The 144,179-nt window shown below is 43.1% G+C and overlaps 3 protein-coding genes, 1 long non-coding RNA gene and 1 pseudogene across 13 annotated transcripts; 1 reads left to right on the top strand and 4 right to left on the bottom strand.

The window, feature by feature from the left end:
- Positions 1-432: 432 nt before the first annotated feature.
- On the bottom strand, positions 433-17,236 carry ARL14EPL (ADP ribosylation factor like GTPase 14 effector protein like). 4 transcript variants are annotated; one of them, XM_045069285.1, is made up of 5 exons: positions 17,114-17,236; positions 8,489-8,607; positions 8,034-8,202; positions 5,236-5,375; positions 433-2,113 (listed from the first exon to the last, which is right to left on the bottom strand). In XM_045069285.1, the coding sequence occupies exons 3-5, from the start codon at positions 8,187-8,189 to the stop codon at positions 1,891-1,893; spliced, it is 519 nt and encodes a 172-aa protein (XP_044925220.1). In that variant the 5' UTR covers positions 8,190-8,202; positions 8,489-8,607; positions 17,114-17,236; the 3' UTR covers positions 433-1,890. The 4 variants fall into 4 exon arrangements, with proteins under 4 accessions (XP_044925220.1, XP_044925221.1, XP_004759131.1 ...); XM_045069286.1 differs by lacking the exon at positions 17,114-17,236 and adding an exon at positions 9,582-9,639; XM_004759074.3 differs by having other exon boundaries at positions 437-2,113; positions 8,098-8,202.
- LOC106006512 lies at positions 16,499-40,320 on the top strand. Of its 7 annotated transcripts, none has more exons than XR_006603410.1 (5): positions 16,499-16,744; positions 24,370-24,583; positions 27,178-28,443; positions 39,059-39,709; positions 40,262-40,320. It is a non-coding gene; the product is annotated as an uncharacterized LOC106006512 (long non-coding RNA). The 7 variants fall into 7 exon arrangements; XR_006603408.1 differs by having other exon boundaries at positions 39,059-39,254; positions 39,543-40,320; XR_006603409.1 differs by having other exon boundaries at positions 39,059-40,320.
- Positions 30,615-31,253, bottom strand: LOC101674617 (cyclin-dependent kinases regulatory subunit 2). The gene has a single exon (XM_004759073.3). It carries the CDS (start codon positions 31,178-31,180, stop codon positions 30,941-30,943), a length of 240 nt encoding a protein of 79 aa, XP_004759130.1. The 5' UTR covers positions 31,181-31,253; the 3' UTR covers positions 30,615-30,940.
- Positions 33,944-102,627, bottom strand: LVRN (laeverin). Its single transcript, XM_004759072.3, has 20 exons — positions 101,651-102,627; positions 85,461-85,603; positions 83,201-83,340; positions 78,841-78,967; positions 70,697-70,851; positions 69,150-69,263; positions 61,747-61,890; positions 61,121-61,186; positions 60,942-61,007; positions 60,538-60,710; positions 58,105-58,181; positions 57,604-57,743; positions 55,349-55,404; positions 52,353-52,506; positions 50,517-50,611; positions 48,376-48,483; positions 47,131-47,298; positions 46,581-46,718; positions 41,514-41,589; positions 33,944-35,549 (listed from the first exon to the last, which is right to left on the bottom strand). The coding sequence occupies exons 1-20, from the start codon at positions 102,346-102,348 to the stop codon at positions 35,409-35,411; spliced, it is 2,979 nt and encodes a 992-aa protein (XP_004759129.2). The 5' UTR covers positions 102,349-102,627; the 3' UTR covers positions 33,944-35,408.
- Positions 38,240-38,420, bottom strand: LOC123388918 (annotated as a pseudogene).
- Positions 102,628-144,179: the final 41,552 nt, after the last annotated feature.

Below are 144,179 nucleotides of genomic sequence, written 5' to 3' on the forward strand. Positions count from 1 at the left end.
AAAAGGACAGCCAGCAATAAGAGAGTGTTTCTCAAACTTATCTGAACAGGAGACTGACCTGGGGTGTTGGATGACAAGTGAGGATTTCCAGACCTCATCCTTGGGTTCTGACTCCCAAGGTTTGGGATGGGGCGCAGGAATGGGTATTATTAAAAGCAGTTGAAGAAGCTTTGCAATCTAGCAAATTTGGGAAATACTTGTTGTCAGGGAAAGAACACTGACCTAGTCACGGGGTTCAAAATTCCAAGGCGGCCAGCTCTCCTATGTGTCCTTAACTGAGTCCCTTTATCTCACTGGGGCTAAATCCACAGTTGTAAAAATAAAACCACAGGAAGGGGTTTAGCCTATAGTCCCCTCAAAGACAGGAGATTATAACATAGTCCCTGCTGGGCTATGTTCACAGCTAAATCTCCTGTGCCTAGCTTGGCGTGCATCACCTAAGAACTTCCCAGAATTTGTTGACTAATTCACTAGCTAGACCCAAGGCAAGATCCCTTTGCAAGTGTAAAAAATTATATGATTCTAAAAATAAGTTAAAAAAAAAAAAGGCACCTATTTATTTGGTCAGCCACGGACAAAACCATAGTTATTCTTAAACCCAAACAAAATAGAAACCAAAAAAAAAAAAAAAAGCACCCACTCCTTTCTCCCAGCACATTGCTGGTAAGCGTTTCAAAGGATCAGACTTGGGTAACTTGATCTCATGCCTTCTTTGCAGGGTAATGAATGGGAGGTCCTGAGCATCTCTGTTGGCTCACAAGGTCAGTAGAGACTCAGCAGAAGTGAGTTGAACCTGGAAAACCCAGAAAATTATGCAGAAAACAGAGTAAGTGCTCCTGCTACACATACAGGAAAACTGTAGTCGTAGGAGGTCTTTTAGGATTTTTGTGACTTTAGCCCCCAAACCTACAGTCACGTAACAAGTCGAGAATTATTAGGAACCTTGCCTGACACCTAGGGACTGTGCAGAAATAAATAGTTTTGGAACTAAAGAACAGGGGCGCCTGGCTTAGTCAGTGAAGCATGAAAATCTTGATCTCAGGCTTGGGAGTTCGAGCCCCACATTGGGTCTATAGATTACTTAAAAATAAAAACCTTAAAAAAAAAATAAAAGGAAATCCAAAGAAGTCTTAGCTCAAATTTCTGTATACCTCCTACAATGTGTCTAGTCAGTGTATATCAACTGCATACCGCCCCTGAACTAACATACAACAGTACATTTTTATATAATAACTCATTTCCTCCTTTTAAAAAAATACTGATCCTGAGATGGGGGGCAGGAAATGAAACTACTAGCTTTTAGGACATTCAAGTCCTAATTTCTCAATTTTACAAGTAAAACACAAGTTGTTCATAAAAATTTTGCCAAGTGTGACCAGATTTACTCTGAACATTATCAAAACAGTAATAAGAAAATAAGATATGCACATACAGTACAAAATCACGAGGTGTGAGACTATTTTTCATTCAGAGAGCACTTCTGACTTGGAACTGGGGTAAGGGTCAGTGGGTCTGATAAGCTCAGGATTTTGTCCTAGGTAAGAAAAGCTCCCAGCTGCAGAATTCTGAAAATCATAAAACCACCTGGTCGCAGGTAGTAAAAGATGCAAGAGATTGTTCACCGAGAGCAGAGATAGGGGAGTCCCAGGGAGGCGATGCTGAGATCACGCACTGTCATTCTCTGGGTACAATGTGAAGGTGTGCAGGATGACACAGGAGATGGGACAGCGTGACTGCCCCTGCTACATTGTTCTAACAGCTTCAGAGAACATAAGTCTTTGATATGCTTTCCCAGGATCTTCCCTACACCCTAAAATCTAACCCCCCAGGAGAAAGAGGATGGCTTAGCTGTCAGGAAGGAGAACCAAGCCAGCCCATGTGCAACAGCCCCTAGTCTGGGACCGGATAGGGCAGCGAGCTGACGACCTCCCCAGCTTCGGTGACAATGGCATCATAGACCCAGCGTCGGTTGCAACGGCACTCGGGCCCGCACTTGTTGGAGTTGCACTTGGGGCAAGGGTAGAAGCACCCCAGACAGTTCTTCTCCAGGCAGTCACACAGATCGGCGTCATTACAGATCAGCCTGCCACTCTTGTCATACTTCTTCCTAACTCTGTCGAGAGAACAGAAGACAGTACCAGTGTCCCCATCAGGAAGAATGAACCATTCGCCAGCCTCCTCCATAAATCCGATCCCTTTATTCCTAGGAACCAGTACCCGAAGGATTACCCAGCCACGTTTCCAAATAGTAGATGGCAGCCTTGTCCTAGGAAACTCAGCCCACGTGCCACATTTTCCAACACAGCTGAGCTAGTCACTGATGGGACCCTTTGTTTTGCCAGCACCCTGGGGAATGTGATATTCTATTGAAACCAATCAAAAAGAAGAGCTGAATAAAAGGTTCTTCCTATAAATTCCGGCCCTCCCCCAATTTTTCTTTATAAATATAATCATTCTTGATGGGGTTTTCCCTGATAAATTACACTCTTTTCTCTTTCTACAGAAAAGCACTCTAGTGAACACGATTATAGTTTTTAACGACTCAAGACAAACATGAGAATGGTCCGTGATTATGCTGTCATCATTAACAGAAGAACACACACACACACACACACACACACACACACACACCCAGAGACACACACACACTCCTTTGGTAAGAGTGTCCAGGCGCCATGCTTCTTCTGCTCCTTTCTGATTCTGTTTGCTACCCAGCGTGGAGCGACAGGGCAGGTGACCAAGATGGCGGGCTCCCTCAGACGCTCTAGGTGAAGGCAAGAAGTTCTGTACCAGAGGGACACACCAGAGCCTACACCCCACTTGAGTCCCCACCCTTTCTGTGTCAGCCCCTACAACGTGTCCGGGAGACGAATGCTGTCACAAGAATTCTACCACCCTCTTACATTCGGGCCCTTTTGAAATAAACCTTTCAGAATTGAGCGGCTTGAAAGTCTGAGGAGGACCAAAGCGTCTCTAGACAGTTTGTATCCTTTATTAACAACTGGGAGTTTAAAAAAAGGGGAGGGGGTTGGCCCTCAGCTGGTGTGGTGAGATTATGAACTTCTCCACCCTTCATCTTGAAACAGGTGTTCACGTCTCCCCCCAGGTCCATTTAAGTAACGCTGTTCCCTCTTCTTCCCTCTCCTCACAGAGCAGGGCAGGCTGAGGAACCCTATGGAAACTTGCTGCCTGACTTTCTCACTTGGGCAGGATTTATATTTGACGCATTTCATCTGTGGGAAGAGGGCTCCCCACTCCCTCCCAAGCCCACCAGGAAATGCAGGTGTCCACAGACAGGAGCCTTAAAATCCACAATGGAAATCATAGTCTTGAAGCCATGAAATTGCCCCATCAGATTTTGTCCTTGTCCCTTTGTCTTAATCCAAATATTCTCTCGCCTTAACTCAGACACCAAGAGGCAAATGTTATCATTTTCTGCCCACCGTAGGTCATCTTTTATAAAATTCTGAATTATCATACACACAAAAGAGTGCAAAATGTACATGTACAGAAAAAGAACAATAAAGCCAACCTCCACATTCTCACCACCCAACTTAATAAAAGTTGGGTGCCTTGCCCACTGCATCTCTCAACCCTGCCTTCCAAGAGGAACCACAGCTTGTTCTTATAAAAACCATCTCCTTCTGGGCCCTGGCTGGCTCGGTCGGTAGAGCACACAACTTTTGATCTCAGGGTGCTGGGGCTTAGAGTCGTGAGTTCAAGCCCCATGTTGGGTGTAAAAAAAAAAAAAAAATTCACCTCCTGGTCCTAGCTACATTTGTGTGAATTCCCAAGCACACTGCATTTCCCTACATCGTTATCTGTGATTCAACCATGATGGTACATTCTGGTGTACCTCTATAGGAGCTTTTCTGGGATACATATCCAGGAGTGAAGATGTTAGGTCCTAAGGAAAACAGGTAATAACAGGCTTTTTAGAGTGGTTGTACCATATTACGCTCAACCCATGTCCAGTGGCTTCATCAACATTGATATCATCGGACTAAATGCTGTCTTTCTGCCTCTCATCATAATGACGAAATGCTATATTCGAATGTTTATTAGCCTTCTCTACGAAATGCCTATTCATTGAGTGGTTCATTTTTTTCTTTGAATGCGTATCTTTTTCTTGTTGACTTGTGTATATTTTGGACACTGATCTTTCAAATTATAAATAGCTTCTCCTGTCTTGTGGTTGTCTTTCATTGTTTTTAATGATCATCAAGAGATGGGCATAAATACTTAATTTTCATTTTGTCAAATTCATCAGCCTTCTCCTTCATGGGTTGCTTATACTTGGGATGTGCCAGCAACGGATATGGGAAACAAAGGCAAAAGAAAATTATTAAATTTCCTTACTGCCTACAGCCCATTGACAAGTCCTTGAAACAGGCAGAGTGACCTTCCTCTAGCAACCCAACTGCCTCCATGTTGATACTTTGCTAAGGGCAAAAGGCAATCTTAGCCCAATCCCCAGGACCCTGTTAGTCTACTTTCACATATAAAAATTCCTTTGGAAACTTCCTTTATCTCTACCACTTAAGATACGCTGGCGGTCACCCTCCAAGCATATGACCCACCAACAGACATCTGAAGGATCTCATGACTAAGGTTTTATTAGATGGTAATAAATGACCTTATCCCAACAATAGCTAGCTTCCTCAAGTCCTGAATACCTTACTTCCAAAATTCCTTAGAGACTCACTCTATCCCTAACCCCCTCCCAACTTGAAAGTATATAATGGACCTCTCCTCGTGACCACAGTATAGCTCCTTCTGCCCACAGATCCTGTCCCCGTGTTTTCTTTCTTAAAACCACCTTTGTGCACCAAAGACATCTCAAGAATTCTTTCTTGGCCATTGGCTCCAAACCCCAACATCTTTCCTACATCAGTTATCATTGTACTTATGACATATCTGTACACATTTGACACTGAATCCATTCCCACAGTTATTATTTCTCCTTCAAGTGAAAACATTTTTCTTACTTTTAATCATCTTTCTTACTGAAGCTATTACTCTAACCAAAGGGCTTCTGAAGCCTTTAAAAAAAATTGATTCCCAGCTTGGGATTATTGTCTATTTCTTAAAGTTGCTAACTTCCAAACACACAGGACGATATTATACTTTAGAAAAGAGATTTTTAAAACATAAAAAAGGGGCAACTCTTCCTTTGCCAAGAACTCGTGCGTTTTGTAATCCCACAAATCAAATGTAATAAATCATGAATCTTACTTGTATTTTACAGAAAAATACTCATTCATCTTTGACATCCGAGCTTTCTTTTTCTGCTGCCTTGTTTCAGGATTAAAGTCGGCTACCTGTGGTCCGGGGTTTTGAAACGCCAAGCATTTTAACTGCCGCTCTATCTGTTGCTATGAAACAGACAACGTATTCAGAGTAAGAACAGGATAATTTTGTTTTATGTTGTATGAAAGTAAACGTTCCATAACTTTTGCCATAATGTCATGGAAGTACAGATGTTTCACCTACAGAAATAAACAGCTTAATTTGATTTTCAAAAGATGCTGTGAATTTCCTCAAATTAGATGATTCTGAATCAAGAAATCCATGGTATAAAATTTATATAATAAATATATATATATAAGGGTACCTGGTATAAGTGAGGTAACGGTACCTAATATATATATAAGGTACTGAGTAGCTCAGTCAGTGAGCCTCTGACTCCTGATCTTAGCTTGGGACTTTCTGGATTGTTGTTGTTGTTGTTTTTAAAAAATTTTATTAATTTATTTTAGAGACAGGGAGGGGCAGAGGGAGAGGAAGAGACAGTTCTTTTTTTTTTTTTTTTTAGATTTTATTTATTTATTTGACTGACAGAGATCACAAGCAGGCAGAGAGGCAGGCAGAGAGAGAGGAGGAAGCAGGCTCCTCGCTGAGCAGAGAGCCCCATACGGGGCTCAATCCCAGAACCCTGAGATCATGACCTGAGCCAAAGGCAGAGGCTTTAACCCACTGAGCCACCCAGGCACCCCAAGAAGAGACAGTCTTAAGCAGATTCCACACTGAGCGCAGAGCCCCACACAGGGCTCAGTGTCATCACCGAGATTGTGACCTGAGCCAAGATCAAGAGTTGGATGCTTAACCGTCTGTGCCACCCAGGTGCCCCTCAACCTGGGTATTGATGAGTATGTTGTATTGATGTTGTATTGTTGCAAGTTCAAGCCCCATGTTGGGCTTCATTCTGGGCATGGGGCCTACTTTAAAACAAATACATATAAATATATATTTAGGCTTAAAAATATAAATATATATAAATATATAATATATACAAATATACATATACAATATTAAAAACAACCAAGCAGGGACACCTGGGTGGCTCAGTGGGTTAAAGCCTCTGCCTTCAGCTCAGGTCATGATCCCAGGGTCCCCGCATCGGGCTCTCTTCTCAGCAGGGAGCCTGCTTCCCACCCCATCCCCTAACCCCCGCCCCCACCACCTGTCTCTCTGCCTACTTGTGATCTCTGTCTGTCAAATAAATAAACAAAGTCTTAAAAAAAAAAAAAAAAACCAAGCTGGAACAGAATTCCCTTTATACTTGCAAAATACCAGTTGGCTTCTGAAATCTGATGGGGATGAAAGTCCCAATTAGCGTTTATGGAGGACAGGAACAAGGGAGTAAAACCTTTCTGCAGCTGTTGGCTGGACATTCTCAGGTGGATTGTCTGAAATGTCTCAAGGCACAGTGAGAATCCAGGGGGCACACAGCCCCCTCCCCCGCCCCTGCCTTGGGTGTTCTGAGGTTCAGTTTCAGAACAATCACACCCCTGGGCGTGTAGACCCATCAGGGCTTTGCAGCTACCTGAAAGCTCTACTCTCAGTAAAAGCCAGATTTGAAAAGGAGAATTTTCCCAGAATGGCTTTCAAGAGCGTTAGTGGAACATTTCAAAAGACTTGACCTGGAGACATTTGCCATTGGAAAAGAAAGGGAGCTTAATGGAGAAGACAAGCCGCAAAGTAAACCCTGATAACTTATTTTAAAACTGTAGCACATGTATCAGGAGGGAAAGGAAGGTTCTTCTGAAAGATTTTAGAAGAATATAATCTGAAGGGCCCCCAAACACACAGGCTGACATACAAATGAAATACGTCACCTGGAAACAAAAGGGAAACTTTTAAAGTGTGAATTTCAGTGTAACAGATTAGTAACAGAATCTCAGCCTCATATGCTATTTAGCTTAATAATAGTCCAGGCTGTCCAAAATAATATAAATACATTTCTTTAAATTTTCACCTTGGTGTTGGGGGGGGCGGTGGGGGTAATAAACTTAACCTTAGGAGACAATTCAACTTTGTACCGTCTGTTACCATTCTCGGTTCCCATGGCAAAAGTTCAGGAACAGAGAGACACGAGGGTAAGCCTTTCTGTGTCCAGATCTTGGCTCTGCCACTTGCTAGTGGTCAGCCTTGAGCAAGCTCTTACTTCTCTCAGACTTAGTGTCCCCTTTTTGCAAAATGGGGTAACAGGATTATCTTGGGAGAAGGATTTGGTGGATTAATATATGCAAAGATTTAGAATTACAGGGCGCCTGCGTGGCTCAGTCAGTTGAGTGCCTGCCTTGGGCTCAGGCCATGATCTCAGACTCCTGGGTTCGAATCCTATGTGGAGCTCCCTGCTCAGCGGGGAGTCTGCTTCTCCTTCTGCGTCTGCTCCTCCCGCCCCTGCTCAAGCTCACGCTCTCTCTCCTTCGAATAAATATTAAATCTTTAAAAACACAGGGGAGAAAAGTTAGGTTTTTTTAAAAAAATAAAAACACTGGACCCTATAAAAACACTATATTCTCCACAAATATTCTTCTCCAGGGGCAGGATTTTACTGCACAGAACACTGGGCTATAAAATCAAGGGAGGTGAGTGACAGAGAGAAGATGTGTGAAGTGTGACCAGCCCTGCCAGGAGAAGAGTGAAAAGTAGTAGGGGGGTAGGGGAGCCCCATCATCACAGAGCAGCAGAGAACCTTCCCCGTGAAATCCTGAGGGGACCCACATTCCACCCAAGTCCAGGCTCACCTCAGAGATCCCCAAGTTGAGCCCTCTCCAAATACCATGAACCCCTAAGATCCATTTGCCATACCAGTTGCTTTTGTCCAATCTGACAGTTTTTCTCAGGAGAACTTTGACCTGTGTGTCCCTCGTGAGTGGAACTGTTTTTGTCTGGTTGTTCATTCATTTCTGTTCACTGAAAAAAATTAACCGGAGGGGGCAGGTCGGGTAGAGGGGAAGTAGGACGTATTAATATCATATGTCCGCGGTAACTTCATCCTATAACTTTCTGGCTCTTTCCCTGTAGCTTTCTCTCTTGCAAAGCCAGGTTTCCTGAAAAAGCCATCAGCCCTCCTGGTTGCTTTTTTGCCACTCACTCTTAGATCTGGCATACCCAGCTCCCTCCCAACCCCGCCCTGCTCACACAACCACTTGACTGACATTCTTCTCTTCTGGGTGTCCCAGGAGCAAATCAAACGTACCTTTTACAGTTCTTGGCATTGAAGACCTTGCTGGAACAGGCAACACAGGGACCATCCACTTCTCTTGAAGAGGAGTATGAATTCTTAGACCTCTGTTCTTTCCCCCTTATGCTCAGTCCCTTGAAAAAAAGGAAGATGCACTGATGTCCTACATCCCCGGTAACACTGTGAAAATCTTATCCACTCCGGTGGTTTCGGTGTCACCCTTTTGCAGAGAGAGTTTCCCAGGGGGTCTCAAAAATCCCTGACCTCCTCACTCACATTTTCTGACAAATTTCTAGTACAATGGGAGCTCAAGGGAAGGCATCGATTTTCCATAAAACCCAGCTGCAGACACGCCTGGAATTTACTTTGTTGTACACACAGGACACCAAGACGTGTGTGTGACTCACGTGAGGTCAGCACAAGATGCTAATCTCAAATTCACGGCCCAGGCTGCTCTGCAGTGCTCTCTCAGAAAGGACCAAGACCCACAGCCCTCTGATATTCTTCTCCCATATCCGCTACTGGTGCCGTCCTCAGGGCACTGTTTCTACCAAAGGAGCCTGAGTTGTGATTTACCAAGGAGGCCTGGGTCATATGGTGCCCCACTTGCCTGTCCGCTTGACGTTCCTTCTCTGTACTCCCAGGTTTGGGTCAGTCGACATTGACCGCCCACTCTCCAGTTTCCAGTATTAGGTCAAGAAGCTGATTTTTCTGGCTAAAATTAACAAGTCAGGAAATGACAGGTGTTGGCGAGGATGCGGAAAAAAGGGGAACCCTCCTACACTGTTGGTGGGAATGCAAGCTGGTGCAGCCACTCTGGAAAACAGCATGGAGGTTCCTCAGAGAGTTGAAAATGGAGCTACCCTATGACCCAGCAATTGTACTACTGGGTATTTACCCTAAAGATAAAAATGTAGTGATCTGAAGGGGCACATGCACCCGAATGTTTATAGCGGCAATGTCCACAATAGCCAAACTATGGAAAGAACCTAGATGTCCATCAACAGATGAATGCATAAAGAAGAAGTTTTATACACACACACACACACACACACACACACACACAGGAATACTAAGCAGCCATCAAAAAATAAAATCTTGGGGGCACCTGGGTGGCTCAGTGGGTTAGGCCGCTGCCTTTGGCTCACGTCTTGATCTCAGGGTCTGCTCAGCAGGGAGCCTGCTTCCTCCTCTCTCTCTCTGCCTGCCTCTGCCTGCTTGTGATCTCTCTCTGTCAAATAAATAAATAAAATCTTAAAAAAAAAATCAACTTGCCATTTCCAATGACATACATGGAACTAGAGGGTATTATGCTCAGCAAAGTAAGTCAGTCAGAGAAAGACAATTATCATATGATCTCACGGATATGACGAATTTGAGAAGCAAGACAGAGGATCATAGGGGAGGGAGGGAAGAATGAGATAAGACGAAACCAGAGAGGGAGACAAGAGAGGGAGACAAACCATAAGAGACTCTTAATCTCAGGGAACAAACTGAGGGTTGCTGGAGGGGAGGGGTGTGGAGGGATGGGGTGGCTGGGGATGGACACTGGGGAGTGTATACGTGCTATGGTGAGCGCTGTGAATTTTGTAAGACTGATGAATCACAGACCTGTACCCCTGAAACAAATAATACAATATATGTTAATAAAAAAAGAAGAAGAAGAAAAGGAAGCTGATTTTTCTTTCCTAGCATCCCTAACATTGATTTTCCTTGTCTTCTGCATGGCACAAAATCCACCCTCCAGATAGGATAGTAGAATTAACATTACTTACCCTTGACAAGGACAGCCTTAATGTTCCTGTCAGCTGGACAAAACCCCAGCCCAGGCTTCTCTTCTTGACTCTTGGCCCTGACCTCCTTTTCCTTAGAGCTTTTACTTGAGAAGACTCATCCCTGAGAATTCTTTCTCTGTCCCATTGAGATGTAAATCTTCTTTGAGCCTCTTGGCAGGTTTACAACCCAGGAATGTCTTCCTCAAAGATGAGGAGGCGTCCCTTTCTAATGTAATCCGTCAGAAAAATGGCGCCTACGTTCACCAGTCTCTGTGGGAAAGGCAGAAGCCTAACTTGCTAATTGGTGGGTGCCAATTAGCACACACAGGTGGCTTAATCACAGAGAACAACATTTGCAAACTCGGGAACAACTCCATGTGCTCCACACGTCCCATGATCTATCTCCCTCAAGTCCCTCAGCATTTTCCTTCCTTATTTTGTTTCACGCTGAGTTCACACGGACTTCCGGTCCCCCCAACCCCCATCATCACTGCCTTGAATAGAGTCTTCTTTGACAAAAGTTTAACTTTGTCTGGTGCAGTTGTGACTTTGATGACCGCCCGTGCCATTTCACATCTGATCAGCCAAACATTCTTGGGGAGCATTTTCCAATATGTCTAGAGATAAAATCACAGGGGGCTGTTTGAAGAATTGGAAATCCCCTGTTCAAGAGGATTTCAAATTGTCTCCAATGTGACCTCTGTCTCGACTTCCTAATTAAGCTCTCTTTTCTAGCTTAACTCTTAACTCAGGCAAAACACCTGGTGGGCAAGGTGCCTCCTGATGGGAACAATACTACCTCCGTGAGCCAGGAAGACCCTGTGACTGACCCCAAGACAATGACACACTTGACCTCTACTGCCCACGTGCTCTTACCCACTAACCTTTGTCCCCCATTTTCCTCCTATAAAACTAAAAGTATCTCTAGCACTTTGGAGATGGGCTTTGGGATGTTCATCCACTGTCTTCCCGGGGTTTGCCTCATGGAAATAAATCCTTTCTTGTTGGACCACCACCCGTCTCTCTCAACTTTGTACTTGGTCAGCGGACAGTGGCCAAACCTGGTCTGTTTGGGAACCCCAGAGTCACCTCTAGGGCCCAGTTACCCTGTCAAATTCCAGGCCTGGGGTTATAATGTGCAGAGGAGAATCTTGGTAATCTGTATAATTAATGAGCCCCACAGGTGAATCCTCTCCCTAAGCCATGATGGGAGAAGATAGGCTAGGGAAAGTCGGTAGAATTTTCTGCATCCAATCTTGTCATCTGATCCTAAAAGTATTATCTGTGTTTTCTTCCTACACTCAAACGCATCTGAACCATTGTAGTTGTGTTAATATTCCTAAATCAGATATTTCTTTATCTCATTCCTATTAGAAGGTCTCAGTGACTTCCTTCTGCTAATAATATCCCACAAGCTCAACAAGGCAGAGAAGGTCCCTCATGGCTACCCCCAACCCATCTGCCTAGGCTCAGCTTCCCTCACACCTCCTCTCGGGCCAACCTTATGGGACCTCAGCACTCCCATTAACAAACACACCTCCCATCTCTTACCTAACTCAGCCCTCGGCCTTTGAACCTTCACCTGAGTTCCAGGAAGCCTCTAGAAACCTCCCCTCCCTCTCTAGTCCTTGAAGGCCCCTCTTCCCTGGGGCTCTCTTTGGTGGTTCCTCAAGAAAATTCCTCCTCAAAGGGACCCTAAACACTCTACCATGTTCATGTAATACATTTTCCTCATTGTGGAAATACATACGACCTTATGACCATCTTTGCAATCTAGAATTTTTCCTAAGACAGCATCCATGTAACCACAAGGGGAGAAATGAATATCTTATGAAAACCTTCCACCTGAGAGGCTTTTTATTTAAGTCCTCTCTGGAATACAGTTCTCCACAAATAGGTTTGTGGGGGATGGATCTTGCCCCTTTATATTCCAAATAAATCAAAAGGAAATTATAATCGAATTTCACTGGGGACTGAAATTTAATTGGATTTTATTATAAGCCCAAATTATCTGTCCCACAAAAAATTAGTAATGAAAATGTGCAGAATTCCCCCCCATTTTTCCCTGCTTAGCTTAGCCCCCTTAGCAAGACAGGGGTTCTTAACCGGAGAAGGAATGCAGGGCCCTTGATCTTGGATGAGGAAAGCATACGGTGCATGCTTCTTCCAACTAACCTCTAACTGAAATTCTGGCATTTCCTTCTATTATAAAAGGCAGACAACAAATAAAAACAATGCTAGCAGGACTTGTGAATTTCTTGCCTGAGAAAACGCAGATGTTTTCATCACCCATTAGAGCTGCTGTAGATCTATTTCAAAATGTTATTTACACTTCTCACTTCTTCAGAATGATGGTAGCTCTTAGGCCCGCTGCTCAGATGTATTTGATATGTTAATAATGAAACACATGCATTACTGCCACAGATTGTTTCTAACCTTTGGTAAGTGTATTTCCAGATAATTGGTTTCCTTTGCAACCTTACAGATTTTATTCCCTATGCTTGAAAATAGCATCCCTGGGGCGCCTGGCTGGCTTAGTCAAGGAGGTTCTTGATCTTGGGGTCATGAGTTTGAGCCTCATGTGGGGTGGAGAGATAATGTATTTATTTTTTTTAAGATTTTTTATTTATTTATCCACTTGACAGTGAGAGAGATCATAAGCAGGCAGAGAGGCAGGGAGGGGTGAGGGGGAAGCAGGTTCTCCGCCGAGCAGAGAACGTGATGCAGGACTCAATCCCAGGACCCTGAGATCATGACCTGAGCTGAAGGCAGAGGCTCAACCCACTGAGCCACCCAGGCACCCTGAGAGATAATTTAAATAAATAAAAAAATTTTAAAAAAACATTTAAAAAGGGCACCTGGGTGGCTCAGTGGTTGAGGGTCTGCCTTCGTTCAACTCAGGTTGTGATCAAGTCCCTCACTAGGCTCCCTGCTCAAGGGAAAGTCTCCTTCTCCTTCTCCCTTTGGCCCTCCCCATGCTCCTGTTCTCTCTCTCTCTCTCTCAAATAAATACGTTCTTAAAAAAATAATTAAAAAATAAAAACATTATTCTAAACAAACGAACATTCTCAGAAATTGTCCATAGATGTCACAGTTGATCAAAGGGGTCCAGGACACAAAAGTAACATGAAGAACCCTTGCAGAGATGCAGGGAGCCCCCCTGCCCCAACTTCCACTGATTATAGAGTCAAAAAACCCCCACAGATTCTGGCCACAGAAGAGGCTCATCTTCAAGCCCAGGGTCGGCAGCAGCATGGTCTAGCCTAGGTTCCTGCAGTCAATAGAACACAAAGTAAAGGACGTCAGTTTGACCAGCTCTGTATTTTGTCCTAACAGTACATCTGAATGCATCTGAAAGAACCGAAATACAGCCTAGCACAAAAAGAAGAGGCTCCCCTTGGGGCTGGGGTGGCATAGACTCTGGGAGCAGGGCTCCTACAAGCAGGGCCCAAGGATGAGACAACTCTTTAGTAGCAGGCTTGGGCTGGAATGGGAATCCACTGAGTCACTAAGAACATCAGGTAGAGTAGCAGACATTTTTTTCTTCATAGCAAGCTGGACTTCCTGGGGGAGGCAGTTCACCGGGAATACAAGTTCTGTAATTCACCAGATCAGGGACCTTGAGAAGCTCTGGAGTTCTATGAGGTCTTTAGCTCCAGAAGTAGTCTTGATACCTTTCCTTATCACCGCCACCGCCCGCCCCCCACCTCCAGCAAGCCTGGAACAAGTACACAAGGCTCAGTAGATACCTCATGAATATTACGCTAGTGGATGCCAATGATTAGAGACCTACTATGTGTCAGGCATGGAGCTAAACATCCTACGTGTACTACTTCATTCAATTCCACGACAGCTGTGAATTAGATGATATCTCTATCGTTCAGACGACCAAACTGAGTCCCAGAAAGTTCCTTCTGGCCCCGTAGGTACACGTAGGCTACATGAGTTTGAAACCCAGATCTGTCTGGCTCCCTAGATGAAACTTTTTTCAGAGGGTTACACAGCGTTAAGGTTTGCTTTAATGATGGCCATCATGTCTACACAGGACGATGCCAAAGAAGGGGATGCAGTTCATGCCAGCCACACAGAGCCTTTCCAAAGAGAAACGTGGAGAAGGAATAAGGGAGGATATACGTCATAGAGCTTCTCAAAGTTGCCCCCACATCTCAAAGGGTGAGCTGAGAAAAGACTCCCACCTTAGGCACAGGAGCCCCACCTGATTTCAGGATGGAATTCTGAAGGCAGCACAAAAGAAGAAGGCCCTGAGGGGTGCCTGGCTGGCTCAGTCAGGAGAACATGCTCCGCTTGACCTTGCGGTCGTGGGTTCTGAGTGTAGAGGTGAAGGAGAAGGAGCAGGACGAGGAGGAGGAGGAGAAGAAGAGGAAGAAGAAGAAAGTCACGTGCCAACAAAATTACCTTGAAAATGCCTTCAGAAAATGCTACATAGGGAATAGATTGACCACAAATGAAGTAGTTGGCTTTTGCCAAGGAGCCTTCACAGATAAACTGTTGACCTTTAAACCTCAGAATCACATCCCCTGTCAAGCTGCTCGCTCTGCAGGGGCTTCGGGTACCGGGTCACTTCAGAAACAGCTCTGGGTCAGGGTCACTTTCCCGTTCACTCTGGGGCACCAGTCACGGATGAGAACAAGGGCAAAATGGCTCATGCTTATGAAGCCCCCACCCCCGGCACCATACAGCTGGATTTTTGAGGGCTGATTATATCTTGCATAAGGTGGAAAAAGTATTTTTTTTGACTTTTATCTCTAATGACACTAGCAGATTATCAAAGCAAAGAAAAACCTGCATTTACATCCTCGCTGAAAAGTTGGCCTCTGCTTTTATTCAGGAGCTGATAAAAAGCCATTGATTCTGAGACACTCTCTGTAAGACACTCTGCAGAAAAGATTTAGAAAAGACTCCATGTTGACATCCACGGGCAACATTCAAATGCATCATGCAGTAGTGACTTCATGGAAAAGTTTTCATGAAAATGTGTGAATCAAAGAGCAGATTTAAGCTGTTTTAATCCCATCCGGTCTCCAGCCTTAGTTTCCTCTACTTGCTAAAAATGACAGGTCACTGAGGTAATTGACGGGTGAGATGGACCCCACCAGGGACGCGGGCGGGAGAGAGAAACAGCAGTGGTGCTGCTGATCAATTAAGCCATTCCCCTGCTGCTCCCTCCCCTCAGTCAGCTGTTTTCAAAGCCACAAAACCACACAAGAACCTCCCACAAAATCTTCGTGGCTATTTGTCTCTAAGAATGAATGGTAATTTGCATCCAAGCCTTTGGGAGTGCTCTTAAACAATGTAAATGCTTTAGAAACAGCTTGATTTATGAAATAGAAGTATATATCCTATGCTGTATTTTCTCTCTCTCTCTCTCCACCTCCCCCCCCCCCACACACACACCCTTCTGTGGCTCAGTGTAAAATAATGTGAAAACAGGGATAAGAGGGATGCCTGGGTGGCTCAGTCAGTGAAGTGTCTGATTCTTGATTTTGGCTCAGATCATGATCTCCAGGTCATGAGATGGAGACCCGTGTCTGGCTTCATGCTGGGCAGGGAATCTGCTTGAGATTCTCTCCCTTTGTCTCTCCTCAGCTTTCTATCTCCCTTGCCCCGCCAAAAAAAAAAAAATAAATAAAAAATAAAAAGTGAAAACAAGTATCCTGTATTTAAAGTAATTTGAGGGGATGCCCAGCACAGATGGGTAAGTGACAGGAGCACAGAGTGACTGAGAGCTGTTCTTCCTGCTGCCGGAATGTGGCAATCTGCCATTGCTCTGAGACCAAACCCCCTTGCAAAACCCATCGGGGTCACTGAGCAGATCCACAGCCATGAGGGCCTCTCCCCTCACGCCTTCCTCATAACCTGGATCTCCTGAATTATATATTTTCACCGTTCCCTGCAGTTTTAAAGATTATAAAAGCCAGAAACCCGTGTGTATAGTCAGTCCTGTCAATGCAAAAGAGAGAAGGAAGGCGATTCTTTTAAGGAGATCAGAAGATTAGTCCATTTTCAGCTGTAGGGGCCAAGGGCAGGCCACCCCTAAATGGACAACTGGATCATGAACATTATTTGAGGTAAAAGCCATCAAAACCCAGCAGATTGAAGAAAAGCTCTTTATCTCCCCTGTAACTGCCTGTTTGTACTAGGAAGAGAGCAATTAACAGACACTCCCCTCTACCTAAGAAACATACCTACATAACCAGGCAACCCCTTTGTTTTCCAAACATCTCCTCTCACCTTCCTGCCAATGGTCTTCCTCCTCTTGTATCTTCAGCCGCCTGCCCCTCTCTTTAGCTCCTATAAATCTCCCATTGCCTCACTCTCTTTGGAATTCCCATGTCCATGTGAATTCTCTGTTTAAATACTACTACATTTGATTTTCTCCTGTTAATCGGTCTGCTTTCGATTTGATTCTAAGCCCAGCTAGAAGAATCTTGAAGGGTAGAGGAAATTCTTCCTTCCCTGACACAGCATTGTCCTGGTAAGTACACTTCCAACCAGTCCTCCCACATTTTAAGTGCGGAGGTTCTTTGCTCCAGACCCTGAACATTCTCTTAAGCTCATTTCTTTGCTTCCATTTTTATTTCAGTCCATGCTGCCACCAAAGGACCCCAATTCTCTTCCACTCTTAACTACAACACATTAATACGGCAATATATTTTCAGAGTCAACGTCTGGTGGCCACCTTTCGCCTCATCTCTCTCTCCCAGCCTCAGAGGGGATACGGTGTAAATGCACCCTTAGAAAAGGATCGTCTTTGCGAGGACTGATCTCCTGCCTCTGTCACCCCTTCCTAAGGACAGTTGCTCGGCAAGCCCCGTGGCCAGTAGCAGAGAGAAAGTGCACATACCTTTCTGCTGGATGAAAAAGAAGGAAGAAATCCTGGAAACAAGAGAAACTATCCTTCCTTGTTTCCTTTGTTTTGGTGAGAAACCGTAGAGCCCTCTGGGGAGAAAGCCACAAGGCCTCCAAGGTGCTCCTTTTTTAACAATGGCTGAGAGGCGGAGAGGTGGGAAGCTGGAGAGGTGGGGGCTGGTTGGTAGTGTCAACTCTCTCTTCCACTGAGAGCCTATTCTAAAATTATACCACATCAGGGAATGATCGTTCATCTGTTCCTTCTTCTGGTCTCGAGCTTTAGTTTTGACCCTACTTTTGAGTCTCATATGTTGACTTCAAATGTTCAACTAATATTAACACCAATTTCCCGCTGGCTGTAATTATAGTTCAGTGTAAATAGCACACACATCTCCACATAGACACACACACACACAGTATATAGAGAATAGAGTTTACATTATTATATTATTATATAATGTATATTATATAATTATATTAATACACTATCACTATAAAATTGTATCTCTATATTATCTTTATTATTTATATTATTTATTTTATTATATACCATATATTATTTATATAATTTATATGTAACATATTATATATAATTTATATGATACATAATTATAGCATATATAATTTATATATTGTTTCTATTACATAATCTTTATGTAATATATTTCATATTATCTATACATTTTTGAAAAGATAAATGAATAAAATAGTGTTCTTGGAAAGAATAAGCAGAGGAAAATCTTCACTTATAAGAGCCTTCAACCCATCTGGCAATGCTATAAAACCTTAAGGTTGTGCCAGGATTAAATATCTTTGATTTAAACCTCACATCCATTAAGCAACTGCTCTGTTTTTGAGATTACACAGTAAATTTTGCACATCAAAACTTAAAAATATATACATTTAAGCTAAAAAGCATATAGGAAAGAACTGCGTTGTCCCAAGAGAAAATGAAATCATGTTTATAAGTTGTGCCTAAAATACATATTAATCTCTAAATCACAGCCCCCTCACTACCGGCCTCTGCTTCGAGAGCTAGGATATTGTGCTGTGAGTCATTAAAACTACTTCATGGCGGTTTCATACCCACCCCATTCATTTGTGAATTAGAGGGTACAAACAACCATTTCATTCTTAATTACTTTTGGTACAAAGAGCAAGGAAAAGAAACAAAATCTTCAGTTAGAAGAGAGTTTGTGACCCATCCGGCAATGATACTATTCCTTATATCCGTGAAGTTACGGCTACATTTTTGAGATTGCACAGGCATTTTTGCATATAAAAAGTTTGCCATCTTGCCATTTTAGGATTGCCAATGCCATCTTGCAAATTAAGGACTGAAACACCTCAAAGCGGCTAAAAATCCCACCAGGCTTTTTTGCAATCACACCTTACAAATATATATTCTTTGGCCCACATTTGGCTTTGTTCTTACACACCCGACCGGAAAAGGGACTCCTCCCTGATTTTACCACACAAGATGAACACAAAGAACAAACACATTATGGGCCAAATGCAAGGATAGGAATCCTCTGAAAACCAGATGGCGGAAAGTCTTTTAAAGAATAAGGATTTTCACCAACCCAAAGTCCCAACTGAAAATTAAAAAAATATATATATATATGTACATATATATATATTTTTAATTATATGTACATATATATATATATATATTTTTAATTTTCAGTTGGGACTTTGGGTTGGTGAAAATCCTTATTCTTTAAAAGAATATATATATATACATATATATATATATGTATATACATATGTATATATGTATATACATATATATATATATATATATATATATATATATATATAGTTCTAAGAAAGAAAAGTGAACCAGAGGATTGAAAATTATTGCTTCCTCTTAGTTCTTCAACTTAAGAAGGAAAACAAATCATACAAAATAATTATCCTGTATGATTTCCAAGTTTCTCCCGCAAAATCTACTAGCTATTCAGACTAATGGCTCAACTGGCAAATCTTCAGAACTTTACATCATGTTTTCAAAAAGATAAACATTTAATCATAAAAGTTGGAGTATTTTTTAAAGTTAATAATATCTTGCAAATTTGCAACTCCTGAATTTATTGCAATTTTTTTTTTAAGTAGGCTCTATGCCCGGCATGGGGCTTAAACTCGTGACACTGAGATCAAGACTTGTATCTCCACAGACTGAGCCAGCCAGGCATCCCATTAGTGCAATTTCAACATGACTTCTGCTAAGAAAATATTACTTTTTTTCCCTTTAGATAATGCTCAGGGTTTTGGGAGTAGAAATGGAAGGTAAAATAAAACTGGTTGCTTTTTTTGAATGAAGGATTCACATACTAAAACTCCCCTCAGTTCACATACTAATTCCCGTTTGTGAGTTGTACTACCTTATTATAGTAATTTGTAGCTAGCTGCATGTTAATGTGAAATATACACTGTATTTTACAAGCAACACGGCTCATAAGCTTATTTCTTGTAGTATCTTTTATTGTTGCAAAATATTGGAATGCCTATTTGTAGGCATGGGATACAATGCATCTGTGAGAAAAGAGTGAGGAAGATGTATTCTTATGCAGGGATATATATGCATATATCCCTATGCAAGGATATAGAGTGATTACAGACTATAATAATTAATGAAAATGACAGAGTACGGTAGAATATCTACCCTCCATGTACCTATGCTCTACTAGTATAATACATAAGGATATGAGACAAGTTGTTACTTGTAGCCAAATAATTCCAGTCAACTCAATCTGATGTAGGGCGTGGCTTGGGAAATAATTAAAAAAGCCACCGGCTCTGAGAGTCGTCAGCATCTAGGGAAGGGCTGCCATGGGAAAGGTTACAGCTTTATCTGGCTAAATGTGTTAGCATCCTCAGCAGCTACCGAACAACCTCTCATGGGTTTGTTAGCCAACTAATGAAAAAAAAAACCCAATTGAGAATAATTCTTATTGTCTGGGCACTATCGTGGTAGGTTCACTGTGGCTGGTGTTTGATTAAGTAAGGTGCTGTTACGCTATGAAACCGTGATGGGTTGTGCTTTTGAAAAGGAATCACCCAGGAGGTCCAGTGAGTGCATGGAACTCATAACCTGAGCCAGAAGCCATGGCCCCCTCTCCCCAGGTGGGGAGGGTGGGAAGTGGTTATCCATTACTGCTACTCACCCCATCATTCACTCAGCAGGCTTTGATTAAATACCTGTCATCGGTCAGGAACTGTGTGCAAGATAGCAACACCATTAAGACATGGCTCCTCTCCAGAGAGCTCACAAGTCTAGAAGGAGATATGTAATCAAAGACATACTACATGTGCATCACGATTGCTCAGGACACTGGGTGTTGGGGGGGGGCAGGGGAGGGATTGAAGAGACACATGGCTTACCCTGGGGAGGGAGATGTCAAGGAGGGCTTCCGAGAAGAGGTGGCCATTGAGTGAATCTTGAAAAATGAATAGGGAAGGGGAACATGGGTGGCTCAGTCGGTTGGGTGGCTGTCTTCAGCTCAGATCATGATCCCAGGGTCCTGGGATGGAGCCCTGCTCTCTGCTCCATGGGGAGTCTGCTGCTCCCTCTCTCTCTGCCTGACTCTCTGCCTACTTGTGATCTCTCTCTGTCAAATAAATAAAATCTTAAAAAAAAAAAAAAAGAGAGAGAGAGAGAAAGAAAAGAAAAGAAAAAAAGAAAAATGAACAGGGAAAACCAGGCAGAGAGAGGGCATTCTAAGCAGATGGAACTGCTTGGAGCAGGAGCTAAATGTAGGAGAAGTCTATGTTTTCTGGAAGGGTCCAGTGGGAGGTGGAGTAGTTATCTGGGCTATGATAAGGCTGAAACCTTATCAGTAGGATCTGTGTATTTATACAGACTCTAATAAATGTCTTTCCCAAGATGAAACTGGAGGGGTTGGCAGGCAGAAGGGAAGGGAAAAGAAAGGAATCGGGGCATGTACGTAGTTCCAAGAGCTCTAGGAGTTCTGTTCTGGGAAACTAGGAAATGATTTTACACCTTTTTTTTTTTTTTAACCCGAACAGAGATCAATGTAAGTTTATATCATGTGCAAGTGAATCATTTTTTTTCCAAAAGATCATTTTACTGTTATTAGTGTTAAACTGACTACTATGACTATATATTTACCATTGCTATTAGTGTAACTATTAGGTAAATATTGCTGTGCTAATTTCAGGTGCTAATGTCATAGAACCTGTATTACTTCACGGACTACTTCCTATTCTCCAGACAGTTTGTATTTACCATACCTCAAATTGTTTCTATTCTTTTCTTTTCTAGAAATGCCTTCCCGTCATGCCTTAAAAAGATAATAGACATACGTAGAGCGTAAAACAGCTCTAAAATAGGCAACTTAGCATCTTGTATTAATTGCTGGGTTAGAGAGTGACTAGGTCGGGAGAGTAAAAATTTAACAATTTTGGGGATGCCTGGATGGCTCAGTTGGTTAAGCAACCGACTTGGTCTTGGCTTAGGATAGTGAGATGAAGCCCTGTGCTGAGCCCTTTGTCATGCTCCAAGCTCCACCTGGAACCTGCTGGAGATCTTTTCCACCTCCCTCTCCCTCTGCCCCACCTCCTGCTTTTACTCTCTCTCTTTCTAAAATAAATAAACAAAATCTTTTTTTAAAAAGATTTTATTTATTTATTTGACAGAGAGAGATCACAAGTAGACAGAGAGGCAGGCAGAGAGAGAGAGGGAAGCAGGCTCCCCGCTGAGCAGAGAGCCCGATGAGGGTCTCGATCCCAGGACCCTGAGATCATGACTTGAGCTGAAGGCAGCAGCTTAACCCACTGAGCCACCCAGGGGCCCCCAAAATCTTCTTTAAAAAAAATGTAACAATGTCATTATCAAACGCAGTTATGTAATACAAGGTAGCCATTAAAATGATACAGTGGAAAGGTACTTGTTGGCAGGAAGAAAGATACAGTGTGATTCATTTCAAAATGAAAATCTAGAAGGTATTTCTTTTTTCCTAGAGACGATTTTGGTAAATCACATTTTCTAGGAGTTTAACCATTTTTCCAGATTTTCAAAGTTATTGACATAAATTTGTTCAAAACATCATTATGTTTTCTTTTATGTCTGAAGTATCTGTAGTTATGTCTTCCTTTTTATTCCTATTGCTATATCATGCCTACTCTCTTAAACATTTCTCATCCTGTTAAAGGAAAATCTTCCTTCCTTCCTCCCTCTTTCTTTTTTCTTTCCTCTTCTTTTTCTTTCTTTCTTTCTACATTTCTAAATTTCTGTCTGTCTGTCTCATCCTTCCTTCCTTCCTTCTTTTCATTCATTCATTCATTTCATTCTTAATTATTTTTTCTCTTTTATTCTTTCTATTTGGGGTATGTTTGTGTTATTTTTCTATTGTCTTAAGATGTATGCTTACCTTGTTAGTTCTCATTCCTTTTTTTTCCCTAATAAAAGCATTTGTGGATGTATATCTCATTAGGTCTGCTTCTGCCAGGTCAATTTATTTCTTATCTTTTTCTCTCCTTTTATTTCTTTTGAGTCCTGCGTATAATTTGATCTCTGCTTTCAAAGAAGAAATGTTTTCTGAACTATTTATTCCATGTCGAAGTTTGTTCCTATTTTCTTTGTCTTTCTGGTATATTTCTTCTCCCATGTGTTCTTTATCAGTTATTTGTTATTTATCTTCCAGTGCCTCTGTGGAGGTACCATACGGATCTTTTCAGATTATCTGGAATCTCTGCATGGAGGCCATTCATTCTGGCTATTTGATGAAGGAGAACGGGAAGAGGGACAGAGGGACTGGGGAGATGAACCCGGGGGGGAACGTAACGGGAGAGGTATATTCACTTGGAAATTTTCCCACCGACCCCTTCTTGGGCATAAGGCTCTATACGTACTCCTGGCTTATAGTTAAGCTTGGAATGCCCCTGGTCCTATCACTGATTAAGGCTGGTACTCAGAGGGCTGACTACCATCTATCCTGCCTCCTACTCCCTACCATTCCAGTAGCAAAGTAGCTTGCCTCTTCATGTCCCATTCTGTTCCATTTTCTCTGTCACTCCTTGATGTCTCTCAGGCCCCAGCGATGCTCAGAAAGCCTGTATGAGGCTTGCAATTCCAAGGGTTTCCAGTTTCCCTCAGGGTGCCCCATGCAATGTGGAAGTGCGTATTGGTAAAGAGCCATAGAACCATACGTTTGCTCTCTGATGTCTTCCACAACTGGGTTCAAATTTGCCTTATTTAGCAGTAATTATTCTTGGACCGTGCTTTTCTGATGGCGTTCTGTTTCCTAGGTGCACAGAATAATGAGTTTTCAACTCTGTTTAATAAACCTGCCTATATCTACCAGCCCAGCTTCAGACTCAAACCCGGTTTCTCTGCCTTCAGTCCTTCAAATCTTCACATAAGCACGACCATAGTCATAGCCTCCTAAAATGGGTCCCATTGTGTCCCTTTCCTCCTCTAACACCTCGGTGATGCTCTGTGATCCTCAGCACATATTTCAGGCTTCTGTGATGTGACCCAAGTCTCCTTTCCTTCCATCAACCCGACTTCCATTATTCATTCCTAAATGCCAGGACTGTCCCCACCTCCAGGACCCACTTGTGTTTTTCTTGTAGTCCTGCTGCTCGATTAGGATAAGCCCCCCTGCTTCTGTGTTTCCAAGCTTATATTTCTAGTTAGTTCTATACACATGCTTGTCCCCTCCTGGATCTCCAAGGCCTCTCTGTCCTATAATATGTGTCTCAGCAACTAGCACATTGGGGCTCAAGATACATCCACTAGCAGAGAAGCATGATGTCACATTTACCAGTGGGAAGGGTAATGGGGGGGGGTGTCTGTTTCCTGTGATTCTGAGCAATATTAGGCACTTTTCAGGATCTTTTACACTCCCCTAACCCTACCTCTATTCCACCTTGCCCAGTTAAACTGGAACCTAAAATTCCTGCCTCAGATAGGACAAGTGAATCACGCAATAGTCCCTCCCCACGAATCTTAGACCCAAAGTGGGTCCTCTCCTTTCACCTCTGCCACAGCCTAAACCAACACAGCGTTGATCTCAAATTTGTGTTAAAGAAGAAAAACAAACACTGACACAAGCCACAATGAAAAGACAACAGATTCTCATGTGTGTGTGTACAAGGAAATGTCATTAAGAGCAGCAGGTATCTCTGGGTTTTTGTTTTACCCTTTGTTATCTCCTACACGGACCCATTTCCTAGAATAAACGTATATTTTACAATTTTATAAGTAGTAATACGTATTTTTAAAAGGTCTCAGAATAAACGCCGTTCTCATGGGAGGTGCAAAATCAAGATGTCCAGCAGATGGCGCAAAACCTCAACCCAGAAAGAAAACATCCTTAAACCACTTCAAGAATGCGGTCCTGGAGGGCACGTTTCTCAGTGACCAAAGATCAGTCAAGACCGGCTCCAGAATTTTCATGTCCATTAAATATAATTTGTTGGACTGCTTCTACACCCACAGGTGAGTCATTTCATAGGTAAGTGATGGGCCTCTGAGAAGGGCATGTGTAGGACCTATGGATTCTGCAGAGCAAGGCCATGGGCGTAGAAGATCCTTGAGGAATGAACAAGTGAGATGTCAGTGTGAGGCTCTGGAGATCATGGAGTCCATTAGTTCTCAAACATCGTTTTGAGATTTTTCTCTAAATCCACCCCAACGTGTGAAACTGACAAAACGGGACCTGTCCTAACGAAATAGAGTTTGGGGACAAGAGCCATGCTGAGCCTTCCTTTGCCCGAGTCCTCCCACCCCCACTGCTGGCCGACATAATCAAGAACGCGCTATACCTCGTCAACAGCTATGGAATCCATAAAATAGTTTCAAGAAGCCCTAGAGAAAATCATTAAGGCAGTGCCATACTTTCAAGTTACTAGCGAGAGAAAGGAGTACTCAGAGGAGGAGACTTCCCAATTAGAAATGGGAAATATAGGGGCGCCTGGGTGGCTCAGTCCGTTAAGTATCTGCCTTCAGCTCAGGTCATGATCTCCAGGGTTCTCGGATTGAGCCCTGAGTTGGGCTCCCCACTCAGCGGGGAGTCTGTTTCTCCCTCTCCCCACCATTCCTGCACTCGCATATTCTGCCTCTCAAATAAACAAATAAAATTTTAAAAAATAGATCCGATTCTTGATTGGTTCTTGATTAGGTCTTGATCTCAAGATTGTGGGTTTGTTAGGTCCCCCAATAATGGGTCTGTGATTAAAGGAGCGAGAGACTGATACAAAGCGAAGGTCAAGCATCGAGAATCAAACTGAACATTCGGGGCCATGCCTCTTAGAGAGAGGGTGACCTCTCTCTGCTTCACAGACTAGCTTTTAAGGGCAAAGGCCATGTGGTTGGGCCTGGCCACGCATAGATGGCCAATGAAATTGTAACACACAGAGAAAGTTGCACAGTCATGTTAGGTCATACATAAGTGACCAATTGAATTACAATTTACCCTAGTAGATATTTGAATTAGCCTATCACCTTGGTCAGAATTGGCACCCAAAAGGCCCCCCAGAGGGCGGGGCCCATATTCCTTGGTAACTAGGGAGACAGTATGCATCCCCCCACTGATCAGATGTCTCCACCTGGCCTGACGCACCCTTGTATTTGGGCTTTGTTACCCGGGACTGGTTTCCCCGGACTGTTTTTGAGTAAGTCCCTTGGGGGAAGAAGGGAAGGGACAGTTTAAGGGTTAAACAACAAGGTTATTGCTTAACCTGGATGGAAGTGTTCTGGCTAACATAGGTCCTTACAGGTTTGGGCCCTGCCTTGGGCTCTGTGCTAGGTGTGGAGCCTACTTGAAAAAGAGAAAGAAAGAAAGAAAGGGAGGGAGGGAGAAAAAGAGAAGAAAGAAAGAAAGAAAGAAGAAAGAAAGAAAGAAAGAAAATATATACAAAGAAAAATATCATTACTAGCTCTCGAAGAAAAACTCAAAATGCATCAACAAATTAAGCAGTCATATGTTGCAGGAATTTGACTTCTGCATTTAGAATTGCTATTAAATTAAATTTCTGATATTTTAAACTTTGGATTCACTTAAATCCTTTCTACGGCCGTGTGGTTTATGAAAACCGCAGGAACAGAACATTTCAGCTAAAGCTAGCTTTCATGATTAATACGAGTGTATTCATGAGTTATATTTACATCAGTGAAGTTTACTTCTATCAAGAAAGTATCCTCAGGCTATATTTCCTGGATAATCTATAATTTCTTTAAAGTTTTATTTATTTACTTAAATGAATTTACTTAAATCACTACACCCAGCATGGGGCTTGAACTCTCGACCCCAAGATCAAGAGTCACAGGTTCTTGTGACTGAGCCAGCCAGGTGCCTCTGTAATGGACAATTTTCAAATTCACTTGTAAGCCAAAGCAAATCGTGATTTGAAAGCATGAAACTTGTTATTTTAGAACTTTGATCATTCCCTAAAAATCTAGGTTAATATTGTTTGCAAAGTAGGTGCAACAACCTATAAAAATACATTTGCCTTAAGCTACTTTTCAATACAAGTCCAAATTTAACTTTCTTACACAAGTCATTCTTGGGAAGCGGTTTTTTTTGTTTTGTTTTGCTTTGTTTGTTTTGAATGGCCGCATCTGGGTGAAGCCCTGCCTGTTTTTCTGGGAGCTGACACCCTATTGCAGTTCTGGTCCACAGTAGGTGTGTGCGGATTAAAAGCTTTCAAATAAGGCTTGCCAGCATATAATAGTATCTTAACCATGTCCTAAATTAAAAGGTAAAAGAAAATCCCAAAGTAAATGAGGGTTGGCAGGAAACAGAGTGGGTTTTCAGTTCTGGCTTCTGCTTCTGAGGGTGCTGAAGCCTTAAGCCTTCCTTCCCCCATGTCTTAAAATCCGAACAATTCCACTGGCCAGAGCCAGTTGTTTCCCCCCGTATGATGTTAGGACAGGACTCTCCAAACACACCTCGGCTTTGTCATCTCTGCCAGCAGGGGGCGCTGTGGGTCACCAGAAGGCTGCCCTGGGGACAAGGGACTTGCCTGGTCCTCTTTGCTTCCAGCTCTACCAGCATCACCCCAGCAATGACTTTTTCTCTTTTACCTTTTCAGTTCCTTATACGTCAATTTTAAAAAATAATAAGTTCTTTCAGTCCGAAAAAAGCAAAGCCGGTTTGGGTTTTCCTGATTGAACCCTGACTGTTGGCGGCAGACTCCCAGGAAACAGACTGTCAAGGTGGGATTCTGATCATGCCCGTGACTTTGGACAGAGCACTGACACCTCCATCAGTCAGGTTAGTTACAAGGAGGTACCTACTGAACGAAGCAAGTGCCTCCAGGGACCCAGTGCCTGCTGGGTTTGGCCACTGTCGCTGCAAAGATGTCAGGTGGCTATTTCTGAGTGTGCTGGACGCTTACGAGAAGACAATGACCAGCTCGAGTCTTAGAGAACCAGACACCTTCAAAGGCATTTCTAGAAGCAGCTCCTAATTCTCACGGGACCCAGAGTTTCAGCCCAAGTCTAATTTACAGCCTTCCAAGTCCAGACTGAGAGTCAGGCCACTGATTAAGGAGAACTGAGACCCTGAGATTTGCAATGAGGACACCCAGGGGGACTCCAAGGAAACAGAAACTCATATTCCTGGCCCCAGATTCTGCACGCCGCTAACGGCAACCTTTGTCTTTATCCCCCAGCCCTAGGGGAAGAGCGGATTTCCATGCTCTAACTTGGGGGTCTTTTGCTTTTTGACTTCTCTTAATCTCTAACATTAAAATCACATCTACTGGACACACACCCTCATAGGGTATTTTGAGGAGAAGAGGAAGTGTGTAGGGCACACAGCTCAGTAGCTGGCTCGCGGAGGGTACTCACTGAGCAAGTGTTCTCCTGCTGGCCCCAGCTTTCTCTACTGCAAAACGTCACTTCTGGTGAGTGGGTCAAACTTCTCTTTACGTATTTATAATAGGAGTGTATTTTCTGTGAAGTCTGGGGATGTGTTGACCCAGGAGCAGGGAGAGATGAGACCACCCACCTTACGGAAGAAACAAGTACTCTCCCCTTGCCTGGCTTTTGCAGCAGTTCATAAATACTGAAGCCACATTAAGAAGGCTTTCTGCTCGCTGCTGAGGTCCAAGAAACACCTTCTGAAGAAGATCCTACCTGTTTTCTGCTACGGGGCGTTCTTAGGACAATCTCCTAAAGGTGGCCTCACACCCTTGGCATCGCTAAGGATTGTTCAGTTTCATAGGAACCCATGGAACTGTCAGACTGTGTTGATCCCAAGTAAGTGATGCTAATGTTGAGGGGCCATTCTAGATCATAGGACGCTCACCACTATGAGGGCAGCAAAGAAGAAACTCATGCAAACACCAAGCTTAGTAAGTACCCTCTTGCTTTACTAACCTGTATCTATGTACTCCCTGGGTACAGGACGCAGCAAGTCTTCCAAATAGAATACATTCCGCAGCTTGGCATTGTTCGTGGGAGAAAGTAAAGAGAGAGGTCGTCTTGGCCTTATCTCTGTGGCTGTTTCTTTTCTGAGGGGGGGGGGTGTGGGGATGGAATTAACATGCAGTTTAGCCTAGGACAGGCAGGTGTTCACATACACACCAGTTATGCACAAACCCCTACATATGCTGGGTTCCATTATACACACCTACACAAATAACCCTTTTTCACAAAATACGCTTTTAGCAAAGTAAGTTATAATATACTTTTAAGAATACAGTTTGGGGGCACCTGGGTGGCTTGTTGGGTGAAAGCCTGTGCCTTCGGCTCAGGTCCTAATCCCAGGGTCCTGGGATCGAGCCCCATATTGGGCTCCCTGCTCAGCAGGGAGCCTGCTTCCCTCCTGCCCCTCACCAGCCTCTCTGCCTACTTGTGAACTCTCTTGTCAAATAAATAAATAAAATCTTAAAAAAAAAAAAAAGAATACAGTTTGAATATGAAAAGCCTCTTTTTCTTTTTCTTTTTTTTTTTTAAAGCAGGCTCCACGCCCAGCATGAAGCCCAGTGTGGGGCTCTAACTCACGACCCTGAGATCAAGACCGGAGCTGAGATCAAGACTCAGATGCTTAACCAACTGAGTCACCCACCTGCTCCAGGAAAATTTCTATTAAAAAAAAAAATACAAAGCCTGTCATTATTTAACATTTTAGAAATAAAAAAGAAATAAAAAAAGGATAATTTTATTTTCTAAATAAAATTTAGAAAAAAAACCATTTTAGAAATAAAATAAAAAAAGAGAAATGTTTAAGAAATGTTTATTAATTTTTAGAAAAGCAGCAGTAAATACAGTATATGATAACATAAATAAATTTTACAAAATACTTTTTTACAAAAATATCCCCCACAAAATAGCAGAATGGCATTGTCTGGCTTCACAGAAGTGGCTGGAGTCTCAGATCTGCTTCTACATTCAATCTGCTCCTACATTCAATATGTGTTCTTTTGGTTGATGTATATGAAGAAAGTGTGACCTTAATTAAGAGTATTTTAATAGCTTTTCTAGATAATTATAGACACTCTTCTTTGAAACTATACCACAACTGGACACCTGTAGTTTTTAAAAGATTGGTTGCAGTGTACAATCTGAAACCATATAAATAAGTGTTTTCATGCTCTGCTACAATAAAATCCAATGGAAAAATAAAAGCCTTTAATTTATTATTTGGAATATCCTGACCCAAAGATAGGATGATATGAACTTTGAAAATAGAGCAGGAACTCCATTTTTCATTCCCTGCCTCTAAATCCCATTTGGAATTCTTAAGTCATGTTATGACACCCAAGTCAAACCAGATTTCATTCATCTAGTTCGATATTCTCCAATGAAAGGAATAGGAACCGATGTTTGCACCTTGCAGAGAGATTATATTAAATCAAGATAGTCCTACTTAAACCTACATAGCTCTATGGCAGGCATCGTGTGCTATAACTTCTAACTGAAGTACCATTTATCAATAGTTGTGTGAAATGGCAATATACAATTTAGGTATTAATGTAGCATAGATTAAGTCAAATTGTTGCCATGGTGGCTTCAAGGTTACATTCATTCATGTATGTAAAAAGGCTTTTCCAAAAGACTCAGTTGAGTCTTAAGTTTTAATAACTTTGCAAGCCTAAGTGCTATATACTTACATACAAGTTTCAAATAAACTGCATTTGAAAATTTAACATTTGCATTTATTTTACATTTACACAGCTTTGTTAACTTTGAGTAACATTGTTTTCTATATTTTAAGGGTTTATTCCCTCTGGATTGTTTTTTATTCATTTGAGAGATAGCATGTGCCAGATGTGGGACTCGATCTCAGGATGCTGGGATCAACACCTGAGCTGAAATCAGACGCTTAACCAACTGAGCCACCCAGGTGCCCCAGTCCCTTTGGTTCAAGATGGAAAATATTGGCTGAAACAAGACATTAAGTCTTTGGGGACAACTTATATTTTCAGTTTGTGCTTATTGAAATGTTTAACAGATTAACTTTAAGACTTGGCTGTTACCAAGTTTAAATGAAAAAATGGTTTGAAAGAAAAATATATTGCAGTTTTGATTAAAAAATAATTCTTGTATTTATTTTTTTTATTTTTATATAAATGCAACATACAAACTTTATTTAACAAAAGTAACAGGTTAAGTCAAACAGGCACTTACATTAAAGAGAAAAACCAACTAGAAATTTTATCTTAAACACCTTCTAGTAACCTACTTGCCATTGCATTTAACTGAGCTCTGTTGCTGTGAAGAATACAGCTCATGCACAGGTATGGATCAACAATTTGTACATTTTTCAAGTATTCACTGAATACTACCCTTATATACACATATACATTAAATTTGAAAAAGACTTAATTGACAATCCCCAGGTAGACTTCATTTTTGTTGCTCTTTTGGAAGAGGTCGTCGAAAGAGAAGAATATGTGGTTCTGGCTCGTGAATCATGTAGTGAACCCAGCCTAGACTCTGTTGGACGCCAAGTCTCCTCCACTCCTCTTCCGACATCAGATGGGTTTTCGGGACTTGTTTGGAAAGTTCTCTGGGTAACATGACATGCCGGTACTCGTAGTGCTCGTCGAAGTACTTGTCCGAGTAGTAGATCTGCTTGTGGGCCATGCTGCGGGCGGGCGGGAGCGTCGGGCCGCACGACCGCCTCTCCCCAGGGCAACGACTCGACTGCGACCAACCGACCACAGGCCCCCCTCTTGTATTTATTTTTAAATTTAGTTTATTTAATCACACATTTGTAGAAAAGGTGAAATTACAAGAAAAATATTTTTCACCCGGAATCCTTCAAAGTAAGTTGTCCCTTGATGACCCATTCATTCACCTGTCCATTTGGAGAGATGTGTTATAGTTAGGTAGAAGATATCCCTGACCTACAACGGGGATATCTTCTACCTAACTGTAACACACCTGTCCAAGTGGGAAAATTAACATTGTACATTTCTAGTATCTAACCCTCAGACTCCATTCAGATGTTTCCAGTTGTCCCATTAATGTTGTGTATTATAAAAGGATCCAGCTCAGAATTCCATGTTACTTTGTTGTTATGTATCTTTAACTCCTTCAGTCTAAAAATGGTCCTCTCTCTTTCCTATACTTCCGTGACCTTGTGGCTTTTGAAGACTATTTCGTGGCCTGTCCCTTAGTTAGGGCTTGTCTGCTGTTTCCTCGTGGTTAGATTCATGTGATACCAATTTGTCAAGGATCAGGATTTGACATGTTCCCATCAGACCTTGAGTACTTCCTTGTCTTTTGGTACAAAAATACATTCCCTCTCAAATTGTCCCTTTCCTGGCAAGGCCCTGAGATCAGTCATTTGTCTGAGAAGCTCTGGTTCATATGGCCTTTAGTAGCCAACATCTGGGCTGTGCTCACTGTCAGTAGGAAGTTGCTGCCCCAGGCCCCCTCAGTTGAGAAGGTAAGGTCAATGTTGACATGTATATCTATATCCATTTCTGTACCTACATATATCTGCATCTCTTTGCCTATAGAGAAAGAGTAAGATGTGTCTACACACATTTCCGTCTCTGTGTATGACTCTATCCCTATGTTGAGAACGATGAGGACTGTTCACATCAGTACCTCCAATTCCAGCCCAGTGACCGAAGTTTCATTCCAGATCTCTCTTTTTCAGTGTTTGCTCTGCTCTTCTCCAATGGTGAGATACCCGGGTCCTATGATCATTTGCATATTTTGGTACTTGGTTCCTTCACCTGTGGTAACCGAGCTCCCATCGCTGCTCTGCCGCATCCCATGTGATGCCCTCCTCACCATCCTCAGGCTCTGATACCTCATGCTGGGACACTGCCCTAGCCCAGGAAGTCCTCTTCACCCCACCCCACTAGGACTTGGACTCCCCATTCTCACCCTGTTTGGGCTCCGACTCTCCATGTCATAAGCCCCCTCCCTGCTGTGTGCTTATCCTACTCACTTCCTTGGGCTCTGCCATCTTGCACCAAGCTGCTCTCCACTGCGTGGACCGTCTGCTTTGTCCACCCAAGCTCTTCCACCCATTCCAGGTCATGGGGCTCCACAGCTCCCCCTTGGCTCTCCCTGGTGTAGAGACCTGTCTTCTTCTCACCTTAAGGACCAACCTGCTTATGAAAGGAGGAGAAGAGGAAAAGCCCAAGTAATTCCTAGATAATGTGTGTTGTAAAGAATATATTTGCTGAATGTTGTTGGAATCCAGAGAAGAGCTGGTTGGAGGCAATATTACTTCCATAGTCTCCAATGCTGATTCCAGATTCTCTGTGTGGGGAGGAGATAGTTCTACTTATTGCAAGTCCCACATAAGGCTTTGCTTTGGACTTACTATTTCTGCTAGAGTTTGGATGGAGACAAGATGCCATTTGTTGAGGTAAAGAGGAAAATAATCAAGATTTCCCTCTTAAATCTCATCTCATTTTCCTTCTTCCTTCATTCCTCAGAATAAAATTGCTGTGCAGCTTGACCCCAGAGCTTTACCTTACCCACGATCTCTCGAGCCTGCAAGACCAAGGCCTTTGTTCTCTCACTTAAGAGTCAATGATGGGAAGTCACCGAATGGATCTGAGCAGGAAAAAGGCAGGAGATTGTGAGGCAAACGTTTCGTTTCTAATTACCGAATGGAAAAAAGGCATGACCATGTTGTCCATCTTAACGTTTTTCTAGGGCGAGTGGTTTAAAGCAGACAGTGGATGCATCAGAGAAACTGTTTTATAGTTGGGGCGCTAAATGATAGGCTGGTTCATCGGTTAAGAAATTATTTACACCATTTACACAACTTTGCCTCAGTTTCGCTCCCTGACTTACTGCAATCACTGTCATTAATCAATAATTACTCCATTTTATACTAAATCTAAGTATGATGTAAGAAAACATAATGCCTATCGGGAATAGCCTGCTTCTTCCATGTAAGAAAAAATGTTCATTATGCAAAGTTCTGTTCCCTATTTAGAGGAAGGACTATAAACCAAATATTTGGGCACTTGAGAAACACTTTCAGGGCTGTTAAAATATCACAGAAGCTACTATGTAACCATATTTTGATTTTCAACAGATGGCCTGGAGCTCCAAGCCTAGATGCTTCTCTGGTGGGATCAGTGTTGGCGTCACCCAAACGGGGTGACCACGGTCAGAGCCACTGAGGGCACAGCAGGGTGGCAAGACTGAGGAAGGGGGACGCAGACAGCCATGCAGGAGGCAGGCAGGGGTTCTTGGAGAGGGAGAAGGAAGCCCAAGGGAAACAAGGAGGGAGAGGAAGACGAGGAAGAGAAAAGCAAGAGAGAAGGCATGTGGCATGGTTACTGTAAATTGAGACCATGACCGAAGGAATGATAGGAAACAGAGAACAAATGTTCTAGAAAACACCGGAAGATACCTCGCACACAACAGTTCGAAGACATGGTAATATTTTATTGCTTAAGTTTTACATTTCTAAATTTAGAGAAAAAGCTCTCTGACCTATGACCCATGGTCAAAGTCTGAGGGACCGGGGCTTTGGTTGGTTTTCAGGACCACATCCCAGACCTCCAACTCATGCAGGGAGCATCTTCTTGTGAAGGGGATCCAAAAGGCAACTCTGGTTTTTTGCATTCTCATTTGTGGCTGCATCAACTTACACAAGGGGGAGGGGAACCCGAGATCACAGGGCCTTGAGCTTATACAACGTATTTGAAGGTTTTTTTAACCTACATGGTTCTTAATCTTTACATCCCTCTGAGGTAGATCGGAGATCTGTAGTTTCTTCTTACCCCCATTCTATTAAAGCAGAATCCAAATGAAAACAGAATTACATCAAACACACACAAAGTCTAGAGTGGGACGATTTGCCTTGGCCATCCTGATTTAGTTCGGGGTAAGAGAACTCAGCCAATTCCTGATGTGGTAACCGATGAACGCGTTTCCAGTTGTCCCCACCACAAGCAGGTTCAACTTGGCCAAATGAAACCACGTTTCCAACTTCGTCCCCTGAGTGCATAGCTGAAGAGTGTGGTCTGGTTAGCCTTTTTGTTCTCTTTCTCTTTATGTGACCACCTCCCTTTATGTGGAAGTTCAGTCCCGCATGGCTACCATCTATTGACATCCTTATGTTTGCTCCTAAACTTGGGCTGAGTGAGTGTCCAGCCCACAGGAAGGGATGAGGTCTCCGGCTTTAGGAAGTTTCCTTCTTGTCCTTCCGGCCTCCATAACCCGAAGGGCACTGGATCCTGCGATCTGGGTTCTTTTAGGGACACCCTAAACTTCAGTGGCCTGTAAGGTGTGGCACAATGTGATAGGCCCTGTGGGAAGAGAGAAATGGGCAGAAGACCCACGTCTGGTCCTTAAGGCACGTCATGTGGCTCCTACAACAATCTGTTCCTTCTTCTTAAAATGTTTTTGCCTTGGCCTCTCTATGTCCTCGTGAGTATTATTTTTCTGGCTTCTCTTTCTTTGCCCTGTTGTGTTATTGGCTCATGACCCTTTTACATATTGAACTCCGTAAACCCCAGAGCATTACAAGTCTGTGTTTCCCTCGGAGAAGAATGTGTTCCATGGGCCAAGCATCTAATACTCCGCTGGCTTTCCCGACAGAATAAGCAAGGCTTTCTGAGGTGCATTTGGTTTCAGGAGGCACCCCGGAGTCAATTCTGTGGCTTCACAGCCCAGCGTGAAGAGAAATCTTCCCCTGGGTTGGCAGCATCCTCGGGAATCACGGAGTCTCAGGGCCAAACGTGACAGCCTGGGAAGAACAGAAGGACTGGGAGGAGCGAACGTGACTGACAGAGGAATAACAACACATGTAGGTTTGCAGACTCACGAAGCCCTGGGAGACCCAAGTGGGAGCGGAATCCATCCACGCAGGCTGGAAGGGCGCCCGTTACGCGTTCCTCCGTAGCCATGCCGTCATCCTGGCACTGCGCCTCTTGTTTTCCAGATTTTTGTTCTTTATTGTCTGTAATTTGGCATGGACCGTGAGCCTCTGGTGCTCTTCCAACATGTTGCCGAAAAACTGCTGTAGCTGCAAGCACCAAGGGATGGCGGGTCAGTGCAAACTCGTGTCTCGTCGACACAGAATAAGGCAATGTTCCCGTGGAGGAGCGATGGGACTTTTGTAAATGGCGCGCGCAGGGCGGCCAGGGTGGGAAGGAAGGTGCTGTCCCCGGACTGTGGGTTCCTGGGGGAGGCCCTGCCTGAGAACAAGGAATGAAGACCACGCCTACCCTGAAGAATCAGGGGTAGACCAGAAGCCCCGTGAAGAGGGCGCTTCATCTCTTTGCTCCCAGCACTACACCCCGGGAGCCCAGAGCAGGTGCTCGGTAGCGACCCACCGAATGCATCCTGGATGTTACACCGTGTGTATGGACGGACACACGGGGAGGTCTTCTCTTATCTCCAAAGAAATCCTGCAGCTTCCAGACCTCAAAACTGGCACCTGATATCCATGCCTTCACAAGTGTTATCGTTTATTTAGGAGAACTTAGAGACTGGGCTTGTCCACTGGCCAGAGGCCATCACTGACTCAGCTCTAGCATTTAGTTACAGGAACATCTGCCAGACCCCAGTGAACCAATAAGTCATATTGCACGAAGTCTACTTCTGTGTCACTGGATTCAAACTTATTTTTCTTCCCAATTTTTATTTAAATTCTCATTTGTTAACACATCGTGTAATAGTGATTTTGGGGGTAGATTTAGTGATTCATCACTTATATGTAACACCTTGGGCTCATCACAAGTGCCATCCTTAATGCCCATCCCCCACCTAGCCCATCCCCCACCCACCCACCTCCCTCCATCAACCTTGTTTATTGTCTATTGTTAACAGTCTCTTATGGTTTACTTCCCTCTCTCCTCTTTTTCTTTCCCCTTGTCATGTGTTCATTTGTTTTCTTTCTTAAATTATACATATGTGTGAAATCATATGGTACTGGTCTTTCTTTCTCTGCCCAACTTCTTTTGCTTAGCTGTATGCTCTCTAGCTCCAACCATACTGTTGCAAAAGGCAAGATTTCACTCTTTTTGATGGCTGAGTAATATTCCATTGTGTATCTATAGAGATCACATCTTCTTTATCCATTCATCAGTCCATGGGCATCTAGGCTCTTTCCATAGTTTGGCTTTTGTTGATAATGCTGCTGTGAACAGCAGGGGGCATGTACCCCTTAGAATCTGTATTTTGTATCCTTTGGGCAAACATCTAGTAGCGCAATCGGTGGATTACAGGGTAGTGCTATATTTAACTTTTTGAGGAAACTCCATACTGTGTTCCTGCATTGGAACTTAGAACATATGAGATGACAGTGTATCTACACCAGCTCACACATGTCACTTAAACCCTAATGTACTTGAAATTGAGGAGTAATAGGGCCATTCAGTCCAATTACCACATAAAAGAAAAGTAAGTTTCTTTTTTTTTTTTTTTTTTTTTTTTGACATTTTCTTTTTTTATTTGAGAGAGAGAGAAAGTGAGATCATGAGCAGGGGGAAAGGATGGGGAGAGAAGCTGACTCCCCAGGTGAACAGGGAGCCCAATGTGAAACTCGATCCCAGGACTCTGGGATGGTGACTGAGCCGAGGGCAGCCACTTAACCAACTGAGCCAGCCATGTGCCCAAAAAGTAAATTTTGACCAAAAAGTAGTTGAAGGGACCAGAAACAAGTCTCCTGCCCTCTCTCCCACAGCTGCCCACAGACCTGGACCACCTGTAATGTGGGGGAGGGGGGTCGGTGTTTGTGGGATTGTGGGTGGGGCTTCATGCATGCTGGGAGCATGAGGCCATATTCTCTCTGGGGGGAGTATGAAGACCAGAACAAGAGATGTGGAGAGTGTATAGACCCTGCACTGTTCTAGAAGGAGAAGGCAGGCATGCAACTTCTCATTTCCGTTTTAGTCATTATTTTCAAGATGATCCCATCAACAGACAGATGATAGTGGGACTATAATCTATAGGTGATCAACAAGCTTTGACAAGAATATTCATAGTAGCTAATTTACTTGTTTTCAAAATGGCAAAATTTCACTACGGCTCCATGTACAGTTGCTTTTTTTTTTTTTCTTTAAAGAAACTATCAGCGACTCTAGAGTTTTGGAACTCTGAGGACTGCAAAATTTATACGCACTTTGTTCATTCATGAAACGACAACAACAACAAAAATTCCCTGGGTTCTGTAGCTACAAAGATGAACTGAGGCCATGTAGAAGATGTTGGCACAAACTCAGCCTTCCTTCCGGAGCCTTCCTTCTAGGGTGTCTGGCTGTGTCCTTCCGTCTCCTTTCTAGGGAATCCCTGATAATCCCTGAGGCAGCTCAGCCTCAGGCAGGCCAAAACCCACACAAACAGAATTCCTTCAGGAATTCGTGATTCTTCCTCTTTCATAACAACAACTGTATACTCCTGGGTGGCTCAGTCAGTTAAGTGTCTGCCTTTGGCTCAGGCTGTGATCCCGGAGTCCTGGGACTGAGTCTCACATCAGGCTCCTGGCCCAGCTCCCGGGGAGCCTGCTTCTCCCTCTGCCTGCTGCTCTCCCTGCTTGTGCTCTCTCTCTCTGACAAATAAATAAATAATAATGGTAAAAAAAAATAACAATGACATAGCTGACTGCTTCTCTCTCTCTCTTTTTTTTTTTTGGCTCATGATCAAACTTCAGGCCTTTATGACCTACATGTTTATTGGTTTTGCTAGGACAGCATAGCTGATTTTCCTTTTTTTTTTTTTTTCATTTTTCCTTTAAACCAGGTCACTGTGTGGAGTGGACCCAGCAAGCTCCTATTCCATCTCCCTGCTCCAAAAATCCATTTAATATCTTATCCTTGGATAGAGGATACATCCGATATTAACCTGATAGGAACCCATACTCCCCTTGATCTCAGCCAAAAGGCCAAGAAGCGACTGATTTTTCCTTTCTTATTTATACAGGCCCTTTCTGTTTGTATTAAAATAGTTCCGGGCCATGGTGTTTAATTTGAGCTCAGACTTTTTTTTCAAAACAATTTACTGAACTCTACCAAGATGAAGCTGACGAACAATAAACTGTGTTCACTTAAAATGTGACAAGGGAACGGGTGGTGATCATCGCATATGCTCGTAACACAGAGCTGGGGTCAAGGTACAGTGAAGCACATTTCCATCATCCACATACTCCTTCAGGCCCTCTCCAATCCAGCTCTCCCTCCCTCCCAGGCAATCCCTGATCTTCTTTTTGTCCCGAGAGATTATATTGCATTTCCTAGAACGTGTCTGTTTTGTTTTTTTTTTTAAGATTTTATTTATTTATTTGACAGAGAGAGATCCCAAGTACGCAGAGAGGCAGGCAGAGAGAGAGAGAGGAGGAAGCAGGCTCCCCGCTGAGCAGAGAGCCCGATGCGGGACTCGATCCCAGGACCCTGAGATCATGACCCGAGCCGAAGGCAGCAGCTTAACCCACTGAGCCACCCAGGCGCCCCTGGTTTTGTTTTCTTAACGCAGCATCATCATCTTGAGATGTATTCATGTTATTACAAAAACTTATTCTTTTTTTTTTAATTGCAGGATAGGATAACCTGGTGTGGACGTATTATGTTTTCCTGATCTATTCACCTCTCGCTGAGTGTTTGGGTGGTTTCCAGTTTTTGGCTGATGTGATTAATGCTGCCATGAACATTTACGTAACAAGTCTTGGTGTGGATATGGGTTTTAGTTCCTCTTGAGTAAACACCCAAAGATGGAATTGTTAGGTCCTACGTGTGTAAGTAACACTTTAAAGACGGCCTGTTTTCCAAAGTAGTTGTACCATGTTAATGTCTCACCAGCAGAAAACGAGAGCTCTAAGTGTTTCACATCTTTGCTGGTGTTTGGTGTTGTAAGTCTTTCTAATTTCACCTATGCTACTAGATGTGTAGAGGTTGTATTAATAGATTACCCTTGTTTTATTGTGTGTGTGTGTGTGTGTGTGTGTGTGTGTGTGTGTCTGTGTCTGTGTGTGTGTGTTAGAAGGGTATTTGCTTTGGCCCCTAAGTTTACTTTCTGGTTACAGGATCCCCTCTTCTTTCCGGAACTACTCCTCCCCTGAATCCCATGGCTATGGGTTCCAAATGGAGGCACACAACCCAGGCTGAGCCACTGGAGTATTTCATTCCACACCCCCAACCCCTACGGTGACTGGTGCATGTGGACCCGAGGAGGACCAACTAGAGTCATTCTGTGAGGCTGGAACTTGAAGCTGGGGGGTGGGGTGGCGGGCAGGGACTCCTCCTCCTGCAAGTAAGAGGGCTAAGGATGACAGAAACCTGGAGCTACGTTTACCTCCTGTGGAGAAAGGCCACCTAAGTAAGAAGAAATTCAGGCCGGGAGGGAGCAGAGCCCAAAAATGACAATTAGGGGTGGCTGGCTGGTTCAGGCAGTAGAGTGTGTGACTCTTGATCTCAGGTTTGTGAGTTCAAGCCCTACACTGGGTGGAGAGATTACTTTAAAAGTAAAATCTTCAAAAAAGAAAAAGAAATAGCCAGGTCTCTTCTAGGGTCTAGAATACAGGTCTGACTCAATTGTGATCTCCCTCCTCAGGGAGCTCCTTAAAAGTCTCAGGGAGCAGACCTATTTATACCCTAATTAGAGTATAAGGTGGTTAGTGCTATGATACAGGTACTCATAAGATAACTGAAGAGGGGTGGTTGGGTTTTGGACACTGGGGATGAAAGACCCCCTCTCCCCTTGCTAAAGGCTTGTTTAAGTAACCTGAACCTGATATCCCCACAGCACCCCCTATCCCCTTGCTGAAGGCTTGATTGTCCCCATAGCCGGATGGCAACACATACCAGGATGTCTATTGTCTGTGATCACCCGGTCTGTCAAAAGAAAAGACAAATGAGGAATAGAGTGTACCTGGGACTTTCCAGAGTGCTGAGCCAAGGCCCGCCAGAACAATCGGCTGTGTCCTTGCCTTAAACCCAGTGCCTGACAATGCTTGATTTCAGTTGACCAATCAGATCCCTGTAACCAAGCATCTGCTTCTGTAAGCTCGCTTCCCGCCACCCCAACCCTGCCCTATATAATCTGCTCCCCAACTTAGCCCGGCGCGCTCAGCCCACAAAGGCTGATGCGTCCGCAGGCGCCTGTGTAACCAATAAACCTCTTGCAACTTGCATCCGGTGGAGGCTTGGTGTCTGCTTCTTGGGTGCGGATCGAGGGTCTTTCAGGGAGGGTATGTGCTATGAAGTGCTGTGAAGTGTGTAAGCCTGACAATTTACAGGAGCAAATAATATATTATATGTTAATAAAAATGATTAATGAAAAAAAGAGTTTTACAAATACAAAACACAAACAAACAAAAATCACTGAAGAGCACGCAGGAGGAGAGAATATAAATCAGCTAACTGACAAATTCCTAGACTAGGTGGTTGGAGCACGGCCTTAAGGGATAACTAGGAATTATCCAGCCAAAGACAGGCACGGGGAAGTCACCCAAAGCAGAAGACAGAATGTTTCCAAAACCCGGAAAATATGAAACAAGAATAATTTAAGAAAATCTAGAGGCAAAGTGTTGGGGAGCATCTGACACTCTCATTCTCCTACACTCGGTGGTGAGGTGGACAAAAAATGAAGCCAGAGAGGCAGGCGGGGTTCAGGTTATTATGAAAAGAGTAAAACTGTCTTCTCAACACTGTGCTGAGTTCTGGAAGCTTCCACAGTGGGGCAAGGACTGGCGGCTATATGAGGGCGGGGGTGCAGAGAGGAGCTGCCCCAGGCAGACAGTGCTCACCAGAGTTCACTGCAGATCCAGGGAGGTGAGGAAGGATGGGGTCCAATCCTCTAGAAGCAAGAATGGTCTCTATTTCAGGAGCAAGATGGAATTAAAAACCATTTCCTGCACACAGTGAAAATCATCCCAATGGGAGCAGGGAGTATCATCATTCAAATAAGCCTGTTGCTTTCAGTTTTAGCAACTCCCAATTACATGAACAATGGCTTCTAAATTATCATTGTAATTCAAAATACCTACAGTACTCACCTCTGTAATCTGCAAGTCTGTACTGATGGTTCTCCCTATTATATTCATGAGAGTAACCAGTGATTGTGTTCCATACCTGCAAAGCAACAAGATGCTAGTCAGAGGTGGAGAATGGTTTGCAAGACAAAGCTGTGTTTTATTGGGGGGGAGGGGGCGGTAAATGCTAAGTGCACAGCCCCTGTTGATTCCTATCTCCCAAATCGAAGCAAAAATACATATGAACTAGTTTAGCTTCATCATTTAATAAGATATCTATTATACAGAAGATTTTATCAGCACTAAGTAAATAAAATACAGGTAAATATTGATTTGTGTCCATAGAGTTCTGAAAGCTTTCTTTAAATATGAAAAGCTCCTCTTCAAAACTGCAACTGTTCTTAACTTTTTAAATGAGGTGTTCAAACAGAGGTCACGTACCTCAGACTAAGACAACTTACAAGGGGTAAGTAAATATGGAAATTACGCCCCTTAAAAAATAGTAATTAATATGGGATCAGTTTCAGAAACTCAGGCTAACCTACACTGAGAACTTATGTAAAATTTTGCATTTGTATATGCTTTTTTGAAGAAAGCATCTACGTCCTTGAAGATTCTCAACATGTTGGTGATCACGGAAGGGCTAAGTACTCCAGCTTTACTTTCCCTCAAACACGCACCATGATTGAAACTTCCCCTCTAGGTTCATGCCCTTGAATGTCCAACAAAGATCATGCAGGAAAAAAACAAAACAAAACAACAACAGAACAAAACAAAACAACAACAACAACAAAACCATAAGAAATATTGTTGCGGAAAAACAACAGATACATACCCGCCCGAAGCCTTGCTGTGGTTAAAAAGGTAAATAAAGACTTTGGGATGCATTAAAGAAGAAAGAAAATTAAAATAGGGTTAATGTTTTGGACTGAGCAAGAAAGGGTTGCCATTCTGTTCTACTGATAGTAGACAGTTAATACACACGATTGACTGACTTCAAAAACGTACACTTGAAATTAAAAATTGCAACAGTTGATGTTGGCATAACACCTAAAGGTAAGAGAAAACGGTGTTTTTGGTCTTTTTTAAGTTCTTCACGGTAACTTAAGCTGTGTCTCCTTGAGCAAAGGGAAGGATGAGACAGTCTCCATATAAACACTGCTGTTTCCATAGGCAGAGAGGACATACCTCTTAGCTCTCCATTTTAATTGACCACGTATTAAAAGCCTGTGGAATGAGTCAGGAAATCTGGCAAAATTTGGAAAGAAAGGAAGGAAGGAAGGAGGGAGTGAGGGAAGGAAGAAAAAGAAAGGAAAGGAAACTACTTAGGGCCCTAAACGTGTGATTTGCTACCAGACGGAGGAGGAAGACTACCTAGAGAGACAGGACTGGGTTTGAAATGACCTTGGGCAATTTGTAAAGGGACTAAGATATAGTGAGAAGAATCGTTCTGGAGAGGAAAGGGGATGCTGTGTGTTGAAGCACCTATCAGGGTCCCTGGCCCACTTCATCTCTTCCTGTTTTGCAAATTGCAAGAAGAGGTATTTAAGATTTTATTTATTCATTTGAGAGTGCGAGTGAGAGAGAGAGAGAGAGAAAGCACGGGCGGGGGTGGGGGAGAGGCAGAGGAAGAAACAGGCCCCCCACTGAACAGAGAGCCCAATGCAGGGCTCCATCCCAGGACCCTAGGATCATGACGTGAACAGAAGGCAGACGCTTAACCAATGGAGCCGCCCAGGCGCCCCAAGAAGAGGTATTTTTGACACAGAGAAGATTTGTCCCTCTTGTTGAGAGAGCAATCTCTGAAATACTACTGCATAAAAATAGGCACATTTCAAATAGTTTATCTGCCAGTGGTCAGATACACGCTAATTCATACAGAGACCAGAGCCAACCTGTGTCAGTAGAGTTACTGTTTTAAAAATCTGGTAACATTCCATGCCAGTGTGGTTACAGGGATTTTGGGCCACTCTCCTCTGGCTCACCTTCTGTCTCTTTCCTCTCTTAAATTTCCCCTCCCTTGTGATCCCTTTCCCCGCCATGTCTTTTTTCCCGGGACAAGCGTAGCCACTAGGCAAGTACAGGGCCAAGGCATCCAGCCTGATCTAGGGACAGATGGTGGGCACCGGCCCCTTTGAGCTTGGGGGCGCCTCTCCGTAAACATCTGACTTTTCTCTGCTCGTGTTCCTATTTCTCTGTTCAGCTATATGCTCCCCATTAGGAAACCCAACAGAGAGGAAGCGGGAATGTGTGCAAGTTTTCATGCTTAGGACTCTCGCCAATATAGCTCATGCATCTGAAGAAGAAATCAACGGTTTGGTGAAGAGGAAGGGGGTAAGATTCCTTTTGGGTCAGTTGAGTTTGAAAATGATCATACTTTATTCTACACTCAGGTAAAGCTGGGTTTTCCTGGAGACTGTGAAGCCTACATGGTTTTAAGAAAACCAGAAGCATGGGATGCCCGGGTGGCTCAGCCAGTTGGGCATCTGCCTTCAGCTTAGGTCATGATCCCAGGGTCATGGGATTGAATCCCATGTTGGGCTCCCTGCTCAGCAGAGAGCATGCTTATTCCTCTGCCTGTTGCTCTCCTTGCCTCGACTCTCTTTCTCTGACACATAAATAAATAAAATATTTGGGGGAAAAAAAAGCCAAAAGCACTTGACCAGATGATAGGACACAAACACCATTTCTACCGTCTACAGCAACAACTCATACAAATCCAATGCTTCCTCTCTATCCACACATTCTTCCATGAGACCCATCCACAGCTATGAGGCCAGACACATCTTTCCCTCAACCGCAAGATGTCTTTGAGCTCAATGAAGTTTCCCTCCCTAGGATCGGGACTCAAAAGGTCATCTTTGGCCCAACAAGGACCTTAGATACTCCACAGCAACCACTGCAATGCTCCGAACATGGGAGTGAGGGGCAGGACCAAACTGAAGTTGTTGGCCTCCATACAAGTATTCCCAACCACAGTTTCAGATCAGGCTTCCTGGGAAGAAGGCGGAGCCTGGGTGAGGCGAGCAGATGTTCTTGCACTGTTGAAGACCAGTGTCTACGGCTCAAACACTTGACCAGCCCCGTTCCCTCTGTTCCAGAGCCCCAAGTTCCAGTCACCTCCTGTGACTGGTCCCAAGTCAGACACTCAGTCCTCCCCCACCCCCCAGCCCTGGCATTTCCTAGCACCCTCATGGATGCAGAAGCTCATTTTTTCCCACTGCTTGTTCAAATCTCACTCAAGTCCCAGTCTTCTCTTTGGGTCCCTACCCCTTCTCCAGCTCTTCTCTTATCGAATTTATCAGATAGCATACCTTCATCACTTTATACCCCCGACGAGAGCTTAAACTACCTGGATTTTGGCATGGAAAGACGAGAACTTTTTATAGGTGAAGGAACCTTGGGATTGATCAAATACGCTACCTCTCAGCTTATACAAAGGGAAACCAAGGCCAACGTGTTAGCTAACAGGAAAACAACAAACAGTTGTTCTAGTTACATTCCAGATGGGAGTACTGGAGAATTTGGTTTCTCATCTGCTTCTCTCGCAGGACAACTGATCTCCTGGCAAAATGACCCTCCGTTTACATGACACAGATGATAAGAAGCAGGATTACAGCCCTGAAGGGCAGGAAAAAGCATATGGAAAACTATAGATTTCCTTCTGCGGGGTTTCTTGGGGTCTTTATGATGCTAGCATATACTGTGAATTTGCAAAAAGTGGAGGTTAATACAAACTGCTCCCAAACTGATGGGGCTACTGTCTTTCTTGTTTCTAGAAAGCTTATCAGCGTGTTTTATGAATGAGGCTCGGTGGAACATACTAGAGCAACATGAATTTCATAGCTAACTTGCTAGTAATCAGTCACATATCAGGAAGTTCAGAATGCCTTTTTCACATAATTAATGTAAAATGCAATTTGTCAGAGCCATTTGTGTATTTATCCTTTATGTTATCTTTATTAATATATGAAGACTGATAACATGCTAGTCTTCACATCAAATATAACTGTTCAAATAAGTGATGATTTAAATGTTCTGATTTCAAAGCACTTTTTTTTTTGGCGTTGTAAAGGAGTTCAATACATTTACAAAAGAAAAACATTTTGTTCTATAAGAAAGTCCTATTCATATATATATATATATTTTTTAGAGATGGGGGGCTGGGTACATGGTGGGAGAGAGAGGGTGGGGGAGGGAAAAAGAAAAAAACATAAGCAGGCTCCACCCCCAGCATGTAGCCCTACAAGAGGCTTGATCTTATGACCCTGAGACCATGATCTGAGCCAAAACCAAGAGTGGGAATGCTTAACCAATAGAGCCACCCAGGAACCACCCCCTGCATTCTCATTCTTAAACATTTGCATTCTAAATATACATTCTCTTCCAAAAGGATCAACTTATTTACAAAATTTATCTCCCCAGTTTACAGGTGTTTGGACCTGATAACAGACCCTTTCTACCTGCTAACTCTAGGATATGTAAGGACTTGGAGGATGCATTATTCTTTCCAGAATGTAGGATTAAGTCATGCTCTGGAAAGATCAGCCATCAGAGAAAGGCATGCTGTCGGATTTTTACATGTTCATGTATATTTCACCCAACAGGGGGCTATGAAGCAAGCAGATTTAATCTTAAAAGGTGAGAGATATGGCCAGTTCAAGAATATGGAACCCAGATATGTGAAAGGTCTCTGATAGGTAAGACAGAACCACAGCCAGGCGGACGTAGTCATGAACACTGCTGTTTCTTGAAACACAGTGGTCTACCTCAGAAAATAAGTGAGTGGTTGGTGAGCACTCATGCCAATAAAACATGACTTGCTCTACTCTATGTCTCTGATGACAAACTTCTTAAGGGGCACAGTGGGGAAACTGAGGTAGGTATAATCCCAGGCAAACTCATTTTCATACAGAAAGCTGAAACTGAGGGTAAGTGTCCTTCTCTTCCACAGATGAGATGAAATGCAAGAAATAGCATCACTTCTCTGGTCAAGGCAAAGGACTTTTGTGAACTAGCCCAACTAAGGCTGAGCGCCTAGCACAGAACCAATGACCTGTATGAAAGAGAGGTCTCGTATTTCCTTCTTACCTTTCACTCACAGCTTGCCAATTGTTGACTAGAAAGTCCTTTGCAATGTACCGGCCCACTTCCGCCGCCGCCACCACTTCAATGACATTTGTCTCATTAAAAGCGAAAGGCGATGCAGTAATGGCATACTCCAAGTACCTGCAAGGAAGCATTTGCAGAAAATAAATGTGCAGGGATGCCTGGGTGGCTCAGTGGGTTAAGCATCTGCCTCGGGCTCAGGTCATGATCCCAGGGTCCTGGGATTGAGTCCCACATCGGGCTCCTTGCTCCACAGGGAGCCTGCTTCTCCCTCTGCCTCTGCCTGACTATACTCTCTCTTTCTTGCTGACAAATAAATAAATAAATAAATAAAATCTTTAAATAAAGAAAATAAATGGGCAAACACTATCCAATAGAAAGAGTGAATTTCCACAAGTTGACCTAAAATTCTATATGGTGCCAACTCAGTAAGGCACAAACAGGTATTTTCTGAGTTCCTGTTTTTTCTCCCTTTGGTTCATTAATTGCATTCCTCTACCAGGAACTTCCAAGACCAGTTGACCGTAATCACCTGTTGAGTATCCTTGGGTCTCTACTGCAGCTCATTGCATAAGCGAGTTGAATCCTTTCCTCTTCCTTTGTTTTATTTGCATACATGTTCAACAGGAAGTCCCATTCTTCCTCGCTTCCCAAGGCAATGCCATAACATAAGATGACACTTTTAATCGGAGAAGGTATTCTGTAAGGTAGAACATGCAATGGTATTTCTCATAGTCGTCACGTTATGTATTTACTTAGGGTGTTCTACTTTTGGAAGGATATATCCAGAAAAAAATGTTGAGATCTCAGGTACGAAGATCAAAAGTAGGGCTCGAGAAAGTCAACTGCAGAAACGTCATGAGCATTAATATTGCGAGAAAAGAACATCAGATTAGTTTAGAAGCTAAGGGGTTCTAAGAAAGAAGGAAATTATCATAGTTCGATCAATGTACGTTGATAATTCAGCTTGGGTGCATATCTTTTTTTTTTTGAAGTAATTTCCATACCCAACACAGGGTTTGAACTCACAACCTTGAGATCAAGAGTCAGAGGCTCTACCAAGGGAGCCAGCCTGGAATGCGTCATCTCAGGTGTTACGATCACATTTCCTAAAAGTCCACCTGAGGTCATGCATTAAAGGTAATAGAGTAAAACCAGAAAGACAGTCTTCGTGTCAGCTGTCCGTGGGAATACAAACTCATAGAGAATGCGCTCCTTGGACACACTTACATATACATCACAGTAGTAAACCATCAAAGAACCACCAAAATAAGACTCCAGACACACGCAGCTGCTTCTTAGGGGATGTACTGACGACGAGTAGCCCAGGGTACAACTCACTGTGTAAATTCGAATCTGCTGTCATGTGCAGACCTACCGTAGGCAATGCCAAAAAAAGGGGGTGGGGTGGGGCTATTGGAAAACAAATAGGAGACAGACTACCCAAGAGAAAATAAAACCATCACTCCCAGAAAGAGAACATCAAAAAGGTAGAGAAATTATTGCTGTTGAAATAGGACAGAACCGGGACGCCTGGGTGGCTCAGTGGGTTAAGCCTCTGCCTTCAGCTCAGGTCATGATCTCAGGGTCCAGGGATCGAGTCCCACATTGGACTCTCTGCTCAGCAGGGAGCCTGCTTCCCCCCCTTTCTCTCTGCCTGCCTTTCTGTCTACTTGTGATCTCTCTCTCTGTCAAATAAATAAATAAAATCTTAAAAAAAAAAAAAAAGAAAGAAAGAACTAGGAAAGAACCAAGGGCAAGCCAATGTGCGTCTTACTCATTCTCTGGCTGGTTCGTCCAGTTTTTGAAGAGTTCCCTTGATAGCTGAAGACAGTCTTCAAGGCCCAACCAGCATGCCGTTTCAAAAAGTTTTTCCAGGGCTACTCTTAAAGGAAAGCACAGAGAAAAACATTTTGTTTTGCTACGTTTACTGCACTTATTTTTTTTTCCTTTCTCCAACTGCGTGTGTTTCGTGAGAGGATGGGTTTATTTTAAAATATCCTTCTAATAACCACCGGGTTTGTGAAAAAAAAAAAAAATTAGCTTTTGTGGATGGCAGACTTATTTAGGGCTCAGAGAAATATTTGCTGAGAAGCTCTCAGGCACCAAATAAACTCCAAAGACTGGTATTTTTTTGAAAGTCGGAAATAAATTATCGCCATCCTCCATCTCCCTCAAACACACGCAGGAGTACACACAGTCCGCATCTGCTATCAATTTATTTTTCCTCTCTTTTTACAATAATTGTCTTATGAAGAGAAAGAAAAAAGACTTGAGAGCATTTGATCTAATACCCTGAAAAATGAAGTTCTTTCTCTTTACACGGAAAGGAGAGGGAAGAGTTTCTTTTCTTTCCACAATGCTCTTTCCCTCGCTAGAACTTTTGTTCCTTCCTCTGCTCTGTCTGGCGAGTTATGTTCATGTCCAGATAAAGAATAGAGATTTCTGTTTTGTTTTGTTTGTTGTTTTGACAGCTGAGAAATGGTATACATTTTCTTTCGGAACAAAATAAGTTCAAAAGGATACAGTGAAAAACAGTAATTGATCCAGAGAAGCGATGTCTGGAGGCATCGCTCTTCATACTCCTGAGTCTCTCCAACTTGGATTCAGAGGTAAAGGAATTCAAACGGGCCATAAGTTTCCAGAAAATGCAAGAGCCAAATGGGGTTGCTCCACCCTCCATTTGCAACCTCGGCCCCGCCTGACCTTCCGATAAGGAGAAGGAAGGATGGCCAAGGGTGGAGGACCTCCGAAAGACGGTTCTGAGCATTTCTACACCCTCCCTCTCTCTCCCTCCCCACCCCAAGTTGGATGCAGCAAGACGGGATTCTCTACAAGTACACAATTCTCCAAGGTTCCTCGGAAGACAAATGGCCCTGGGAAGCTACCAAAAGTAGGTCACTTGAGTCCAGTTCAGGGGAGCTAAGGATATGGCTGGCTAACATCTGTGGTGCCTGAGTGAGCACACTTCTGCCTTCCTGTTCAGGCACCCAACCCGACTGCCCACGGACTGTCCCACTAGTCCTCACTGTCTCCCATTTACATGTCTAGTCAACCCTGTGTCCTTCTAGTCACGTGCCTGAGCACACAAATGTCTCCCTTCTTGGAAGGATACTCTTGAGAGAGAATAATTAATTTTGTCTATTTTGTATTTTTTGCTCGGTCTGGTTGATTTCAGCCTGATTTTGATCAGAGCTGTAAACAGAATTCCTGTACCGTCGCAGATAACAAATTCCCTCCCTAAATCTAGAAGTTCCCCTCCGGTACCTCCCACTCCCTACAGATCTTGGGTCACGGGAAGGTCAGGGGTACCGCAGCCCGATTTTTACCTTTAACCTCCTTCCCAGACCGCCAGGACAACATGCTTACTGCCCTCACCAAACCAATCACATGGAAATCATTTGCAATACTTACTCGTGCTCACACACAAGTGACTGAAATATTCCAGGCAACTCCTCTCATATTTGTATAAGGAATGATTGAGTTTTTGTCATTAATAACAAACAGAAGGGACTTTTTTCTCTGGTGGCCTTCCCATGCCTTCAGTTCATTGGTATAGGCTGGTTTTACTCTGTATAATCCCCTCACCAATGGCAGGACACACTCAAAATCTCAACCAGAAGCCTAAGAATTGAGAGGACAGAGCTATAGATTCCTGTGTGTCCAGGTGTGAGCCCTGCAGGTAAACTAAGATCCCAAACTATTATCTCTGAGTAGGAAACTTGTAGCTCACTCATCCCAAAGCCACTGGTCTCAAGGAGCATGCAAAATCTCCCAGTTAAATCATAGGTATCAAGATCTTCCTAAAATACATCTGAAAACCCACCTCTTAACATGGACCATTTTATTCAGTTATAAATTGAAATGAATAAATGGAATATACATATTCAATAGAGAGAAATTAAAAAAAATACCTACAGGGCTAAATAGTCGTCTTGTAACACTGTTGCGTTTTCACGGATAATAGTTGAATATACATTCCATATCGAGGTAAGTCTCTTCAACAGATACTTCTATGAACAATAAGGAAAATCTATGGTTAGCTTTGGCTCGCATCACTGAATTTGCACTGTATTGCCCTCTCTCTGAAAGGACAGGAATACAGGAGTGACAGGTGTCTCCTGAGAAGTTGTCTTTCTTTGTTACTAAACGTGTAACTGGTTGATTTTGTTGTAGCCTCCCTTCATTCAGGTTCCTCTTTGGTACAATGGAATTGCCGAGAATACCAATATAACCTTTTGATGAGGACAAAACAATATTACGTACGTGAGTACACTCCATAGTAGGTAGGAACTTGATAAATCATGGCTCTTATTACCATTTCATATCACCTGGAACATTTTCGGGTGTGTTCAAAATAGAGAAAGAAACGATGAATGTTAAAACTGTTGAACATTCTACCTTAGCACTTCCATGCTTTGTATCTATACCTCCAAGAAAAATAAGGATGACTGATCTATGCTTCAGGCAATTTTACGCCGTGAGTCGGAAATAAAGTTTCTTTGATTGAGCTCTCAGCTGGTGAACAGCAAGGTTATAAAAGTTATCCATTTATAATACATCCCTAAGAACAAAGTAGATATTATTCATTGATAGTCCTTAAAAACAAATCCTAGGGCACCTGGGTGGCTCAGTCGGTTAAGCATCTGCCTTCAGCTCAGGTCATGATCCCAGGGTCCTGGGATCCATGTTCAGCAGGGAGCCTGTTTCTCCTTCTCCCTCTGCTACTCCCCTGCCTCACTTGTGTGTTCTCTCTCTCTCTCTCTCTCTCCCAAATAAATAAAAAAATTTAAATGAAGACAAACAAAAGCAAATCCTAGTTATTACTTCTTTATCCAGAAGCAGGAATCAGAGTTTATCAATGAGCCACCTCAATCCCACACTTAAGTGTCTTCTTTTCTGGGTCACCATCCCCACAGTCAAGGACATTTGGACCGGCACTCTGGACAGCTGAGGAAAGAAGTCTGGACCCATGAGGTATTTGTGATCTCGCCCTCCATCAGCCCCAGAAGCTCACTTGTAATTATCATCTGGACCACTCTATGGTTTGTTTCTGGTCCCTTACTCTCTGGGTCCCTTACTCCCAGCTGTTCCTTTGGTTTGCCCTTGAGCCATCTTTCTTATGATCACTGTTTAAGATCTAATGAAGGAAGTATGATGATGTCCCATTGCTTGATGAATTCCTATTTCCCTCTGTCACTTGCCAGCAGCAAAAGCAGCTTCCAAGTGTTTACTTTTCCTGGAACATACCTCTCTGGTGAAGCCCTAGTCCTGTAGACCAGAGTACTTCAATGATGATGTTAAAAGTCTTTCTGTTTGATGTTAGACAATGTTAACAATGTTAAAAGTCTTAACTTTTCCTGGAACATACCTCTCTGGTGAAGCCCTAGTCCTGTAGACCAGAGTACTTCAATGATGACTATAGGGTTGTTAAAAGTCTTTCTGTTTGACTAACAATCAGAAGAGTGGCTGTTAGACAAAAAGCATACCATTTCCATCCACTTCTGGGTTCTTAGGGCACACTGTCGCTTCACCAAGAACTAAAGACTTTTCCAAACTTCTCTCATACTCATTTCCTAGACCAGGCCATGACTAAAGTATGACTAAGAGTAACCAGCCCTTCCTAAGAAAATGAATACATATTTAGAACTAATAGACTATGACTTGGGGAAGGATGTGTTCCACAGATGCTGTCTAGATATGGAAAGAGGAAGACAGGACTTTTTAAAACCACATAACAAAGAAGGAAATTACCTTTAATAACGGGTACATATCATAGCTGTTCGCATCAAAAACAAGATCCTTGGTTACCAGGTTCACCAAGACCGCATACCAGACTATGATTTCATCTTCTTCAGCAAGGTACTTGGTTAAATCAAGGGCTGTTTCAATCTCAATATAATTGTTTCTGTTTGGTTCAAAAAAAATACACACTCAAAAAACCTCCACTGGCTAAATAATTTGCACACTTTCCATATTTGTTCCATGCTTCGATGCCTGACTTTAATAAAGTTTGTGGAATCAGATGAGGAAGTTGAGAAGCAACACGGGAAGTTTGGGGGAGTAGAAAAAGAATAAATGAAACAAGATGGGATCAGAAGGGAGACAAACCATAAGAGACTCTTAATCTCTCAAAATAAACTGAGGGGTGCCGGGGGTAGGGGGGTAGGGAGAGGGTGATTGGGATATGGACACTGGGGAGGGTACGTGCTATGGTGAGTGCTGTGAAGTGTGTAAGCCTGATGAATCACAGACCTGTACCCCTGGGGCTAATAATACATTGTATGTTAATAAAATAAATAAAATAAACATAAAATTTAAAAAAAAAGTTTGTGGAATCAGGAAGCTAGAGGTCTTACTTAGCTCCTTGATAAGATGGGAGCCAAGAAATGTGGACAGGCCCTCCATTACAGTTTGGTACATTCAAGTGTCCCAATTTTGGGAGACTAGAGGAAAATCCAGGCCAACTGTTGGACTGCTCGTAGGGCAAAAAAAATCCTTGTGAATTTCATACATATTGTTATGGGAGTACAATTTCCATTCAACAAGTACTGATTATGAGTCATTATCGAATGCTCTACCAGTTACTCGCGGGAACACGAACTAGAATGTGGGCCATGACTCTTGCTTTCCACTGAGGAGTTTATTCCTTCAGCGAGGACCGGAGGCTTATGCATGAGAAGCTGTTCATGAGTCTGAGAAAAGCCAACGAATACAATAAAAGTAGTGAAGAAGGAAAACCCATGCGTGTGATGGTGAAGTCAGGGAAGGCCTCCTGGGAGGAGGATGTTGAGAAGGGTAGTGAAGGCTGGGTAAGATGGAAATGGATAGAGACAAAGAGGAAGGACACTTAAAACAAAGAAGATAAAGTGGGAATTTGTGTGAGAGCAGACCAAGCAGCTGAGGCACCGGATTTCTTCAGAGTGGAGTTGAGAGGTGGAGCTTGGGAAATACGTGGGATCAACACCGTAGAAAGCCTTGAATGCCAAGATGAAGAGTTTTCATGGAGTGGGAAGGTGTTTAAATAATGGGGGGGGAGTGACATTACGAAGTCGATGCTGAAAAATTTTATTGCCACTGTGCTGAAGAAGACAGAATGGAAATGAAAGGAACGGAAGGCTGGAAGCTAACGCAACAGGCAAAGTAAAAGATGAGGGACACTTGGCTTAGCATGGAAGCAGTGAAGGTGGTACGTAAGGTGGGAATCCAAAAGACATCCTCAAGAAAGAAGAGATAAGATAGGTTGGCTGGACGGCAGATGGAGAGCGAGAAGGAGAGGAGTCAAAGGGGTCTCGAGTTTGGGTTATGGAAAGAATCGTGGCACTCTTGACAGACAGAGAGAAACTGACAGCAGAAACAATTCAGAGACAGAAAAAAAAATCCGCTGTGGAAGATCCTGAATTTAAATGACCACAGGATATGCAGAAGGCAGAAAGGGACAGGTGGAGATATAGACTTAGAAGTCATAAACGTTTCCTTTCCTGAAGTTTTACTGATTAGCTTGTATCTGTAGGGCATTCTACGTGCCCATAATAAAACCATCCCTAAAACCATAAGAAGGCATGAGCCATCCAAAGGAAAGAGAGAAGAAAATGAGAGAAGACAAGAAAGGTTTCCCGGAGGATGTGGTCAATAGTTTGAAAGTCATGGTGGTCCTGGAGAGGGGTTTCAGCAAAGCGGTGGGGTGAGCAAATGTGCCGCAGGTCACAGAGGGAGAAGTGATACAGGAACAAAGGACAAAATAAAACAGACATTCCTTTGAGAAACAGGACGGGGAAAGACAGAGAGAACACACTAGGTAGTTTACTATACAAACTCTTTAATTTTATTGTCTAAAATTTAAATTCTAGATACATATGAATTACCTGAATGAAAACATAGCACAGTTTCTACTGAATAAATGTAATAGAAATAAAATCTATACTTCTATAGTATAGTAAAATACAGGCCATATCTCATTAAAATTTTACCTATAGCCATCACCCTAGAGTAACAAAAATCACTTCAAAATCTCAATAGATAGTCTAATTCTAGCAATTCTTTTTTTTATATATATGTCAGCTATTTCCTTAATTTACAATATCACAGAAAAATACAAATGCATCTACAACCTTCCCAAATGTATCTGTTAATATTTAGGAACCTTTATAAATGCAAGCCCAAATCACCTTTATTTTCTCCTGAGTTGTTCTTCTTGATGGAAATTTAAAAAAAAATAACAATTCTAATACTTTCTGTGATAATCCCCTAAATATTTAAACATGATGACCTTTTCCTCAGTATATCTTCTCTACTGCATCTTTTTAAAACTTCTCCTTTAAAGGGATTCCTTTTAAGATGCTGACTTACGCTTTCATCTTATAAAACTGAAACTCAGTCCAGCATTAAACTAACTGCCTTACTCTGCACCCCCCAATCCCAACCCCCAACTACCACCCTTCCCTTTTGTCTCTCCAGGATTCTGACTACTCCAAGGAACTCATGTAAATGGAATCACATAATATTTGTCTTTTTGTGACTGGCTTCCCTTGTGCAGCACAATGCCCTCAAAGTACACCCATGGTGATGTCCATTCCAGCAACTTCTAGGTTCTAAAATTCCACTGTACGCACAGAACTTGATCCTAATCCGAATAACCTGGACCCTGTGTATACTAAAGAAGCAATTTCACTGCACAGTGACTAGGCTGTAACGTTTTATTACGTTCTCAATGTACTCTTAAAAGCCAGCGGTGAAGACAACATACTCACTTAGACAAGGAAAAGGCATCGTCAATCACCTGCAGCCTGTGGATAACAGGAATGGCCTGCAAATTAGATCCAAATTTGTGCAGGAAAAGATGAGAGCATTTCTTAGCCACAAAATAATTTGCAAAATCATAACAGTGTTTCAAAATCATGGTCGCTTATGAAGCCCCCTCGTGTGAATTGTCACACGAGCAGAGAAATGGTGATCACTGAGGATAGTCCCCATGATTTATTTATTATACATCTGTTTTTGGTAAATGGTCCCTCTGGACATCAATCATAAGCCTTTCATCTGGCAGAGAGTTTTGCCAAAAGACTGCCTGAAATAAAAAACGGCATGGTGACAACGAAAACGGGATGTCATGTTGAAAAGGCTCTCCAAGACAAGGAGTGTGTGCTCAATTGTGTTGCACTGTCCATATTGCTGTCAGGAGAAGTTTTGTCACGGGAAACCTTAAGTACTCATTATTTAGCCCTATTTTGATAATACTGAAGTCCTCTGAGCAGTGTCTGTCTTGTCAAGATTTTACTAATTTGATCCAATGACACCAAGAGAGTCCTGAGAATCATGGAAAGGCAGCAGTCCATTGCCAACCCAGCTGCTTAAGCCTGGGCTACAGCCCCATGGCATGGCCAGGCCACAGGAACCTGTCTCAGCTGGAGGGGACTCAAGGGGCCCAGAGGCTCCTATCCCCTTCCTTCAACACCTCACACATTTTCACAGGTTTGGTCTCAGAAAATCCATCTTCACAACACTCGTTTTGAGCCTCTCAACAAGCTTCAATCTTTCCTTGGTCTCATTTCTTCTCTGGCAGTAATAACACTTCCATTTTTCTAAGTTAATACTAATAACAGACATCCCAGTCATGTATTAGGAATAACTGACCTCAGTTTTTCAATAAGTAAGTCTACAGTGGTTGCAAGAAAATCATTGCTAGAATGGCATGGCCTTACTTCCATGGCTTACAGTGCCCTCAGAAACCAGTAAGAGGGTAGCTACTCTGAAAAAAAATTGAAAATAAAATGTTACGATGTGTGGATTTTGGAACCTTATTCAAAAGCCTTATAATAATTTTTTTAAATTACTGAATATGTCCTGACAGACTGATCTGTGTCCAACCTCTGCTAAAGAGGATACATAGGGGCCCCTGGGTGGCTCAGTGGTTAAAGCCTCTGCCTTCGGCTCAGGTCATGATCCCAGGGTCCTGGGATCGAGCCTTACATCGGTCTCTCTGCTCAGCAGGGAGCCTGCCTCCTCCTCCTCTCTCTCTCTCTCTGCCTACTTTGACTATCTGTCAAATAAATAAAAATCTTTAAGAAAAGAGGATACATATATCACCTTATCTAATCTTCACAATTCTTTATTTAATGATGGTCTATCAAAACATCATCATATGGATGCAAAAACCAAGGCATGCACACAAGGGTACCAGACACAGAAGCCAAGATTTGGACCGATATACCATAGGTCATCTTCTGCTAGAGAGGCTGCTATATACTTCCAGAGAACCTCGAAGACAGAGACACCAAAGATATCTTTCAGTTCAACATTCTAGCTTAAAGAATGGTGCCTCCATGAACTAACTGTCCAGAGTTTCATGGCAGAGCCAACTCTAGAGACACCAACGCCAGCATCCTTCTCCAACAACGGAGATTTGGTTGAATTCAACCAATCAAAATCTGACCAACCAAAGCCAGCCAACATTTTAATTTTTCTATATGGCAGAATGACTTATGTTTGGTGATAAAGTAGTATTAAAGTCTGTTGATATTTTGTGGCTTAAATTCTCCAAGGGAGAGTAAGAACATAATTTTTTAAAAATTCACAGTTTCTAGCATAGACTGGGTACCCTTGATGGGCTTAGAAATTGTATGCATATGATTACCTACATTGTATCTAATCCTCATGGTAAGTAACAAAGCTGTATATTATTCCCATCTAAAGTGAAGACACGGAAACAGAATATTCAGGTAACTTGTCTGAGATCATAAAACTAATGGTGAGTAGGAAAATGTATTCTGATTTTTACCCAGAAAGGTAAAACGGCTGAAGGAAAATGACATTAATGCTCAAAAGCACAATACATTGTGCTAAATCTGCCCTTTCTAAGAATGAGGGGGGGGGGGAATCCAGTATGGTTTAGGGTGAGAGCTGGCAATGAGGGCAAAGTCTCTTCTCACCAGCGGGGTTTATGAAAGCTTGACTCAAGAGTGCATTATGAATGACATTTAGTAACAGGTATAAAAAGCCACCTTACCTTAGGATCTTTTTCAAGCTGTTGATTGAGCTTCTTCCAACCTAATTGATCATAGTTAACTCTGTAATATCCAGTCATATTCAAATTTAGAATCACCCAGTCATGATTGGAAGCCGAAACTTGCATTTCAGGGAATATTTCTACAAAGGGATATGGGAAAGGTGTGAAATGGTGCACTAAAAAATTTTTCCAGTTCATATTTACACTATATCCTCTTAATCCTCAACAATGAACCTAATCATCCAAAATAAGTAGAAGAATTCTAAAATAGATACTGATCATACCATATAATTGTATTTTTTCACATATAATGGTTTTCGATTAGAAAATTTTCTTTAAAGCTCTATGTTAGGTAAGACAACAATGATATAATATTTTAGTTTTAAGCAAGACAGCTTTTCAAAGGCTATCTGCTCCAACATTTTATTCTCTGCCTTTATATATGTGTGTAATATATATTCATGCATATATGTGAAGATATTTTAAAAATCTGTTACTTACTGCTGCTTTTATCTAGCCAGACTAGAGACTGTGTAATTCCATTTTTTATCCAAAGAATAGGTACAATCCATGTGTCACTTATTAGGAAGAAACCAAAAATTCAATTAATTTTCAAACATAAGATATAAACTCTGAGCCCCTATTAACTGAGATGATAAAATGACAGACAGGACTCAAATTCTTTGGTTTTTCACTCTGGATAGGCAAGGGTTTGCTCTTAGGATTATTCACTGTTGTTTTTTTCTTTCTTTTCTTTTTTTTTTTTTTTTTTTTACAGATTTTATTTATTTATTTAGAAGAGAAAGCGGGGTGGGGGAGAGAAAGAGTCCCAGAGTGGGGTGAGAAACAAAGGGAGAAGCAGGCTCCCTGCTGATCAAGGAGCCCAGTGCTGGACTCGATCCCAGAACCCTGAGGTCATGACCTGGGCTGAAGGCAGACGCTTCACCAACTGAGCCACCCAGGAGCCTTTCACTATTGTTTTCATAAGCCAGTTTTTCTTTGGCCATTTGTTTACTCTCTATTAGTCTTTCTTCTTCTTTACTTTTTTTATAACTTAAGGTAGCTACGAAGAGAGTGTTGTATCTGAATTCCTTCCTTCCTTCCTTTCATTCTTTCTTTTTCTTTCGTCTTTCTCCTTCCTTTTCTTTCTTTCTTTTAACTCTCTCTTTTTCTTTCTTTCTTTTTTTTTTTTTTTAAAGATTTTATTTATTTGTCAGAGAGAGAGAGGGGAAGAGCAAGCGAGCACAGGCAGACAGAATGGCAGGCAGAGACAGAGAGAGAAGCAGGCTCCCTGCCAAGCAAGGAGCCCGATGTGGGACTCGATCCCAGAACGCTGGGAGCGGAAGGCAGCTGCTTAACCAACTGAGCCACCCAGGCGTCCCTCTCTCTTTCTTTCAATCTTTCTTTCTTTCTGTATCTGAAACTCTCAAGACCTGTTTATATTTCAAGACCTGTTTATATTAAATTATAGCCACTTGGCCTCACTTGGGGGTTGTTCGAATGTTGCAGACAGACCTAAACCCCTCTGTGCCAAGAGAGGCAAAAAGTAATTTCAGAAGAAAAAGCTTGCAAACATTTCAAAATGCCTCTCTGCCTCAAGCTTTCTCCCCATCTGAAAAGCGTTCAGCACGGATCAGATGATTCACATTTACTGAATGCCGACATTCTTCCCACATTGGTGGACGTGACCTGGAAGATCCAGGCGACCACAGGAGGACATTAGTCATCGGAAGAGTTACAGTCCTTGGAGTTTGGACAGGATTTGCAATCTTGCTCAAATGCTCACAAGTCTGGTTTCTCAAGGCCTTTGAATGGGGGTTCTGTGTTGATCTAATCGCTAAGGCACCCATCTTCGCAAAAGTCACGGAATCGTGATGAGCACATGGTGCCGCACGGAAGTGTTGGATCACAACATCGTATACTTGAAACTAACAGGACACCGGATGTTAACTAACTGGAATTAAAATAAAAACTTTTATTTAAAAAAATCACGGAATCGCAAAGTGAGTAGGGACGTTCCGTTCTGTTCCTTTTCTCTGGGGTTTTAAGGAAAGAGCAGTATGTCCTCCGTATTTGGGTGATACTCTTGGAAAATTACTCCCTCGTCTGCGCTAATACTTCACCGCAGTGCGATGTGAACATCAGAACGCTATCCAATACTCTTGAACATCGTCTGACGAGTTAAGAAAGGGAAGGGAAGGAGAGAGGAAGCGATGAACACTAAGCTGCTTTAGGCTCAGCTTTTCATTTCCTTGTGACAACAATCCACTGGGACAGACGTTGTTGCATTTACGTTACTGATAAGGCAGCTAAAACTGAGAGATTTTCAATTAGACTTACCAAAGGTTTGAATTTTGGTGAGGTTGATATTTAAGCCCAGGTATGAGAGACTCTAAAGGCCATAATTCTAATCTGATAGGCACGGCTAGCAATACACACACACGCGTACCTTCGGACACGTGCGGAACTATTCCTCCGGGGCTGGTGACCATTCAGTTCCATTTCTACTGAAAAAAGACAACTGTGCACCAGGAACCCCTTTTCTCTTACCTGACAGGAGGCCAACCTGGTTCTATTTGACTGCCTCTCACTCAGGCTTCTGCTTGAGAGGCAGTCAAATAGAACAAAAGTACACTTCTGTCTGAAGGACAAAGAGTGTACATAACCCCCAAAGCTTTGGTTGCTTGATGTCCTGCTAATGCGGGGGAGAGGGCACTGTCTCGAATCCCTCAGTGTGCGTCTCTGGCCTCGTTCAGAACATCGGGGGCTCTGCCTCATGTCAGCACCCCAGGAATACCCCTCGCAGAGCACAGAGCCCACTGCAGAAGAGTGTGTACCCAGCCTGCCATTATGCTTCCTCACCCACAGGCTGCTTTCCATTGGATCGAAGCTCAACCCCAGGGAAGGCAAGGACAGAGCAGCAAATGTACCTACTTGTGGGGTAGGAGAGTCTCGTTTTTAACCTTTCCAAGATAAAACGGCTCCTGTTTGACGGTGCCGGTGGATACATTTAAGGTGATCACTGGAAAGCCACTCTGGTGGGTCCAACTGTCCATTATGCTTTTCACTGTGGCTGGCAAAAGGGTTTTATTCTGGTCATCGATGACCTGTTTTTAAAAAGTATCACAGGAGCAAATATTGACCATCAAAATCTTTTCAGGGGCAGTCTCCCAAAAGAAACTACATGGCTGGCTATTCTATTTTTCATTTTTGATATTCTGGGCCTAATTCAGAACTCTGCTCAACTCTCTATGGGAATGAGTCCTTAGTTCATTCATTCATTGACTCACTCACTCATTCCTTCACTGAATGTGCATGTCAGGAAGTAGGACAATTACCATTTGAAAATGCCTCCATAGATCATCTTGCTCAGCATTTGAGTAAGAAAATGTCTTCAAATAGGACTGCAAAGAATGAAGAAGTTAAAAAAATGGAAAAGTTAAGGTTAAAATAAATAACATGTCCTAAACAATTTATGTTTCCTGCCTTCTATGTCACAACAATTTTGTAAACTCACCTTGAGTGCATTGATAAATAAATTCTCATTCAGGAAGCTAGAAAGCATTCGGGCCAAAGACGCCCCCTAGGACAAGAAACAGTCCATTGTTTGAGCAAATTCAATACATTCCATTTTGATAAGCAATATCACATTCCATTTTGACACATTCCATTTTGATAAGCAATATTCTGGGCTTTTCTTCCAATTACATTGCATACTTCATTTGAATGTTTGGGTTATCCCCAAATATGTTGATAAAATAGTAGACTGTCATTAACTAATAGGTAAAAGTTGAACACATGCTTTATATATAAAGAATTCAGGACACACAAAATATTTTAAGCCGAGATGTTTACATGGTCAGAATAAATTTCCACCAAGCAGAAGGGTTCACCCTAAAAGTAACAAGTTGTCTCAGTGTTTTATAATGATGGGTGGTACTGAGCACCTAACATGGGCTTGAATAATATTTGCTAGATGAGAACTGATTTAACCGTAATTTCTGAAATCCATCTGCTGAACAAAATTACGATTATTTGTATCAAAGCCTGTGTGGTGTCATATTAGCCTACTATCCTTTGAATCCATTTTATGCACCTTATTGCAAGAGTGCAAAATAAAAGGCAATATACAACTGATTTTACCTTGTTGTAAGTAAACAAGTCAAAGAGCTCATTTATTTCACTGGTTTCTGTGAAATTTTCCGCCTTCAAGGACACAGCTCTAGACACCAGGACGTGATCTTCACTGAGGACATTACGTAAAATGTTAGAAAAAAAGATCTCATTCTAAAAGGAAAAGATTGAGCAACATTAATTTCTTCAGTGTCACAGAAGCACAAAATTCAAATACTCTCAAAATACTTTCAAAAATACTTTCGCATCCAAAACCATAAGATACCTAGGAATAAACCTAACCAAAGAGACACAGAATCTATACTCAGAAAACTATAAAGTACTCATGAAAGAAATTGAGGAAGACACAAAGAAATGGAAAAATGTTCCATGCTCCTGGATTGGAAGAATAAATATTGTGAAAATGTCTATGCTACCTAAAGCAATCTACACATTTAATGCAATCCCTATCAAAGTACCATCCATCTTTTTCAAAGAAATGGAACAAATAATGCTAAAATTTATATGGAACCAGAAAAGACCTCGAATAGCCAAAGGGATATTGAAAAAGAAAGCCAACGTTGGTGGCATCACAATTCCGGACTTCAGGCTCTATTACAAAGCTGTCATCATCAAGACAGCATGGTACTGGCACAAAAACAGACACATAGATCAATGGAACAGAATAGAGAGCCCAGAAATAGACCCTCAAATCTATGGTCAACTCATCTTCGACAAAGCAGGAAAGAATGTCCAATGGAAAAAAGACAGCCTTTTCAATAAATGGTGCTGGGAAAATTGGACAGCCACATGCAGAAAAATGAAATTGGACCATTTCCTTACACCACACACAAAAATAGACTCAAAATGGATGAAGGACCTCAATGTACGAAAGGAATCCATCAAAATCCTTGAGGAGAACACGGGCAGCAACCTCCTCGACCTCTGCCGCAGCAACATCTTCCTAGGAACAACGCAAAAGGCAAGGGAAGCAAGGGAAAAAATGAACTACTGGGATTTCATCAAGATCAAAAGCTTTTGCACAGCAAAGGAAACAGTTAACAAAATCAAAAGACAACTGACAGAATGGGAGAAGATATTTGCAAACGACATATCAGATAAAGGACTAGTGTCCAGAATCTATAAAGAACTTAGCAAACTCAACACCCAAAGAACAAATAATCCAATCAAGAAATGGGCAGAGGACATGAACAGACATTTCTGCAAAGAAGACATCCAGATGGCCAACAGACACATGAAAAAGTGCTCCATATCACTCGGCATCAGGGAAATACAAATCAAAACCACAATGAGATATCACCTCACACCAGTCAGAATGGCTAAAATCAACAAGTCAGGAAATGACAGATGCTGGCGAGGATGCGGAGAAAGGGGAACCCTCCTACACTGTTGGTGGGAATGCAAGCTGGTGCAGCCACTCTGGAAAACAGCATGGAGGTTCCTCAAAATGTTGAAAATAGAACTGCCCTATGACCCAGCAATTGCACTATTGGGTATTTACCCTAAAGATACAAATGTAGTGATCCAAAGGGGTACATGCACCCGAATGTTTATAGCAGCAATGTCTACAATAGCCAAACTATGGAAAGAACCTAGATGTCCATCAACAGATGAATGGATCAAGAAGATGTGGTATATATACACAATGGAATACTATGCAGCCATCAAAAGAAATGAAATCTTGCCATTTGCAACAACATGGATGGAACTAGAGCGTATCATGCTTAGCGAAATAAGTCAAGCAGAGAAAGACAACTATTATATGATCTCCCTGATATGAGGAAGTGGTGATGCAACATGGAGGCTTAAGTGGGTAGAAGAAGAATAAATGAAACAAGATGGGATTGGGAGGGAGACAAACCATAAGTGACTCTTAATCTCACAAAACAAACTGAGGGTTGCCTGGGGGAGGGGTTTTGGGAGAAGGGGGTGGGATTATGGACATTGGGGAGGGTATGTGATTTGGTGAGTGCTGTGAAGTGTGTAAACCTGGTGATTCACAGACCTGTACCCCTGGGGATAAAAATATATGTTTATAAAAAATAAAAAATTAAAAAAAAATAAGTCAGTGAGAGAAAGTCAAATACCATATGATTTCACTTACATGTGGAACTTAAGAAACAAAACAAATGAACATGGGGGGAACAGGGAGAGACAATCCAAGAAACAGACTCTTAATTAAAGAAAACAAACTGATGGTTACCAGAAGGCAAGTGGGCAGGTGATGGGTTAAATGGGTGATGGGGATTAGGCAGGGCACTTGTTGTGATGAATACTGGGTGTTGTAAGTAAGTGATCAATCACCATATTGTATAATATACCTGAAACTAATATTAGTGTATGTTATACCTGAAACTAATACTACACTGTATGCCAACTAACTGGAATTTAAATAAAAACTTGGCAGAAAAGCAAAAAAAAAAAAAAAAAATTATATTAAAAAAAAAAAGAAAGAAAAAAAAATACTTTCAAAAACGGACACTGAAGAGGGGAAAAATCATTCAGATGTGCTCAGGAATAACTGAATAACTCAGGATTCCTTGAATAACAAAATATCTAAGATACTTCCCTTCCCATTTAATACCCTTCTTATTTCCATTTTTTAAAACCCCATTACAGAAGTCAACATGTTTTCCAAGAGAGCTGTCTACATTTCCCCAAACAAGGTTCTCAGTCACACAGACAGGACCCTCTAGGAACTAGCATCTCTAGGTGATTTTAATCCTGTAGAATTGTATTGATAATTTTATTAGTAACCCCTTAAAAGGGGTCAGTCTCTCTTCAATGAACATTTACAGACCAAAACGCACCAGATTTACCATTTTGATGATGCTGTCCTAGTCTGTAATTGGAAATAAATTCATGGGCTGGATATGACAGTTTCTAGATCATGCATTAGGAAAAGGAAGTTTATTATATTTGAGTAAATACAGAACTCTCCAGAAAACTAGACCTCTCTCAGACACAGGACAAGGGCCATTTCTTTTTTGAAGAAAAGAGAGAAGGAAGACCAACATACAGCCAAAGAGGTGTGGGGCATGGCAGAGCCAAAGAAAGGATCCTGGCAAAGAAGCCGCAGAGACAGCTGGCTCCTGCCCAGCAGAGTTGGGAAAACCCTCTCATAATCCAAAAGCAGCCTCACCCCCCTAGTGGTCATTTCTGGGGTCCCCCAGTTGACTCCTTCAAATTCTGCCCACTTCCATTGGCCAACATTCCAACCAACCCTCTTCTCCTCACATATTATTTTTCGATTTATTAACACCATTGATTAGGCTACTGTCCAACTTGGCTCTTCTAGAAACAAGACAGCCTTTCATCTAGAGCAACACATCTCCAACTGTGATGAGAATAGGGATCCTCTGGGGGTTTGATGGATTCATACATGAACGCAGTTGGTCTCAGGTGGGGTTCTGTACTTCTAATCGATTACCTGGAGATGCTAATGCTGTTAGTTTGATAGTCCCGCTTTGAGAAGCTAGGAGTGAGAGGAGACATCTGTGCAAGTCTGACCTGATTCATTCAGCATAGCTTTTATTAATTTAACCCTCAAGCATTCTTCAGAGTGCCTCACAGTTGACCCATGTATCCTCTAAGCCCAACGAGGAAAACAGAGGAGATAAAGAACACCCATATTCCTCCATCTCCAAGACAGTCACCATTAGAACATTAGCGCTCTGTTTTTCCAATCTCTTTCCCTATGTATTTATTTAGATGTAAACACTTCTGTCCTTCTTATTCATTACGACGTACGTTTCAAAATTCTGATACCTCATCTTCATAACTATCCCTAAAGACGGCCGCTGCATTATAAATGAAACATACATAAATTGGATATAATAAGCCAAAGACTTAATAAGCCAAAACATAATAGTGAAGATCACAGTGTGGTCAAATCACATATGACATCGTTCTTCTCAAAGCAGAGCATAGAACAACACTCTGCAAAAGCAAAACATTAAAATAAATAAATGCGGGGCTGCGGAATGGCGCACTGAGGCCATGAACCATTACTGACTTCATCATTTCCCTATTAGCCAGGAATTTAAATTGCTTCCAGCTCTTACTGTTTTAAACAATATTTTAACGAACACCTTTAGGCATCGCCTTTTCCATATTTTTTGAATTTCCTCTATCTCCCTCGGAATGGATAGTCTGTCTCTCTTCTCCCTGCCTGGTGTAAGATCTTTTATTGTCTTCTTGGTGTCACTGTCATCACACAAGTTAACTGTGATGAATAGGACAGACACCTCCTCCTCAAGATCCCCAAGGTCTTTCTCCTCTGGGCCTCCCATAAGGTGACTCTTCTCCCCACCTGTTCCAGTCCTGCTGGAGGGAAACACTTATATGAAAAGTGATATTAGCCTTTTTAAAAATTGTATTTGGGCACTGAATACAATGGTTGGAGAAAGTGAGTCTGCATACCCACCATTACTTTCTTCCTGCAAGCTGCAAGATTCTAGAGAAAAATATCTATTCTTATTAAATGTATTATTATCCTAAGAAATATAACAGTATTCATCATAATAAATTTACAAGGCATATCACTGTGGTTAAAAGCACAGACTTTGGGGTGCCTGGGTGGCTCTGTCAGTGAAGCACCTGCCTTTGGCTCAGGTCATGATCCCAGGGTCCGAGGATTGAGCCCCGCGTTGGACTCCCTGCTCTACAGAGCGTCTGTTTCTCTCTCTCCCTCGGTGTGTGTTCTCTTTCTCTATCTCTCACTCTTTCTCAACTAAATAAACTCTTAAAAGAAAAAAGGAAAGAGCAATTGAGAAACCGAAGATCAAAAGAAATAAACTGGTACAAAAAGCGGTTAATCTTATCATCTTTGCTTCAAAATCACTAGTAATATATCTCCATCAAATTTCCCCAGATACAATAATACCTTAGCCAATTTCAGTAGTATTAAGAGGTAACTGATGGGGGTGCCTGGGTGGCTCAGTGTGTTAAAGCCTCTGTCTTCTGCTCAGGTCATAATCCCAGGGTCCTGGGATCGAGCCCCACATCGGGTTCTCTCCTCAGCAGGGAGCCTACTTCCCCCTCTCTCTGCCTGCCTCTCTGCCTACTTGTGATCTCTGTCTGTCAAATAAATAAAATCTTAAAAAGAAAAAAAAAGAGGTAACTGATGGCTGTTAATGATATATTCCATTCAACTGAAAAAATAAAGGGTGAATCTAATTGTTTCATGGGAATGAACTGGTTTTTTTATTGAACCCAAGCAGAGTTATTTTGGGATACAACCGAATTCTTTTATAAACAATTATAGATGACATGAACCGTGCATAGGTTCTATCTTATAAAAGAGAGATACAAACAATTTTGCTGCTACAAAGTATATGGAGAGAACTTTTAAAAACAACTAATGCTTTCTCTATGTATATAAAATTCATGTAAATGAAGAGTCATATAATGAACTCCTCCACACCCCCCATTAACTCTTGAGGGACAAGAACACTCCTATGTGTGTTTTCCGCAGAGCACAGTTAGGTGAAGGCATGATTGTAGAGTCAGAGACATCTGGAACTGAACCTCATCTCCAACACAGAGTAGCCATGAGACCTTGAACAACTTACTTAAAGCTCCTACACCTGTTTCCTCAACTAGAAGACAGAGTGACAACTACACTCAGATGATTGTTTTGGGAATCGAATAAGATGATATACGTACAAGACTCACACTACATGGAACATAGGTCCTGAGAGCTCAGAGAACAGGAAATGCAGTATTACTGTTGTTACTATGGTTATTACCTTCATCATCAGACAAGACCTGGACAAATGGACTATAATCACAGTTCTGTCCCTATCACGCAGATGACTTGGGCAAGTCACCCAACCATCCAGGACTTCCGTCTCCTCATCCACATAATGATGCCCAACCCAGGGGAGGAGGAGGGGCTGGACTGCAGGGGGCATGGACCATCTATGGGAACCCCGCAAAGCACAGTGTGGGGGTCATGGAACCGGGGTATGAAGAGGCTGCGACTTGACTGCTTCCCACAAACTACAATTTCACCAACACATTAAAAAAAGAGGATTTTTCGAGAATGTTTCAGAGGGGCCAAGTTAGGTTTGCCAACAGTGAATTCTGCCAAATAATCAACAAAACTCAAGTATCATGTATCTACCATCTTCATCCTTTCCTAAAGGGGAAATTTTATTGCCAGCGGAATAGGAAAAATATTGTCTTAGAATCTCCTTCAAACTGGGTGGTATTACATTTTGCCTGTGATAAAGATCTGGCCAGTGGAGATCAATCAGTCGTTCAAATATTAATATACTGAGCAATAATGGGGAAAGAAAAAAAACAGCTCAAGAACCAAGCTTGGGGGGCCCCTGGGTGGCTCAGTGGGTTAAAGCCTCTGCCTTTGGCTCAGGTCATGATCCCAGGGTCCTGGAATCGAGCCCTGCATCGGGCTCTCTGCTCAGCGGGGAGCCTGCTTCCTCCTCTCTCTCTGCCTGCCTCTCTGCCTACTTGTGATCTCTCTCTCTCTGTCAAATAAATAAATAAAATCTTAAAAAAGAAAAAAAAAAAAAAAGAACCAAGCTTGGAAACACAGGTGGGATGAGGCACAGCCAGGAAGCCGCAGGCTGAACAGCCTTGAGCATCAGAAAGGTGGAGAGAGGCAGGGACAGAGTGAAAGCAAGGATCTTGGGCTTGTTATCAAGAAGTGAGGTACACGTCAAAGAATGATGTTACCCCTAAACATTTAAATTTTTTAAGTCAAATAAAACCAATTCTGTTTCATCATGCTATCCTGAAAAGCACTGGTGAATCTACATAAATGACCAGAAATAGAACTTACAGTTGAAACCATCAGATTTGCATATTCATGAATTGATATTTTCATATTGTTATTTATTCAAAATAGCAAAATGGCATTGGGTATAATATATAAGATATCAGTTACCCAGCTGATCTATATTATATAACATTTTATAATATATAAATTAGCATATTACTCATCATTAAAATCATAGGCTACTGATTACAGTGGCTTTAGAATTGAGTCTAGGCAGGAATAAGGGAAAATGACCTAAAATCCAGTAGTAGGGAAAGATAATAGGCATACACCTTATAAGGTGATATAATGAAATATTAGGCAACCCTTAAAAATCTTGTTTTCAAAAATGACTTAATGACTTGCGGATATGCTCTTGATATAATATGAAGTACACAAGGCATTACATGTTTCTGTGTAAAAAAGTAATACCCACTTTTGTGAATATTTAATGAGTAAAAGCCTGAAAAAAGAAAACATAAACAAAAAAGATAACACTGATCACCTCTGGTATTACAGGTAATTTAATATTCCTTCTATTTTTCTGTATTGTACACATATGAAACAACAAAATGTACCCGTTTCATAATTAGAAGAAACAATTAAAAGTAAATGTAACAGACATACTTACTCTTGGGAATTTAGGATTGAAGTAGTTAATTACTCCAAATTCAAAGTAAGATGCAAAGCCCTCTTTGAGCCAGACATCATTCCACCAGTTCATGGTAACCAAATTTCCAAACCACTTTTGGAGATGGGAGAAAAAAGAGCTTTCTTAAGTTTAATTTTAGGAATTCATTGTAATTGCATGTTTCAATATGTATAAAGTCAAAGACATAATGAAACTGTAATCCCTCAATAACAGAACTGGAAACAGGGCTCCAAAAAGCATATTGTGGCTTTCACGTGAAAAGATACCAGTCATGCATTTCTTTGAAAGAAGCATTTCACATCCAACAATTGAAAGCAATTTTTGTTTTTGAACTGTCATGCTCAAAGATAAAGGTAAGCTGGAGTAGCAGGTCTGAAACTGTCCACTTCCCCAGAGTTATGTTAATTTAAATAAAGCAGAAGTCTGGAATGTTCACTTAACACCTACTAATTACAGCATCTTAGACTCTAGACTACATTAGAATTTTGCTGGAAGCAGTTGTGTTGTGTTAAGAGCATGTTTTGATCTGTGTCATGTCCAAGGCACTCGTGCATTCTGCTATAATTATTTTCTATTTGGGCTTAGCAAAGTGTCAAATGGATGATGAATGGAATCAGGAAAAAAAAAAACAATAATTTCTAACACCAACTAATCTGTGCCCTAGTATTTAATCAAATTCTTGCAACAGCTGTCACACGTTAATAGCTAGCAGCCGGTCTTCCAGAACTATGGCCCGCTTGAGCAATCCTAAAAAATGGCATTGCTGGGCGGGGCAGGGACTGATCGAAACTTATCAAAGTTTGTGTTTACGCAACACGGTATTATTCTCTCCCAGTAAATCATTCTTTCCCAAAACTTATTGTGGATCCACGCAACAAGAAGAGAACAATTTCCTAGTTTAGATCACTTCTTTCTGAACAAACTTGTATTAACGGAGTCAAGGTCAAAAAGCAGATGTGAGAACCTCCATCAAACAAAACTAAAGTTCTAAAATCACATTATGGAAGCACAGATCTAATGGAATAAATCCTTGTTTACGTCCCTTTCGGGTATGTGGCTTGAGGACTAATGACTGCTCATCTCACTGACATGTTAACCAGTTCCCTGTATCCCTTGAGTTCCTCTTCAAACAAAGCAAAAACAAAGTTCATAACAATCTCCTGAGGAAAGGTGGGCATCTGTCCGTGGCCTTTTTGGACGTCCCTTATGTTAAGATGGCATGAAAACAACCATAGCCCTGGTTGGCGTACTTCCCCTGAAGAGGGTTCTGGGAAGCGGCTTACTTTTGGATGTAAATACCTGACCTCCCAACGGGCCTGGAAGGTCTGATCCAACACCAACAGTTCACGTTCACGCAAGATCTGACTACACAGAACCTGCCTTCACTGTCCGACTTCTCGAATAGTTTTTTAAAATCAGGTGTACCATCGAGGTGTTGTTTAGTTTTTTTGCTCTCTTGGGCAGAGCGGCTGGGGATTCTCTTCATGGGAAATAAGTGAAGTAAGAAAGACCATTTTACCACGTGCCTGATGTCCGATCTCGTGGGAGAGAATGAAGGAGATCACAGCCTTTTTGTCTGTTACTTGATCGTTCAGTGGCATCAACAATAATGACTCATCGAATATCAATAGTCCCCAATTTTCCATGGCGCTGTTGTCAAAAGTAGGCAAGGCAATTATATCTAAGTGGATTTAAATGGAGGGAAAAATGAAATCATCTCTTCCAAAAAAGTCTGAGATTCCCAGATATAATGATCTCCAAATGAAATCATAAAATTACTAAAAGAACATACAAGTGAATATTTATATTGTGAGGGAGAGAAGACGGATACCAAAGACAGAAGCCTATAAGACAAATGGTTTAGACTGTCTGAAAAGCGAATACTTTTGATAAAGGACCTGGAGAGAGAAATCTTAAAATGTCACCATAAAAAATAAGCTTTAGGGGCACCTGGGTGGCTCAGTGGGTTAAAGCCTCTGCCTTCAGCTCGGGTCATGATCCCAGGGTCCTGGGATCGAGTCCCGCATAAGGCTCTCTGCTCAGCGGGGAGCCTGCTTCCTCCTCTCTCTCTGCCTGCCTTTCTGCCTACTTGTGATCTCAGTCAAATAAATAATAAATAAATTTAAAAAAAAAATAAGCTTTACAAAATTGGCAAACAATCAATCTGGAGAGACATTTCTTTGCATAAGATAGGCAGCTGGCAAATACACATGTAAAAAGATGTTCTGCATCCTGTGTCCTTGGAAGATTGCAGATTAAAACAATGAGATACTAGTATACACCTATTTGGGTGGTTTAAATCCAAAGCACACTCCCGAAGGCTGGAAAAGATCTGGACTGGCAGGAACTCTCTCATTGCTGGTGGGAAGGCAAAATGGTAACGGCCACACCAGAAGACAGTCTGCCAGTTTCTTATGAAATTTATAAATAAAGGCTGGCCCACATTCTAGCAATTGAGGTTATTTGCCCAAATGAGCTGGAAACTTAAGTCCACACAAAAACTGGCACAAGAATGTTTATGATCTTGGGATCAAGCCTCACATGGGGCTCTCTGCTCAGCAGGGAGCCTGCTTCCCACTCTCTCTCTCTCTGTCTGCCTCTCTGCCTACTTGTTATCCCTGTCAAATAAATAAATAAAATCTTAAAAAAAAAAAGAATTGCCTATATTTGCTGTGTCATTTTCCTTGAACCTACAAGTAGCTCTAAAAAAGAGTCTCGTTAATTTTTTTAAAGATTTTATTTATTTGAGAGAGAGATAGTTTGAAAGAGTGTGAGCAGGAGGAGGGGTTAGAGAGAGAGAAGCAGGCTCTCCACTGAGCTGACAGGGAACCCCAACAATGCAGGGCTGGATCCTGGGACCCCAGGATCATGACCTGAGCCAAAGGTAGACACTGAACCAACTGACTGAGCCACCTAGGTGCCCCAGAAGTAGTCTAGTTAAAATGAAAATATTTAAGTTTACCAAAAGACACCGTAAACAAATTTGAAAGGCAAATCACACACTGGTAAAAATATCTGAAGTGTTAGGGCCAATTTAATGTTAAAACCTGTTTAACTATTAGGGCCTGCTTAGCCAGAACGACTCCATATTGCCTAGGTAGCCATATTGTTGTTTACATCTACGGACTTCATTCCAGGAGTAAATGCCCCAGTAGTTCCTGGTACTGGTTCCAGGTATCGATTCCTAGAGTAAATGTCCTAACAATAGAAGCCACGTGCCTTGAGGTCTACTGTTATGCTCTATAAAACCAGCCTGTGAGATCAGGATGGGGTCGCTCTCTTCAGAGGCAGCCCTGGCCAGTCAGTCTGACTTCTAATGCTTGGCACAGAATAAAGCTTTACATAACTTTCACTTTGTCTCAGTCTTGTTTCTTTGATAACAGACCCCAATAGAAGCATATATCACAAGTAACTAGATAACTTTTCTCATATCTAAAAAACTTTAACCTGTCAAAGAAAAACAAAAATGTGAACAATTCACTAAAGAAATAATTCAAGTAGCCAAAAATCTTACTTACAATGTTCTGTTTCATTATCAGAAACACCAATTAAAGCAATGATATAACTTAATCTTTCAAATGGGTAAGAGGATTAAAAATTAGTACTGCTAATATCAATCTTAATAATGAGGTACAGGAAAATTGGCATATCACCTGTTGGTTACAGTGTGATTGCTACAATCTTTCTGGAGTGAGCAGAAAAACCCTTCATAATTTTTTAAAAATGTTCCTACCTTTGACTAACTCACTCAACTTTGGGGATTTATAAGACAAATAGCATGGATATTTATAAACATTCTCTGCGCTTTTCTTTGGCATTCTTAAAGTAGCCCCAAAATGGGGGAGGGTATGCAATTAGTCCAAATGTTTAACCAGAGGATTTAAATAAATTATTTTGCCAAATTGATACGTAGGCATTCTGTGTTTTAAATATGACAGTATAGGGGGACCTGGGTGGCTCAGTCAGTTGAGTGTCTAGACTCCTGGTTTTAGCTCAGGTCATATTCTCGGGGCCCTGCCATTGAGCCCCATGTCAGGCTCCCTGCTCAGCGTGGAGTCTTTGGGACTCTTCCACTCCCTCTTCCCATCCCCTTGCTTACAAACACACACACACACACACACACACACACACACACACACTCTGTCTTTCTCTCTCTCTCTCGGAATAAATGAATACATCTGTTAAAAATATAAAAAAATAAAATGACAATACAAAAGAACAGTTATCTGCATCATGTTGCCACATACAGTTACCTTTTAAAACAAAACAAAAGGCCGTTAAAGAACAGTCTCGATACTATGGTTCCATTTTTGTTAAAAACGAAGACTCATATATAGAGATTGAGATTACTACAGACAGCAGGAAAACAGACACCAAAACATTAGCTGCCTTATCTCTGAGTGGTAGCCTTATCTCTGAGCCTGTACCCCAGTATTAAGACTAATATTAGCAGTAGTAATTTTTAACCCTCTTACCCATTTGAAAGATTAAGTTATATCATTGCTTTAATTTGTGTTTCTGATAATGAAGCAGAGCATTTTAAATAAGATTTTTGGCTACTTGAATTATTTCTTTAGTGAATGGTTCACGTTTTTGTTTTTCTTATTTTGATGTGTTAGAGGTTTTTTTTAGATATGAGAAAAGTTATCTAGTTACTTGTGATATATGCTTCAGATATTTTTACCAGCCTGTGATTTGCCTTTCAAATTTGTTTATGGTTTCTTTGGTAAACTTAAATATTTCGGGATATTTTTATCCTTTTTTGTGCGTTTTCTGATTTTTCCAAATTTTCTATGGTGTGATCGTTTATTAGTTTTAAAACTAGAAGAAGAGAGGCACCTGGGTGGCTCAGTTGGTTAAGCATCCATTTCTTGACTTTGGCTCAGGTTGTGATCTCAGGGTTGTGAGATCGATTGCAGCAATAAGCTGGGTATGGAGCCTGCTTCAGATTCTCTCTCCCTCTCCTTTTGCCCCTCCCCCACCCAAAATAAACCTAGAAGAACAAGAAAACATTTTAACTTGTTTTGCTAATAGAAGAAATTCTATTTTCATAGTGCACGCTAGCTTTGCCACAGGAGTGCTCTGTGCTGTGTTCGATATATTACGTTTATTTATACATGGTTGTAGTTGGTGTGTGCAGTAAAAGGTATCCAAGCCCTTACCTAGCCTCCTCTATCTAGTTCATGCTCTATTATCCTTGGGTGTACTTCATTGCTAAGCCTAGGTTGGCACTCTTCTACCTCCCTTTTCCTTCACAGGCAGCCACCCCCCTACTCCATGAACCCACCCACTTTCCTCGCAAACACCGCGGGCCTCCACTCAAGCCGATCCTTTTTGCTCTCTATTACAGCCGAACCATTCTCTGCTTGAGTTGTTTGGGACCTACACGCAACCTCCGTTTAATCTATGAATGCCCCCAGCCTTGCGGTCCAATCTTAACCAACTCTAAAAAAGATATTCCTTATTAAATCCTGATAACGTTTACAAAAAAAAAAAAAAAAGGTGGGGGCTTTACCTTCAATGCACAATTCTGGGAGTAAGCAAATTCTTGTTTCTTGATCAACTAGCAATGCTGGCTCACAGAAGGCCCTATTTTATTTTATTTTAATGATTACCTCATTATTTTAAAATAATGACACAGGGGCACCTGGGTGGCTCAGTCGGTTAAGAGCCTGCCTTTGGCTCAGGTCATGATCTCAGGGTCCTGGGATTGAGCCCCGCATTGGGCTCCCTGCTCGTGGGGAACCTGCTTCTCCCTCTCCTTCCCTGTTTATGCTGTCTCTCACTATCTCTTTCTCTAATAAATAAAATCTCAAATATAAAATAAAAAGTAAAATAATGATATAAATACCCATGAATCTGCCTCTCTCCCTTTAGAGTAAGGGTTGGCTAACCCTCCTTTAAAGAGCCAGATAGGAAATATTTCCAGCTTTGTGGGCCATATGTTTTCTGTCACATCTTTAACTCGAGCATTGCAGAGCAAAAACATCTGTAGACACTATGTAGGCAAATAGGTATGCTGTGTTCCAATAAAACTTTATTTATGGACCTTGAGATTTGAATTTCATATAGTTTCCATGTGTCACAAAATATTCTCTTTTTGATTTTTTTTTTTTTTTTTTTTTTTTTTTTTTTTTTTTTTTTTTTTGCCATTTAAGAAACATGAACACCGCTCTGAGTTCGTGGGCCATCCAGAAAAGGGCAGTGGGGGCCAGATCTGATCACTCACCAACCCCTAATTGAGAATGCTGCCAAGAACTCATACTGTGACTCCCAGACCAGCAGCATCAGCACCACCTGGGAACTTAATAGTGATGAGAATTCTGAGGTCAACCACAGACCTCCTGAAACAGAAATTCTTGGGTCAGCATCTGTGTTTTAACAAGTCTTCTGGATGATTCCAAAGCTGCCGAACTTTGAGAAGAGCAGACTTACATCTCTCTTTGAGCTCCTTCTCAACTCACGCTATAGTGTCTTCTTCCAGCAGCTAAGTCATTATCCTCAAGGTTGGGGGGGTTTGTTTTTAAAGTTTGGGGAAAAAAATGTTTCATTTTCATTGTTATAGAGGTTTTTTTTTGTTGTTGTTGTGTGAATGAAACATAATTTATCTACCCATTCTCCTAACGATAGCCATTTTGGTGGCTTTCTGTCTGGGGCTATATTATAAAAAGCATAGCTATGAATATTCTTGTACATGTCTTCGGGTACATGTGTGCTCAAATTCTTCTTGGAGATAAACTTAGAAATGGAATTACTGAGATTTAAGGTATTCTAATGATCAACATCACAAGATAATAAATACATTTCAAAGTTGTGACAATTGATACTCCTTTCAACAAGACCATTTTTCTACCATTTGGCATTTGTTAGATGCCTTTTTAACAAGCGAGTAGACATAAAATCGTGCATCGCCGTGGCCTTGGGCATTCATTTCTTAGATTACTAATGGGGTTAAATAACCTGTATAAGTTTATTAGCCACATGTGTTCCTTCTTCCATAAAACATCAATTTGTGTGTCTTTTCCTTATTTTTTCTTCTGTATTTTTTTATTTATTTGCAGGGGATCTTTATATATTTAGGCTACTCCCATTACCACTTCTTAATCTTCTTTCTCCTAAGACTTTTATTTAGCCAGCCTATTGTCTCGTGCTTGGTGATTCGTGGCTTTTGCTTCTACATCCTGAAGCTACCACCCTCAACTCAGCTACTCAGAGTCCCAGTCACCTGCTTCTCTTGTATTAAAAAAGCACCAAGATGGGTTCCCTGGGTGGCTCAGTCGGTCAAGCACTGGACTCTTGATTTTTGGCTCATGTCATCATCTCAGTGACCTGAGGTCGAGCCCTGTGTCGGGCTCCTCACTCAGTGGGGAGTCTGCTTGTCTCTCTCCCTCTGCCTCTCCCCCTGGCTCTCATGGATACACACACTGTCTCTCCCTCTCTCTCTCAAGTAAATAAATAAATCTTAAAAAAAAAAACTAAAATAGTCTGAAAATCTTAAAAGCCCATATTTATTATTATTTTTTAAAGTATTTATTCATTTGAGAGAGAACAAGAGAGAGAGCCCGAGCAAGGCAGCAGTAGGCAGAGGGGAAGCAGATTCCCTCACTGTTTTGTGTTTTTTTTAAATGGCTCGACCAAGAGTTAAAATAACTAGAAAACATTCATTTATGTTTCTCTTAAAGATCCAGTAATAGAAAATCTCCTTATTTTAATCACCTGTCATTTTGATGGTTGTGATCAAGGGCCACCTGTGTGTCACGTCGGTTGAGAGGCTATGAAGGATATAGAAATGTGCCAACTATAACCCTGATTTCCAGAAGCTGACAATCTAGTCAGAATTTACATGGAATTACTGAACAAATTGCACATATTTATATATTTATTCCCTTCACACACACACACACACACACACACACACACACAGAGTTTACTGTTTACTATTCTGAAAGAAGAATTATCCATAGACTCTGAGGATACCAAAAAAAAAAAAAAGAGTCAGATCCCAAGCCCAGGTTACTCTTGATCTAATGGAGAGCAGGCAAGGCTGGGGGTGGGGGTCGGAGTGACAATTAGGATCCAGTTAAGTCAAGAGCTGGAATAGAGAAGTGCACAGGATGCTGTGGAAGCATGAGGAGAAGGGAGTCAGGGAAAGCTGCCTGGAGGAGGAGGTGCTGAGTGGAGAAATATACGAATTAACCAGCTGGGGAGACTTCATCGCTGGATGTTCTAAGTGCCCATGTAAGAGAGCCTGGGAGAGAGGAGAAGAGGAAGGTGGAGGAGGGGACGGGGCGGGGCGTGGGGCATGGGGTCGGGGGAGGTGGGCACAGCCTCCTTCCAACTCTGAAGAATTGCTGAAAGCCCTGAGAGTGTGGCAAGAGATCCATGTTGTAAAGACAGAGTAGAGTCTGGACTTGATCTTCAGGGCAATGGGAAGCCAGGGAGAGGTTTTCATGAGGACAGTGATATGGTCGTTGGATTTCATTAGGGAAAGATCCCCTGGGCCTCAGGGTGGGAGGTGGAATGAGGGGGCAGGAGGGAGCGTAACCCAGTGAGGGCTGCTGGGCGAAGACGGTGGTGGTACAAACTAGGGAGCACTGGGGACACAGGGAGGTGGGGATGGAGGTAAGTGGAGGGGCTAGTTGGATGGAGGGGGTGCTTTACGGAGCGGGGTGTGGAACTTTTCTTGCCTAGACAAGGGTCATCTTGAGATCCTCTGGCCTCAGAAGCCTCCAAGGCTAGGCTTCTGATGCCCCCAACTCCCAAAAGGACAGATTTCACTTCTGGGATCCCTGCCTGGGCCAAGCCGGCCTCATGCCCCATTGCTCCTGAGCCAGCAGTGCCCTCAGCTCGCCGGACCGAGTTCAGGAGGCTGGACTTCCCAGACAGGGACTTCTACCTTCTTCCACCCTCTGCCTGTGTTGATAGGGCACACGTTTCCCAAGACTTCACATAATATGTCAGAGGAATTAAATACATTTGCACAATATACTCTCACCGTAGACAGAGAAAACACTGGGTGACTTTCTAAGCTGAGTGACTCACACGATTTGAAAGACACACACTGTCGATCTATAACCAATAAAGCATTTCCGTGTTTCCTCCAGGATCCTAGTGTTCACACGTGATTCCAATTTTACACAGCAAACGTTGACAGACAGGACCTCACGTCCTCACCCCATGACTCACAGCTAAAAAGTAGGAATAAAAACAAACAGAACCCAAACAAACCCCACCCCGCAGAAAACCACCACCACCCCAAAACCCTCATTCATGGGAACGGGAGGAACCCACGTAGGCCCGCTAAAAGGGTCCAGAATATCCCCTCACTCCCGTGTACGGGAAGAGGAAAGGACAGAATGTAAGAGAGGGAGCCGGGGCTGGGGGCTGGGAGGCTGGCAGTGAGTACCCAGGAGGGATCTAAATTCTGAGGACACAAAGGAATCTAAATCCTGAGGACTGGGCACACAGCATTGTACAGAGAAATAGCAGACAGACCCCTCCGTGTTAGGAAGGTGTAGGACACGAGGCTGGGAGGCAGGCAGGGCTGCCCCCAAAAGAGCAGTTAAATGGAGACAGTGGGCCCTCGGAGGCTCCGCTGTGTACCCTTTGACCTTAACCTGGGGCCCCCATAATAGGAAACCCATTGCATCGGAAAAGGAAGACGGCTCACCTGTTTTGGGAAGAGGGTAACTAATGTTAAATAAATCTTCTAGGAAAGAGAAGATGGGACCTGTGATGTTCAGAGCAAAGTCTGCATTTCCATTCTCGATGGCGTCTTTCCGGGCCCAGATGCGTATCTAAATCAAAACAATTCAGTGGCGATTAGGAAAAGCAGTCGTGACTTTGGCAATGAGGGGCCTGCCTGCACCAGTTCCCTGAATGCTCTAGAGTCCAAGCCTTACCTTTCCAGAAGAAGCTATGGAACAGAACATTGGCAGGTCACCCCTGAACAGCATGGGGGGTTAGAGGAGTGCCGAACCTATGCAGTCAAAAACCCACAGATCACTCTTGGGTCTCCAAAAACTTAACTGTTAATAGGGCTGCTATTGACTGAAAGCCTTACTGATCACAGGAACAGTCACTTAACACATATTTCGTCTCTCTGCTACACACTGCTTCTTACAAGAAAGTAAGCTACAGAAAAGACATTATTAAGGAAATCGTAAGGAAGAGAAAATACACTTACAGGGCTGAACTAGACACAAAATCTGTGTATAAGCGGTCCTGCTGGGCTCAAATCTGTGTTGTTCCAGAGTCAACCAGAAACGTGTACATGTAGCCCTGGAGAAGATCCAGAAGGCTGTTGGCTACGATGTGAGCAGTGATTCTCTGGAAAGGGTCATTTCAATGTTTCCCAGTAACACGTCTAACTTCGAGAACTCGGAAGTGGTCCTTGTACCTGTATCTACCCTGACAAGAAGTGTAGACTCTGTCTTTGAATGAAAGGGCATCTTGGACCCTTGCTTCCCCTTTTTAGGACCTATTTCCAGTGTTCCCAAACAGAACTGTGCAGTTAGCAGGGTTTATACAGTGTGGTACGGGCTGCAGGCGTCCGCATCGTGCAAAATTTTTTTTTAAAGATTTTATTTATTTATTTGACAGAGAGATCACAAGTAGGCAGAGAGGCAGGCAGAGAGAGAGAGGGGGAAGCAGGCTCCCTGCTGAGCGGAGAGCCCGATGCAGGGCTCGATCCCAGGACACTGAGATCATGATCCGAGCTGAAGGCAGAGGCTTAACCCACTGAGCCACCCAGGCACCCCCACATCGTGCAAATTTAAAATGGCTTCTTCATGCTTGTTAATGCTAAGGTCGTGAAGAGGGCGAGCCTCAAAGTTTTAAATAAGGCTATAATTCCCTTCATTCAAAGAAGTTCATCAGGAGTTTTATGATTTTACAGCCATGGTGTAACTGAATCACAATCTCTGTTTATGATATTTCCTCTTTTGTAGGTAAAGAGACAACCCTGCCTTGGTTTGTTAGTTTAATGTGATCGAGCTATTGTTGGGGCCTTTGGGAACTGATTTTGCCACTCTGGTGGCTCCTTTGTTTCTGTTTTATTATTGTCATTCATTATTATTATTATTATTATTATTTATAAAATATTGTAATTATTTGAGAGAGCAAGCACAAGCAGAGAGAAAGGCAGAGGAAGAGGGAAAAGCGGGCTCCCCGCTGAGCAGGGAGCCTGATGAGGGACTGCATCTCAGGACCCTGAGATCATGACCTGAGCCAAAGGCAGACGCTTAACGACTGAGCCACCCAGGCGCCCCTCGTTATTATTTCAATATGCGATCATTGTCTATGCCACGACAATAGCATCGGAGCACTTTTTGATGGGGTTGCTAGCGTTAATGCCAGGGAACATGCACGAAACTCAAAAAACCCTGGAATGAAAGTTAGAAATGAGGGGGCGCCTGGGAGGCTCAGTGGGTTAAGCCTCCACCTTCGGCTCAGGTCATGATCCCCGGGTTCTGGGATAGAGCCCTGCATCAGGCTCTTTGCTTGGCGGGGAGCCTGCTCCCCCCACCCCCGCCTACCTCTCTGCCTACTTGTGACCTCTGTCAAATAAATAAATAAAATCTTTAAAAAAAAAGAAAGAAAGAAAGAAAGAAAGAAAGTTAGAAATGAGGGAATTAAGGTAATTGTCCTGACATGAATACCGTCAATTTGAGGAGTTCTCTGCTGAACACCAGAGAAAACGCTAGAAAGATGAAAAGCAGGACAACAATATTTGCAGAATGCTGAGCTCCAAGAACGCATTCACCTTCCTCTGCTTGTATTTCTGCTGGGAAATTTGTCTTGAATTATGTGAATTTGGAATTATGTGAGGTCTTCAGGAATGTTCCCTTTTCACAGAATGCAACCACCTGCTTCTGGGGCCTCTGACCTCATGCTTTTCGGCCTCCCCCACGCTGCAGAGGCCTCCTTCTCCTGGGAAGGAGGCCCCAGGATTCAGCCCTGCCCCTACACTGCGCTTACCCCACCCCCACCTCTAGTTCCAGGCCAGGGGAAGATGGCGGCACCCAAGCCCACACCCAAGCTCAGTGGAAAGAACACACCTTCCCCCTGCCTTCAAGGTGGATGCATTTTTCACTGCAACATTTGGGGAAATAACTGAACCTCTGTAGGATCGACTTTCAGTTTCAAAAGCTCCTCCCCTAAACTACCATCTTATAAGCTGAAGGGGAGGCTGACAATGGAGACTTCAACCTGCATGGGGGCGGGACTAACACCAAACAGTGAGGAATGCTTGGGAGATACAGCTGTAAAGCTCCTTCAAAATCACAGCTCGCCACCCCCCAGTGTGATCTTGGGGTCCTCCCTGCACCCAGCAGACCTCAACACCTTAGAGAATTTGAAAATTTTTACATGTGCCTGTGTGCACTAAGGTCTACTCAAAAGATGTTATTTCCAACCTTAGGTCGGTGTTTCCTCGTGTCAAGGATTAACCGCCTTTTCAATCTCACTAAATTTTTATCTCTTCCTTGACAAGCAATTGTTTGTATCATCCGGACCTCTTCCAAGAGAACATTCTGGTTCCCCTGTAGGATAGACGGCGGACTCCTTCCCTTTGTAGAGAGCTGAGCCTGCGCCAAATGCAGCATTCCACTGATAAATTCATCCCAAGTTTCAATGTTCTGGCGAAGAACATGCTTCTCTTAGGCCCGTTCCATTTCCTCTTTGCTTCAGTGACAGCTGGTTTTCTTTTCAGGGCTATCTTTCACCAAGAAGTGGATGGGCCCCTTTTTCTCAGACTTTCTGTGGAAGGGCAGCCCCAAGAGCCACAAGCCACTTGAGCTGCGGGAGCTGACACACCCCCTTGGGTGACTCCGTCATGCCAGGTCTGAAGCGGGTGTTTCAAATCATGCCTGAGGAGATTTGTCAGGAGGGGTCTTGAAGGTTTCATGTGGCCTGTGTTCCACCTGTGAATCTGAAGGTCCCACCAGTGTCCCTTTGGGAAGAAAGAAATCAGGCTGCAGCCAAGAGCTGAGGAGAAGCTGCAGTTTGCCTGGGAGACGATACAGTTCATTCAACCTTCGGAGGAGTATCTGGGAGTGATTCTCCCCCTGGCCAGAGGCTTGTCCACTCCACAGTACAAGTCCACGGTACAAGCCTGGAAAATGCTGGGCCCAGGACAGAGTCTCCGCCCACTCTGGGGGCTTGATTGTCCTCAGCTCTGGGAGGTGGACGCCAGGAGAAAGAACACAGCTTGCAGAATTGGCCTTACTTCCCTCCCTGCTCCAGGGTGAGCCGTGAGCCAGCAGGTGAAGGACTGCTGCAGGTACCCAGATTATTTGCCCCAAGGGTGACTACAGAGGGCAGGCATAACTGGGCAGAAACAAGGTGTTGGGACAGGGCACCTCCGTCACCCAGCTCCGGAGAAGTGCCGGGTGCCCCTGAGTTGAGCCAGCCCACAGCCCTGATTCATCACCTGCAGGCACCGTTTCCCCCACGGTGGTTGTTCCCGGCTGGGACCTGGGGCTGTTGGGGATGCCGGACACACTGTCACCCCCCTTCAAGGCTGCAGTCACCTCATGGACTAAACGGCCGGCATACCTGAGCTTGGAGGTGCTGGTGTGGGGGAGCCATGGCATCCCATCTGTGAAGTTTCCTTTCCTTTTCCGTTTCCCTGCCTTTGCCCTTGTCTTGCCCTCCCATCCCTTCCTTCAGTTCTTTTGTTCTTCTTTTCTTGATGTTATTTATTCATTCGGGAGAGAGGGAGCAAGCATGATCAGGAACAGGGGCAGAGGGAGAAGCAGACCCCGCCCCCCGGAACATGGATCCCAATGGGGAACTCAATCCCAAGACTCCGAGGTCATGACCGGAGCTAAAGGCAGATGCTTAACTGACTGAGCCCCTCAGAGGCTCCCCAAACTAAGAGTTTCAACAGAGCTTGCAAACAGCCAAAGGGGCCGTCAGGAGGTGACGATGGGAGATGGAGGTGTAACCCTCCCGGATGCAGAAGGAACGGCCCAACCATCCGCAGCCAGGACGGGGGCACCCTTACCTGGATGGTCTTCCTCACTCACCTCCTTGCCCCTTTCGCTTCTGTCCACGTAGGCATAGTCACATACGGCCAAAGCCACTAAGTAAGTCGGCATGTGGGGCGTCGTGGAAAATGTACTGACGGTCCACACGCTTCCGTTCGTGTCTCTCCTCACAGACTGACCTACAGAAACCAGTTTCAGTCCAGATCACTGCAAACCGAAGCACTAACAGCCACCTTTGAAACGATGTGTCCGGGCGTGTGTCACCCAGTAACTTCCTCCCAGCCAGTCCCCAGAGTCTGAGCCGTTTGGCTTTCTCCATCCCGAACTCATCAAAACCATATGAAGTGAAACAAGTCAGAGAGAGACGAACACCATATGATTTCACTGATGTGTGAAATTTTAAAAGCAAAACACATGAACCAACCAACCAACAAGCAAAAAAACTGGAAACAGGCTCATAAATACAGAGAATAAAATGGCGGTGGCCAGTGGGATGGGGTTTGGGGAAGTGGGCAAAAGGGGTGAAGGTGGGGGCACCTGGGTGGCTCAGTGGTTTAAAGCCCCTGCCTTCAGCTCGGGTCATGATCTTAGTGTCCTGGGACTGAGCCCTGCATGGGGCTCTCTGCTCAGGAGGGAGCCTGCTTCTTCCTCTCTCTCTCTGCCTGCTTCTCTGCCTGCTTGTGATCTCTGTCTATCAAGTGAATGAATAAAATCTTTAAAAGAAAAAAGGGGGGGGGGTGAAGGTGATCCACAGCTACAGACTTCCAGTGATAAAATCAATGCCACAGAGGGGCGCCTGGGTGGCTCGGTAGGTTAAGCGTCTGACTCTTGGTTTTGGCTTAGGTCATGACCTCAGGATTGTGAGATCGAACCCTGCCTTGAGCTCTGTGCTCAGCATGGAGCCTGCTTGAGATTCTCCAGCTCCCTCTGCCTCTACCCCTCCCCCTGCTAGCATGCTCTCTCTTTTCTCTCTCTTAAAATAAATAATCTTAAAAATATATATTAATGCCATGGTGATAGATTGTACAGCATAGAGAATGTCATCAAGAATCCTAACTTTGTATGGAGACAGAGGGTGACTACACTTATCATGATGAACAGTTCTTAATGTCACATAATCATCAAATCTCTATGACGTACCTCTGAAACTCATGTAATCGCTTATGTCCATGATACTTCAATTAAAAACAAATGAAGAAACAGCATTAGGAAGATCTAAGGACAGCATCTTTCCTCTGAATCAGTATCTTGAACAATACTGATGGAGTGCTAAATCCATGGGAACTAGGAGGCAACTAAGAGACAACCCACCTCTTCTCTTTTCCATCATTTCTGTTTCCTAGACCCGTCCAGCTCTCAGAACACTTCATCTAGAGCCTCCCAGGCCCACAGAAGGTCAAGGAAGGGCAATCTGACCATCGTCAGGTTTCAGCAAAGTCTTCTGTGGAGGCAGTCTTGGTCTTTAAAGCCGGGGACCGGATATCTGGTGTGAATGGGGCTGGCATACAGTCAGTCACAGGGAGTGGTGGGGACCACAGTGGTGGGGACTGGGGGGCCATCTGCAGCCGACAGCCTCTCATGAGCTCTAACTATTGCTGTCACGAAGGACCTGCATGCCTGGGGTCCTTGGATCTTCTAAGTTTACAAGGAAGTAAAAGATCTTTATTTTTATGAGAAATCTCTGGATTTTTAGAAGTTCAATCCGAGGAGGGGAAAAATCATGTGAGCCAAATGAAACACATCTGTGCACCAGATTCAGACCAAGTCTGCTGGCCTGTTATCACTGATGATCGATATGGAAGGCCAAATTTGCAGGCAGACGGGCCGCCAAGGAATAAGAACAACGTGGTGTCCCCAGTTTGCAATGCAGAAATCGAGATTTACCATCATTGAGATGCTGGTGCTGATACGGACCCTAAGTGCCCGCTTTCCCTAATTATAATACCCTGCCAATGCATGGTCTAGAAAAGCTGTTGATAAAGGTATTACAGGGGCGCCTGGGTGGTTCAGTGGGTTAAAGCCTCTGCCTTCAGCTCGGGTCATGATCTCAGGATCCTAGGATCGAGCCTTGCATCGGGCTCTCTGCTCAGCGGGGAGCCTGCTTTCTCCTCTCTCTCTGCCTGCCTCTCTGCCTACTTGTGATCTCTCTCTCTGTGTCAAATAAATAAATAAAATCTTTTTTTAAAAAGGTATTAGAGAGTTAAATATATATACGTACACAAATATAGGCCTGTATACATACACATACCTATGTATCCTTAATATACACGTATACACGAGGACAGGAAACATTACTTACCCAGCTTTGGCATGTTGGAAAGGGCCACATAGCTCGGATCATGAATAATTGTAACATTAAAAGTTGCCTTTAGAGCTGGCTCATCAAAACAAGGAAACACACTCCTGGCAAACGTGGGTTCCATCTGAGATGCCAAAAGGGCCCTGCAATACATTTTTGGGAAAAATCTATTTATTTTTGTTTCAAATTAGGGGAAACAAAAAAAAAAATATGGAGGGATGACGGCTTATAATTATATTCAGGAAGGAGCTAGAATGTTTCCCTTCATCTTCCTCGCTGCCCTTCCAGTTAAAACACACACATTTTCCTTCTCACCACACCTTGGAATTCTTGTAAGACCTAAAATACAAAGGACCTATTTAATTTTTGACCGCAAAATACTATTTACTTCATTACGTCATATGCCTTTAAAACCCTGTGCAAACAAAATAGGAACAAATATAGCAAATATGCAATGACAGGCTTTTGAGAACCAAGTTATTTTTTAAACGAGGGTGACTTTTTGGGGCACGGACTATTGCTCTCATCTTCCACTGCAGTGCAAGCAACGTCTGCTGCAGAACGTCTACATTTTTATCTTTTTGTCCGATGGTCCCTCTTCTTCCTGGTTGAAAATTTAGAAAAGGTTTTATTCTGCACCCACTGGGGTAAGTGATCTAAGTCCATGCCAAACGAAAGAAAAATAACTTTCATTTACATTTGGGTGGATTTATCAAATCCCTACTGCTCCTTCCCCCATCTCCATGGAAACTTACAAAAAGTGACATTACCCCACAGCACACTGGTGATTTACTAGGAAAAGTTTAGAGACAAGAGTGCCCTGGGCTAATGAAGAGATCTGCAGGTTCCGCCTCTGTAACACGGTCTGAATCTAAGAGATGGGTCCTCGCTACCAACTTTCTTCTCAAAATAAACCCACAGTCTCATTAAGACTTGGCCACCCGGGGCCCTGATTTGGAATGACAACTGTGGATGCTAATTCCTTTTTTTTTTCCCCTAAGGTCCTGGGGCTTGGTGTCCCAGATGCATTTACCCTTGCTTCAGGCCCGGCTCTTAGATAAATAACAGGGGAATTCAACAGGTGTGGAGGAATATGGGCCCCCCATTATCACACTCATCTCCACTCAGGGCAAGGCCCCCCACTGACATGAAAATTCACATACACCAGTCATGCCTCTCCAGGAAGCCAGCTGGATGTGTTCATAACCTCACGGTGACAAAACAGTAATTTTCTTTTTTTTTTTTTTGCAGATGTAATTAATTTTATTTTTCTTTCACATGTTTATTATTAACATATAATGTATTATTAGCCCCAGGGGTACAGGTCTGTGAATCACCGGGTTTACACACTTCACAGCACTCACCGTAGCACATACCTTCCCCAATGTCCCAAAAAACGGTAATTTTCAACAAGCCTGTCTTGCCCTATATGTTTCCTCTCACTTAACTTTGCCCCAGCTCGCAGGGACTGGAAGGTGGCCCGTGACCTCTGACCTCTGTGAACTCTGACCTCAGCCACTTTGGGGCAAGACTTTGCTCCGAGTCCTGCTAGCTGAGCACCCCTTAACAACGAGTCACGCCTTCCTGCTCCTCCACCCAGAAAGTAATGGCACTATCGACCTTTTACTGCTGTTTGAACTTTCACCTTATTCATGACTGAATCTATCAATGAACAACCTACAGATTCCCTATATTCCTTTCAGTCTCCCAGATTGCTCTCCATATAGCTGAACTGTAGCAGACTTCAAGGAGGGATAAGTTAACGGCGTCGGGGTGGAGAGTTGGAAGTCACCAATTACAAAGGATTTAGACAGGTGTCAAAGGTCACAGTTGAGGTCAAGCTGAAGACAACCGTAGTTGTCTTCCTAATAAAGTTCAAACTACCAGAAGTTAGGGGTCATGTATTTCCTCTTTGTATCATTTTTAACACTTGGTGAAAACATGGGTTTGTAGCAACTGAGTAAGTATTTTCTCAGCTTCGGAGGGACTATAAAATAAAGGCACCTTGATCTGATAGCTGTATATTTATAAGTACACAGTAATTTTACGGAGTCTGTTGCCCTGGGATTTGTTTTGTAGTATTGGTTGCTATCTTTAAAAGATAGGTGATGAAGTAGAAAAAAGTCAAATGATTGACAATGTAATGGGAAGAATGCGGGTCTGGGTGGCGCAGAAGGTTAAGCGGCTGCCTTCAGCTCAGGTCATGATCTCAGGGTCCTGGGATAGAGCCCCGTATTGATCAGGGCTCCTTGCTCAGCAGGGAGCCTGCTTCTTCCTCTGCCTGCTGCTCCCCATGCTTGTGCTCACTCTCACTCTCTCTCTGACAAATAAATAAATTAAATAAGTAAAGCTTGGGAACACCTCCACTGCTGTGACTGCACAAAGCATATGACTCTTGAGTAAGTTGTGAGGTGAGAATATCAGACTCTTCAGGCAAGTGGGAAAGTTGTATGCTCTTCAAAAGGGGCTACTCTACCTCTGAACCAAATAACATACTGTATGTTAATTAACTGATTTTAAATTAAAAAGGCAGGGGGGGAGGGGGGCTACAGATTCAAAAAGGCTAAGCAGAGACAACCAGCTCAGAGTCACGGCTTTAACAAACAACAAGCACATGCCTTCCCATTTTGTGATTTAGGCCTCTAGAAAAGTGCAATAAAAGCAACTCTTGGATTTTACTCGACTATTTCCTCCCTGGTTTTCTGCAAACAAACAAAACGGGAAAGATCCCTATAACACACAGCCTTTTTGGCATGTAGTCTTCACTCCCAAGGTCAGGACCAGCCAGCAGCACACACGATCTGCTTATGCCACATCTGGGAACTGAAGGCTGGTATTAGTTCCCCTGCTCTCTCTGCTTTGGACTCAAGCAACCCTGTAAGGATATCCTGACCTCAGAAAAGAGAACCATCCATCCTCTGGTGCCCTCAGAGCTCATCGAAACATGCTATTACAGTGCCTGTGAAGTCCGGGTTGAAAGCGGTCAGCTGGGGCGGGGGGTAGTTAATTTGGGAGAGTTTGTCTCGTAGGGGCTTGGTATTTCAAAGCCACTCTCCTGTCCTCTGGAGAGGTATTTCAAAGCCACTCTCCTGTCCCACAGAGAGTCCTGGACTCGCCATGTTCTTGTGTCGGAGGAGGTCTTGGGGTCAAGACCACATGATGTCCTTGGGCTGTCCATCTCCTGCCACATTAGAAATATACATTCAGTAAGGTATTTCATTCCAAGGCATTTATGGCCGCCATATGCCGCCATATGCCAGATCAAGCTACCAAGTGCTGAGTAACATAACTGGCCAAGGGTTAAGTAAGACCTGAAAGTGGTCCCCACTGAGTTGTTTTTGTACAACGACACACTCAGAAATCCAAATGTTTAGTAAAGACGGATGTTACACCACTGGTCTGCGGTTCAAGGCTTGGCCCATGAATCATGTTTGTTTATTACTTGTGTAACACGATCTTAAAACTGAAGTTTCCACCAGGCAACAAGGCATAATAGAGGTACAATTCCAGAAGAAGGTGCCAAACCATGTTATGAAGATTTTCGAAGTAGATGGCCTCGAGAATCTACAGGGCCTTCTTGGGCTTCTCAACTCCATCAAAGATAGATGCGAGAGGGAGTCTGGGTGGCTCAGTCGGATATGCCTCTGCCTTCAGCTCAGGTCATGATCCCAGGGTCCTGGGATCAAGCCCTCCATTGGGCTCCTTGCTCGGCAGGGAGTCTGCTTCTCCCTCTGCCTCTGCCCCTCTCCCCTCTGTTTATGCATGCTCACTCTCAAATAAATAAATAAATATAATCATTTTTTTAAAAGATATAAGGAAAGAAGTTCAGGGAATGGAGACAAGAGATGGGAAGAGAGATTTCTGTGGCATAGTTACCCAAGCGCTCTTGATCTCAGGGTGCTAGGAGGAGGGCAGTCCCTAACCAGGAGGAACTAGAAGGGGAGACGTTCTCTCAGAGAGTAGAGGGTGTTTCCTGAGGCTGAGAGACTTGGAGGCTGGTACCCAGCATCCTGGTGGGAAAGCCAAAATGGACACTGGTCCAAGTCTAACTCCTACCAGGAGGGACTCTGAAAGGCAGGAGGACTGATTGCTTTGAAGGCAGAACCAGAAGAAGAGGGCTACTGTCTTGAGACCCATGTCAACCCCAGGTCAGGGATATATGCATGCATGTATGTGTGTATATATATATTTATTTCTTGGGAGAGTTATGTGCCCTGAGACATGGAGTGAGCCAGTACAGGGCCTTGGGTTCTGTCCAACAGGGCCACCAACAGGAAGCTGGAGAGGCACCCCTGCACATCCCGGGGTGGCACTGAGGAAGGATTCATGAATGACCATAAGAACAAACAGAGGAAGCAGCCTTCAGGGTCAAGAAAACTGTAGAAGAAAGAGGAAAAGTGAGAAAACAACATTTGAGGGGAAAATGTATGTGCAAAGCCAGAGTCAGACCAAATGGCGAGGTAAGACCTGCTCTATGGGTCACCTCTCCCCGTCTCCCCTAGTCCCACAGGACCTGCTGGGTCTCAGGACCAGCAACTCTCAGGATGGAAGAAGGGGCCATGAGAACCATGAGGTGGAGAAATGGAAACATCACTGCCCCCTACCTCACTGCAGGCTTCTAACCCAAAGCCCCCAGCCCCGGCTTGGGGAAGTACGCACGGAGTGAGAGAAAGGGAGATTCCCCAGCAAATGAAGTTTAAGGCTTCTAGTATGACCCAGGACTGAATTCTCTAATTTTTGCATCTGGACAGTGTTTGTGACTTCATGTACGTAGGTCATCTGTCACCGAAGAATGAGCAGTAAATTATGGGCTGTTAGAGTATTTAGGCAGAAGCAGGAAAGAAGATCTCAGAGACTAAATCGTAAAGGACAGAGATAAACGCAGTTGCACTTTTACTGAGCCGTGAGGTGTGCTTTCTCGATAGACTGGCTACACTGGTTTGCAAAACATACAGGATCTGAATCTTGGATGAGCAAAATCATCCCCTAGAGAAGACGGCTCGGCCCCATGAAGCATGTGTGTTCAACGTCTCTATAGGATAATGAAATGACCTCTTTTCTCTGTGACACCAACGACATCATGTGCTTGGCTCTGGAGTTCGCTGCTTGTTTTGATACTTCTAAATTCTTTCCTAATATTGCTCAAATTTCTCCCTTGTGTGTCATACCCTGAGGAAGGTGCCAGATTTCCTAGCATAAATAGCAACTGGAAGGAAAACTTTTTCAATTCTCCGTTCGCTCTTTCTACACCTGCACACACCGATTCATGCCGATCCTCCTGTTCTCCCCTTCATTTGTCCCTGATCAAAGACCCAAATTTTCTCCAGCCATTTCACACCAGTGAGCCCACCCTCCTCCCCTGAGGATCCTAGTCTCGTTTCTCTCAATACCTCCCTATTCTGTCTAATATTTTATTAAAGACATGGCAGGGTCAGAAAAGCAAGATGTATTTCCTAACGGACACTGTGAACGAGAATGGAATTATACATTCTTCCACCGAATTTCAAAAGTGAAAGAAAACTTGGGAAAGTCCCACCATCTTACTTTATAGATGTGAAAGCTGGTACGCTGGGAACTTACACAACTGGGGAGACAATGAGTTAAGTAGCAGGGGTAATACCAGAACCAGGGCTCTGGGTCCCCAGCCTATGGTCCTTCCCAGCTCCCTTTCCTGGGGCCCTTTTTCATGCTTTTTAGAACATAATGTAATAAAAACTACAAGCCAACTAAGAGATTGTGAAGGAGACTGAGGATTAACTTTATGGTTAATAACATTACCAAATCTAGAGATGATCAGACTTCTGTTTTCCACCCCGATGGAGGAACATAGGCTAGAATTAGCCCTCTGTTGAACTCAACTACAAACTCTTATAAAATATATAGAACCACTGTTCTCAGACACGGTAACAGAAAGCACAGGACTGTGATTCCCAAGAGAAGAGAGACTAATGAAGTAAACTCTACAATGACCTTGTCTACCCATAAGCAATTTCTCAAATGCAGCACAGGGACAGGGAACAGAAACTGAGTTTAGGGATCTCACCAAGAGGAGGAGACTATGACTGATGCCCGGAGAGATCTAGATAGCTAAAATCTGCAGGGCAAAAATCTGCACAGAATCCGCTCCTCCTCCCCGTCCCCATTGCTGAGTCTTTGGTGAAATATTAATCTGTACTTTAGGAGGTCAAGTAAAGAAATGCTGTTGGGGGAAAGAACAGATACCACAGAGAGGGAAAACCAAACAATTCCTAGAGCTCACACAGTGCTTGGAGTTGTTCAAATTTCCACAAGCTGGAGTACAGAAATCTCCAGAATGATTGGATTTTTCAACAGAGACCAGGAAGGTAATGCCTAAGCAATGAATTAAAGTAGGTCTAGAGTAAAGACGACTTTTGATTCACTCTCAGAGGACTTAAAAACAAGCCATGGGAGATCAGGCAAGGATTGAGAAGGTCACCATAAAACTTATGTACCTATCTAGAAAAGACAGCATTCATTAAAGCAACATAACAAAATATTGCATTCAGCAACATAAACTTTGAAATGTCAGGCACTCACTAAAAAATGAGAAAATGCCCAAATATTTGGAAACTAGGCAGCACGAGTTGTAAATAACCCTTGAGTCAAAGAAGAAGTCAAAAGGGAAAATATAAATATGTTGAACTGAACAAAAATCTTAAAAACATGAAATTATTTGTGGCATGCCACTAATTCAGTAGTTAGTGGAAAATTTATACCCCTAAACACCTATGTTAAGAAGAAAAATAGCTTAAATCAATTACCTCACACCCATCTGAAGAAAAGAGAAAAAGAAAAAGGGGTGGCTCAGTCAGTTGAGAATGTGGCTCTTGATTTTGGCTCAGGTCATGATCTCAGGGTTGTGAGACTGAACCCTGCATGGTGCTCTGCGCTCAGTGGAGACTCGGCTTGTGAATTCTCTCCCTCCTTCTCCCTCTGTCCCTCCCTCCCTCCCTCTCTCGCTCTCTAAAATAAATAATAAATCTTAAAAAAAGAAAATAGAAAAAGAAAAGGGAGCCCAAAATAAGAAGAAGAAAGGAAATAATAAAGAATACTATGTAAATCACTGGAATGAAAAACGATAGAGAAAATCACTGAAACTAAAAATTGATTCTACAAAAAGATTAATAAATTATATAAATCTCAAGGCACACTTATCAAACTTATTGTCTATCAGAAGTAGAAGAGACCTTGGAGAACCCCACCCTTTTAACTTTCAACAAGCTGAGGACCCTGGAGTATAAGTCACTGTTTAGACAATAAGTAAGTGCCAGAGGTGATATCAGAACCAGGACTTAAGCTCCCATAAGAGAGAAGACACAAATGACCAATGTCAGGAATGAGAGAGGTGACATCACTACAAATTCTACAGATATTAAAATAATAATAAAGGAATGGTTTAGAAACATTAATTATACTTAAATTTGACAACTTTGACTAAATGGGCAAATTTCTTGCACAACCCAAACTCCTAAAGCTTACGCATAAAGAAATAGATAAGTAAAATAGCCTTTTATTCATTAAAGAGGTTTAATTTGTAGTTAAAAACCATCCCCCCAAAACTTTCAGGTCCACGTGGCTTCATTAGTGAAAGTTAATCAAGAATTTAAGAAAAAGTTTATACCAATTCCATATAAATTCTTCCAAAAAATTAAAGAAGAAAAACTTCTAAATTATTTGAAGCCAGTGTTATTCTGATACCAAAGATACCAAGACACTGATACCAAGACAAAGGGAAAGAAAACTCATGAATGTGGAGACAAAAGTTAAAAACAAAATTTTAGTAAATCAAATGCAACAAAACATAAAGGGATAATATATCAAGGCCAAGTGGGATTTATCTTTCAAATACAGTATTAATTTATCATTAGAAAAATCAATCAATGTAATTTACCATATTAACAGACTAAAAAAGAAAAACCATATGATCATCTCAAAGATGCAAAAAAAAGCATTTGGCAAAATCCAGCATCCAATCTGATAAAAATTCTCAGAAAATTAAAAACCAGAAGGGAACTTCCTTAATTTGTTATAGGGCATCTACAACAGGGAGGATGAGGAGGAAGGGGAAGACAAAGAGGAGTAAAAAGAGGGGAGGAAGAGGAGGAAGAAGAAGAAGGAAAAAATAATAATAGTGTAAGAATGAATGCTTTCACCTTAAGAAAAGGAACAAAACAAGGGTATCTGCAACTAAGCACTTTTATCCAACACTGCAATAGACACTCTAGGCATGGAAGTAAGGCAAGGAAAAGCAACAAAAGGCACCTAAAGTAACAAAGATGTAAAACTGTCTTTATTTGAGATGATTTTTCTATATAACTACTTATATAGAAAAACTATGGAATTGTCAATTTAGTTAAGCTGTATTCATAGATTGGCACAACTTAGGGAAGAAAGGCAGGAAAGGAGTTGAAGACAGAAATAGGAACAAAGAACAATAGCAATAAGCAGAAAACAATAGTACACATGATAAATTTTAATTCAACTATATTCAACTATGATATTAGAAATGAAAGAGGAGTCATCAGTGCAGATCCCATGGACATTAAAAAGATAATAAGTACTATGAACTACTCTATGCTTACACATTTGATCTTCTAGATAAAATGGACCAATTCCTTAAAATACATAATGTGCCAAATAAAAAAATGCAGAGAAATGATTCCTAACACATTCTGTGTGGACAGCACTACCCCAATACCAAAACCAGACAAAACATTACAAAAAATATATAAAACTATTGACCACTATCTCTTATGACCACAGATACAAAACTTGTTAAAATATTAGCAAACCAAATGCAACAATGTATAAAAAGAGTTATAAACCACAAGCAAGTGGGACTTACCTCAGGTATACAAGACTGGTTCAACACATGAAAATTAATAATGTAATCCATCACATTAACAGACTACATAAGAAAAATCACACAATCTTATCAATAGATGCAGAAAAAGCATTTTCTATCATTCATGATAAAGACTCTCAGTAAAATGGGAATAGAGGGGAGCATCCTCACCCTGATAAAGACTATGAAAAGTCTACAGCTAACTTCATACGTAATAGTGAGAACTGAAATCTTTCCACTAAGGTCAGGTATAAGCAAGGATGTCCCCTCTCACCACTCCTCTTCAACATTGTGCTGAACACCTTACTAATGCAATAAGTCAAGACAACCAAATAAAAGATGTATAGATTGCGAAGAAAGAAACACTTTTTAGTCACAGATGACATGATAGTCTATGCAGAAAATTCAAAAGAATAGACCAAAAAACTCCTACAACTAATAAGAAATTACAGCAGTTTACACCATACAAGACTAAGATACAAAAGCTGATTGCTAGGGCACCTGGGTGTCTGGATAAAAGTCAGATTATCAAGATGTCAGTTCTTCCCAACTTGGTCTGTAAATGAAATGCAATCCCAATAAAAATCCCAGCAAGTTAAGTTTGTGGAGATCAACAAACCAATTCTAAAGTTTATATGGGGAGACAAAACACGCAGAACAGCCAACACGATATTGAAGGAGAAGAACAAACTTGGAAGATTGACACTATCTGCCTTCAAGACTTACTATAAAGCTATGGTAATCAAGAGAGTGTGATATTGGTCAAAGAATAAACAAATAGATCAATGGAACAGAATAGAGAACTCAGAAAGAGACCCATACAGATACAGCCAACTGATCTTTGACAAAGGAGCAAAGGCAATACAAGGAGTAATGATAGTCTCTTCAACAAATATTGCTGGAACTACTAGACATCCATGTGCAAAAAAATTGAATCTAGACACAAACCTTACACCCCTCACAAAAATTAATTCATAATGGGTCAAATTAACTTACAATGGGTCACTTTAAAATGTAAAATTCAATAACATAAAACTCCTACTAGAAACATAAGAGAAAACCTAAATGACCTTGAGTATGGGTAAGTCTTTTTAGATACTACACCAAAGACATGACCCATGACAGAAATAACTGATAAAGTGGACTTCTTTAAAACTGAAATATTCTGCTCTGCAAAAAATAGTATAAAGAGAAAGAGAAGACAAGCCACAGACTAGGAAAAAAATATTTGCAAAAGACATATCAAATAAAGGATGGTTATCCAAACTATACAAAGAACTCTTAAAACTCAGCAATAAGAAAAAAAACAACTGAATTGAAAAATGGGCCAAAAACCTCAACAGACAACTCACCAAAGAAATTATACAGACGGCAAATGAACATATTAAAAAGTGCTCCACATCACAGATCACCAGCGAAATGCAAATTAAAACCACAATGAGATAAAACTGAACACCTACTAGAATGGCCAAAATCCAGAACACTAACAACACCAAATGCTGTTGAGGATGTGGAGCAACAGGAACCCTCATATATTGTTGGTGGGAATGCAAAATGGTACAGACTCTTTGGAAGTCAGTTTTGTGGCTTCTTACAAAACAAAACATATTCTTACCATATGACTCAGCAATTATGCTCCTTGATATTTACCTAAAGAAGCTAAAATTTCAGGTCTGCACAAAAACCTACATAAAGAGTTGAGAGCACCTTTTTCCATAATTGTCAACATTTGGAAGCAAACCAAGGTATTTTTCAGTAGGGAAATGGATAAGTAAACTATGGTACATCCAGACAATGGAATATTATTCAGTGTTGGAAAGGTATGAACTATCAAGACATGAAAAGACATGAAGGCATCTTATTTGTATATTACCAAGTTAAAGAAGCCAGGCCTGAAAAGGCTATGTACATATAGTATGATGCCAGATATAAGATTCTAGAAAAGGCAAAAACATGGGAACAAGAAGATCAACGATTGGAGCAAGGGATAAATAGGCAAATAACAGGATTTTTAGGTCAGTTAAAATACTCTGTATGATCTTATAATAATAGATATATGTCATTATACATCTGTCCAAACATATAGAATGTACAACATCAAAAGTGAGCCATAGGGTAAACCATGGACTTTGGGTGGTTATAGTGTATTGATATACTCATCTTTCATATTCATCTTTCATAAAATATTGATATATTTCATCTTTCATTGATATATTCATATTTCATTCATTCTGGTGAGTGATTTTGATAACGGGCAACGTGATGCATGTCCAGGTTCAGGGGTTAAATGGGAAGTCTCTGTACTACCCTTTAGTTTTGTTGTAAACCTAAAACTTCTCTACAACAGTCCTTTTAAGGAAACATTCCTAAACATGATATCAAAAGCATCGTCTATTTTAAAAATTGGTAAACTGGGGTGCCTGAGTGGCTCAGTGGGTTAAAGCCTCTGCCTTTGGCTCAGGTCATGATCCCAGGGTCCTGAGATCGAGTCCCACATTGGGCTCTCTGCTCCGCGGGGAGCCTGCTTCCTCCTCTCTCTGCCTTCCTCTCTGCCTACTTGTGATCTCTGTCTGTCAAATAAATAAATAAAATCTTTAAGTAAATAAATAAATAAATAAAAATAAAAACTGGTAAACTGGAAAAAAATAAAAATAAAAATTGATAAATTGGACCTCATTAAAATTAAAAAACTTTTGCCCCCTGAAAGACCTTAGCAAGAGCATGAAGAAACAAGCTACAAGCCAGGAAAACCAATTTGTAAACCACATGTCTCACAACAGACTCCGATCTAGAATATATAATGAACTCTCAGGACTCAACGGTAAAAACAGCTCAATTAGAAAATGGGGGGGCACCTGGGTGGCTCAGTGGGTTAAAGCCTCTGCCTTCAGCTCAGGTCATGATCCCAGGGTCCTGGGATCGAGCCCCACATCGGGCTCTCCGCTCAGCAGGGAGCCTGCTTCCTCCTCTCTCTCTGACTGCCTCTCTGCCTACTTGCACTATCTGTCAAATAGATAAATAAATAAAAATTAAAAAAAAAGAAAGAAAATGGGGGGGGGGGTGCCTGGGTGGCTCAGTGGGTTAAAGCCTCTGCCTTCTGCTCAGGTCATGATCCTAGGGTCCTGGGATCAAGCCCCACATCAGGCTCTCTGCTCAGCAGGGAGCCTGCTTCCTCCTCTCTCTCTCTGCCTACCACTAATCTCTGTCTGTCAAATTAATTAATTAATTAATTAATTTTTAAAAAAAAGAAAAGAAAATGGACAAAAGCCATGAGGAGGAGACATTTCATCAAAGGCGATATGTGGATGCCAAAAAAGCCTGAGAAGGTGCTGAGTGTGATTAGCCATTAGGAAAATGCAAATTAGGTGCGGGTAAGAGATAGTATGTCTGACTAAGGATGAGAAAAATGCAAATTAAGACCACAATGAGATATCATTATATGTGCGTCATAACAGCTAGAATAAAAAACAGTGGTAAAAACAAATGGTGGTTAAGATGCAGCAAAACTACCATTGACACATTGTTGGTGGGAATGAAAAATAGTACAGACACTTTGGGAAACACGTTAGCATTTTCTTAAAAACTGAACATGAAACAACCATGTGACCTACCAATTATACTCCTTTCCTGGGCATTTATTCCAGAAAAATAAAAACTCATGTTCAACTAAAACCTTACACAATTGCTCCTGGAACCTTTATTTGTAGTAGACAAAAACTGGAAACAACTGAATGTTCCCATTCAACAGCAACAGCCCACTCCCCCAGCTCCTAGCCACCAACATTCTACTTTCTATTTCTGAATTTAACCGCTCTAAATAGTAGTTAAATATAATGTCCTCAAAGTTCATCTACGTTGCAGCATGTGTCAGAATGTCCTTCCTTTTTTTTTTTTTTTTTTTTTTTTTTTTTAAGTAGGCTCCATGCCCAGCATGAAGCCCAACACAGGGCTTGAACTCAACACCCTGAGATGGAGACCTGAGCTGAGATCAAGAGCCAGCCACTTAACTCTCTGAGCCACCCATGTGCCCCAGAACGTCCTTCCTTTTTAAGGCTGAGTAATATTCCCGCGTATATATAAGCCACCTTTTATTTGCCCATTTGTCCCCACCGATGACCATGTGTTCCGTCCACCTTGTGGCTATTCTGACTATGGACATGAGTGTATCATCTGGAAGTTTTGAGGGTGTGCCCCCGGAACTCTCTGTTTGATAAACTCCCCTGGGGATTCTAATATACATTCAAGGTTTGTGAACCACAACTTGAATTCAGGATTTCCCCAAGGATAGATGAAGAAGGATTTCGGGTAGCTCTCAGACACACTATTATAGAGAGCTGACTCACATATGAGAAAGTCAGTCTTTTTCACATTTTATGAATCTTTCTGGTAAGGTCAAGAGAAAAATCTTGGTTTGATGTTATTTATCTTGAACACTGGATTCTAATTTCTCCTTTTAACAAAGCGAGAGCAGCCCTCAGATGTGGAGCTCCAGATCCTTCAGCAGATAATTGCTAACACGTGAACTTAATAACATCGTTTTTTCATCGTATTAATGACTCTACAGCACCACGACTATAAGTTCTATATGATAGAGTTGCTTTTTTTTTTTTTTTTTTTTTTTTTTTAAAGATTTTATTTATTTATTTGACAGAGAGAAATCACAAGTAGATGGAGAGGCAGGCAGAGAGAGAGAGGGAAGCAGGCTCTCTGCTGAGCAGAGAGCCCGATGCGGGACTCGATCCCAGGACTCTGAGATCATGACCTGAGCCGAAGGCAGCGGCTTAACCCACTGAGCCACCCAGGCGCCCCGATAGAGTTGCTTTTTAATAGATCTACTTAATATTTTTGTTTAAATTGAGTGATATTTTTTAACAAGAGAATATGGCCAGAGGTATGTGAATATGGCAAAACCCGGAAGAGTGATGTGCCAGAAAGTGAAGTCCGGGAAATACTGCTTTTAGGAACATCAGCATTTGGATTTTTCTCTCAACTTCCTGCACATAGAACAAGAGAGGCAGACCCACAGAGAAGCACACATCTAAGGCATCCAATAGATGTCTCCTCTGTGGCAGAAATGGGATGGCACCTGCCAGAGAGGGAAAGGCAGAGAACATTCGGGAAGCATCCCAGCAATCTCTCAAGCCAGAAAATCGGGGACCTAAGCCTTAGAAGAGTGAGAGCGCAACGCTCTTCGAATATGCTGGAATGATTTTCTTTTTTTTTTTTTTTTTTGCCTTAATGTTGAGTAAAATTTTCTAAGAACTGCAGCCTGTCCAGACTGTGATAAGGGGTCACCAACGAAGAGAAGTAAACATGTTCGGCAATCAGCTCAGAGACATGGAGGGCCTGACTCAAGTCACACAGCTCAAACTCAGGCCTGGTGGGCTTCCAAAATCGGCTTCACCACACTGATCCTGTCGTCCAAGTTCTTTGTGACCTTGGCTTCAAACTCAACTGGAGGTTTCTTTCCCTCGTGGTTTCCAAGGCAGAGAGGCAGAAAAGCAATTTCCAAGCATCAGCTCCTCTAAGATGCGGCGAGTCTGGAACTCTGCAGTGGTCTATGAACATCTGGGGGACCTTATTCGGATTTCTGCTTGTTTGAATTTTAATGTTCTCAAAATATGGTTTCTAGTTACCACTAGTGCTGGCAACACAATAGAAAAATGGAAAGGGAATTTCATTTCCCATATTTGTGAGGGCAGGCTCTCCAGGCCATGGACCTCATTAAGAAGAGATGGTTTAGCAAACGATTTACTGACTCGACAGCAGAAAATACTGTCCCATGTGAGGGCAGGGTCCTTTTTCCCCCTCTGAAAAATCCTGCACTCTGAACCACCCGCACAGTAATTACAAAAGGTTTCCTGTGCCCTTAAATCTGGTAACACAACATCCTAATGAGAAAATTTCCAAAACTATTTTTCAAGCCTGGATGCATGTTCGAAAGAAAAAGAAAAAAAAGCATACAGTCCTTAAAAACAAAAGTTACAGATTACACACCCAGCTGAGGGAGCTTATTAAACTTCCCTTCAAAGCCCTGCCATTTTCAAAAATAATGCAGGAGATGATTTTGGTGGGGGGGGGGGGCACTGAGTAGGTTCCTTTCCCTCCAGGAACATCTGAGAACATTTTCTCTAATAATAAAAAGGGAGAGTACATGCACTTGTGTAAACCGCAAATGGTCCACCAGTGCGTGAGCGAAGAAGAGCGCCAGTGTGAAGAAAGATCCTTTCCAGTATCTTACACACACACATGGTTTCCCCGGCGCCCGCCTGGGGTCAGTAACGTGGTCCAGGGCGTGGAAAGAGGCAGTTCTTGAGATGGAAACGTTCCGTGTGGAAAGTATTATCCCAGATGAGCGTAAAGAGAATACATGCATGCTACGTGAGCTTGCAAACTCGGGGAGGTCTTGTCTCCGCTATTATTACTATTACTACCATTACTACTGCTACTCCTACTGCTATTATTTTCTTCCTCCCGGGGAAGGAATCCCGAAAGCGCCAGCTTCCCCATCCTCTGCAGAGATGTTCAGAAAGCTTGGCAGGGGTGGGGGAAGCTGCGGCACACGCACAATATATGACTCGCTCCCTAGGCAGAGGATGCGAGGGGATGAATTGAAGAGGAGTCTTAAGTTTTGGAAAACCTCAGCAAAAAACAAAAAGGGGGGGGGGATGAGAATAGCACCGACGTGAGGGTATTTGTCGCAAGAGCAGCAGCTCCAGAGCGCGCGGAAGAAGAAGAGAGCAGGGAGCTGAGCGCGGAGGCCCGCTGGGGAAGGGAAACTCGGGGCGCAAGGGCGCGACAGCCCCAAGCTTCTCCAAGGTTAAATGCCCAGACACCACCCGGCGATCTGCTTAAAACACAGATTCCGATCCTTTGGTCGAGGGTGGGGAATTTGTAGTCTCGAACAAGCTCCCAGATTGACAGCTCCTGCCGGCCCAGGAGCAAGGGATTTGCTCACGCGGCGAAGCCCTTCTGGGTTAGAGCAAAGGTGGGGAGCAGGGGCTTTCTGAAGACGACGGTAAACGTCTCGGGGAGCAGCGACCTTAGAAGGGCAACGACAGAAACGAAGTGGATGCTGGACGGGCCGGGGATGGTGCTTCGTTCGAAAGAGCCAGAGGAAGGACCGCAGTCTGGTAACCGCTGTTACAAGCAGGGTTTCTGAAGGGAAGGGGAGCAAGGAGGGCTCTACAAGAAAGCAGCGCGAGCGATGGGGTTTGGGGGGAGGGGCAGAAGACGCGCACCTGGACGCAGGCAGGCGGCTGGACTCTCGCGCGGGAGCCCGGGGACGCGGGAGCGGAGGGGACGCGGGCCGGCCTGCGCTTACCTGCGCTCCCCCTGGTCTGTGTAGACGCTGAAGAAGAGCCCCTCCCTGAGGTCCTGGTACACCAGGCCGGAGAAGCTGAGCTGCAGCTCATACCGCCCCCCGGGCTGCAGCGGGCCGCCCAGCTCCAGCACCATATACTGCATGTCGAACGCGAACCACACGTCGTCCACCGGCACGCGGCCCACCGTGCCGTCTCCGGCGTCGGAGGCGAGAGGACCCCGCACCTCGGCGCTCTCGCAGTCCAGGAAGAGGCTGTGCAGCAGCAGCCGCCTGGTGGCCGCGGTGCAGCGCACCGTGATGTTCACGCGGCCCGTGAAGGTCAACGTCGGAGCCCAGGACTCTTGGGGCCGCAGCCGGGGCCACAGCTCCAGCTCGTAGTGCAGGGGCACGAGCCAGGGCGGCAGGCGCAGCTGGTCCCAGGGTCCTGGGGGGCGCCCGTGGCCCGTGGTGGCGGTCACCACCGGCTCCCGAGTGGGGCGGGTGCGCCCGGGGGGCAGCGGCTCTTCTGGCGTGCGGGGAGGGGAGGGCGCGGTGTCCGGGCCGGCGCGGTGGGGAAGATCCGACGGCGGCACGCGGGCGCAGCGGCCATACAGGGCGGCGAGCGCGGCCAGCGCCAGCAGGAACGCGGCCGCCAGCCCGGCCAGCAGCAGGGCTACCGCGCGGCTCACGTAGAAGCCGGAGCTGGAAGGGGGCCCCATGCTTGGACCCAGGGCGAGGGCTAGGCGAGAGCCGGAAGACGGCGGCGGCACCAACCTTGCTCCGGGTGCTCAGTGATGGGACCCCTGCTCTTCCTCTCGGTAACGTCCCTCCTCCAATTCGTCGTCCTCCTCCTCCCCGAGAAACTTGGGAGACGCGAGCGAGCGGTTGGGACCAGGGCTTCCCCCTCCCAGCTAATCAGATCCAGGTCCCTGCCTACCCACCCCCGCCCCGCCAGAGCCTGGGGAAAGAGGCGGATCCCGCGCACCGAAGCGCGCGCCTCTTTGGGTAGGAAGGGAAAGCCCAAGTGGATGAGGCTTCCAGAGTCGACGCCGGAAGGGGACGGTCGGAGCAAACTCGAATTTGGGACACCTTGGACGAGGATGTTTGAATTCTTGAGATTTGCTGGATGCGCCCCTCGGTGCAGTTTCAAGGGTTGTCGGAAAAGACACGAGCGCATAGCACACCCCGCTTCTTGACTGCAGGATGGTATGCGAATGGCACACCTGTCGGCCGCTACTGGGGATGCGAGTGCTAGGGGGTGCGGTGCGGGGCTTAAGGATCTGGACTTTTGGAGACGCACTCTGAAATGACCCTGGGTAGGTGGGGGGCTTCCTCTCTATCAGAATTCCCTAAGGCAGATCGTGGGACCCTAAATTCGCCACCTAAATAAGCTCGGGAATCACGCAACCCAGGCAGCGAGTGCAACGATGGAAACCAGGAGTCCCGCCTCGTTTCGGTGCTTGGGACGTGGGGCTGCGGAAGTGGTCGACAGAAAGGCAGGGAGAGTTCCTCTGCAGCTCTTGGGTGGAGAGGGGACGTCTCTGGGAAAGGGATAGGACGGTTCTGCTTTCAAAACCGGCTCGTTTCATGCAGCAGTCGTGCGGCCTCCGCCCAGAAACTGCCGGGCCAGGAGTCCCAGGCGATGCCCTAGTCGGTGAGATCTTTGGCATGCCGGGCATGTGTGTGCTATTTAATGGGTGCTCCCGGGGTAGTTCTCCGGCCTCTGCGCCCAGCCCCGAGTTTGCACGCACGCACTCGCCTGCATTGGGAATGGGGTTGCAAGTATTCAGCGGGCGCTGGGGAAGAGGAGAGAGCGGTTAAATATTCACCTGCCGGCCGAAGACTTCCTTGAGCGTGTATCCCATCTTCCAGAACGAAGATAATTTTTCCATCTCGGCCAGGAAATGGTCTTGGCTTTCCTGATTTGAACTGTAGGTCCCATCCAATAAGGAGATCTTTCCACCTGAGTCCAGAGACGGGTAAACCAAGGGGATTCTCCCGGGAAATGTGAGCCACCCTGCTCCTCCAGCTGAAATTAATTACGTTAAAAACAAACCTCCAGCCAAGCTCACGCATTCACTGTGCTGTAACTGGCGGACCAGTGTCCTGATTACAGGTTTGATTGGCTTTCTTCAGAAAAGGAACGATCGTGTTTAAAAATAATTATGGCCACCTGCATCCCTCCCAAAAGATCCTAGGTAGAGCTGAGGGAGAAAAAGCTCCTTCTGTTTCTCCTACTGCAAGTCAGGCTGCCACAACTATGAGCTACTGAGCTATATAGCAGGGGCCTCTGAGGGAAGGTTATTGTGAGATGGGGATTGCCACAGATGCAGAGCTAATGAATTATCGTCTTTGCCTCCCAGTGGTCCATTTCTGGAAGGATTCCAGACTCCCAAGGAAAGGTTAAAGAAAGAAAAAGAGTCCCTAACAGAGTGACTTGAAGTTCATATTAGAGGGGCCTCTCCCCTTGATTTTGCCTAAGAAACTCTACAGAGGTGTATAAGCAGACAGAGTTGTTAAATTCTATTTGCCTAATATCATTAGACAAGTAGAAATTGGCTACCACACAAAAAGGTGCACAGTAATAAAATGACATCCAATGGCTCTCAATTTAAGTATCTTATTTAAAGGGAAAATATTTGATAAATCGTTAAACCACTCAGAAGTTGCTAAATAATACACTCACTGAATCATGCTTATGTTAATAATTTTTTAAAAGAACTGGAAAATACTATCATATGAAATTTTTGACATTTCGGTGAAAGACTAGTTCCAGGAAACAGATCAGTTGCCAGGAAAACATTCACTAAAAGTTTTTTTTTCTTTTTTAATTTCTTAATGAGATCTCAGAAATTCCCCCTTCCTATTTAGACCAGCTAGAACAGTGATTCTCAGCAGGAAGTGCTTTGGGCTGCTCCCCTCCCCTGGACATTGGCCAGTGCATGGAGTCTTTTAGTTGGTGGTTCTGTGGGGTGGGGGTGAGGCTTTGCTACTCATATCTAGGGAGTAAAGGCCAGGGATACCGCTAAACATCCTCCAGTGCACAGGACAGCCGCCTGCAACAAAGAAATACCTTGCCCAGAAATGTCATCATTGCTACTGTTCAGAAATCCTAAACTAAAGCAATAACCCAAGGCTTTTTATGCTAGCCCAATGGGACTTGGCCTTTGTATCTTTGTACCTATTTAGTTTTGTTGCTTATGCTTATGTTTCGGCAGGTCTATTATCCCTCCATCATTATATCTTAGTACTTACTATGAGCCTCTATAATACTTTATTCTTCCCCTTGGGCCATATGATTTAATTTTTCTTTTCTCTTTTTCTTCATTTACTTTGCAAATTTAATTTTTTTTTGAATGGGTGATATATTCATAAGGCTCAAAAATATAAAGAGTGTGGAAATTTATGTTGAGATATCTGGCTTCCACTGCTTTCATAGTTAATAATTTTTGATAGTATTTTTGTGTATGTATCCTGTGTTTCTTTACACAAATCATGCAAATACAGTTATCTACTCTTGCATTTCTCCCCTTTCTTAAGTAAAAAATAGTGTACTAAAACGTGCTTCTGACCCTTGCATTTTTTTTCATTTAACAATATATTCTGTGTATCTTTCTGTAAGGACCTATTTAGAAACTGTCCCTGCTCCCCTTCTCCCAGGGGATTTACCGGTAACAAAGCCCAGATAAAAAGGTGGGTCAGGCCAGGTGGAGACATCAGATCAGTGAGGGGTGGGGGGGTACATACTGTCTCCCTGGTTACCAAGGAGTATGGGCCCCACCCTTTGGGAGCCCTTTTGGCGCCAATCCCAAGGCAGGCAGAGAGGAAGGGAAGCAGGCTCTCTGCTCGGCAGGGAGCCCAATGTGGGGTTTGATCCCAGGACCCTGGGACCTGAGCCAAAGGCAGAGGCTTTAACCCACTAAGCCACACAGGAGCCCCCTTATTGGAATTATTTTTTTTAAAAAGATTTTATTTATCTACTTGACCGAGAGAGCACACAAGCAGGGGAAGCAGGAGAGGGAGATGCAGGCTCCCCAGTGAACAGGGAGCCCAATTCAGGACTTGACCCCAGGACCCTGGGATCATAACCTGAGTCAAAGGCAGATGCTTAACTGACTGAGCCACCTAGGTGCCCCTTGAGTAATTATTTTAAAAGTAAATTAGTTAAACTCTGCAACCAAAAGACAGAGATTGGCAGAATGAATTTTTTAAAACATGACTTAGCTCTCTGTTGTCTACAAAGAGACATATTTTAGATCCAAAGTCACAGGTTCAAAGTGAAAGAGGGGAAAACGATATTTCATGCATATAAGTAACCAACAAAAGAATTGAACTGCCAATACTAATATCAGACAAAACAGATTTTAAATGGAAAAATATTATAAGAGACAAAGGACATTATATATCAGTAAAAGGTTCAACACAGTAAGATGTAATAATTATTAACATTTACACATCTATAACATATCCTCAAAATACATAAAGCAAAAACTGACAGAGTTGAATGGAGAACTCGACAGTTCCACAAAAATAGTTGGAGACTTCAGCATCCCACTATCAGTAATGGATAGACCAACCAGACAGATAATAAGGAAGGAAATAGAAGATTTGAACAACACAAGAAACCACCCAGGCCTAAAAGTCCATACACAACACTCCACCTAAACAACTGCAGAATACCCATTCTTCCCAAGCACACCTAAGATTTCTCTATGGATAGACCACATGTTAGACCAGAAAACACGTCCCAATTAACTTAAAAGAATGACATTATTCAAAGCATCTTTTCTGAACATAGTGAGATGAAGTTAGAAATTAATAAAGAAAATTGAAAAGCTCACAAATATGTGGAAATTAACACAAATCTTAAACAGTGAATGGGTCAATGCTCAGGGGGAAGTTTATAGTTATAAATGTCTACATTAAGAAAGAAGAAAGTCCTCAAATCAGTAACCTAAATTTATACCATAAGGCATTAGAAATAGAAGAGGAAACTAAAGTTGATGATAAAAAAGAATAAAGATTAGAGTGGAGATTAAGAAAATAGAGAATAGAAAAATAATAAAGAAAATCAATTCTGTTCTTAGAGACCAACAAAACTGGCAAACCATTAGTTACATGAACAAAGAAAAAGAGAGGACGCAAATAAATAAAATCAGAAATGAAAGTGGGGACATTACTATCAGCTTCACAGAGATGAAAAGGAATATAACAGAAAATATAAGTAATCATATTCCAACGAATTAGTTAACCCAAAGAAATGGATACATTTTATGAAACAGAAATTAGTTAAACTGACTCGAGAAGAGATTTTTTAAAAATCTCAACAGCCTGTAACAAGTAAAGAGATTGAATACACAATGAAAAGCCTCCCCCAGAACAAAAGTTCTAGACCACATGGTTCCCCCCAGGGAATTCTACCAAAGTTTAAAGAAGAATTAAAACCAATCTTACTCAACGCTTCAGAAAAAGTAAAGAAGAATAAACAATTTATAATGGCATTATTCTGATTTTTTTTTAAAGCCACATAAAGACATCATAAGAAAAGAAAATTAAAAACCAGTATCTTTATGAATATATAGTAAGTATAAGCAAATAAAACCCAGTAGAGTATTAAAAGGATTATTCACCAGGACCAAGTGAATTTATCCCAAGAATGGAAGAGGGGGTGGCACCTGAATGGTGCCCTCCGTGGGTTAAGCATCTGACTCTTGGTTTCAGCTCAGGCATGATCTCGGGGTTGTGAGATCGAGCACCCTATCGGGCTCTGCACTCAGTGTGGAGTCTGTTTGAGACTCTCTCCCTCACCCTCTGCCCCTCCCACTCGTGTGCTATCTCTCTCTCTGTGAAATAAATACATAAATCTTTAAAAAAAGAAAAGAAAAAAAAAAGAGTAGAAGAGTCGTTCAACATAAGAAAATCCATTGATGTAATACAACACATTAATAGAGCAATGGAAATAAAGGACATGATCATCTCAATTGATACAACTGATACAGAAAAAGGCATTTGACAGAATACAGGCTTTTATTTATAAAAAAATTTTATCCACAAAACCTCCCAGAACACTAGGAATCCTGGGTGGGTCAGTCTGTTAAGCGTCTGCCTTTGATTTGGTTCAAGTCATGATCCCTGGGTCCTGTGATCAAATCTCACATCTGGCTCCCCGCTCAGCGGGAAGCCTGCTTCTCCCTCTCCCACTCCCCTTGGTTGTGTTCCCTCCCACGCTGTGTCTCTCTCTGTCAAATAAATAAATAAAATCTTAAAAAAATATATAGATATATAAAAGAAGACTAGGAATAGAAGGAAAATTACTCAACATGATGAAGAGTATTTATGAAAAACCCACAGTTCACAACATATTCAATGGTGAAAGACTCATTGCTTTTCCCCCTTAAGGTCAGGAATAAGACAAAGGTGTTTGCTTTCATTGCTTGTTAGGAATGATGAAAAAGCTTTATGGATAGAAAGTGATGGTGGTTACACAAGGGTGTGAATGTATTTAATGCCACGGAATCGTATACCTAGAAATTATTAGAATGATAAAGATTATGTTACATATATATCTCTCACCTTAATAAAAACATATTATAAACCTAAGCATAATAATATTTTATTATTAATAGTGACCAATATCTACTACTTAGTAAAATCCAGGAACATGTGGGTATGCCTGGATGGCTCAGTCAGTTAACCATTTGACTCTTGATTTTGGCTTGGGTCATGATCTCAGGGTCTGCGCTCATAAGGGAGTCTCTTTGAGATTCTTTCTCCCCCTCTGCCTGCACCTCCCCTCTGCTCTCTCTCTCAAATAAAAAAATAAGTCTTTAAAAAAAAAAAATCGAGGAATATGCAGACATTAGGTTAAAAGTTATTGTTGCTAGGTGTGTCTGGGTGGTTTGGTCAGTTAAATGTCTGCCTTCAGCTCAGGTCATGATCCCAGGGTCCTGCAATGGAGCCCCACATGGGCTCCTTGTTTGGCAGCGAGGCTGCTTCTCTGTCTCCCCTCCCCTCTGCTGCGCTCTCTCTCTGTCTCTGATGCTATCTGTGTCTCTGTCTCTCAAATAAATAAATAAATAAATAAAACCTTTAACAAATTATCATCGTTCTCTGGGTGTTTTAGGCCAGCTGGAAAATTTAACAGTTTATCTGCTTGGGGGAAAAATATGAATCTTTTTGAAAAAACAAATAAATATTGTGTTGGAATAAAAGATTAGAAGAAATAAGAAAAAAGAAAGAAGACATTATGAGCACGGCCCCCTCAGAAATCCGGCTGTGTTCCCTCCTGCTAGTAAACTCTCCTCATCCCCCCCAAAAACTACCGTCCTCTAGCTTTATGACATTCACTGCCTTGGTCCTCTTCGTTTTCTGACAATGTATATGTGCATTCCTAATTCTTATATATTAGCTTTTAGTATTTTGGGACCTCATGTAGAAAAGAACCTTAATATGTATTCTTTGATGTCTGGCTTTTTTAGTTCAACATTACGTTTGTAAGATTTACGTATGATGCTGCATTCAACTTTTGATTTATTCTTACCAATTTATAATATCCCATTATGTGCTTATTCCGTGATTTATCCATTCCATGGCTGATAGCTATTTGGGCTATTTTTAGTGTGTGACTATTATAAAAATGATGCTGTAAATAATACTCTTGTTTGGATGTCTTCTGCAATACATTTTTGTTGAATATATACCTAGGAATGAAATTATTAAACATAGACTATGTGCATAGTTTCAGCAGAAGTAGATGACCCAAAGCTACCGGTGGTACCAATTTCTGTTCTTAACAGCTGTGTGTAAGAGTTCCCACTGTTCCATGACTGGACTAATTCTCAATATCAATAGTCTTGTAAACTTTAGCTATTTTGGTTAAGTGTGTGGCTTTGACTTGCACTTCTTTGATTTACAACAAAGCTGAAGACTTTTTCACATAATCATGAGGTCTTTGGATTTCCTCTTTGTAAAGTGTTTATTCACAGGGTCTGCATGGTTTTTTATTGGTTGTCAGTCTTTTTCTTACCGCCTGTATATTTTTTAGATACGAGTCCTTTCTTGGATATATATATATCGCAAATACCTTCTCTGATATTAAAGCAGGAAAGAGATAGCTGCAGAGAGAACGGTGGTCTTCCAGGAACAGAGACTGTATTCAAGTATTTTCTTTGTAAATTCCAAATTGTAGCCTTTTCTTATAGAGCCTGGTTGGGGTCCCTAGGCTACTTTTGAGGCCACTAAGTCCTTCTTACATGTGTCTATAAACTTTTAAAGTGAGTCCATATTGACCATCTATGATCCTCAGGTTTATGGCTTTGGCTGATTGCATGTGGGAACCCTGAAAATGTATCCTTCAGATCTCCTGCTAGACTGAGTGCAATTGACTGACAGCTCCAGCTGCTGAGGTAGGTCTCCTCCGGCCCTGCCCCCCAACCTGGGTGGGACCCTGGGCTCCGCCCCACCAATGAATGACAGAGCGTAGCTGAGACATAAATGAAGATCCTGGGAAGGACTGGGCTGATAGGCAGTTTTGGCTGGAAAACTTCCCAGTGGTCTGCCAGAAACTTTCTTTTTTTATTTTTTAAGATTTTATTTATTTATTTGACAGACAAGAGATCAGAAGTAGGCTGAGAAGCAGGCAGAGAGAGAGAGGAGGAAGCAGGCTCCCTGCTGAGCAAAGAGCCAGATACGGGGCTTGATCCCAGGACTCTGGGATCATAACCTGAGCTGAAGGCAGAGGCTTTAACCCACTGAGCCACCCAGGCGCCCCTGCACAGCAGTCTGAGACTCTTCTTATCCCGCCCTCCTCCTCCCTCCCTCCAAGCAGAAAGTCTGACTAGCATCACACCCAGAAGCCTGACTCACCTTCTCTGGCTCCCTGCCCTTCTCCCCCCATCTTGGAGTCTGCTTCTTGGAAGGTCCACACTAACACACGATAGTAAAAGCCCTATGTAAAATTGTGTTACTTTTGTCAGGAAACGTACAGAATTTTTTTTTCCCCTTTATCTTCCTAATTCAAAATTTATGGCTAGGTTGTATATAAGAGCAAGTTTCTTTCACTGATTTTTTGTTTTTAAATTACAACATCATGTTGTTATTTTGAGATTATTTGGAATTTATTTTTAAGTATAAGAAAGCTTTTCAGACTTATATTAATTATTGCTTTTTCCATGTCAATTGCTTTTGTTTCTTCATCGGAAGCATCCACAATTCTTAGGTTGAATGTCGTTTGTCTTCTTTATCTATTAGTTCTTTCTCCTTATTTTTTTTTAAGATTTTATTTATTTATTTATCTATTTATTTACTTGATAGACAGGAATCACAAGTACGCAGAGAGGCAGAAGCAGGCTTTCTGCTGAGCAGAGAGCCCAATGCGGGGCTCAATCCCCCCACCCTGGGATCGTGACCTGAGCTGAAGGCAGAGGCTTTAACCCACTGAGCCACCCAGGCGCCCCTTTCTCCTTATTTTTATCTTAACTTATTTGTCTCTGTAGTTCTTAGAGAATTTATCAAGTGTTTCCTTCCCACCATATACCCGTACGAAAGGAAGTATCTTCTCAGTACTGGGACTTGTTCTGAGGAAGCTACTTGACCAAGTGGATGGAGAGTGAAATCAAGAGTCCCTTCTCTGCATGAAAAGCATCGGTCACAGAGACTATGGACTGCGTGTTAATGAAACACGGAGCCGGACACCCTCAGAGCATAATACGTTCAACAAGTGCCGGTTGAATCAGCGATGGGATTCAGACAATGAGTTCCCAAGGATTTAGTTTCTCTTGCTCTGTCATATGGTATATATTGTCATTACTCTCACTAAGTTAATGTGTTTAAAATGAAGACCAACTGCGGCTAAATCAAACCTCTTTCCTAAATTAGAAAACACGCTGCCTGCCTTTGGCAGTTCATGTATAATAATTGAAAACAAACTGTAAAGAAGAGAAGGGGGAAATCGTGAATGTGTTTTTCTCTCTAGTGTCTTGGACACGGTTTGGTGTGGGAACGATAAAGGGCAGAAAACCGTCACTAAGGGAAAAAGGAGAGGAAGAAAAACACATGAAGGAGAAAACCCATCTACTAAAAAACATACATTAAAACTTAGGCTCACTTCTTTTTTTTTTCCAGTTACCCACTTAATTACACAAAATCAAACAAGCATGCTTTTCAACATAATATTGTGCTTAGTCACCTGTTTAGTTAGATGGGAAGCTGGGGGTACAGGACTTCTCAGACATATTGGCACAAAACGGCCAGTTGTCACATGTTATTTCCAGATGAGCCCTAGTGTGTTAGTGAAGGGTTAGGCCAAAGGGTTGTAACAAAGGGATCCAGAACAGCAATGACTCCAGCAAAACAGAAGCTTACTTTTTCACAGGGTAGCCCAGAGGTAAGTGGAGAAACCAAGATGGGCAAGTGGCTCCCTTCCATGATGTCATCCGTCCCCCAAGCTGGTGGTCCTTGTCTGTGTGCTCAGCCCAGGCTCGCCAGCACCACATCTGCAGCCCGGCCCCCTGAAGCGAAGTGATGGAAAGTGGAGGGCAAACGTTTTCTCTTAGGATATAAGTGTGTGACTGTGGGACTGGGCAGCTCACATATTTGAAGAGCACACGAACATCCTCCTTTCTGGGATGATTGCTCACTCGGATTTTTACCAGCCTAGGATGGATTGCAGATAGAAAGTAAGGGGTTGAGAGATGGAGTGCCTGTAGGATTTAGCTCTCATGGTGCCCGTGGTGAGTAGGAGGATTATGGATTATTATGGCTTCTTCTGACTGCCCTGGAGAGAGCCAAAAAGCAAAAGATACAATTCCCCTTTCACAGTAGAAGTGAACAGTCAGAAAACTTCTTTGGGGTTACCTTAAAGAAGTCCCTTATCTCATCTAGCTGCAAGACCAGCAGAGATTGGGTTAGACCCAGAGCTACAACGTCAGTTAAATGTGCAATGCTGCTGGGTCTGTAATGTTAAGGTAAGGGTGCCATTTTGGAAAGGAGTGGGTTGTTGAGAGTAGGGATGGGGATATTTAGACAAAGAGAAAACTGAAAATTTCAAATCATCGGTTCCCTCTGACTTTTCTTTACCAGCAAAGACACCCTCCACTCTGACTGAACAAACATCTCCTCTTGCAGAAACGCTTCCCTGCCTCATCGGGAGCAGTTGCCTTGTAGAGGGATACTTACTCTCAAGGCTTCACCCATCCATTCCTCATTGCCTCCAGGCTGCCAACAAGCCCCTCAAAGAGCTCAGACAAAGGTGTGCTCTATTCCTTCTCTAGGACGAGAGTCTACACATCTAGGATCTTTTGATTTTGTATCAACAGAAGCCTGGGGAGCACATATGGGAATCAATTCTAAGGGTGTTACACCAAATACAAGTTTGAATCAGGTCACATTTATGGATATCGGTGTTCTCACTGAAGACTCCATGTTTATTATGTTAGCTCGAAGATCTGGACTGGAAGTAACTGAATCCTAAACTCATCAGTAGCCTACAGCCAGTGGGCCTGATGTACCAGAATTAGAGCAGCAGTTTCAACCCCGGCTACACATTAGAATCACCTCAAAGTTTTCATAATAATGATACTAAGGACCCCATGCCCGGCAATTCTTTTCATAAAAGAAAAGAGGTGGGACCTCTGAGGTGGGACCCAACCACTGATTATTTTTTTAAACTCCCTGAGTGACCCCCATGGTGAGAACCACTGCTCTAGGGGAAGGAATCAAGAAGCCCCTGATTATAGAAATATTGGAATGGGTCTGTGTGACCCACACTTCTCCTCCTAAACATACTAATAAAAGTGCCCACTGACATTGCAGAACAATGGTCTCAAAAACTCTCAAACACCTGTGGAAGACTCCCTAACCCATGGCGCAGAGCCTGTTGGGGGGGGTGAGGAGATTGCCCTTGGGTACCCATGACAGGGGCAGGAAGGGTATGGGACACACCCCCTTTGGAGTCTTGGACCCATTGGAATATGAACATGAGCGCAGCTGCATGAGCCCATGTATGTGAATAAAGCCCGAGGGTCAGTGGCAATAGAACAGTAATAGACCAGAAAATGGAATGGACTGTGTCCCGCCTGAGGCAGCTGTCCAAATTCAACGTGCAAGCGCCTTTCTTGTGAGGTTCGCCTCACAGAATCTTGTGAAAGAAACTAGAAGCATAGGGCACCTGGGTGGCTCAGTGGGTTGAGGCCTCTGCCTTCAGCTCGGGTCGTGATCTCAGGCTCTCTGCTGGGCGGGGAGCCTGCTTCCTCCTCTCTCTCTGCCTGCCTCTCTGCCTACTTGTGTTCTCTGTCTGTCAAATAAATAAATAAAATATTTTTTTTAAAAAAAGAAACAGGAAGCAATGGACTCATGAAGCCACACATCTGCTTCTGAGCTCCTCAGGACTTCTGGTCAACCCATTTGCGGTTGAAGGTTCAAGAGCACCCAGAAGGAAAGAAATGGGGACTGGGGCCCATGTAGGCCCCAACCTGGACTTGGGACACCCCAGCAGATGGTTGGGCTGGTCCCAAGCTGGTCTCTGACACCAGGGGCAGAGTGGACTTGAAAACTTCAAATGAAATATTCTAAAGCACGGCACCTTCAGAGGCACCACCCAGAGTGTAAGCTCCATCCACTTGGGTGGAAAGGAACACTGGTGCTGGTGCTGGGATGCCACCCCCAGCCATCATAAAGCAACTAGAACCAGATCTGCCCTCTTGCAGTAACCGCCACCGCCCCGTCCCCCCAGGAATCAATTAGAAAACTGGATCACATTTAGGAAGCAACTCTTTTCCGATATTAAACAACAACCAGTCCAGGATTGCGATTCCTTTCTAAGAGAAGAGACACAGATGAAGTAATACTCATGATTATGCCGTCTTCCTACCCATAAACGTTTTCTAGACTGAGTTCTGGGAGACTAAAGTGTCTAGCATTGACAGAGCAGAGCATCAGAGAGGAGGGAGTTATGCAGAGAGATTTTGCTCAGGGCTCCCTTGAACCAATGGCTGCATACTTAGCTGTATGTGCGTAGAATAAAATGCCACAAAGCCAGGCAAAGAACAACCAGGATGCTCTAAGATGAATAATTCCAGAGGCCACGAAAGGCCAGGAAATACTTGTGTTCCAACCAGCCACCGAGGAGAGTCCTTGGTGAGCATTGGGGCATTTCATCAGAAACCCCTGAAAGGAAACTCCTCAGCTTAAAGGCTGGTTGAACTGCTAGGGAGAAGCTGTTGTAGGTCTGGCCCACCTACCGTGGCCTAACGACAGGCCTCGGAAGCACCAAGCTGACTCGCAGTGAGTTAACTCTCTGGCAGAACAAAGTCACAGCTCTCTGGGAGTCTGGATCTTCCCAGAAGCAGATGCCAAGCATGAAGATGAGATGAAAACGTGCTGAGGATTTTATTAAGGAAGATGCCTGTGGGGAAGGAAGTAGGCAGAAGGCCAGGGGAGAATGGAGCGTCATCAGACCTCAGTGTCAGTCTGACCTCAAGCTAGAAGAGAGGGAGGGGAGGGGAAGCACCCTACATAGGTGCTTCTTGAAGTCTTTTTTTTTAAGATTTTATTCATTTGAGAGAGAGCCTGAAAGAGAGCACAAGCAAGGGAGCGGCAGAGAGAGAGGGAGAGGCAGGCTCCCCACTGAGCAGGGAGCCAGCTGCAAGATTTGATCCCAGGACCCTGAGATCATGACCTGAGCCGAAGGCAGGAGTGTAACCCACTGAGCCGCCCAGGCACCCCATGGTCCTGAAATCTTTGGCAGGGTTGTTGAAGCTGTTGGGGAGTCCTTGAGCCTAGAGCCTGCCACCAGAGAGTTCTGTGTCTCCCTCGCTCACTCGTGGCCACCTTCCATGATGGCTGGTAAGCCCTGCAGCTTGGGCCCTCCTCCAGGGATATGCCCTGAAGTTCAGCTGGGTGACCCCTCATGCCTGCCATTGACCACTGAGAAGATTACTGCTCCACATGGGCTGGGGGAGTGGCTTACCTGTCATTTCCTGTGGGCTTCTCTTCCTGAGGGGAAACTTAGAAAAGGGAGCACCTTAGTGGAAGGTACTACAGACCCTCAACAGGGCAGTCAATCCCAAGGCACAACTGATGCTCATCCCCTCCCCTCTTTGCTCTCTGTTCTAAATCCCCTTCCCCCTCAGCAGGCCTAGTGGCTTATCTGAGGGTATGAATCACACCTTCCCTCCTTCGGGGGCCAGGCCCTTGATGGTCCCACATTCCTCAGTTTGGGGTTGGTGCACGCGTCTGCTCCTAGGAAGTACTCGGAGGTGCCCAAGTGGATCCCATCACGGTGGCCCTTGTATAAGAGCAGTCCTACTCTTCTTGCTGATCCCCCAGCCCTGCCAGAACGTTTGCTTCTCTCTTTGCCTGCCTGTCCCTGAGCACAGGAGTCCAAAGAGCCCTGGGGCAGCCAGGACGTGGAATCCACTGGCAAGGTGGCTGTGTCCCCTTGGGAGAGTAGATCCCTAGGGCGCCGGAACTTCCAACCACACAGAGCCCAGAGTTGCACAGAGGTGAAAGACATTTCCCAGTGAGTCACTGGAAGGAATAGTAGGGTGGGGGCATTCTTGTCTATCTGTTGTACCCTCAAAAATGGAGAAAGAGTAGCATAGTAGAGGTCTCCGATTTAATAAACACACTGCCTTCTAAATGACCACACCCCATCTTGTCATGGTATTTCCCTCAAACTGGCAACTAAGTTATGCACCTGTAGAAGGCTTTTCCAGCATTCTCAAGGTCAGCTGCCTCTATATGGTGTGTTATGTGCCACAAGCAGTGACCCCCCATAATCACAGGTTCTTCTCCCACAACTTTGTCCCTGTGAAGTGGGTCCCCGAGTCAATTGCTCTGTTGTGTGCGATTCCGTGTCTATGGATCAGGCACCATGAAAGCCCCCAGATAATGATGCTGACTGAGACCGTGGGCAGCTAAGGCAAACCCACACCTCACATAGGTCATCTGTCCTCATCAGAATGGACCGCTGGCCCTGTAGAAACAGCCAGTCATTCACAAAAGCAACTGGAGCTACATGGTCATATCCTCAATAGTCTACAAACCATTCTCTGAGATTCACCTGGTTTCTGTGGAAGCCAGACTGGAATTAAAGGGAGGTATGATAGGAACCACCATCCCTGTCTTTAACACAGGCACTGATCTCTGTCATCCTCCTGGGATCCAATACTGTTTTAGAAGTACTGTCTAACTAGAAAAAGCAGGTCTGGATTCAGAGGTTTCCATCTGGTCTTCCCCTCTATGATGCTTTTACTTCACAGGTAAGAACCCAGTACTGGGGTGTCTCCAACTACCAAGCATATTGATTCCAAATGGGCACTCGGGCACTGTGAGCCTGACCTTAGCCGGGACTCTACTTATCCTCTGGCCTCAATGCCCCAAGTTTTACAAGGAAAGGTCCATGATGACATTTTGGGTCTCTGGGTATCATGTCCTCTCAGATCTTGTGACCAATACTCCTCAGGATATTTGATAATTCCCCCTTTCTGCATGGTGAAGTCCCCCAAGGAAGTGGCTATAGGTCTCTTTGTGGAAACACTAGCAGCAGTAGTATCTGACTAAGTACTAGTCCGTGGCATTGAAAAGTATTTCCTTTTATGGACCATTCACTTCTTCAGGGAGGTATGATAGGAGCCCTGGGTCCAGCAGTCAGTGACTCCAAGGAGCTATCCCTCAAGGGTAGAGGAGGCCACCCTGCTTGATTCCCAGATGTCACCCTATCCTTCCAGAGGTGCTACCCTCATGACTAGCTGGATGTTCTGGCACTTGTCTTTCTGGAGAAGAGAGCACAAAATCACAAGTGCTTTGATAGAACAGCCATTCCTCTCATAGTATAAAATACGTTCTGAAGCTGTTGAGACATACAACAGGTAAGTCCCTTATACAAGAAGAAAACAAAGCAGAATGGAAAGAGAAGAACTAAAACAAAATTAATGAAACCTGGCTGTTTCAGGCCAGGAGTCTAGACTCTTCTGGAATCCCTACTATACTACTTCTCCCTGAGACTATCCTGCCCAGGATGGAAGAGCCAGAAAGAGAAAGCCATTTTCACTGGAGCCAGGGTTGAGGGCCATAGTCATGTCAAAATGAGTCACTGCTCTTCAGAACCAGGAGTTCCTATGACTAGCATTGTTGGGACCATGCCCTGTCTACACACAACTCAATGTCATTAGATGGACATATCTTCCTACCACAGAGTCCAAAGTCAGGAAATAATCCACCACTGGAGTTATTTGCTGAGATGGTGATTATCACAAACCAGCTAAGTGGCAGAAAACCAGTGTCGTGTCCTGTGCCTCACAAGGGGCTGCTATTTCCTACTGACTGCACTTAGACACACTAGGATTTTGAGGAAAGGATGAATGGGTTCTTCCTCCCATCCATGTTGAGAGTAATAGAATTATTTTGTATCTACATTATGCATATTAAGAAGACTACAATGAACTATTTCCTTCAATAATTAAACATGCAGAGTGACGCCTGTATGGCTAAGTCAGTTGAGGGCCCAACTATTGGTTTCAGCTCAGGTCATGATCTGAGAGTCCTGGGACAGAGCCTCATGTCGGGCTCCATGCTCAGCACAGTGTCTGCTTGTCCCTCTCCTCCCCTCTCTGCTCCTCCCCCAACTCACACCTGCACTCTTGCTCCCTCTCTCAAATAAACAAATAAAATCTTTCCAAAAAAATAAACATACAGAGTTTGCTGGTATTTACTTGCCATTTTGGATTCTATGAGGAAGTACAGCAAGAACTGATTTAGAGATAGCCTATTTTTCTTTAATAACTTTTTTCTAGGGTCACCTGGGTGGCTCAGGTGTTAAGCGTCTGCCTTTGATTCAGGCCATGATCCCAGGGTCCTGTGAATTCGCCCCTCATCAGGCTCTCTTCTCAGCAGGAAGCCTGCTTCTCCCCCTCCCACTCCCCTTGCTGTGTTCCCTCTCTCACTGTCTCGCTCCCTGTCAAATAAATAAATAAAATCTTGAAAAGATTTTTTGTGTGTCATTAAAAATTAGAAAACAAAACAGAAAAAAAGACTATCATACAAACATAAATCACTATAAACATTATCAGGTGTTTCCTTCCAACTGTGTTCCTATCTATCCATTTACAAAAAAAACCTGTTGAACATAATCATAGTATATACAGGATATAGGGTCCCTTTTTATTTCATTCAAATCATATCAAGAGCATTTCCTCCTGTTACTATTTTCACAAGGATTATTTTATGTTTAATATCTGTATAATAGATTTGTTTGTTCACTTAACCATTCTGTTACTTTTACACATTTACATTATTTCTAAATGTTTGCTATTACAGTTAATGTAATATGTAATGGGTGTTAAATGGGAATATATCTCCACTTGAAAACTGTATTACTTCCTAGGGAATGAGAGGAGTAGAATTACAGAGTACCACCATGTGACCATTTGTATGCTTCTAAGTAAATAACACCAAATTACTTTCCAGCTGGGGTTGGAATTCAAAATATTTACCACCAGGTATGGACACAGGCCCATCAGAGCAGACCTCTGAAGTCAATAAACAGTCAAAGAGCTTTGGAAAACAGCAGCAGAATAGAAGCCCGCTTAGATTTATTTACAGGGCTACCAAATTGCAAATTTATCACATTAACATTATTATCACCACTCATTTTACCAAAAAAAAAGAACCTCTAATGGTTAAGGAGATGAACTCCCTCCCGGTAAAATGAGAACTCCCTCATCTTTTATTTATTTATTTATTTATTGGGGAGGGGGTGACACTGCTATTTTATTTATTTGTTTGTTTGCTTATTTTTTTATTTATCTTTTTTTGGCCCTGTCCTGCCACTACTATTTCACTCAATTTTACTATTTTACTCAACATTACTAGTAAGGCTGAAATTTGTTTGTTTCCCTTATACTCATTGGATTCTTTTCCAAACTGAGCTCTTTCCTTTCCTTTGCACATTTATGTAGCCAAGCCCTAATGCTTTATTTACACATCAAAGAGGCACACATTGCACAGTAGTTAAGGGAGCAGGGGCTGAAGATAGAGTCCATGGGGTTTCAATCCTCAAACCATGGCTTTCCAGCTAAGTAGACATTAGGCTAGTGTCTAGCTCCTCTCAGGCTGGTACAACAAAATACCACAGACGGGGTGGCTCCAACAACAGGAATTTATTTCTCACAGTTCTGGGGGCTGGAAGGCCATGATCAAGGTCCTCCCATGGCCTTTCCTCCAGGGTAATAAAAGCCTTAAAATGATGCCGAGCCAATAACAGATGTCGGCTATTTGCATGAACTCTAGCTATTTGAAGAGTGTGAATGCCAAATGATTTGGTTCTTTATGGGGGAATCAGATAGTGGAAGAGAAGTTGAAGGTTCAGCCTGGTCAAACTGGTTGATAGGTCTTTCTAAAGGAACTCACAACGAGAAATTGGTGGCTCCTCTGTTCTGCTTTCCCTCACCTACTCCCCACACCCTACCCCAACTTCAGGCTGAAAATGTACTGCAGGGAATAGGCAGTGAGCTGAGTTTCTTTTTCCTTTCAGGCTACTCTGTCACTTGGGCCAATTTATCTCCAGGAAGAAGGAGATCAAAGGACTTTTCTCTAGAGGAACTGAATGGCTTTAGAAGACAGATCTCCAGAGATGGATTTTGGGAGTCCCAATATTCAGAAAGGATGGCTCAGCCCTCATTGTCACCTGACAATGAAAACCATCAGGCAGCAAACTCTCCAAGGACCGCTAGACATTTGAGAAGAAAACCTTAGCATGGAAGAGAGAGCAAATTTTCTTCTTATTGGTATTGAAACCAAATGTACAAACATATTCCCAAGTAGGTGTCACTATCAAATGATTCTGAAATGTAAATGGAATTTAAGCAACCTATAAGACCATTGCACACTCATATATATGGACCAACTCATTGCTTTTATTTAAATATAAGGTCATGTGGGGGCGCCTGGGTGGCTCAGAGGGTTAAGCCTCTGCCTTCGGCTCAGGTCATGATCTCAGGGTCCTGGGATCGAGCCCCGCATCGGGCTCTCTGCTCAGCGGTGAGCCTGCTTCCCCCCTCTCTCTCTGCCTGCCTCTCTGCCTACTTGTGATCTCTGTCTGTCAAATAAATAAAATCTTTAAAAATATATATATATATATATATATATAAGGTCATGTGCTAACCCTTTTTTCCACTGAGGAAATACTAAAATACACTCTTTACTTTTCCTGAAAAATTAAAGTTCACTATCAGATGAAGACATAAGTGTGCCCTTTGGAAGATTAAACAGTTCTGGCAGAACTCGAGATTTTATTCCCTTTGCCAAACTACAGTGAAATGAGCAATTTCCAAAGGTGCTCAGAATAAACCTTTTGTGAATGGAACTGAGTGGGATATTTGTACCAATTGATCAGAGATGCCAAGTACTGGATTGAGAGCCGACAAACAGAAAAGCTAGGAGCATCTGTACAGATGGTCTTTCATAATAATTAAATCCATGAAGAATAAGGATTTGGGGAACCAAAACAGGAAGATATTTTCAGTTTCTTATAATTAATTATATCTCACAGGAGTATGGTTCCAGTTACTTTTGCAGGAATGCAATACATTGGAAGATACTATTTTACTTTATCTATTCTGAATAATACATTCTCAGAACTTACTACGATTACCCCCTTCTTACCCCCTTCTTAACTATGCCATGTTTTATTTTGAAACTCCAAGCCAGAGCTTGGCCTCTCCATTAAAGGGCTTGCCTGGAAACGACAGAGTCCTAGAAATGGGAGTTTCTCAATTCCATTATCATGACGAAAACCAGAGTTTTGATCCGTCAGGTCTCAGTGGGTTGTGAGATCTCTTGAAGGTCATGTATTACTACTGATAATTAAAATATCAAGGTGAGATTTGAGAGAAAATGAGATGATACAAAATCATGTAGATTTTTAAAAAAGGGTTCCCCCCACCTGCCCCCGTGCATATTTCCAGTTCAACATCACAGACTGATCATGAGCCTTATACCCTCTTGTTCTCCAAACACATGGGCAAGGGCACGCATGAGCACGCATGAGTGGGAATGAGCGTGCACGAGTAGGAATGAAGGCACATGAGTACGCATGTGTGCTCATCCACGTGCTCTGCGCGCCTGCGTGTGCGCACACACACATAGAAGGATGAAAACCAGCAAGGACGAATAAGAAATTTCAACACATTTTTGGAACACTTCAAAAACCTAAGCCAGTTAAAACGCAGGTGTCTGCCGAGTTCAAGAGCAATACGAAGCAAGGGAACCCACGTCCACAGAAGCCCAGGAAGGCTTAGGACTTGGAGCTGTTTTCCTGGACGGAAGCAACATGTGGGAATAAAAACAGGGGGCTTGGTTGAGCACACAAGGAACACTGCAACCAGTCCCCCATCCTTTTGTTCCCTTGCCTCCGCTCCCACTCCATCTGGACACATACAGATACAGAACTGGAGGTTTGTGCTTTGGAAGAGCTGAACTGCACCCAGCAGAGGGCGAGGGTCAGCCCCAGGAAGGAAGGAAGGCGACACACCCAGCCCAACACCAGATGGTCCTCTCATTTGGGTGCATGGCAGTCTCTCCCTTCCGCTTCACAGTCTGCAAACTTGGGAGTCCTCCTTGACCCCTCTGTCTCCGTCACTTGACACTGATTTTTTTTTTAGGAAATCCTGTTGACTCTATTTGCAGGATACTTTCCCAATGCAACTACTTTTCACCACTTTAATTGCTGCCACTCTAGTGAAGCTACCATCTCTCTGTGTCTCTCTGGGTTACTGGAATAGCCTCCTAACTGGTCTCCTCACTTTGGTGCTCCTCCCTACTATTCCCTGAGGGTGCTATTCCCTCAGGTCCTAGAGTGATTCTTTGAAATCCAAAGTTAGACCCTGTCCCTCTGGTTCATACTTTGTAACGACGCTCTTCTGTCCTCAGTAAAAGCTTCTTGTCACCCACTAAGTCCCTCTCTCACCTCTGTGACCTCCTCTCCACCTGTGTCCTCCTCAATCTCTCTCTCACTGCTGTACTAACCTTGCCCTTCCTCTAACATGACAGATCTGCTTCTACCTCAGGGCCTTTGCACCTGCTGTTCCGTTCAACTAGCCTGCTTCATCCTTACCCCAGATGTCCCTTGATAAATATATATTTGGTCTTTGTCCCTGGTTCCTGGCACCCAGCTCCTAAACCCCTTGGAATCTCTGCAAAGATAAGAGCATAGTTTTGTTTGTTTGTTTGTTTGTTTTTTTGAGATTTTATTTATTTATTTGACAGAGAGAGAACACAAGTAGGCAGAGAGGCAGGCAGAGAGAGAGGAGGAAGCAGGCTCCCTGCTGGGCAGAGAGCCCAATGCGGGATTCGATCCCAGGACCCTGGGATCATGACCTGAGCCGAAGGCAGTGGCTTATCCCACTGAGCCACCCAGGCGCCCGATAAGAGCATGTTTTGTATGTTAATGAGATGCCTGGTAACTGGCCCCTCCTCTCCCTTAGCTTTGAGGTGAAGGCTGGTTGCCAGAGGAACAAGCCACATGATTAGTGGGTTAGACTTTCAGTCCCATCCCTCAGCCTCTGGGGAGGGCAGAGGGGCTAGAGACTAGGCCAATGATTTAACCAGTTGTGCTGACATAATGGAACCTCCATTAAAACCTCCTAAGTGGACAGGGAGGAGTCAAGATGGCGGAGAAGTAGCAGGCTGAGGCTACGTCAGGTAGCAGGAGTTCAGCTAGATAGCTTATCAAACCATTGCAAACACCTACAAATCCAACAGGAGATCGAAGAGAAGAGAAACAGCAATTCTAGAAACAGAAAAACAACCACTTCCTGAAAGGTAGGACTGGCAGAGAAGTGAATCCAAAGCGACGGGAAGAGAGACCGCGGGGAGAGGGGCCGGCTCCCCGCAAGTGGCAGAGCAATGGAGCACAAAATCAGGACTTTTAAAAGTCTGTTCCACTGAGGAACATCACTCCAGAGGCTAAACCGAGGTGAAGCCCATGCGGGGTCAGCGTGGCCCCGGGTCCCGCAGGGTCACAGAAGGATCGGGGGTGTCTGAGTGTCACAGAGCTTGCAGGTATTAGAATGGGGAAGCCGGCTACAGAGACAGGGCCGACAGTGAGCTCCCAGCTCGGGGTTACCTTGAACCGGCCACAGCCTGGGTGAATTCGGAGCGCTGCCAGAGGCCAGGGAAACGGGAGTTATTGGGCGCTATTCTCTGAGGGCGCTATTCTCCAGCTACTCTGGGTTGGAGACCAGGAGGCCACCATTTGTATTCCCGTCCTCCGGAACTCTACAGAAAGCACTCAGGGAACAAAAGCTCCTGAAAGCAAACCCAAGCGGATTACTCAGCCCGGCCCCTGGTAAGGGCGGGTGCAATTCCACCTGGGGCAAAGACACTTGAGAATCACTACACCAGGCCTTTCCAGAAGATCAACAAGAAATCCAGCCAAGACCAAGTTCACCTACCAAGGAGGGCAGGCTCAATATCAAGGAGAGCCCCGGAATTCCAGAGGAGGAGAAAGCAAATCTCTGAACTCTTGTCTTTCTCCCCATGATTCATTAGTCTTGCAGTTAATTTAATTATTTTTTTCAATTTTTTAATTTTTCTTCTTCTGCTAAATATTTTAAACTTTTATCCTTTTCTTTTTTAACGTTTTTTAACTAGTTTATCTAATATATATTTTTTCTTTTTTATATTTATTCTTTATTCGTTTTCTTTTTTTAATTATTTCTTTTTTTTCTGAACCTCTATTCATCCCCATTCTCTCCCCAACGATTTGGGGTCCCTTCTGAATTGGTTAAAGTGTATTTTCCTGGGGTCTTTGCCACCCTTTTAGTATTTTACTTGCTCCTTCATATATTCTTATCTGGACAAAATGACAAGGTGGAAAATTTCAACCAAAAAAAAAAAAGAAAAAAAGAACAAGAGGCAGTACCGAAGGCTAGGGGCATAATCAATAGAGACATTGGTAATATGTCAGATGTAGAGTTCAGAATGATGATTCTCAAGGTTCTAGCTGGGCTCAAAAAAGGCATGGAAGATATTAGAGAAACCCTCTCAGGAGATATAAAAGCCCTTTCTGGAGAAATAAAAGAACTAAAATATAACCACATTGAAATAAAAAAAAAACTATTAATGGGGTGCAATAAAAAATGGAGGCTCTCACTGCTAGGATAAAGGAGGCAGAAGAAAGAATTAGTGACATAGAAGACCAAATGACAGAGAATAAAGAAGCTGAGCGAAAGAGGGACAAAAAGCTGCTGGACCACAAGGGGAGAATTCAAGACATAAGTGACACCATAAGACAAAACAACATTAGAAAAATTGGGATTCCAGAAGAAGAAGAAAGAGAGAGAGGAGCAGAAGGTATATTGGAGAGAATTATTGGAGAGAATTTTCGTAATATAGCAAAGGGAACAAGCATCAAAATCCAGGAGGCACAGAGAACCCCCCTCAAAATCAAGAAGAATAGGTCCACACCCCATCACCTAATAGTAAAATTTACAAGTCTTAGTGACAGAAAATCTTGAAAGCAGCCCGGGAAAAGAAGTCTGTAACATACAATGGTAAAAATATTACATTGGCAGCAGACTTATCCACAGAGACCTGGCAGGCCAGAAAGAACTGGCATGATATATTCAGAGCACTAAATGAGAAAAACATGCAGCCAAGAATACTATATCCAGCTAGGCTATCATTGAAAATAGAAGGAGAGGTATAAAGCTTCCAGGACAAACAAAAACTGAAAGAATTTGCAAATACCAAACCAGCTCTACAGGAAATATTGAAAGGGGTCCTCTAAGCAAAGAGAGAGCCTAAAAGCAGTAGATCAGAAAGGAACAGAGACAATATACAGTAACAGTCACCTTACAGGCAATACAATGGCACTAAATTCATATCTCTCAATAGTTACCTTGAATGTTAATGGGCTAAATACCCCTGTCAAAAGACACAGGGTATCAGAATGGATAAAAAACCAAAACCCATCTATATGCTGCCTACAAGAAACTCATTTCAGTCCCTAAGACACTTCCAGATTTAAAGTGAGGGGGTGGAAAACAATATACCATGCTAATGGACATCAGAATAAAGCAGGGGTGGCAATAATTACATCAGATCAATTAGATTTTAAGCCAAAGACTATAATAAGAGATGAGGAAGGACACTATATCATACTCAAAGGGTATGTCCAACAAGAAGATCTAACAATTTTAAATATCTATGCCCCTAATGTGGGAGCAGGCAACCATATAAACCAATTAATAACAAAATCAAAGAAACACATCAACAATAATACAATAATAGTAGGGGACTTTAACACTCCCCTCACTGAAATGGACAGATCATCCAAGCAAAAGATCAACAAGGAAATAAAGGCCTTAAATGACACACTGGACCAGATGGACATCACAGATATATTCAGAACATTTCATCCCAAAGCAACAGAATACACATTCTTCTCTGGTGCACAAGGAACATTCTCCAGAATAGATCACATCCTCGGTCCTAAATCAGGTCTCAACCAGTATCAAAAGATTGGGATCATTCCCTGCATATTTTCAGATCACAATGCTCTAAAGCTAAAACTCATTCACAAGAGGAAATTTGGTAAGAACCCAAATTCATGGGACACTAAACAGCATCCTTCTAAAGAATGAATGGGTCAACCAGGAAATTAAAGAAGAATTGAAAAAATTCATGGAAACAAATGATAATGAAAACACAACAGTTCAAAATTTGTGGGACACAGCAAAGGCAGTCCTGAGAGGAAAATACATAGAGGTACAAGCCTTTCTCAAGAAACAAGAAAGGTCTCAAGTACACAACCTAACCCTACACCTAAAGGAACTGGAGAAAGAACAAGAAAGAAACCCTAAACCCAGCAGAGAAGAGAAATAATAAAGATCAGAGCAGAAATCAATGAAATAGAAACAACAAAAAAATAGAACAAATTAATGAAACTAGGAGCTGATTCTTTGAAAGAATTAATAAGATTGATAAACCCCTGGCCAGACTTATCAAAAAGAAAAGAGAAAGGACCCAAATAAATAAAATCATGAATGAAAGAGGGGAGATCAAAACTAACACCAAAGAAATACAAACAATGATAAGAACATACTATGAGCAATTCTATGCAAACAAATTTGACAATCTGGAAGAAATGGATGCATTTCTAGAGACATAAAAACTACCACAACTGAAGCAGGAAGAAAGAGAAAACCTGAACAGACCCATAACCAGTAAGGAGACTGAAACAGTCATAAAAAATCTCCAAACAAACAAAAAGTCCAGGGCCAGACGGCTTCCCAGGGGAATGCTACAAAACGTTTAAAGAAGAACTAATTCCCATTCTCCTGAAACTGTTCCAAAAAATAGAAACAGAAGGAAAACTTCCAAACTCATTCTATGAGTCCAGCATCACCTTGATCCCCAAACCAGACAAGGATCCCATCAAAAAAGAGAACTACAGACCAATATCCTTGATGAACACAGATGCGAAAATTCTCACCAAAATACTAGCCAATAGGATTCAACAGTACATTAAAAGGATTATTCACCACGACCAAGTGGGATTTATTCCAGGGCTGCAAGGTGGGTTCAACATCCACAAATCAATCAATGTGATACAATACATTAATAAAAGAAAGAACAAGAACCATTTGATACTCTCAATAGATGCTGAAAAAGCATTTGACAAAATACAGCATCCCTTCCTGATCAAAACTCTTCAAAGTGTAGGGATAGAGGGCACATACCTCAATATTATCAAAGCCATCTATGAAAAACCCACCGCAAATATCATTCTCAATGGAGAAAAACTGAAAGCTTTTCTGCTAAAGTCAGGAACATGGCAGGGATGTCCATTATCACCACTGATATTCAACATAGTACTAGAAGTCCTCGCCTCAGCAATCAGACAACAAAAGGAAATTAAAGGCATCTAAATCAGCAAAGAAGAAGTCAAACTATCACTCTTCGCAGATGATATGATACTATATGTGGAAAACTCAAAAGACTCCACTCCAAAACTGCTAGAACTTATACAGGAATTCAGTAAAGTGTCAGGATATAAAATCAATGCACAGAAATCAGTTGCATTTCTCTACACCACCAACAAGACAGAAGAAAGAGAAATTAAGGAGTCAATCCCATTTACAATTGCACCCAAAACTATAAGATACCTAGGAATAAACCTAACCAAGGAGGCTAAGAATCTATACTCTGAAAACTATAAAGTACTCATGAAAGAAATTGACGAAGATACAAGAAATGGAAAAATGTTCCATGCTCCTGGATCGGAAGAACAAATAATGTGAAAATGTCTATGCTACCTAAAGCAATCTACATATTTAATGCAATTCCTATCAAAATACCATCCATTTTTTTTTCAAAGAAATGGAACAAATAACCCTAAAATTTATATGGAACCAGAAAAGACCTCGAATAGACAGAGGAATGTTGAAAAAGAAAGCCAAAGTTGGTGGCATCACAATTCCGGACTTCAAGCTCTATTATAAAGCTGTCATCATCAAGACAGCATGGTACTGGCACAAAAACAGACACATAGATCAATGGAACAGAATAGAGAGCCCAGAAATAGACCCTCAACTCAATGGTCAACTAATCTTCGACAAAGCAGGAAAGAATGTCCAATGGAAAAAAGACAGCCTCTTCAATAAATGGTGTTGGGAAAATTGGACAGCCACATGCAGAAAAATGAAATTTCCTTACGCCACACACAAAAATAGACTCAAAATGGATAAAGGACCTCAATGTGAGAAAGGAATCCATCAAAATCCTTGAGGAGAACACAGGCAGCAACCTTTTTGACCTCAGCTGCAGCAACATCTTTATAGGAACTTCCTAGGCAAGGGAAGCAAGGACAAAAATGAACTACTGGGATTTCATCAAGATCAAAAGCTTTTGCACAGCAAAGGAAAACAGTTAACAAAACCAAAAGACAACTGACAGAATAGGAGATGATATTTGCAAATGACATATCAGATAAAGGGCTAGTGTCCAAAATCTATAAAGAACTTAGCAAACTCAACACCCAAAGAACAAAGAATCCAATCAAGAAATGGGCAGAAGACACAAACAGGCATTTCTGCAAAGAAGACATCCAGATGGCCAACAGACACATGAAAAAGTGCTCCACATTACTCGCATCAGGGAAATACAAATCAAAACCACAATGAGACACCACCTCACACCAGTCAGAATGGCTAAAATCAACAAGTCAGGAAATGACAGATGCTGGCGAGGATGCAGAGAAAGGGGAACCCTCCTACACTGTTGGTGGGAATGCAAGCTAGTGCAACCACTCTGGAAAACAGCTTGGATGTTCCTCAAAATGTTGAAAATAGAACTACCCTACGACCCAGCAATTGCACTACTGGGTATTTACCCTAAAGATACAAATGTAGTGATCCAAAGGGGCACGTGCACCCAAATGTTTATAGCAGCAATGTTTACAATAGCCAAACCCTGGAAAGAACCTAGATGTCCATCAACAGATGAATGGATAAAGAAGATGTGGTATATATACACAATAGAATACTATGCAGCCATCAAAAGAAATGAAATCTTGCCATTTGCGATGACGTGGATGGAACTAGAGGGTATCATGCTTAGCGAAATAAGTCAATCAGAGAAAGACAACTATCATATGATCTCCCTGATATGAGGAAGTGGAGATGCAACCTGGGGGTTAAGGGGGTAGAAGAAGAATGAATGAAAGAAGATGGGATTGGGAGGGAGACAAACCATAAGTGACTCTTAATCTCACAAAACAAACTGAGGGTTGCTGGGGGGAGGGGTTTTGGGGGGTAGAGTTATGGGACTTGGGGAGGGTATGTGCTATGGTGAGTGCTGTGAAGTGTGTAAACCTAGCGATTCACAGACCTGTACCCCTGGAGATAAAAATACATTATATGTTCATAAAAATTTTTTTTAAAACCCTAAATGATGGGATTGGGAGAGCTTCCTGGTTGGTGAATGTATGCACATGCCAGGAGGGTGCTGCACCCCAACTCCATGACAAGTACTCAGAACCCTTTCTGGTTGTTCATTTGCACCCTTTATAATAAGCTTGTAATAGCAAATAAACTGCTTTCCCAGAGTTCTGTGAGCCATTCTAGCAAATAATTAAACATGAGGAGGGGATTATGGGAAACTCTGAGTTACAGCTGGCCGTTCGAGGTACAGAAGGCCCAGGACCCATAAGTGGTTCCTGAAACAGGGCCCTCTTACTGAGGCTGGGGCTGAGTCCTTAATCTGCAGGGCTGTGCTAAATCTGGGCAGTTAGTGTCAGAATTGAACAGAATTGTAGGACACCCAGTTGGTGTCCCGAGGGTTGGAGAACTGATTGGTGTGAGGGCACATTTGATGTCAGAAGTAATGTAGATAAAAATAGACCAGATACCCATATGCCTAACTCCCTCATTCCCACCAGGTTTTCTTTTTGTTAAAAAACCAATTTTTAAAAGATTTTATTTATTTATTCGAGAAAGAAAGCATGTGCATGTGTTGGGGGGAGGGGTGGAGGGAGAAGCAGACTCCTCGCTGAGCAGGGCTCCATCCCAGGATCCTGGTATTATGACTTGAGCTGAAGGCAGATGCTTAGCCGTCTGCACCACCCAGATGCCCCCAAAAACCAATTTCTTAAAAAGGCCTACCCTGACCACCTTTTAAAAGCTACAACTATGTAATATTTCTAAACCCCTTTAGCCTGTTCTACCAATTTTCTTTTTCTCCAAGCACTTACCACCTCCCAAGACGGTACATAGTATTTTTTGTTTGTTTGTTTGTTTTTTAAATTTCTTTTATCTGTTGTTGGTGGGCTATCTTCAGGCTGCCGGACTCTAGGTTCCATGAGGGCAAGGATCCTTCTCTGTTTCGTTTGCTAATGAGTTTCCAAGTCCCTAAACAAGTGTCTGTCGCGTAACAGGTTCAACAAGCGTTTGCTAAGTGAACTAATGAATGGGTTAGTGACACTGATGTAACAGAAGGTCAAAAGGTACTTTCTAAAACGGACTATCAGAAAATGGCTATCTATGCACAGTATTTAGAAAAATGGAAGAAACAGTTAAAACAGATTTGGGGGTGTGGGTGGAAAAGGGTGTGGCAGGAGAATGTTGATTTTTATTATAAACGTTTTTAGTATTGTTTGATTTAAAATTACTCAATTTTAGTATTGTTTGATTTAAAAATACTTAATTTCAAAAGTAAATAAATACATATAAGTGACACATGCTCATTAAAAAAAGGCAGAAAAGGCTGAAAAATCAGGAGTGGTAAAATCAACTATAGCTTGGTAACCCAAAACAATCACCGTAAGACTGTTGTATTTATGTCATCTTTTATAAAAATGGCACTACATTTTATATACATTTATATACAATTTAAATCCTACCTTTTTTCATTTTAACTTACCATCACTCTAAAGCAATTGCTATCGACCATTTTTAATCTGTATAACCTTCCCTTGAATTTGCATTCAGAGCCCTACAAGGTGACACAACTGTCCCCAGGGATGCCTCCTGCTTGGGTAGAAAGACTTCTCCCAAACTGAAATGACTGAGGGAGAAGGGGAAGGGTTCCTTTTTTAAAAAAAAATTTTATTTATTTATTTGACAGACAGAGATCACAAGTAGGTGGAGAGGCAGGCAGAGAGAGAGGAGGAAGCAGGCTCCCCGATGAGCAGAGAGCCTGTCATGGGGCTCTACCCCAGGACTCTGAGATCATGACCCGAGCCGAAGACAGAGACTTAAGCCACTGAGCCACCCAGGTGCCCGGGAGGGGTTCCTTTTTCATAAATGAAAAATTTGGCTTCAGGTAAAAAGCCTTTGAAAACTCCATCCAAACCAGCTCAAGTAAACAGGGAAACTTACTGGTTTGCAGACCTGCAGAGCTCATGGTGTCACTTGGGGATTGCTAGGTCCAGGGCTCTGAGTCATTAGGACAAGATTTCGCTCTTTTCATCCTCAGTAGCCTTTGCTCCTTCATCAGCTCTCAGTTGGCTTTTTCTCATGGCGGCAAAACGGCGGCAAGACAGCCAGCAAGAGTCTCAACCTTACCTTCCCCAGAAGGACCTCCTTAAAGAGCCTGAAATTCACTCTCGCCAGGCCAGCTGAGGACATGGGCCAACATGAGAACCTGTGACACGGGTCGGGGAGATGCAGACCTCTGACAGGCCAGGATGGGTCCCAGGGCCTGTGCTCAGATCCTGGGGTCCCAGCCAGATCCTATGGGCGAAGGCGATGTCAGGGAGAATCATCAAATAAAAACCTGGGGGAATTTTTCTGGAGGAAGGCGGATGGATGCTGGGTATGTGAACAATGAAGATCTGTTACGAATTTTTATCTTATTTTGTTGTATTGTAAAAGTGAAATAGAAGTGTGAAAAAGCAAATACAAATCATTCCTGGTATGCGGGCGGTGGGGGTTTTTCTTCGACTGCCCGTCACGCTCTATACACCCCTGAGCTCCCCTGTGTGTTCCTCATACCACTTGGCGAGTCCACAGAGCACCCTGAATCTCTCCCCACTGCCCCAGGACACCAGCAGGAGGCCCCGTGACTGGGCAGGCTGGCGACACTCCACATTCCTGGTGACCCGCCTTTGCTGGATCCTCAATCCTGTCATTTTCTGTGTCTTGCTTTTTCGCTGTCTGGTGGGACTGTCTTCACGCATTCTCCACTGTCCTCACCCATCACCCTTCTCCTCCCTCTCACCTCCTACTCTGCAGAGAAAATGAAAGTCACCCGCTGGGAACCACTTCAATTCTCCGTACCAGCCGGACTTCCCTGAGTCCACGCCCGTGTGTGCCCCCTTCCCCCAGGACGAAACAAATAACATTTGCTTCCGAATTAGAGTCAGTCGATGCGCTCAGGCTCCGATTGTTATTCTTTCCTATTTTCTTCGAAATCTTGTGCTCTTCTTATCTCATTCTTTCTCACATGTGCCACTCTCTTCCCTCTCCCTCACGGCTCATCGTGTCTCTTCCCATTCAAACATGCTCCTGCCCACACTTAAAACAGAAAAGGTATTCCCTTGGCTTCCTGTGCCCCTCAATCTCCTTCTTTATGCTTCTTTAAAAAATTATGTGCTTTGGGGACGCCCGGTGGCGCAGTCGGTTAAAGTGTCTGACTCTTGCTTTCAGGTCAGATCACGAACCGATCTCAGGGTCCTGGGGTCGAGTCCTGTGATGGGCCCCACGCTCAAGGTGGCGTCTGCTGGATCCCCTCCCTCTGCCCCTGCCCTGCTCATGCTCTCTCCTTCTTGCTCTCTCAAATACATAAACAAAATCTTAACCAAAAAAAATCTAACATGGGGCTCGACTCCAGGACTCTGAGATCATGACCCGAGCCGAAGGCAGAGGCTTAAGCCACTGAGCCACCCAGGAGCCCCGGGAGGGGTTCCTTTTTTAAAAATGAAAAATTTGGCTTCAGGTAAAAAGCCTTTTGAAACTCCATCCAAACCAGCTCAAGTAAACAGGGAAACAGCATACATGATAGGCTTTTGCTGTATTTTCTCACCTGACACTCAAGTCTTCGGATTGCCCCGACTGAGATGGCAACCGTTAGCATCTAGAACGGCGCTGTTCTGTGCGCAGGGGTGAATCTGAAGTCCTTGCCCTACTTGGCCTCTCTCCCACGCTCAGCGTCCATCACAACTGAACCACTCTCTCCTGCTGGACCTCTGCGTCCCAGCTCTCCTTGGTCCATCTTTTCAGATACCTTTGCTAAATATTCTCTACTGCCCGGATATGAAAGATAGGAATTCCTCAAGGCTTGGCCTTGGACCCTATCCACTTCCAACTGCACGTGCTTTCCCTGAGTGATGGGGACGCTGTCCCCTAGGTCTGCAGATCCCATAGGCTGACCAAGCCCACCTGCTCCTCGGCATTTTCCCCGTCTCGCAGGCTCCTCATTCTCTCTCCTGACCTGTGGTGCCCACGTCGGCTCCTTTTCCGGGGTTTCCTGTCTTGGGAATTGGCAGCCCCCCTTCCACTGCAGTTGTTCAGGCCAGAAAGTTGGGAGTCGGCCGTGTTTCCTTCCTCGCCCTTATTTCTCGCAGCCGATCGAGCACCAGATTTGGAGTGTTACCCACGCTTCCCTTTCTGCACTCCTTCCATCTAATCGATGGCCAAGGTTTATCCGTTTTGTCTCCAAAACACCTCTCTAATTTTCCTTCACCTCTGTAGCTCTGTACACTTCCGGGTCAGGCTAACGTGATTCCTGACGCGGAGCCTTGCTGGCAGACTCCTAACTGGTCTCCTGGCACACGATTGCTTATTTGAGGCCCGTCTTAGCTACTGGACTGTTTCCTCTATGAAGGCAAAGATAAAGACTGTCTTCTCCACCACTGTATTTAGAGTTCTTAGTATGTGCTGGACGTAGTATACACCCAACAAATATTTTATCAAATTAATAAAGGAATATAAGATGCCTGAATTCCAATCCACTCCTACCTCACTTCAACCAAACGTATCTTTCACTCAGCCCCAAACCCAAAAGCAAGAAAAAAAAAAAATCTTCCCATTAGTGATAGAAATAGGTGTCACAAATTTATGCCCAGTGCTCTTCAACAGCCACATGAAGATATCTCCAGGACCTCAGGATAGAAAGGGGGAATGGGAAGCCCCGTGACCCACCCTTATCACACTGTAGGTTCTTGGGCGAGTCATAGTGACAAGACATCCACGCTTCTCCTTCCCATTCAGGTGCCTTTTTTTCTACACTGCCACAGAAGGGGCCTATTAATGCAGCACGATACATAAAATGAATCTCAGTGTCCTAACAAGTTTATCTAGCTTCCCCTGGGAACCCTGGAAATTTTTGTGGGTTATAATCACGGTTCACGAGGAGCAGCAGATTATAAAAAAAGCAGGAGTGGGAGTAGAAGCTAGCACACTGAGAAGTAAGGCTATCAAACATTGTGCTCGTAATCCTGGGACGAATTAAATCAGATGCCAACCGTCCAACACTTTCATAAGTCATTTGACAAAAAGGTATTGGGCTCCTACTAAATGCCAGCCACTGTTGTAGCTGCCAGGGGTGTAGCAGTGAACAAAACAGCCCAAGTCTCGGGGCGCCTGGGTGGCTCAGTGGGTTAAGCCTCTGCCTTCGGCTCAGGTCATGATATGTGGGTCCTGGGATCGAGTGCCACATTGGGCTTTCAGCTCTGCAGGGAGCCTGCTTCCCCCTCTCTTTCTGCCTCTCTGCCTACTTGTGATCTCTGTCAAACAAAAATAAATAAAATTTATTTATTTATTTAAGGCGATCTTCCAGTCAAGGGAGACAGATAATCAACAGGAAAACAGATCCTTAATATTGGGTAGAAATAAAGGTTTTAAGTAAGTGTGAAGCCAGTAAAGGAAGAGAATGGTGACAGCTGGGTAGCAGCAATTGCAGACTAGAAAAGAATGGCTAGAGAAGAACTCTCTGGAGAAGTGACATTTGAAGCAAGTTTAGGGGAAAAAAAATCATACACAGATTGGGGGGGGGCGTTATGGGCAGAAGGAGGAGCGAGGACCCTGAGGCAGGACCGTGCTCACTGAATTTAGGAAAGAGCAAGGAGGCAAGGGGGGCAGAAGTCCAGGGAGTGGTGGGGATGGAGCAAAGCACCGCCAGGGGCTTGGTCACCTGGGGTAAGATGAAGACTTCCGAGTCTCTTCTCCATGCCAAGAAGGCGTTGGAAGGTTGTGAGCCGGGGAAAGACAGACTCACGCTGTATTTCAAAAGGATCATTGCAGTTAAGAGATTGTCTCAAGGCAGCACACAATGGCATCTCCAGTTAGGGTGGTATCAGTTGAAGGTATGAGAACCGGTTGGATCCAAGATACATTTTGAAAGTGGAGGTAAAAAGATCTGCTAAGCCAGGGCATGTGAGCAGAAAAGAGGAGGCAAGACTGACTCCGAAGCTTTGACTGACAAACGGGATATGGAGAAGCACCATTTACGGACATCCAGAATTCTAGCCGACGATGAGGCATGTGGAGGGAAATCTGTGTAGAATACACCCATTAGATGCTCAGGTGGAGACACTGCGTAGGTTTTCCGGAATTCGGGGGAGATACTGGGACGATACCTAGAAACATGGGAGTGCTCAATTGCTGGGATATTTTTATGGCTTTAGCCATAGAACAGGGTGAAATAAACCAGGAAAGACGTACACATGGATGGGAGACGGTGCATTCCAAATTTTAGTCTTTGGGAAGATGAGGAGCGTTCCCTGAAGGACACAGTGGAGTGTAGCCCAGTGAAGTAAGTGGAAAATCAGAGGAATAGAGCCTGAACATGGTGCCTTCAGGGGCTTGTGTTAAATGCTGCTGAGGGGTTAAGTAAGATGAAGACATGGTTTAGCTACAGCAAATGGCTTCAGAGCCCAAGCCCATAACTGACCTCAGAAGGAAAGAATTTTGGTTCTTGAAGAACCTTACCCATCAACCCCTAATTTTAAATATGAAAAGATCGAGTTCCAGATGAAGAGATTTGCCCAAGCTTTCCCGATCCTACGCTTTTCCTGATGTATCGCTTCTCTGTCTTCCAGATAGTGATCGTCAGGGTCTATCATTACCATCCACAGCAAAGTAGACAAAGGTTGGCTTGTATGTTGTCCGTGCTGCTTAAGGAGGCTGAAAAATGTCCTGATTTCCTCACAGAAATCGTGAAGCTTAAAACCAAAACAAAACTATTTTCCTTTTTGCATACAAAATTTGTTTAGGTGAAGTCACTCTTTCCCTGGCAATACATGATAAATTAAAAGTTAGCGTTTAAAGACCAATTTGATGACCAACCTTAAACAGCTCTGCTTTTTCCTCTCCGTTCCAACTCTCTTTTCGTGGAAGTGACATCCACTAGCATTGAGTCAGCTTCCAAAATGTTATTTCTAAGGCCAGGAGTCATTTCCAAAACCCAGAGGGCTGGGGGAAATGCAATCATTGCATATAACTTTAAATGTTCAAATCCAAATAAAGTCTGTCTTCCAAGATAAAAACCAAAGGTCTATGACTTCTCATGCTGTAACCAGTTTCCCAGCTTGATAACTCACTATACGGCAGGTTGTTGCTTTATACTCCAGGCTATTAAAGGGCTTCGGTTCAGCTAGTAAGGTCCATTCGATGCTGACATTTTTATTTTCAGGACGATATAAACTCACGTTGCTTCAAATGTTCCTTTTCTTTCTGGGACTCAAGTCGGCTTTTCCTGAGTTTCCAAAGGGCTTGCGTTCGCAAGCACTGAACTTGTAAGAACTGAATGGAGGTCACCAAATGCCTGCACGCTGGGCAGCCTCCACTTGCCTTGAGGTACTTACTTAGTCTGCAGTACTGTTCAGAGGTTGCAGGTCGCTCCAATCTTACCCAGGAGACGGTCGGGGGTGCTTTGGTGGTGCCAGGCACACTTTACAGTAGAGAGCTCTATCTTCTTTAGAGAAGACGTTCTTTGTCACAGAAGCCTTTCTACTGATTCTTTTAACGTCCTTCACCCTCTCTTTGAATGGGACAGAGTAACTGTCGGGTTCCAGTTCACGGATCAGGCAGCAGAGACTGGCCATCGGGCCAGCGCAGGTAGGAGAGCACAGACGCTGCTCTCATGGGGTGAGTGGCTACTGTGAGCTACTCCTGGGAACACGTCCATTATAGGCACACCTCTCATTCACTCCGTGTGGCCCTGTGGGCAGTTGTTTGTATCTCCATCCTATAAACATGGAGACCCAGGCTCCAAGAGCTTCAGCAACCTGCTCAGAAGCACAGAGCCGAGAACCGGCAGAGCCAGGGTTGAAGACCAGGTCGGCGTGCCTGGGAGTCCGTGGTGTCTCCATCATTGAGCCTGGCTCTCCTAAGGACCACCGGGCTTGTGGGGTGCCTGGGCAGCTCAGTCAGTTAAGCCTCTGACTCTTGGTTTTGGCTCAGGTTGTGATCTCAGGGGGGTGCAGTCAGTCAAGCTGGGGCCAAGTGTGGACTGTGCCTGAGGTTCTTTCTCTCTCCCCTTCCCACTGCTCCTCCCCCTGCTTACCCGCTCTCCCTCCCTCCCTCTCTCTCTCTCTCTCTCTCAAATAAATAAATAAATAAAATTTTGAAAGAGAAGCATTCTCATTTATGAATGTTGGGAGAGAATATTTCAGTGAAATATAAATACTGAACATATTCACTTTTTGAAATGGAGGAAGCTCCCCGCGATCCTCAATTCTTTCATTCTCCTTATCGATGATCTGCAACTGATCTCATATCTGCAGAGTTCTCCAGGGTTTTCCATCACACGGTTCATCTAACGGGGGCGGGGGGCAGCTTAACACATTTTCTATTTGCAAAGGGGATCGGAAACATACAAATGTGTTCCAAGTCCCTTACGGCGGAGAAAAAAAAAAATCTTAAAGCACTGATCCCTACAGAGTAAATTGTGGCAGTTGGAGATATTTAAGAGGAAAAGTTAGATTTTTGCATCCTTCCTAGGGAGGTTTTGAAAAATTGCCTCAATGAGGCAACTCATCTGGTTTGTGGGAACAGGAGAATGTTATTACTGACATCATTTATGCTGGCCTGTGCCACACTGCCTAATTCTACCCAAGGCCAGCCAGCCAACCTGGCATCCGCCCACCCCAGCATGGTTGCTCCCCTCCTGCTATCTTCACCCTGACCAGTAGTTACACTACTGGTAATGAAATGGAAAACCATTTCTCCTCCAACTCCTTCCAATACAGAACCCTAAGATTACAAGGAGAGAGGCAACTGGACCAGTTGTGCCATAATGAAAGTCTTGGAGAAGTAAGATGAAAAGGAAAAAAGAAATCGGAATCTTAAAAGAACACCAAGGAGAAAATACATCAGCAGTGAGACCCTGGTAAAGGGTAGTTTGCTCCACTGGCCAATGATATAACTTGGGAGAATTTTTGCCACGACTCTTTGCTAACTACTGAATTTAATGAAAGTAACCTTGGTGACCGAAACCACAATCCACTATTAAAGGTTTGTGTGTAGAGCACTGGAAAGGAGATCAGTAGTTTGTAATAACATAACTTAACATAACGTTAACTTAGCATAAACTTAACATAACATAAAGAAGAAGTTATAAGTGTGTTCATGGGACAAGGATGGCTGCTGCCATCTTGCCAGGGTGAGGTCCATCTGCTTGCCCTCCCTGCTGGCACGGTTTATTTCTTCAATTAGAATTGGAAGTTTCATTTTGTCTTCTTTAGATCCAACTACACGTTTACTTATCCATGCAGAATTGCTTATTGATTACCTCTTCCGTATAATAGATTCTGGGCTAAGCAAGTCTAGGCATGTACACAAAGGGCTCCAGAGAAAGGTGGAATGTAATTAAGTGCCATCAGAGAAGTGTGAACTCTCCTCAATACCAAAGAACATACAAGACACTCAGGGGAGATAAGCCCTCACTGGCAGCCAGACAGATGTCAAGGAAGCCCAACAGTGTTATTAGCAGAAGGCCCACACTCAGGAACTGAGCATCAACCTTGTGCCTCCATTAATCAGCTGTGTCATGGGTTTCTCACCTCCTCAAAGATACAGTTTCCTCATTCCTAAAAGGGAGACAAAATGCTACTTCCTTCAGAGGGCGACCACGATGATGGATTGAACCTAGGTGAAGTGTTTTGCACAGTGCTTGGTACCCAGCAAGTGCTGTAGAATCTTTTACACGGTGCTCCGTGTACCTGTTAGGATGACCAAGGTTCAGCAGTAAAGGCTGACTTTCACTAAGAGAAGCAAATAAACAAATGAAAAGATTGTATTGGTAGTTTAAGGGGATAGCTTATAGGTTCAAGAGAAGAATCAGGTCATGGAAGAAACAGGACATCAAGGCCAAATCATGGTTTGCTATCACAGGTGTGAATGAAGAGCCTTTTGAGGAGACCACTGTCACTGGTTTTCAATCCTGGTATCCCTTGGCTCAGATTTCCATTCCAGGGAGAAAGTACAAGATTGGCCAATGTCCTGGACACATCTGGCTACATCTACCTCTTGGACAGGGGATGGGAGGGGTAAAGAGTCAGAGAAGTCTTCTTGGAAGCTGTGGTATTGATTGGTCAAGAGGAAGGAAAGAAGGGGTGTTCACAGAAAAAATCTGAAGCTGAGGGGCCACAACAGAGCAGGAGCTGCTCTTGTGACGACCGGCTCAGAGCTGCCTGAATCTTTGGTCAGGAAGAAGGAGGATTGTTGCGAGGGGGATGGGTGAGGCTGGATTTTCCAGGGCTCCCTGGGAAGCCAAGAGAGTTCAGAGTTGGTGTGATAGAAATTGAGAAGCCACTGAAGGGATCTGAAGAAGATTAAACAGAGACAGATGCACATTTCACATTTCATAGTTTCGCCTATCTCATACGGTTTGGCAGGGCTGGGTGGTGTGATTTAGAAAGGGGAGAAATCAAAAACAGTTTAGACTCCAGGACTCTGTAGGAGGTGATGAAATGCTAAAATAGGGTGGCCACGTTGGGAAAGGACAAAAAGTTCTAGGTAAGGGAGACTCCACCTTTTTCTTTCAGAGAAAAATAATTTTTCAAAAGTGAACAGGATAGCTAGAATCAAAATGGCAGACAACTACCAGCATTGGAGAGGATGTAGAGAAGTCGAAACCCTGTATACACTGCTGTTGGGAATGCAAAACAGTACAGCCACTTTGGAAAACTGTCTGGCAGTTCCTCAGATGATTAAATTTAGAGTTACTATATGACCCAGAAATTCTACTCCTAGATATATGTCTAATAAAAATGAAAATATATGTTCATACAAAGACTTGCACAGCATTCCCCATGTCAGCCAAAAAGTGGAAACAAGCCAGAGGTCCATCAACCATGAATGGTCCATGAATAGAGAAATAAAATATGGTATACCCATACAATGAAATATTTGGCCATTAAAAAAGGAGTGAAGTATTGATATATGCTACAACATTAGGCCAAATGAAAGAAGCTAGTCACCAAAAACACATATTGTTTGATTATACTCATGTGAAATTCCAGAATAGGCAAATCTACAGAGTGCCAATGCAGTGTTTGCTTAAGGCTGGGGTTGGGGGTGGGCAATGGAAGAGCACAGGGGTGAGAGCTATAAAGGACAGAGTTTGTTTTGGAGGTGAGGAGAATGTCCTAAAATTGACTGTGGTGATGGCCTCCCATGTCTGTGACTCTCCTAGAAACCACTGGATTCACATCTGGAATTGACAGAGTGTAAAATGTATATTGTATCTCAATAAAAAAAATTTTTAAGTCCACAAAATGTTGCAATTTAGTATATGGGAGATGAAGTAGAAGAAGTTCCAAGATAGTACCAAGGCAAGATACTTGAGTCAGCGGGAGAGGGTTGCATAATGAAAAAGAGAAGGAAGGCAGGAGAAGGGGAGGGAACCTGGCTTGGTAGCATAAAGGACTAGCAGATTGCCTGATACACATGTCAAGTCTGCAGTGGCTAGGAAAGAGGAACGTAGGTTACCAACGTATCCAAGGAAACATGGTTGTGAGAATGCACTTGGGCCAGCTCTGTATGGTCCTTCTTCTTGGGGACCCAGGCTTCTTTTAGAATGATAAAGGAAGGGGAACCTGGGGGGATCAGTCATTAAGCATCTGCCTTTGGCTCAGGTCATGATCTCAGGGTCCTGGGATGGAGCCCCACATCGGGCTCCCTGCTCAGCAGGAAGCCTGCCTCTCCCTCTCCCACAACCCCTCATTGTGTTCCCTCTCTCCCTATGTCTTTCTCTGTCAAACAAATAAATAAAAGCTTAAAAAAAAAAAAAGAATGACAGAGGGACACAGAGGGACCCGATTCTAAGAAGACTGCCAACCCCACACAGGTGTAGAAGTAGAAGGGATTTTCATCAACAGGTATTCATAACATAATGTTGCTGTTATTACAGTACTTTCTTGAATGCTACTACTGACTACAGGTCTTGCCTGGCCCAACCCAAAGTCTGTATTCCCCATCATTGCTAGCTTGCCATCCCGCACTTGAGGGCTACTCAGGAATTTTTATAGTAATTTCAAATTTCAATGCAGATTTTCACTAATCCACCAAACATTTGAAATACAAAGATGGTCCATAGATAATTGTTGAATCAGATCACTGGCCAATCTCTGCACATTATGTAAAACTTAGACCCACATACCTGGTCAGATCCGGTCTGATACAAGAAAGGCTATCAACATTCTTTCTGCTACAGTGACAAAAACTCATTCTTCTCTCTATTGAGGAGTCAAGTAAATCTGCATAGTAATGAAGGTTCCAGGGTCTGACACTGGCACCTTATGTACATTGTCTTATTTAATGTTCATCCTGATGAGGACATAGTCCCAGAAAAGCAAAGGGATTTGCCCAAGGCCATTTAGCTTGGATCTGAAACCAGATCTGTTTACAAAGAGTGTGTTGGTAGCTAATATATTCCGGTAGCTTCAAGTGTATAATACCCCCATTAGTGTTATGTCTTGCATTTATGAACCACTTATTATGAGTGAATGATGGCCTGTTACTCAATCAGTAATGCTTTTGGACAGTGGTGGTTTCCCAACCATAGCCAATAGTTGCACCGTACGACAGGCCTCACAGCTGGGGAGGGGCCCCAACAGAACCAAGTATAGCTTCTCTCTGCCCCTCAACGACGGGAAATCCTGAAAGCCAGCCTGGTGCGCTGTCTTACCTGTCAAGCTCTTAAATACTGACCACCTCTACAGTGGATATTGCCTAATCATTCATCCATTCTCTGATTCTGAAGACCATACTCATTTAGAAGGAAATGCAATCCATATGTTTCTGGTTCCTTTACACTTAAATCACCAACAATATGTTCTTTTGCAGCAATAGCTACTCGATGGCCAAATGTTCTTTGGAGACTTTTTTTTTTTTCATGAGGGCAGGAAGCTGATTTGGACAAGAGTAATCACCAAAAGGTTTAAGATCACAACTTGAAAATTCAAGCCCATACGGTTTAAATTGTAAATTTGCCCGTTCCTTATTCTGAAAGGGCCCCGAAGAGCAATAATAGCAAGGATCTGGCAAGAATTAATACATCAACATCTGGAAAAAGGGTGGAGGATAGGATGAGAGGAGAGGACAATGACTGATACAGATGCCATCAGGACAGCAGCCCAGAGCAGGGTCCCAGAGAGATCAAGGAGACACAGTGTCCTTGGAATCCTGATGTTCTTGTTGTGAAGTCAACAATGGCAGCAGCAGCCAAAAGGACACACCAGGAGCCATGAGGGAATTCATGGCTGAAAACAAAGCAGAGACTTAGATCCATATTTTCTATAAAACTGAAAATCTATGGTTGGGCTCAGAGGCTCCTATTTGTTCAAATGTCACATGAAAAGGTCTTCTCCTTCGGCAGGGTTATGGCAAAATCTCAGTCTGGTATACAAGTAGAAGAGGGTGGAAAGCTAACTTTTCAGAGTTGGTGGATAAAACAATAAGGTTCTTGATGAGACGTGTATAATACAGTGCCTTCTTGTATATTTATTTTGATCTTGATTTAGAAGGGACTGAGGATTTTTCTATTGTAACAAATATCACAAAGTGGAAATAAATCTTGACTAACTTGAAAAAAAAAGAGAAAAAATCTGTGTGTAAGATTGTTGAAATGAAAATTTCAATCATTAATTATAGATGATGGAGAACAAAGACTGAGTACCGTACAAAATCCAACCACATGGGCTTTCTCTGAGAGAAAAATTAAAGTTACATGATTCCTAGTTAAGGGACTAGTTGCAGAATTAACAATAAAAAAAATGCATGATGGGTTTCCTCTGTGACACCGTGGGCCTCCCAGAGACCCAGGCAACAAATTCCACAGTAGTTGGGATGACCCTGAGTTCCCTATTATTCACATATATATCTCTCTGTCAGATGCTGCTCCTAGCCTCATTACCAGGGAAAGATGTAATTTGAGGAAGGGGGCAGATGGGCAGGGAGAAGAGAAAGCCCAGGGAGGACCTAGGAACCAAGCAAGGTTCCTTGGAACCAAGGAATACAGGAAGAGGAAAGATGTCTATTGTGGCTTGAGTGGTCTTTTCAGTTTTGTTGGTTCACCAGTTGAACATTCTAGAGCAGGAGAAAGACATGACAGGGAAAACCCAGAAGGAAGTGCCTTACAGGACGTCGCCCCAGTGGGCAGTTGGCCAGACCTAGTCACACACCCTGACTTAACTGCAAGGAACACTGGGAAGTGCAGGAAGTCATGGATAATTGGTGAGTCCCAAGTGTTTCTGCCTCAAGCACCTACCTGACCTACTATACCTGTCCTTTGACTTCCTTTGGATCTCCTGAATCTAGTTCGTTGTGAATTCAGAGAGTTAAGTCCATAGTCTCCCAACAAATTCCCAACTCTGCAAAACGAATCAACCGTTAGAACAGCATATGGAAGGAATTTCTGGTACTGACAGTATTCTTACCACATCGGGCCTGAGCTACAATATGGAGCAAACAGGGAGTTTCCTGTCAGCTCTATGCATCCTTTACATTATGTCTGGATCAAGTAACATGGAAATCGAGGGATGATGGTTCCAACGGAGGCTCTGTTCTCAACTGACTTTTCCACGTCTCACTAAGAAGTATATATC

This window comes from Mustela putorius, unplaced genomic scaffold (genome assembly GCF_011764305.1).
Source record: "Mustela putorius furo isolate JIRA1106 unplaced genomic scaffold, ASM1176430v1.1 tig00003923_pilon_pilon_pilon, whole genome shotgun sequence".
In the NCBI taxonomy this organism is placed as follows: domain Eukaryota; kingdom Metazoa; phylum Chordata; class Mammalia; order Carnivora; family Mustelidae; genus Mustela; species Mustela putorius.

Excerpts from the sequence above, each read along its gene's own strand:
- ARL14EPL (XM_045069285.1), bottom strand. The coding sequence starts at position 8,189 with ATGAACAACCAGACAAAAACAGTTCCACTCACGAGGGACACACAGGTC. Across the intron at positions 5,376-8,033 it reads TCAACTTGGGGATCTCTGAG|CAACAGATAGAGCGGCAGTT; the intron begins GTGAGCCTGGAC and ends TCTGTTTCATAG. Across the intron at positions 2,114-5,235 it reads TATTTTTCTGTAAAATACAA|AGTTAGGAAGAAGTATGACA; the intron begins GTAAGATTCATG and ends TTCTCTCGACAG.
- LOC101674617 (XM_004759073.3), bottom strand. The coding sequence starts at position 31,180 with ATGGCCCACAAGCAGATCTACTACTCGGACAAGTACTTCGACGAGCAC.
- LVRN (XM_004759072.3), bottom strand. The coding sequence starts at position 102,348 with ATGGGGCCCCCTTCCAGCTCCGGCTTCTACGTGAGCCGCGCGGTAGCC. Across the intron at positions 47,299-48,375 it reads ACGAACCAGCCAGAGAATGA|AATACCTTCTCCGATTAAAA; the intron begins GTAAGACGCACA and ends TCTACCTTACAG. Across the intron at positions 46,719-47,130 it reads GACCCAAGGATACTCAACAG|GTACTTGGAGTATGCCATTA; the intron begins GTGATTACGGTC and ends GCTTCCTTGCAG.